At 40.6% G+C, this 144179-nt stretch overlaps 4 protein-coding genes across 4 annotated transcripts; 2 read left to right on the top strand and 2 right to left on the bottom strand.

Annotated features, from left to right (window-relative positions):
* Window positions 1-37424: 37424 nt before the first annotated feature.
* Ent3 (equilibrative nucleoside transporter 3) lies at window positions 37425-64862 on the bottom strand. Its single transcript, XM_080266608.1, has 10 exons — window positions 64840-64862; window positions 62552-62686; window positions 54939-55093; window positions 52692-52823; window positions 48683-48757; window positions 46763-46920; window positions 43969-44052; window positions 40864-41095; window positions 39717-39904; window positions 37425-37916 (listed from the first exon to the last, which is right to left on the bottom strand). Exons 1-10 carry the CDS (start codon window positions 64860-64862, stop codon window positions 37425-37427), a joined length of 1674 nt encoding a protein of 557 aa, XP_080122734.1.
* Window positions 64863-68873: 4011 nt separating this feature from the next.
* On the top strand, window positions 68874-77882 carry Prosbeta6 (proteasome beta6 subunit). The gene is made up of 5 exons (XM_080266663.1): window positions 68874-69032; window positions 71258-71447; window positions 72060-72189; window positions 72948-73102; window positions 76571-77882. The coding sequence occupies exons 1-5, from the start codon at window positions 68950-68952 to the stop codon at window positions 76706-76708; spliced, it is 696 nt and encodes a 231-aa protein (XP_080122789.1). The 5' UTR covers window positions 68874-68949; the 3' UTR covers window positions 76709-77882.
* A 16887-nt stretch (window positions 77883-94769) lies between these two features.
* LOC145392211 (protein scarlet-like) lies at window positions 94770-105431 on the top strand. Its single transcript, XM_080266662.1, has 15 exons — window positions 94770-94997; window positions 95656-95824; window positions 96844-96892; window positions 97304-97490; window positions 98591-98761; window positions 98911-99149; window positions 99654-99855; window positions 100458-100505; window positions 100840-100871; window positions 101028-101133; window positions 101952-102176; window positions 102504-102639; window positions 102864-102969; window positions 103307-103407; window positions 104828-105431. Exons 1-15 carry the CDS (start codon window positions 94770-94772, stop codon window positions 104998-105000), a joined length of 2172 nt encoding a protein of 723 aa, XP_080122788.1. The 3' UTR covers window positions 105001-105431.
* A 14583-nt stretch (window positions 105432-120014) lies between these two features.
* rngo (DNA damage inducible 1 homolog rngo) lies at window positions 120015-140922 on the bottom strand. The gene is made up of 9 exons (XM_080266607.1): window positions 140827-140922; window positions 139538-139733; window positions 136769-136945; window positions 131680-131802; window positions 131248-131381; window positions 129575-129695; window positions 125847-126079; window positions 121307-121538; window positions 120015-120232 (listed from the first exon to the last, which is right to left on the bottom strand). Exons 1-9 carry the CDS (start codon window positions 140920-140922, stop codon window positions 120015-120017), a joined length of 1530 nt encoding a protein of 509 aa, XP_080122733.1.
* Between the last annotated feature and the right edge of the window lie 3257 nt (window positions 140923-144179).

Below are 144179 nucleotides of genomic sequence, written 5' to 3'. Positions count from 1 at the left end.
AATTTTGTTAACTTAGTTAATCAGTATGATATGTATTATGTTGAAATGTGTCATTCTTAATGTGTTTCTTCCAGCCAAACTAACTGCAGTACTATATATCATAGAAGGTAAGACTGAATGAAGTTATATTGATGGTTAGGTAGCTGACTATATAACCCTGAAATAATAATCATTGTAGCTGGCACTCTAGTTATATATATAGATATTATAACAGTACCATACATGGGACAGTAGAATATATTAATCCCTTCAGTTCAGGTGACATACTTTTTGGTGTATTCTTGCTCTTGTAGTGATTTTGTTCAGATCAGGGGGTACTTTCCATCGTGGAAGTATTAATGCGGACCGTAACTGACCCCGGTCATTTAAAAATTCACCTGAGCTGAATATAATAGTCAGATGTAGCAGGAATAACGCTGTATACAGAATATGTCATCAGAGCAAATGGGTTAATGGAAATCGAATGGCGAGATCAGGTAATGAACTGTGGAGGCATGGTTGGAGTACAGCTTTTCTCTGTTAGGATCTGATTTAAAAGTTAATATATTCAGGCCTTACTTAATGACAATGAAGTACACATTGTGCTGTTCACAGTCTTTAAATGTTGTTAATGTATTAATGTTGAGGGACTTTGATACAGTCAGAGCAGAATATGTCTTTACACTGTTAGTATATGTTCATTGTGTTTCAATTTTGTGACGTTTGAAAGTAAGATGGATAATACTGAAACTGCATAGTATCATTAATTCAGATTCCTGTGAAGTACAGTAACTTGCACAATTGTTGTTAATGTTTTAGCATTATCATCACACTGAATGTGCAGTGGATAGTACAGTATTAAAGCGTCACATAATAATATTGTTGGGGTGTTTAAGTAACATTACATTTTGTGTGAAAAACCAATGGACAGTTAGATACACAAATGCAGAAAACATTTTGGTGTTTGGTCATGTGGACAGTTTATATAGGTGGGTTTTGACCATCACATCAGTCTGTGTATATCTGTAACCATTTTGAAAAATACCACTTATCTCACAACACAACATTCTGTCCCATTTGTGTGCTCAATGCAAGTTACTTTCAAGATGTTCGTACGATTAGTGACGGGTATTTTGTAAGCACTGTAGGAATTTTCAAGTTGATATTTAGAGAGGTGTTGTCAGCTGTTTTATACATTGTTAAAATGCTGTACCCTCAACACATTACATGGTCATCAAGATAAAAGAGCTTTGCTGCATAGAAGTGATAAGGATGATGCATGATATTGTTCTGTGGTCAGAACTGTGCTGTATTTTTTTTATCTGTGATAAAACCGTAAATTATCACATAAGATACCAGAGACAATGAAGAACAATTATATAAGGTATGTACAGTTAGGTATCATATCACCTTATTCTTGTTATCAATACAGTTTGCTTATTCAGCAGTAGATACTACACCAGATCTAGTGAAATGCTAATATGGTATTTTAGTAAAAGGTTTTACATAGGAAACTGAGCATTCTTAAGGTAACATAAGTACTGTGCTTACAGTTGTAGAGTACTAGGAATGGCAGTGGACATATGTGTAATACTCTCATATAAGAGATTATGTTATTGCATAAGTACATCCTAGATTGTAGCCTCATCATCTTGCAGGCATAGATATCTTTTACTGATATTGTTAAGTGAGAGTCATATTTTTAGCAGCTAGGTACACAGGTGCTTCAAGAATAAGTTTACACCTCAGCTGGTATATGAAGCAACATGCCAGAATGTTATACATAATGATTATTGCACAGTACAGTACAGTATATCATTCCTGTTCTTTTGTATATTGCCTGTGAGACTGCATCATGCCTGAGTGCAGCTCCTTTTGTGCAGCCTATCTGTGTGCCATGATATGCCAGTCATTTTCGTCATGTTAGGCTGCCTATGAGCAATAAAGTACTGTACTGAGAGTTACGTGATAGAAGCTTAGACTCTAGTGTGATAGTATTGCTCATCTAGCTTTAGTGTGGGAGGGGAATTATAAACCAAGAACATCAGTATCTGCAGCATATTATTGAACCATTTTACTCTGTGACTGCTTTATTCTGCTCTTCTAGACAGATGTTTTCAACCTAAGAGCGACCTCTTGGACTCAGAAGGATAATACAGTGGAGTTGCAAAGCAGGATAGAGTTGTAGATGGCAGTAAGTAGAGTGCAAAGTCCAGTACCCTTCCATTATATACTGGCAGTACAGTAAGTTCTCTTTTTATGCAAGCTAATTAAATGCTGTTTTGATGTTATGCTGAGTCCTTTTTGTACCAAAAGCTCATATTCCATAAAGTAACTTATATCAACATGTCTTTGTTAATTTAAAATTATCAGCTATGTGTCCATATTGCAACTGGCACATGTGATGTGATTTGGTCTTATGGCCGATATCAGTGACCATGTGCACCTGTATATTGTGTTGTGGCTTTAGAACATTAATGTACATGTCAGGCTTTGTTTTGTCAGTTTTTGTATTTGTAAAAATTAAAGCAATGCCTTTCCTCTCTTCCTTCCTTCCTCTTCTGTCTTTCATTCTTTATACTCCCTCTTCTTTTTTTTCTTTCCTTCACCCTTTCCTCTACCTTCTGCCTATGGGTGACTGTATACTGAGTGACAATCCAAATGGTTTCCTGTATACCAAGAAACCATTTACAATGCTGGGTGGTAACCATATAACCAAATTATGGTGCCTGGTGGTTTAGTGGGTAATTAATTTATCCAAGGAGTGGTTAGGGTTTATTGCTCATGTAATGCCACTCAGGGATGTGTGAGGCTGGTCACTGTCATCTTAAATGTCAGGACCAGCTTGCCTAGCCCTGGGCTTCTACGCTTCTCATCGGGCGGCATAGGATTGGATGATGGATGGATGATGGTTAAAATTGTTTATCACAGTGCCAGATTCTTGGTCTCAGTATGCATGTATATGTTGGAAACAAAGTTTGTAGTTCATGATGCATCCCCAGTTTATAAAATGTAAAGTAGTGTTTGCTTCATGCCATTTTTTTAGGGCATATTTCCTGGAACTTATCCCCCACATAAAGATAGGACTTGCTGTAAACCCATGATGTGTGATTAATTGTGAAGTTTGTGACGCCTTTTGCAACGTACTGCCACAACCCATAGTGCACACAGTATAATCAAGTACAATTGATGTCTAGTTTTTAGAGCAGCAGCATTTGAATTTTGTTAGACCTTTTTTTTTTTTCCCCCTCCTTATAGTGACTGAATATGGTGTTTTCAGTAACTATGAGATTGATGTAGGTTTTTTGAGTTGTTGGATCTACTTCAACTTCAAGAATTTAAAAGCATTATAAACAAGTTTCTATCTATCTATCTATTGCCAGACGCCTCAATCCCGTTTGGGGTGGCCACAAACAAATCACCTCCACGTCGCCCTGTCCCCCGCCATTTCACTGCTGTGCTCCCAACTCACACCCCCTCTCTCAAATACCTCTCCACCCCATCCCTTTATTTCCATTAAGGTTAAGTTATTCAAGTTTCATACAGTTTACAAGGCCAATAAATAAGATCACTTCTGGCATACATGTCATTTGGAAAGCTCTTGATTAGATCCTTGATATAATGAACTAATTACGTTGCAAAGGGAGTGATGTTAATAAAAAATAGCGAGATTCCATACTACTGATTTTAAATCATGTGCATTCATTATATCTTGTTCAGGTATGTGTAATATGTGCTTAGCGTTTTTGTGGTTAGACTACTTTGGGCAAAGTGATGGCCTTGCATAGGATGTGTTACCAAGAAGTGACTGGAAGTTTTTTGATCAGTTATTGCCACCAAGAGGAATAGACTGGTCATCTACCTAAAACTCATAAAATGAGGCATATGTCATGGGCTGCTATCAGGAGGACTTAACTAAATCATGTGAGTCATGCTAAAAATAGAATTGAAAATTGTGCTGGTGCATGTACTAGCTAAACTAGAGCAGATATTGATCTGGAAATTAACATACCCAGTACAAACATTTCATTATAACCTCTTTTGCCTCATACCCCCAGGTTCTTTGATGAAGTGAAGTATATTTTTTCCCTGAAAAACTTTATAACTTAACAACACTGTAGAAGCTAAACTCTGGCACATGACCTAAATATTGATAAACATATGATTTATCTCATTATCTATGAGCCAGTATTTTAAAAAAATGAGAAACACATAGAAAAAGAATGCACCAAGGCCACAGCAGATTTTCCCTCTGCTGTAGTTTGAGTTAGATATATTGAACCATGGTAACATAACCTTGGGCCTCTACACTTTAGAGGATGCAAAATGGAATTGGCTGTTACTGTACTGTTTTACTGTGTTTTGTTGGTGGTAGATGGTGATGATCACCATCAGTGCACTTGATGTAGTGCTACTTACTTCTTCCTTCACCTGTAGTATTTTATCTCTTTGTCTGCCCTTCTCTCTTCCTATTTCTCCCTTCCCTTCTGCCATTCTTTATTACTTTTCTTTCAGCATCAAGTGGCTCTACGCTGAGTGACAAGCCTAATGGTTTCCTGTAACCTAGGAATCCAATTACAATACAACACTGAGTGGTAACTATATACTCTAATGAGATAATCAGGTGGCATGGAGCCTGCTATGGTGTCCCTGCTAACTTGGTGGAGGGCTGCAAATGCAGGACTCATCCAAGAACCGAACTACCACAATTTTTCCCACTTAGCAAGGCACTGTCAGCCATAAAGGAACATCAGTTCCAATGCATAGGACTGTCCTGCAGGGGTTTTTGTTTGCCTGTGGTTGATGGGTCTGCTTGGTCAGACAGACTGGAATTGACAGCCACTGTGTTTAATGTAAGTTTTAGTTTATGTTCGAAAATTGGGATCAGCCATTCTCATTCCATTGTCTACCTAACACTATTGTACATTATGTAATTATTAACCCCTTCAGCCAGAGGACAACATATTTTATTTTTTCTACCACTGGAATTTTTCTTCTTTGTTAGTGATGGATTTCGTTAAGGCTGTAAAGCACCTTTCCAACTCAAATAGATGCTCCGTTTGAATAAATTGCCTGATAGTAGTAAGAATAGAATAAAAATACATCTTTGGAGTGTGTGAACTAGAACCTTACTGTTCCAAAAAGTATTGTTGTATTGGGGAGTTTATGAAATCAAGGTTGTATTCTCATGAGTATAGGAGGCTTCATAGCAGCTATTATGTAATTAATTATTTCATGCTTTACACCTTAAGATATGTTACATATTTTATTATCAGCACAGTTTGTAAAACTTATCATATGAGAGAAGACAATATAACCCTTTCAATCTGAGGATGTACATACTGTATTTTGTTTTATTTTTACTGCCATGAGATACATAATTCAGCTTGGGAGAGACTTTTTAAACAGGAGGAATCAGATACTGCCTTCAGTAATCCCTTCACTACCAGGTGGCTCTCTAGTGCTGAATAAAATCATTTGGCAGCAGCAAGAATAAACTATGACAGTATTCTCACCAAAAAGTATCCCAACACTGTAAGCACATGCATTTTGAAATATATGACCAAAGAATCAGAAGACATCTCTCCAGGTATATAACTCTGTCAGTAAATGGTTACTGCACTAAACACACAGGTGTAATGGCTTTGAAGTGTGTCATTCTACAGTAATGCACACCAGCCTCTCCAAGATGACAAGCTACGTTCTGCTCATTTTTACATGCATTGCTCCCAGGTGTTCAGGTTGTTTTTGCTGAGGGTGTACATCACCAGAATCACTCAGTTAATGCTCCAAATGCAGGTATAAACTGGTAGGGAAGGATACTGTACTAGAAAGAGCTTTCTGAGCTGATGAGAAGATAGGGCTGAGAGGCATATTATTAAAAAAAAAAAAATGTGCAGAAGTGTGAACAAGCATTGTAATTTTTACTGTAATTTATGAAACATGTAATGATGTTAGAATAAGTCTGACCTTCCTCCATCATTGCTGACTGTACTCTGTAATGTGGGATGCAGGCTGATCAGATCTGACAGTTATAAGTGTTCTATAAATGACCATAAGAAATTAGAAGCTTGCTCAAAATTGCTTAAAGTTTGAATACTATGGTTGAATGTGTTTGTTATACTGAAGATCTACTGCAGGGCTACCATAAACTGAAGTTACTTCTCTTAGAGTGAGAATTACGTACTGTAGTTAAGTTCAACTACCATTTACCCTATGAAATAATAGTTTTGGGCATTAATTAATAGTCTATCTATCTATCTATCTATAGCCTGACGCTCTAATCCCGCAAAGGGTTGCCGCAGACAAAACACCTCCAAGTCGCTCTGTCACCCACCATTTGACTACCATCCCCCCAACTCAACCCCCCCTCCCTCATATACCTCTCAACTCCATCCCTACTCCTCATCCTCGGTCTACCTCTCCCTCTCCTTCCCTCCACCTTACCTACATACACCCTCTTAGTCAGTCTTTCATTCTCCATTCTCTTCACATGTCCAAACCACCTCAGTGTATTTCTCCTAATCTTCTCAGCCACATCCACATCCACCCCACAGCGTTCCTTCACTCCTTCATTCGTCAACCTGTCCCTCCATGTCACTCCACATGCTCCTCTCAAGTAACTCATTTCCACTGCTCTCACTCTTGACTTGTTCCCCTCTTGCAAGGTCCACGCCTCGCTTCTATACGTCAGGGTAGGGATCACAATACTATCATGCAGTGACTTTTGAACTTCCATACTCTCCTCCCTATTTCTCATCACTGCTTTCAGTGAACCAACAACCTTCCTTCCCTGCTGTACCCTTTCAAGCACTTCATCCCTCAATGTTCCATCCTTATGCATCACATACCCAAGTACTTGAATGCACTCACATTCTCCATATCCACACCATCCAACCTCACTGTGCATTCTGTGACTTCATTCCTCTCAAACACCATAACTTTACTCTTGTTTACATTACCTTTCAGATTCCCCTTCCTACACACTGTCCCAAATTCATTCATCAAACCTTGCAGCTCCCATTCATCTTCACTCATCAATACTGTATCATCAGCAAACAATAACACTGGAATCTTTCAAATCTCACCCTCATTCATTAGAGCCACTACCACATCCACTCCCCTACCTTGCACCTCCTTTACAACCCATCCATGTATATATGAAACAGCCATGGAGACATCACACAACCCTGTTTCAGTCCCACATTGAGATCAAAGAACTCACTCAGCTCACCATCCACTCACACCGTAGCCCTAGCACTCAACAATAGTACTACAATAAATTTGATTAGGTCAGTCATAATAAAACTATAAATAGCCAGTCATATGAGCTGGCAAATGTTCCTGTAGTTTAGTTGGGGGGTTACAGAGTTCTGTATATCTTCATAATATTATACATATGGTAAGTAATTGTTATAGAAGTCCATTAACATTAGTTAGTTTACCTCTTTGACCAGTAATGTGGAGTACAGTACTGTACATGTAATATCCCTCTGTTTCATCAATTGAAATTATTGCATTGGAAGAATATTGGAACAGTTTCTTGATCATCATCATCCCATCCCAGTATACCACATAAACCCCCTCACTCCAGGGACATACTGTATTTTTATTCTTGCTAACACTAGAGAATTTTATTCAGTGTACAGGAGACGTCTTTCAGGTAAGGTGTTAATGAAGACTATGTATAACTCCTCCAGTTCAAGAAGTCTATTGTGTGGTGAATAAAATCATCTGGGGATAGCAAGAACAAAATATTTACTTCATCAGATTGAAGGTTAACATGAGAATTAGAAAACCAGAGCATTACTCTTTGATCACGCTGGTGGTATGAGTCTGAGCCCGAGTTCACTAACAAGCTTACAATCAGTTCTTTCTTGTGACTCAATTCTGCAGGAAGATCAGGGGACCTTGGAAAACGTGGTATCATGCTGTTGTTGTACTTTCTTTTAAGAGGAAAAAGCAACTCAAAAAATGTTAATATTTACTTAGGTTTATTTTTGCAGAGATCAGGAGATGTGGGAGTATTCCACATCCTCCTTGACCTTCCTTCAAATACAAATCTAAGATGCTAGATGGAGTTGATCAGAAGTTTAGTCATGAATCTCAGGGTTGTATTCTAGGTGGCTCTGGAGATTTCACAACACCTCTTCCGTTGTGATTTGTTTTCCGCACTGCACCATAATATTCTCTTGTATGTTATCAGTGCAACTACATCAGTAATAAAATTATGTAAATCCACACTCTCAATGCAGTGCTGCTTTGGGTGTCTTCCCTTTCCTCTTGTCCATCTTTCCTCATCTGTTTTTCATTCCTTCATTCTTTCCTCCTTCTTCTGTGTATGGGTGACTTTACACTCCCTCTTCTGGCATTCTTTCCTTCGTTCTTTCCTCTTCCATCTGCCTATGGGTACCTCTACAGTGATTGACAAGCCAAATGGTTTCCTGTACACCAGGAATTCATTTACTACGCTAGGTGGTACCTATATAACCAAATTAAGGCGCCTGGTGGTTAGTGGGTAAATAAGGTCCTCCAATCGGATTGAACTTGTGTAGGTTTATATCCAAGGGGTGATTGGGGTTTATTGCTCACGTAATGCCACTCAGGGATGAGTGAGGCTGGTCACTCGTCTTAAATGTCAGGACCAACTTGCCTAGCCACGAGTTCCTATGCCCCTCGTGGGGCGACACAGGATTGGATGATGGATGGATGGAAGTTGCATACAACAAAATGTTAAGGTGTAGTATATGCAAAATAAAGGAAGAAGTGTTACAAAATCCCCTGTGCTACCCAGAATAGGGCCTTCAGCCCAGAGGAGAAAGGGAACCCAAGGAGGAATCTGTCTTCCACGTATCCTTTATTAAGCATGAGTGATGGTGTTGGGGGTCAGCACAACTCTAGAGTTGCCAAATTCAAAGGTGCTGGAATGTCATTAGATCCACAAAACTCAAGAAATTGCTTGGAAACTGTGTAGTCTCCAGAACACAGATAAACTGTTGATAAAGTCTCTAATATTTTATCATTATTTTTTATTTTTTTAAGCTGCCAACTATAAAAATTTCTTTACAGATAGATGTAGATATATTTAAAAATTGATGACAAAATTGCCAAAGGACAAGCTGCATATCCTTATGCCAATATTGTTCTAATTCAAATAGCTGACAAATGGCATTGTGCCAGCCTGGTGAGTTAAGGTACTCCAAACAGATGTTGCCCACAAATGTTTAAATCCAAGGTATTTTGGGAGTTCATTGCTCAGATAATGCCACTCAGGGGAATGCTGTTATTCATTCTTAATGTCCTGACAGAGTAGCCTAGCTCTGGGTGCTTATGCTCCCTATGGGGCAAGAGGATGGAACAGTAGGTTAGAATAAAATTATTTGAGGAGGAGAGCAGTTCAACTCCCTACTCCCACCCCAGCGAGTAACCTTTTGTGACACATGGGGAATGAATTGGTAGTGTCTCCCTTCTGCTTACATAAGGGTAAGAGATAGTGTTACCCTCCAAGGCACATGGTGGTCCAGGGGTTAGAACACCCTAGCTAGATTGACAACCTTAACGTGCTTGTAGGTTTAAGTCCAGAGAGATGACTGGAGGCTTTTCGTTCATGTAATGTCATTAGGAGAAGTACAACATGCTGACCATATATACTGGACTATGGTAACGTAGCCTATACACATTTAAAAGTTGATACAATATGGAATTGGCTGTTTCCCTTTTACTGTTTCCTTTTTCAATGTGCTCTACTGTACAATGAGTGCTACACATATCAATTTTGAGATATGTGTGTATATTGCATTTGATATTATGGAAGTCACACACAACCAAGTGAAAGAAAAACTGAAATCTGTGCAGAGTAATCCTGTTATTTACATGGAAGGCTGCACACCAATTTTGTATTAGATAATTAAACAGTAAAGGGATGAAGTTGCTGCATGCTCACTCTTAACCCAGTGAACGAAGGGACTTACTTTTTTTTCCATTTTAATTGACTCTGAGTAGACTTTTCAAATACCATGAATTAGACTTAGCGTCAGTAAACCCATTCAGTATGGGAGGCCTTCAGGTTGAGTAAAATCATTTGATTGCGGCAAGAGCAAATTTAAAATTACATCATCTGGATTCAGTGGGTTAAAAAGGGAGGTGTGCAGGCAGATAAGTTAGACCTGTGTCCATTGTAAGAGTGATAGGAAGGAAATAGTGATGCAGCATTATAGCAAAGCATGAGACACTGGAGTGAGTTAGGAAGGGAGCTGTTGAGATGAAAAGGTATCCATCATATCATAAGAATAGCTGTCAGTTTTCAGTATTTACCAACTATATACCACAAAAATCAGTTATCTGTCTTAGACAACCAGTGTAACTGCTTTAATGTTACAAAACATTGCCCACTATAGGCTTGTATGATATCTGTCAAGACATAGTGAACATAAGCTGTAAGACAAGATATTGGAAGTGTCCAATACATTTATTATGAAATAACTCTATGAAAAATTGGAAGGCATGAATGAAGGGTACCTTTTTACTGTAAATTTATTAAGAAATGTATTACTTCCAGGTCATGTATCCACTGTCAGTTAGTGTTTTTTGACAAGGTTTGTTTAAATGTGTTCTATATTATATTCCCTTTTCAGGAGAGTAAAGTTTGGGTAGTCAAATACTCCAAATACTATCTGAAAAAACGGCATTGACACGGAGCCTACATGTGGTGGCGCTGTACACCCTGGGTGGAGCAGCTGTAGCATCCACCCAGGAGGCAAACTTCTTCATATTTCTCTGCACTGCATTGTGGAAAGGACCCAGGTCTAACCCTGGTGAGGTGCTTTCCACCACATGGGGGCACTGGATCGCTACCTGGTGTATATACCTGTAGGATGGCCCCACAGAAGCAGTTGCTTGCCTGTTGTCACTAGTCTGCTCAGCCAGACAAACTTTGCAGCAACAGAACTTGGACAGCAACAAAAATAACTGTCTTAAAAGTGGTATAAAGAAATTACAAATAAAAGTTATCATTGGGACAGAGGGTAGGCTAATCAGGAAACAGTTGTATATGAAAACTACTCTGGTTGAAGGGTTAATGTATTCAAAACTTGCTTTAAATTAGACTTTTTAGTCTCATTTAGTTTTTATTGAAGTAACATCTGTTGAAACAATAACAATGTGTAATACCAAATATTGACACTGGTCCTGTATGTGAAGAATATTTTTGAAATATGTATAAAGTGAAAGATATAATGTAAATCTATTTTATTTAGTGGTGAGTAGGTAATGAAATTAATTTTATATGAAAATATTTTGAAGACTCAGATATCTGCAGTTAGAACCTTAAGGACTGATTGTAATGTCATATTGCCTTAAGAGTTCATGTTTCCAAGAAGAGTATATTTTAATGCTTATACTTGGTGGTAATCACATAACACTGCAGTCTGTTGCTAATTGCTTTTTGCTTCACATTTGGTACATCTTGCACTGTTTCTTTATGTATGTTTTATCCTACCTCCATACTTCACATCTTGTAATACTAGTCCCAGCCAGCTGTTCTTCCCTATACCGTGTAAAAGCATATATTGTATAGCTTATTGTCCAGAACAATATAATATTAGTCCATACAGCAACTGTCTATACTGTATAGTACCCTGATTACTGAATAACTTTATCTGATGGGTGTATATTAATTGCATCTGTTTAAAAAAATGTGCAGATAGTCTTGTTATGTGCAGTGAGGTTTTTGCGTGCTTGATCTATGTGGCCCAGTTCTGCTGTTAATGGTTTCTCTTTTATTTCCCCTTTCCATGTTTCATGATCCTTCCTCGTCTGACATTTTTAGATGGGGAAAATGGTCAGGATGATAATGATGTGATGACGTGAGCCTCTTGGTTGTCTTGATTGTTTGTGTGGTGGTAAACAACTTTACTCACAAATGAATAGCACCACCACCACACCACACATCACCATCACCACTACCCAGACACTACCTCCACCCAGACACCATCATTACCACCACCCAGACACTACTATCACCAGTACCACCATGACACTACCATTACCAGTACCATCCAAACACTATCACCACCATCACCACCCTGACACTACCATCACCATTACCACCCAAACACTACCACCACCACCACCACCACAAAGATACTACTGTCACCACTGCCACCTAAACCTACCATCACCACTGCCACCCAGACACTACCACCACCACCACTGCCTAGACACCACCACCACCACCATTACCTAAACACTAAAATCAACACTCATTCAAACACTACCATCACCACCACCACCACCCAAACACTACCATCACCACCACCACCACCCAAACACTACCATCACCACCACCACTACCCAAACACTACCATCACCACCACCACCCAAACACCATCACCACCACCACCACCACCACCTAAACACTACCATCACCACCACCACCACCTAAACACCACCATCACCACCACCACCACCTAAACACCACCATCACCACCACCACCACCTAAACACCACCATCACCACCACCACCACCTAAACACCACCATCACCACCACCACCACCTAAACACCACCATCACCACCACCCAAACACTACCATCACCACCACCCAAACACTACCATCACCACCAACCAAACACCATCACCACCACCACCACCACCCAAACACTACCATCACCACCACCCAAACACCATCACCACCACCACCCAAACGCTACCATCACCACCACCACCACCCAAACACTACCATCACCACCACCCAAACACTACCATCACCACCATCACCACCACCCAAACACCATCACCACCACCACCACCACCACCCAAACACCATCACCACCACCACCCAAACACTACCATCACCACCACCACCCAAACACTACCATCACCACCACCACCCAAACACTACTATCACCACCACCACCCAAACCATCACCACCACCACCACCACCCAAACACCATCACCACCACCACCCAAACACCATCACTACCACCACCCAAACACCATCACCACCACCACCCAAACACCATCACCACCACCACCCAAACACCATTACCACCACCACCCAAACACCATTACCACCACCACCCAAACACCATCACCACCACCACCCAAACACCATCACCACCACCACCCAAACACCATCACCACCACCACCCAAACACCATCACCACCACCACCCAAACACCATTACCACCACCACCCAAACACCATTACCACCACCACCCAAACACCATCACCACCACCACCCAAACACCATTACCACCACCACCCAAACACCATTACCACCACCACCCAAACACCATCACCACCACCACCCAAACACCATTACCACCACCACCCAAACACCATCACCACCACCACCCAAACACCATCACCACCACCACCCAAACACCATCACCACCACCACCCAAACACCATCACCACCACCACCCAAACACCATTACCACCACCACCCAAACACCATTACCACCACCACCCAAACACCATCACCACCACCACCCAAACACCATTACCACCACCACCCAAACACCATCACCACCACCACCCAAACACCATTACCACCACCACCCAAACACCATCACCACCACCACCCAAACACCATCACCACCACCACCCAAACACCATTACCACCACCACCACCCAAACACTGCCATCACCACCACCACCCAAACACTACCATCACCACCACCACCCAAACACCATCACCACCACCACCACCACCCAAATACCATCACCACCACCACCACCCAAACACTACCATCACCACCACCACCACCCAAACACTACCACCACCACCACCACCCAAACACCATCACCACCACCACTCAAACACTACCATCACCACCATCACCCAAACACTACCATCACCACCACCACCACCACCCAAACACTACCATCACCACCACCACCTAGACACCATCACCACCACCCAAACACTACCATCACCACCACCACCTAGACACCATCACCACCACCACCCAAACACTACCATCACCACCACCACCTAGACACCATCACCACCACCACCACCACCCAAACACCATCACCACCACCACCACCACCCAAACACTACCATCACCACCACCACCCAAACACCATCACCACCACCACCACCACCACCCAAACACTACCATCACCACCACCACCCAAACACTACCATCACCACCACCACCCAAACACTACCATCACCACCACCACCCAAACACTACCATCACCACCACCACCCAAACACTACCATCACCACCACCACCTAGACACCATCACCACCACCACCCAAACACTACCATCACCACCACCACCTAGACACCATCACCACCACCACCACCCAAACACCATCACCACCACCACCACCACCCAAACACCATCACCACCACCACCACCACCACCCAAACACTACCATCACCACCACCACCCAAACACTACCATCACCACCACCACCACCCAAACACCACCATCACCACCACCACCTAGACACCATCACCACCACTACCTAGACACTATCACCACCACCACCCAAACACTACCATCACCACGACCACCTATATACACCATCACCACCACCACCCTGACACCACCAACACCCAGGCATCATCATTACCACCACCCAGACACTACCACTACCCAGGAGAGCGAACCACCTTTGGGCGTGAGGGATTGTTTAAGCCCCCCGAGGAGGGAAATAAATAGCAGTCCATCCCCTGGGGGGGGGGGAGGCAAGAGGGTGATCTCTTGGGATTTTAGAGGGTTAATTGCCCTGGGGGTGATAAGAGGTGTTAGTGGGGATAATCCCCTGCAGAAGGTAAGGGGGATTTACCCCCTTGGATGATGTAAGAGATCACCCCCCATATTGGGAGTAATGGGGTAACTCCTAGTGGTGATAAAGAAGGTAATCCCCTTCTGTTAGCCAGTGGGGCTAACACACCTTTGAGAGTTAATGGGAATGAGAGGGTGATAACTCCCTTTGGAGAGTAGGTGGTTATCACCTTATGGAGAGGAGAAGGGGATAATTCTTATTTAGAGGTTAAAGGGGGTAATCTCCTGCATGGGATAAAGAAGGGTAACCCCCTTGGATGGGTAAAGGGAGGACACCGATCATGGGAGGTTAGCGATGGGTAACCATTTTTAGGAGTCGAGGGGTTAACCCTGATTCTGTGTGTGTGTGTGTGTGTGTGTGTGTGTGTGTGTGTGTGTGTGAGAGAGAGAGAGTATTAATAATCATAGATGATTACTGCCACTACTGGTATACTGTGTCGTTTGTGATAATATTTACCAACATACTCTCGTGTTAATCTGTGGTCACAGTTCAGTAGTTAAGGAGAGATGGATATTTTGTGCCAAGTGAAAGTGAATGGAGTAATACGTACGATTTTATTTAGCTTTGAATAGCCTTTTTAAGAGATTCGAATTTAAAAAATGCTGGAGAGGTATGCCTTCATGTGATGGCACTGATATGTCTTGATAGTGAAGCTGCCTGGATACACACACATCCTTCCACTTCCTTATTCTGTCTTCCTGCCTTGTTATCCTTGAGCTTATAAACTAGGTACCAATATCACAGTCACAGCCGTCTGCATAACAGCCTTAAAAGGTCCATTAGGTCTGTTGCTGTTTGCTTTCCTTAGTGCTCCTTTGTACTCAGTTCCCTCCCTGTCCCTCAAAAGGACGATGGTGGACAGCAGAATGGGTACTTAGGCCTGCTATGCCCTCTTCACATTTCAGATGAGCCTCCTCCTCCTCCTGCACCTCCTCCTCCTTCCCCTTCTCCTCTTCCTCCTTCCCCTTCCCCTCCTCCTCCTCCCCCTCTCCCTTCCCCTTCCCCTCCTCCTCCTCCCCCTCTCCCTTCCCCTCCCCTTCTCCCTTCGTTTCTTCCTCCTCTCCCTCCTCCTCCGTCTCTTCCATCTTTTCCCCCTTCCTGCACTTCCTTCTCCTCTTCCACCTCCTCTTCCCTCCCTCATGCATTTCCTCCTCCTTTTCCTGTACCTTCTCTTCCTCCTCCCCAGGTCACTCCTGCTCCTCCTCCGCTTTAACCTCATCCTTTTCCTCCTGCACATTCTCCTCCTCGTCCTCCTCCCCCCTCCTGCACATTCTCCTCGTCCTCCTACCCCCTCCTGTATTTTTTTTTCTTTTCAGAGTGGAAATTACAACCGCAGAACACCATTAATAAACATTTTGCTGTCTTGATGTTACTTTCCTTTTCCTGTAAAGGGTGTAAAAAAAAATCCTTCCCCTTAAACACTAGGCGGAGGGGAGGAGAGGGCGGTAACAGCGAGGGTTGGGGAAAGGCGGGTGAGAGCGGGAGTAGCTTGAGAGAGGGTGGGTGAGTGCGAGGGTAGCTCAAGAGAAGGGGGGTCAGTGCTGGGGTAGCGGCGGAGAGGGTGGGTGAGTGCGGGGGTAGCTCGAGAGGGGGAGTGAGTGAGGGGGTAGCGGTGGAAAGGGTGGGTGAGTGCGGGGGTAGCTCAAGAGAGGGGGGGTCAGTGCGGGGGTAGCTCGAGAGAGGGGGGGTCAGTGCGGGGGTAGTTCAGGAGAGGGGGGGTCAGTGCGGGGGTAGCGGGGGGTGAGTGCGGGGGTTGCGGCAGAGTGGAGAGGTGAGCTCGGAGGTAGCTGAAGAAACGGGGGGGTGAGTGCGGGGGTAATTTGGGAGAGGGGGGGTGAGTGCGGGGGTAGCTCAAGAGAGGGGGGGTGAGTGCGGGGGTAGCTCAAGAGAGGGGGGGTGACTGCGGGGGCAGCTCGAGAGAGGGAGGGTGAATGCGGGGGTTGCTCGAGAGAGGGAGGGTCAGTGCGGGGGTAGCCAGGGAGAGGGAGGGTGAGTGCGGGAGTAGCGGCGGGGAGGGAGGGTCAGTGCGGGGGTAGCCCGGGAGAGGGCGGGTCAGTGCAGGGGTAACTCGGGAAAGGTTTTGAAAGGTCTGAAAACTTTGAAAGGTTTATTTTACTCAAGCAACCCCAAGTGGGGTTTTGGAGTACATAGGGTTTTGCAAAGAACAGAATACAATACTGTACATAAATAAGAGTAAACAAATAGAAATTAAATCATTCATTTACTGGAGGAAGAATTATTAGGATATAATACATTATTTAGATTTTTTCATTAGTTGAAGCATTCCATTCTCTCCTACAAATTTAGCCAATTTAAGAATAACACATTGTTGTTTGCTGCTGAATATCTGTGACATCTTTATCGCATTCGGGTTGTCATAAAAATATATCTTCACATATAGTTTCCTTTACGAAATGAAATATGGACATTTAAATAATTGACATTTGTCACCAGTATCACTATTATTACAAAGAGTACACACTCGTTCATTTAAATTAATGTTGTCATGTCTCCCATTGCCCACTTTGTCACATTCAAGCTTTTATGAATCTAGTGACGAAGGAGAGGCGAACGAATTTTTTGTATCTAACTGTACGATATTCATTTGTCAGATATACTGCTATAAAAATGAAAGCAGAGTCATAAACTGTTTCTCCCACATCTTCCATTAAATACAGTAGCATACCCCTGTCGATTAGGTGGCATTTTAATTCTATAGTTCATTCACCATAACTTGGTTATCGGAGGCGTCCTCAAATAGAGATCATCGAGTTCACCCAGCCAGGCTTGGAAAAGGGCATCACCCAGCCCTCCACAGATACCAGTGTAGGCGAGTAGAACCACAGATGACACGAGCCCAGCTTGTTGAGTAGGCCCACACAATACAACACACATAGCCTAATAATGCACAGCACGGCATATGCCACACTAAGACGCTGACAGAACATCAACGGTGTAGGGAACCTATTGGACAACTCCACGGGGACAGTTGCTAACAAGCAGTCGAGGGGTTTGCTCGATCAGACGGATTGAGCAGCAGCAGCAACCATAACTTGGCGCACCCGCAGATAATGTGGCAAAGAAAAATATCACAGCTCCACTGTACACTTCGCCACTACAGCCGTACTGAAGTATGAATCTCTTGTACTGTACTTCGGCATTCAGGAATAACGTCGAGGACTTGCATGCATGGTCGCGGAGGGTGCACTCTCCTCTAGCTTTCTAGGGCTACCTCACGGGCATTAGTTTTTTTTTTTTTTTTTTCCCTCCACCCTTCTGGTGCGTGTTAAACATGTCAGTTTCTCATTTTCCTTCCCTGCCTGACAGCTAGGAACAGTAGGTGTCTGTTCCTATTTACCGAGATTGCCTTTGCCCACTCGCCCACGGAGAGTATCCCCCACTGGTCGCTCTGGGGCATGAATAGACACGATCGGGCCTCCCTGATGTGGTTTGGGAGGGCATTCTCAGAATTAGGTGTTTTGCCCCTGGCTGTTTGTCCCTTGCTCGTATTTTCTCCTCCTTCCAACTTCCCCCATTAGGAGGAAGTCACCTCACTCAGTCTGCTTGCATGGGTGTGGGTTACAGGAAACAATTAGGCATGTCACTCAGTGTAGGGTCATCTGAAGTGGAAAGAGAATTAAGCGACAAAAAAGGATGGAAGAAATATGAGGAGAGATGGGCAGGCACAGAAAATGATAAAGGTGAAGGATGTACTACATCAAGAGAGTGGATGATGGCCACCACCATCACTGATATAGTACTGTGCACTATAGTGATAGTGGGCTGGAGGTTAACATAGCAGCACTGCATTATATCAAAACTTTCTCTGGTTACAATTTCATTTCCATGCATGGCTAACTACAAACTCTTTCAAATGATGTAGAGGCAACAGTCTATAATGCAGGATATTTTATTTAATTAATAATTTACATTTCTTAATAAATGTTGTTTTAAGCAAAAATCACTTTAACATACCAACTATCTTCTCAGTTTTAATAAAATCTTATCTAAAATTATAATATATATATATATATATATATATACTGGAAGGTAGGCATAATTACTCCCCCATACAAAGGAAAAGGGGAAAAAGAAGTGTGTGGTAATCATAGGGGCATTTGTTTTCTTAAAAAGTATATGGTAGGATACTTACTGACGGAGTTAGGAAAATAACAGAGGAATTAGTTGGAAAAGTACAGGGAGGTTTTGGGAGTGGAAGAGGTTGTGTAGATCAGATATTCATTCTTAGATCTTTTAGTGGAAAAGTTTCTAGAGAAGGGAAAGAAGTAGTATGCGGCCTTCTAACTTTGGAGAAAGCATATGACAAGGATTGTGGAAAGTATTAAGAATACTGTATGTGGGGTAGATGGGAAGTTGTTGAAGGCCGTGAAGAGTATTTGTAAGGGTGCTAAGGCTGTAGTGCATGTGGATAGTGAACTGAATGAATTTTTCTATTTGAGGGTTGGAGTGAAACAAGGATGTGTCTTGTCTCCATGGTTGTTCAGTCTGAATATGGATGGGGTTATAAAAGAGATACAAGGTAGGGCAGTGGATGTTGGAGCAGCCCTAGTGAGAGAGGGCAGTGTTTGGAAACTCCTTGTACTGTTTGCAGATGATACTGTGTTGTTAAGATGAAGGGGAACTGCAAGGCTTGGTGAATGAGTTTGGGAGAGTGTGTAAAAAACAGAATCTAAAGGTGAATGTAGGGAAGGGTAAAGTTATGGTCTTTGAGAGAAGTCACTGAATGTACAGTGAGGTTGGATGAGGAGGAAATGGAAAAGGTGAGTGCATTTAAGTACTTGGGTAGTGTGATGAGTAAGGATGGAAGTTTATAGGGTGAAGTGCTTGAAAGTGTACAACAGGGAAGAAAGGATGCTGGTTCTTGAATGCAGTGATAAGAAACAGGGAAATGAGCATGGAAGTGAAAAAGCTACTACATGACAGTATTGTGATACCAAGTCTAATGTATGGATGTGAAGCTTGGACCTTGTTGGAGGGACAGAAGGCAAGAGTGAAAGCAGTGGTAATCAGTTATTTGAGAGGAGCATGTGGAGCCACATGGAGAGACAGACTGACAATTAAGGAAGTGAAGGAGTGTTGTGGTGTGGATGTGATAGGAAGTGTCAGGAGAAACACAATGAGGTGGTTTGGCCATGTGGATAGGATGGAGAGTGAGAGACAGACAAGGAGAGTGTATATGCATGAGGTGGAGGGGGGGGAGAGGGAGGGAGAGGCCAAGGATGAGACAGAGGGATGGAGTGGAGAGGTATACGAGAGAGGAGGGTGTGAGCTCAGAGCAGGGCAATAAAATGACAGGGGACAGGGTAACATGGAAGCGATTTGTTGTGGCCACCCCTTTCGGGATTAAGGCATCTGGCAATAGATAGATAGACAGTCATACAGATATGGTGCCCCACATGACGCATGAGAAACTTCAGGAGGTTATTTTTTGGCTACTTATGAGTAAAAAATGCTATATCAACGTGAGTCCAATTCTCAGTCATTACGGAGCTGTAATTGCTGATGACCTTACAGGCAAAAACAGTCTCCCTCATAATTCACCCATAAGGTCATAAGTAACTGAAGCTCTGTAATGGCTGAAATTTGGACCCATTTGATACAGAACTACATAACATTTTTTACTCAAAACTAGAAAATGAATAATTTCCTCAAGTTTTCACATACTGTACCTGTATCTCATAGGACCCCCTGTATGTATGCGAAAATAAATCTCATATTATGGGGCATATACTGTACAGTGAATCTGTATGGGTATGTTTGGAAGCAATACTACCCACCTGCCTCCTTGCAGTGTAAAACCAATGACTGAAAACTTTGCTTTAAAATAAAACAGTATCGTATCAAAAGAATTTATGTTTAAGGTGGGATGATGGAGGAAATGGTGGAAGGTGAAAAATATAACTGGCTTTTGACTTTGGTTCCTAGGGAAGATGTGGAAGATGGTAGAGTTTATTACTTCTGAGTGTACCTGCTAGGTAAACATAAATGCTAACTTATCAAATTTGCTGACCATGATGAATTTCATTGTGCTCTAAGTATGCCATGAGCTGTCAATGCACACCCTGACAACTCAATAAATAAATAAATAAATAAATAATTTTTTACTAACTCATCAATACACTGTATCATGAAATATGAGGAAGTGCTCTACATGTCCAGTATACAGTAGTGCTGTGATTTGAACCAGCATAACATACTTTCCATCAGGCAAAGCTTTACCTTAAATTATCAATGACTTCTCACTGACTTTTTATAGGTGTGAAAATATGACAGACCTTGCATACAAAAATTATATTAACCCCTTCAGTCCAAGCACATCATTTATATATTATATTGGCATATAAAAACAATTTTATTCACCTTAGACTAGGTCACCCCAGGGCTAAACAGTTTATTCTACAGTAGTTAATGCCATATGGTTCTTCACCCTTCAATATTATGGGATATCTTCTACTTTATTCTTCCTACATCCTAATTATTCTTAGCTCTGTAGTGAGGAGGTAAATGAAAGCTATATCTAACATCTCCAGTTCAAGAAATCTCTCAGAACTGAATAAAATATTCTGGTAATAGTAAAAATAAACTACAGTATGTCACTGGGCTGAAGGGGTTAATCAGCTTTATCCCTTCAGTCCAATGACATTTTATTTAGTTTTTCTTGCTATGTCCATATCATTTAACTGAGTTTTGAAAAGACTGTCTATAGTGAATCTATCTGTCTATCTACAGCCCGGCACCATAATCCCATAAGGGGTGGCTGTTTAACTTTGAGTTAGTTGTTTTACGGGGAGGGAAGAGGTTACAAAAAGTTTCCGATAACCCCTTCAAAACCTGATGTTTTCCCATAAGCTGAATAAATTGTCAGAAGGTAGAAGGAATGAAATTAGGTAATCATATTTAGGTGGTTAAGTAACAAATTCCCAAGTCGTAAGCATTAACAGTGTATAAAGACAAACTTTTAAACACTGTTCTGAACTGCATATGGGAAATTTACATCAAAAGTGCTCAGTCAGTGAACAAATATTTAGTAACTGGTTCACCTTATGTTACAAAAACACTATTCCATCCTAAACTGTCTACATTTGACAGATTATATAACATGCTGTATGAAATCTTTGTGTTTCAGTTCCAAGCAGTGACCAATATTCTTAATGAAAATCATATTTACCACTTAAATCTTATGATGCCTTTTTCTTTTTAACTTAGTCAAACTACCTCCTGAAAACATTATTCAGTTTAGACAAGCTTTCTTATAATGAATGGGTAAGTGAAGGCTATATTTATCCTCTCCTGTATGAAAAATCTCTCCTAAGCTGAGTAATATTGTCTGATAGTAGCAAGAATAAAAAATACATCATCAGAGTGATGGGGTTAAAGTCAGTAGATGCACTATGGTTGAATGTAAAATTTAACTGCACTATCTTCCTGAGTATTAGAGACAGGTACATACACCTGATTCCATTGTCTGTCAGTATCACAAAGTTGACATATTTCAACACACATCAAATGCATTACTGGTATGCCATCTATATTTGACCACTAGTTGTAATCCATTCTCAAGGAACTGCTCTTGAATCATGAAAGCATGTGTTCATTAACCCTTTTGCTGCCATGGAAGACCCTGGGTATTTTATTCAGGTTAAAACCTGGGGGAATTTGTAGTAGTTGAAAGGCTGGCTGAGATAATTTTCATCCTTGACAATTCCCCTCGACTGACCAACATTGGATGTCTTGTGGTAACCTAAGTAAAATGAGTTTGTGTGTCCACAGGAGACATAAGGGTTAACAGCTGTCATTCTCTCATCTGGTGATAAATTAATGGTTCATACAATTAGTCCTTGTGTAAAGGTAGTTCACTTAAAGTTCTTTCATTACTGTATTAAGTTGTTGATTCATTCATTCATCATCCAATCCTATGTCGCCTCATGAGATGTGTAGGAGCCTAGGGCTAGGCAAGTTGGTCCCGACATTTAAGATGAGAGTGGCCAACCTCACTCATCCCAGAGTGGCATTACATGAGCAATAAACCCCAACCACCCCTTGGATATAAACTTATGTAGGCTTAATCCGAATGGAGCACCTTAATTACCCACTAACCGACCAGGTGCCATAATTTGGTTATATGGTTACTACCCTGCATAATAAATGGTTTCCTGGTGTACAGGAAACCACTTGGCATGTCACTCAGTGTACAGACCTCTAGGCAGAAGGAAGAGGAAAGAAAGAAGGAAAAAAAGACACACGAGGGAGTGTAAAGTCACCCGTGGGCAGAAAAAAGAGGAAAGAATGAGGGAAAGAGACAGAAGAGGAAGGAATGAAGAGAGGAAAGGGCAGACACCCAAAGCAGCACTACACTGAGTGAGTGGATGGTGAGTGCCCCCACCTACTACAAAGTCATTTACATAATACCTTTTTCTTCACTTAATGTTGTTTGTGATTCATTATAAAGTTGCTTGGAAGTCAGAAATATGCACTTTCTGTGCTTTTATACCCAATATCATAAACCAGAGGCATGTCTCAATAAACACTGCATCACTAAAAGTAGCAGTTTGCCTGCACACATCCTAGACTTTACGTGAGAATTGACTGTACAGGCAATCACTGACCCTGCCTCTCACTTCCCTTCTCACTAATGGTCCTTTCAAACAATAAGTGGGCATCTGTGATGCTCAAGGTTGCTACTTGTCAGTTTCGACGCGTGGTGACGAAACACACTGTAAACCGTGGGACAGAGGTAGGGATGGTGCTTCAGTTCATCACATCTACACAGTCATTTTCCAAGCATTTTTCACATACACCGATAACGCAAGTGGCCAATAACTGTGTGGAAGGGCCCTTAGATGATAACAGAGGAGGCCTGCAAACCAACTCCCAGTTTCTCACTCTTCAGTGGATTTTTTAATTCTCTTATTTAATCAGGCTACCACAAGATGATCTGATTCAGTTTAAAGGAAACCTCTTTTAGTAGTGATGCCAATGAACTGGAGGAGTTGGATATGGCCCTCTTTAACCCTCTTCATTGCAAAAGGTCTCCCTCAAGCAGAAACATATCATATGGTGGTAGAAAGGATAGGAAAGACATCCTCAATCTGAAAGAAAGATGACCTTCACTGGCCATTGCCTCAACACTGCTCCCTTTAGTGCCTCAAGTGCCACAGTAAAATGTACAGTAGTCTACAAATAAATAGTGTGACAATGAATTCTCTTAAGAGAAGTACTTTCCTCTTTCTTCATTTTTTTTTTTTAAACATAGCACAAACCTAATGTTTTATAATAATGGTAACAATCTTTTAACCTTCTGACTCTGGGTGACATCCTTTTTAGTTTATTCTTGCTATCACATAATGATTTTATTTAACTTAGACTTTCACTGTCAGTAAGAAGACATTTCCAGAGCTGAAGAAAATAACCAGTAGTAGCAAAACTAATCTTTAAAAAATGTCACAAGGTTTCAAGGGGTTAATCACATTATAAATATCTTACAAAAGAAAACCACTCAACAAGTAGTCTGTATACCTTGACATACAACAACAGCTCACAACAAACGTCAACTAAACTACTGTATGGTTTATTTATAAAGTGGAAGTTTTCACACGCAACAGATAAACCTCTCTCAACCTGTGGAAACAAGCAATCTACATCCTCTAAAATGCTGGCATGAAGTAGCCATATTCAGGCACAGCACAGTGTAGGCTGCAAAACTAAAAGAACCTGGATAGGTGTCAGTTCAATATTACTTCTTCACTATGGGATATACTGTATATAACAAAAAGTGGTGCATGTACATGACTTCTATTGATACAAACATACAATTTCAGCAAATGAGTATTATGAATGGAATGGAGTGAATATAGAAAAGAATCTGGTAGTCTTTCATGGCCTATCTTCAGTAATGTTTTCTTTTTGCAATTGTCTCTGAAATAAGCACATCAAACCTTCCTGTTGCACAAGGCTTACCAATACTTTTTATGTACAATATCTGTAGTCGATGATAACAACAGAATTGTATCACTACAATGACAGGCATCAGTGAAATTAATGGGACACTGTTGTTGATGAACAGTTTCATGATGCACTCTGACTATGCAGATTAGTGGAACACAGACAGCTTTGAATCATAGTTCCAACATAATTGAGATGTTATGTTGTTTTCTCAAATAACAGATAATGTCCTTTCCTTGTTATATACAGTAAAGTGGAGTGCAGATTTAAATCTGGTGCATCCGTAACCTATACGGCTACCTAGTCAGTTTATATGACAGTAGGGAAGGATGGTGTCCACAACACTTTTTGATGGACAAAATATGTCATCTGTATATACCACTCTTTGCTAATGAATGGCTTACAGTGTGGCTGTTTGATGCTCACCTGGAAACACCTATGGTTCAATAAATTATGGTTCCTTATAGGACTGATATAATGGCACTCTTGTCTTGACAAATATTCAAGGCTCTTACATCTATGTACACTTAATGTATGACAATTATTTTCTGCTACAAAACAAGATGAATATGGTTTGGATATGTAGCAACACTACATGGCATATCACAAACATATTTTGAAATATTTATTTTTATCATCTAATTAAACATGTAGTAAGTGGAGGTTCCATGAAACTGTGTGCCATCGCTTGCACAAGAAAATAATTGAGGTACATGCAGTGAAATTATGAATGAACTGAATTCTGGTTTTGAGATAATCAGGGTTACACACTATGGACTATATTTTCTTCTCACTCAGTCATCTTCATTATTATATCCTGCTCATTGTTTATATATATATGGATCACTGAAAATGGGTAGCTGGTTATGAAGTTACTACATGAATAGTTCACAGCCTATGTCTGCCTTGGATTCAGTATACTTATCCTTTCAATCCCAAGCATCAAATATCAATTACCCAATTACTGTATCTACTGTACCATATATTACTGTACTTGTTTATGGAATGCATATTAAGGTTTTCCCCCATACACTATGTAAGAGAATGGAAACAGTTAAAATACTGACTCACTAAAGACTTATAAAATTTGGTAAGATATTGGTGTGCTGTATTTCCCTTGCTATAACACCTCAAGCTGGTGGGTACGGGGAATTGTAGGACAGGTAATTTCCCTGTCATCTTCATTAAACTGGCTTCAAAATTAATGGCTTTATGCTTAAAAGGTTTTTGTGACATGCTACACTGGTGCAACTGGTGTGCTCCACCAGTGGATTCCACAATTTTTATAAATGTTTTGTCACATATGTGGCATGGGATGAGACTAGTAAGCCTAACAGTACCAGAAGACTGGCACTGTAGCATACCATTCATATTACAGTAAACTCTCAAAATTATCTAGCATAATTCAGCCAAGTCCTACAACGGTTAAAGCAAAACGTTGGATATTGCATAGTACCCCCCTTTGGCACAATATTTGGCACTGAGCCAGATATTGCATTACTATCCATCTCGAAACTCTATCCTAAAAATTTTCCCATGAACAAGTGATAAAAATTATGCATAAAATACAACAAAATAATGATACAGTACTGTAATACAGTAATATGGCGCCAGTTAGCTACTGATACACTTCAATGCCAGATACTGCACAGGACTGTTGGTTACATCCCGTTTCAGCGTTGGATATTATGTAATTTCACCAGCTATTGCTTTAATAGAGCCGAGCGAGCAGCGCCAGACACTGTGTTGGGCCGGATACTACGGTAACGGATAATTGAGAGGTTACTGTACTGTACTGTACTTGTACTTTAGAGTATGTAAAAACCCGGCATGCACATTCTTTCCCAGCAATTTTGGCATCCAATGATCACACAAATGTGGCATCCCACAAAAGTGGATTCCACAACTTACCTATGCATACTGATTAGTGCTGAGGACAACTCAAGATTATCACGCTGTGTTTAAGCATTCAAATGCATGGCTGACCCATTCAGTCTGACAATACATTTTATCTTTTATTCTTATTACCAACAATGTTACTTAGCTTGGGGACAATTTTTTTGAACAGGTGCAGATTAAAGCCTCCATTAACTTTCTGATTACGAGACATCATAGTAGCAAGAAAATAATTAAATATATGTCATCATACTGAATGAGTGAAAGAAAAATAAATAAATAAAAAAAATACACTAGAATAAACTCCAACTAACAAATGTTCAATTTTGGTAACTTAAGAATAGATAAATATGAACAAGAGAACTTGGAATAAGAAGGAAATTACAGTGGAATCTCCTAAATTGCGGCTATATGGAACTGAACACACACCACGATTTGAGAATTCCGCGAGTTAAGAAGAACTAATCTTATGGGGAAAACTGCTTATGGGTTTATCATCTAGGAAAAGTTGCCCCTTTTACCCTGAAACCTACATCCAACTGGTCACTAATGAACACTAACAACCTGGAAAAGAAATTAGTATAGCATATTTAATGGGAATGAACAATACTGATTCTTATCTGACTCTGACTTACGACACTGCTTGAATAGATAGGGGAGTTGGGAGGGATTCCAAGGCTTGAGGCAGACTACGGTCTCTCAGCACAAGGCGAGTGTGCTGGTGCCTCTGTGCCACTTCCTCCTCATCAGCTTCCCTCAGGAACCCCTCAAAATCCAGTGTGGAGATGACACAAGTGATGTCATCATCACCCTTAGCTGCCTCCGTGTCATCGTAAGAGTAATCGATTCACTGAGGTTAATTATTTACCAAACAGGCACAGCCTTTCCATATTTTCTATTGAAATGAGTCTTTCACAGGTTTTGTTATTATTCCTGGATCCCACAGCTACTGAGCATTTTTATAAACTTACCACTAAAAGCTATAACTGAGGATTTATAAAGCGTGATACACTGACATGTCCAGTCGGAGCAATGTGTTAGTAATCAACAAAGCTGGTTGGAGAGATCATTGGTAAACACTGCCACGGGCAAATTGACTGCCTCCTTAAATACCCCAAAACAGGCACTATATATTTTGCTTTTCACCATTCACTTCTTGCAGTCATAGTTCAACAGTTAACTATCTGTGTTGCATATCCATCCATCATCCAATCCGATGTTGCCCCATGAGGAGCGGAGGAGCCTGAGGTTAGGTAAGTTGGTCCTGACTGTTAAGATGAGAGTGGCCAGCCTCACTCATCCCTGAGTGGCATTATGTGAGCAATAAACCCCAACTACTCCTTGGATATAAACCTACACAGGCTCAATCCGAATGGAGCCCCTTAATTACCCACTAAACCACCAGGCGCCAATATTTGGTTATATGGTTACCACCCAGAGTAGTAAATGGTTTCCTGGTGTACAGGAAACCATTTGCTTGTCACTCAGTGTAGAGTCATTCATACACAGAAGGAAGGGGAAAGAATGAAGGAAAGAAAGACAGAAGAGGGAGTTTAAAGTCACCTGTAGGCAGAAGGAAGTCGAAAGAATGAAGAAAAGACAGAAGAAGAAGAAAGGATGAAAGGAAAGGGAAGACACCCAAAGCAGCACTATGTTGAGTGAGTGGATGGTGAGCACCCCCACCTAACACAGATTAACTATCAGTGTTGCATATGTACCAAAATTATTTAACTTAAAATCGTGAGTTTGTTATAATATTGGTGGAACTCCCACACCCATCTGGTAAAGAATTACATCATTGAATCTGTAATGGTGGGCAACTTTGGCTTTCTTTGCACTGCCATCAATCCTCCTTATTACAGTACATCTAAGTTTTGGGTGTAAGTTAAGGATGGCTTCTTCTTCGTCCCTTTCCTCAAAGAAGTTGTAGCCTTAAGTAGGGTTACGATCGGCCGTGGTAACACTGGGCAGGCACATGAAGCATGGAGGAAAAAAAAAAAAATTCTTGTAAACCACACCATAATCACATTAACAATAGAGAGGAGGGAATGCACTGAGCTAGGTGCCGGGGCATCAAGCGCGTGTGTCCTTCATGCTTGGCGTGAGAGGGAAGCACTGCGACTGGCTTTCAGTAAGCACTATGTTTGAATATGGTGGGTTTGGTAATTGCCATGCTTGACTACGATTGGTTAATGCTCAGGTAGGTGCGCAGGCTTGAGGTAACATTGGTTCGTAATACATGAGGCATCAGAAACGCATCACTTTTGAGGTTACATTCACAAATTTTGTGTAATTTCCTTGAGTTACTGATATTGCAAACTGTTGCATGATGTTGTCACATATTATGAATCCCCTATTTACGATCATGCAATTTGGGAGATTTCACTCTATTACTAATATAAAAATATACCACAACAAACTCAAGTGCATAACACTAATAAAGATAATTTTATATCACAAGAAGGACAAGATTCAGCTTCTACTACGCAAAATGCGGATAGTGGCTCTATCTAGGTAATGGTACTCAAAAATGTGGGTAACATGAATGGTTACCCAAGTCAGATAAGCACATACTGCAAGATAATGGTCAGTATACAATTGTACAGCTGTACCCTGATTCAGAATTAGCAAATAAGTACAGTAATACAAATGACAGAAAGTTAACATAAACCTGTATGATTTACAGTATAAAGTTTTACAATACATATATATAATTTCAATATTTAATATTAGCAGGGTAAGACAGTAAAGTAAAATGGATGATACTCTTAATATTCATCTATCAAGTTTAAGGTATTACTCTGTGAATACACTGATTTTTTTTATAACAAAACTTAATGCTAGCTATTAAATGTGATTGAATGTTGATCTACAGTTTAAATGTGTTTCTGAAGCTATTAAAATTCTCACTAGCTTTCATATACTGTAACATATACTGTGTACAATGAATACCTGGTATGTATATGAATCTTTTGTTTAAAAGAATACAGTGCAACATGAATATTCAATGCCAAGTCTAAAATAACCAGAAATTCTTAATACAGTACTTAATATTTAACTCTGAAAACCTTCACTTAAGATGATATAAACTACTGGTATCTACAGGCACTAGTGTCAACAAAACTACTGTCATGATTTAGATATACAGTTATATGATGAGTAATTTAAGCAAATTTAAGTGGTGCAATATGACCTCTCCTGAGAGACACTGTTCTGAGTGTGATTCCATAAAAATTCATCTTGAAAACTTTATACAGTTACTTGCATTAGAAAGAAAGTTGAAGAGCAACCAAAAGGAATTATGGTTAGCTTTAAGCCATCACATCACATGAAAATAGAAGTGATATGCAGGAGGGAAATCTTGATTAGTGGCCATGCTGAGGAGATAAGCACTTTCACTTATTTTATTCTCAATTACCGAGGTATGTCCATCTATTACCACAACATACTTTTTTACCTCAAACACCTCACTCACTAACAACAATTCTTCTACACATCTTTAACAAAAGATCTTCGGCAGTGCTCATGTGAAGTGGCCAAATTTCTGTAGTAAGTTATGTTTACATCCACATAAGCTAGAAACTGGAACAGCAAACTTGTATGTTTAAAATCTAGTTTGCAGCAAACTAAAACCCAAATAGTGAGGCTCACATCCTTTTGGAAAGGAGACTTGCAAGACACAGCTGCGATGATGGTTTTTTTCCATGCACTCCCTTCCTGAGGGGCAAAGGTAATGCCTGTTTTGAGAACTTTTGTTCAAAATATAGCACATAACCAAATGCCTTTCCTGGCATTTTTTTTTTTTTTCTTTTTTTTTAATGAAGAAGAAACCAAGGGCCAAGAGTGTGCAAACTGTTCCCTCCAAGAAAAAACAAAAACAAGATAAAAGAGGGCCAAATTCAAGATCCGTTCATTTCGAGATGCCTGGACACACTGTGTTTGAATGACAGGAGATCACAGGCAGCAAGAAATACAGACAGAGGGAGACAGTTCTAGAGTTGACATGTTGCATACATGAAGGCCTGGGAGTAACGGTTAACTCTTGCATTAGAAAGATGGACAGAAAAGGGATGAGAGTTTGTTGCTAGATGAGTGCTTACGCGCCCACTGTAGTGGTGGAGGAATCCAAGCAGACAGTTCAGAGGAGCAGTGACCATTTAAGTAAATACAGAAAAGAGACAGAGATGCAATGAAGCGGTGGAGAGACAGAGGTTTAAGGGAGCAGATAAGAGAAGGAGAGAGAAAAAGCCTTAACTTGGTCCAGATTCTCATCCCTTTGCAGCCAATTTCTTGTACCTCGGTGGAAAAAATAAGACAATATTATGGTTCCATATTCTTTCCTTAGCACTTCTTCATGCCTACAAGTATTTGCTGGTGTTAATCTATTGCAATGACTCAGCATTCATGGCAAAAAAGGACAGAAGGTATAATAACACCTCATGCGATGGGCCACCGCTACCACAAAAACACACTGTAGTACCAGTAGTACAACATACTGTATCCTCAAGAAAAAATGATATATTAAGGAATATAAATTCACTGTATGTAACAGTTTAAAGAGATACTACAGATAATAAAACACAACAGTTTATAAGAGATCTGAATGAAATGATGGGAAAAAAAGTCAAATCTCCAAAAAGTGACCAACAGTGGTTAAAAGAAGAAGAAAAAGACACGAGGTGGCCCAAAGAGAAATAAGGAGATTCAAAATGTTGAGGGGGATGAGTAACTTGAGACAAGAAAGGAAAACAATTGCATTTATGGGTTGCATAATAAGAGCAGTCACGGGGGATATGATGAACAGTGAGACAGATATCACAATGAGTACAAAAAGGAGGCTTGTCACCTGACATCAAATATGAATAGGTGAATCTGGTGTGGCCAGTCCTAAGACATGCCAAAGCAGTCTCCCACTTCCTATTACAGAGATGGAGCCACCCAAGGACAGGCAAAAGGTTTGAGGTTGTGCAGTTTATTACTGACGGTATTGTAGAGGTCCAGCAGGAGTGCTATCTGTGACTGAGAAAGAGAGTAGAGACTGGAATGGGATGGGATGTAAAAGCATCTCTGACAACAGCTGGGCAGGCTAATTGATCAACATGCTCACTGGCTGAGATACCTATGTGACAGATACCCAACAAAACTGTACTGATCTGTGGAAAAAGAGATACAAAGTAGCCACTCTACTGAAGGTAGGGAGATGGAAAACTTTAGCCAAGGTAGAGTAAATGAGCATAATGACCCTTAGGTGGGAATGAATGTGCTCTAACACACTTGATCACAGCAGCAAAGTTGTACACTATAAGGAAACACAAATTGAAGTCAAGAGCACTGATTTGCAGGGTACACCTCAAAGTACTGTGCCAGCTTGGTCAAACACAAAATCAGCAACTTCTGCATCATCTACACAACAACTGCAGTGAAAAGTGTGTTTATGAGTAAGCTTTCTCTTTCACTGGTTGAATATTAGCAAGGTAGATGTACAATCCATCATCCATCCATCATCTAATCCTTTACTGCCCCATCATAAGCACAGGGGCTCTGAACTAGGCTACTTAGTCCAGCCATGGATGGTAAGTGACTAGTCACTTGCCTCAGTGACACTATGAGTAAGCTTTTATGGTTGATGCCATATAGTCCTCTTGGGCTTGGTGCTAGTCCTTATTACTTACTTACTTTATGGTTGATGCATCTTAATCCACTAGATCAGAAGATGTATTCCCCTTGCTTCCTCAATCCACAAGTTATGATGGTTTATGGCTAAGCCACTTAAAATACAAAATATATAGATTCTGAAAGCCTATGTTACTCCATAAATATCCACAAGTACACTAACATATAACTTCTATTACATCTGGAAGTACAGAGTACTTATGAACTGTAACCAGCAGCAAATATGAACAAAAGTACAGCTGCCATCTGTTTTTTTTATTCCAAAGGTAGAGCACAGGTACTGCATGTTTTTTTTTTTTTTTTTTTTTTTTTTTAAGAGTATTCATTAATTATAATTATATGATAACTTCACAATCATTCTATCCATGCATAAGGCAGGCTGAGATTTCACCCTACCATTTGGCTCTTTATATAAGAATGCCTGTGCAGTGACAAACATTTAACCACTGAGCTAAATGGATCACAAATTCACAATTAGCTTGGTATCACAGGAACATTTTCCACAACACACCTTATTTACCATCAGAGCAGCCTTGAGACCCGATTGCATAACAGGTTCACATGCTGGTTTATTGTGCTCTATCTGCCTTGATGTCTGTGTTCTACATGGTCAATCTGGTTGTGCTGCTATCCTTAATCCCTCCAGCACAATGGTTCTATTATTTCTAATACTGACAGATAACCTAATTCACTACAAGAGATACCTCTTGCAATGAAGATGTTAACCCATTTAGTACAAGGGGTCTCTATTTCTTTCTTGAAACTACCAGATGAATAAATTAAGTTTATGGGAAACCTTTTCTAATAAAGTATAATAAATTCAAATGTTAGAAATGACCATTCTCATATACAACAGGGTTTCCAGTGCTGCTCATCCAGATTATATAAACATCAAGCACATCTGTAGAGAATGCAAAACAATACATTGAATTTCCTAGCATGACTAAATTTGTATTCTATCTTAGTCTACTTGCAGAATATAAATTAACTGGTAATATCAACACACACATGTACATCAATACCCAAACACCTACAAAGACACTCAAACAAGGTCACATTCAGGCACATATTTTTGGAAAATTCAAAGTGGCTGTCTTTGAAATTTCCACGCAGTTCTAACCACCAGACTCTTTTAGCTGCACAAATTTAGGTCTCAAGTATCAAAATACTTTCCTTATATAAAATCTGACACTCTCTGAATAATTAATTACAAGAAAATATCTGAGTAGGAAGCTATTCACTCCCTAGACTTTTGTGAAAAAGCAATATCTTGTACAAATAACACCTCAGTAAAACACCTGTTATATTATGAAAGCTACTGATAAGGGAGTACTGATACAAATTTATCACACATTCTAAAGGCCATCTTCATGACTCAGTCCCACACTGCTAATACAGTAAATCTTCATCATATGCCAGTGATATGGTAAAAAAAAAAATAAATAAAAAAAAAAATCATACAACTAGTACAGTATAGATGGAGAACGGGCAAATCATTTTAACAGGTACGTTTAAGTATTTGGGTAGTGTGATGAGTAAGGATGGAGGTTTGGAGGGTGAAGTGCTTGAAAGGGTACAGCAGGGAAGAAAGGTTGCTGGTTCCTTGAAAGCAGTGATAAGAAACAGGGAAGTGAGCATGGAAGTAAAAAAGTTACTACATGACAGTATTGTGATACCAACTCTAACGTACGGAAGTGAAGCTTGGACGTTGTTGGAAGGACACAAGTCAAGAGTGAGAGCAGTGGAAATGAGTTATTTAAGAGGAGCTTGTGGAGTCACGTGGAGAGACAGGCTGACGAATGAGGATATAAAGGAGCGTTGTGGTGTTGATGTGGATGTGATAGGAAGCGTTGTGAGGAACACACTGAGGTGGTTTGGCCATGTGGAGAGGATGGAGGGTGAAAGACTGACGAAGAGAGTGTATGTGAGCGAGGTGGAGGGTGGAAGAGGGAGGGGGAGACCGAGGATGAGATGGAGGGATGGGGTGGAGAGGTATATGAGAGAGGGGGGTGTGAGTTGGGAGCAGGGTAGTGAAATGGCGGGGGACAGGGCGACTTGGAGGCGATTTGTTTGTGGCCACCCCAAACGGGATTGAGGCGTCTGGCGATAGATAGATAGATAGAACAGAACTTTAAGATTTCTTTTTTTTTCTTTTTTTTTAATTACTGGTGACAACAGGAAAAAGGAATTATATACATTAACTAATTAAATAATGTAACATGGACTTTCTGTATACATGACACTGACAATATTAAGGGTTAGCATACTGTGTTTTGTGACAGGGGTTGCCCCCCTGTTGTGGCAGTCTGTAACTTATTTCATAATAGCAAGAGTCCACCTGGCAAACTTTATGAGCTGTATTCCTGTCAGCTTAGAAGGCTTACTATAGTAAGTTTGTTCTAACCTACAAAAAACCCTAACCCCTTTCAGTTCAAATGATGGCCAAGTGTACTGTACTCAGACTGGAGAGTCAATTTGACTAATGATTATGCATAACCATGGAAACTCTTTCTTACCTCATAACTACAACTTATTGAAATTCATGAAACTATGACTTAGTATTTAAGTTGGGAGTGGCCCAGTTGTCAGGCAAAAACAAACCAACTACAGTACAGTATAATACCTCCTCACCTCCTTACCAACTTAACTAGCATACAGTATGTTAATACCCTCATCTATGCTACAGAAATTATGCCGACAATAAAAATATACAAAAGCATACAAGTGAAATAAGCAAATGTAAATCAGAGAGAGAGATGCACTAAAAACACTTCCTTTTCTGATGAAAATGTGGCCCTCAGATAATTCATCATATACTAATACAATCTAACTAAGAATGGGTTGGCTGTGTTGTGTTGTGCCAGGCTAAGTTAGATTTTATTTGGCTGCATCAGTTTAAGTCCTTTTAAGCTGTATAAAATGGGATGAACTGAGTGATTAAAAAAAAAAAAAAAAAAAATCCCACCTGTTAAACATTTAATCACTATGGCTATTAACCAATACAACTGAATATCATACTCATTTACATGAACAGCTCATTATTGGTAACAAGATATTACTACAGCTAAAAAGTACCTAATACTGTACCAACTGCTGATGGCAGCCTTGGAAGAGCTTGTGATACAATGCTCACATTGGAGTGCTGTTGTATGCTACCAGTAGTTATGTCCAAAATACAGCCTTGTGTATGTCACTGGATATCAAATGATAAGTATGTTTATGCTAAATATTAAACAAGCATCAATGAACACTGCATGATTTTCCAAACATGACAACAATCTCCACTTTCATTTTAGAATTGCGAATAGGAAATTTGGACACTCAATGCTTTGGTATTTTCTAATAAGTATTCGACTATCACCTTCACCTTCCAAATTCTAAGCTTCCTTATGAGTGGGCTACAGTGTGTGTCTAAAAGTCTCCTTCACTTGGCTGAATTTGTAAAAACTAAAACTAATACAGGTATAAACTCAAATAAATATGTCTTCTTCAAACAAATATACTTAGGTGATCATCATCATCATCAGCTTAACTTTCAGTGACTATATACAGGTGTGTATTTACAAACTCATTAGCTATAATAATAGCTATCATTTTCATTGACTAATGATAGTGACATTTTCTTTAGAAACTAGTGTAGCTCTGGATTCATATTACGACAACACTGCAAAGATATACGGTATTCAGGACTCTTGGTAAAATATCTCACAATGAAAGACTGTCTTCAGTGTGAAAGGGAAAAGGAGTAATACATGCAGTGACTGTTTAGGTGTGTGATATGGCACTGCAATAAGAGCAAAATCAGTGGCATTTTGTGTTGGAATCCGATGGATGGGTGGTGTTATCATCTAACGCCAAGTACTTCTTCCTGGGCATACATTCAAGAGTATGACTGTGATAAATGCTGCCTGGATGGAGTGTTTGGATGGTTAAGGTGGTGGTGTTAAGCAGAGTGGTGGGACAAGGATGTTAATGAGATTATTCAGTTAAATTTTTGAGGTTGGGGCCAAAGGTTTGGCATGTCACAACCTACCATGGACTGACAATAAGTTGAGGCAATGACTGTATATCTTATTTTCATGCTGAAGTGGTATTACTGTATTCTACTGTATGCTACTCTAGGTGCATGTGGACTGTCTAGTTTTTACATAACTGAATTTATTAGCTTCTGGTTTTCAGAACTTCTGAAATACTTTGCACTGCATTTTAACACATTCTGTGCATCTCATATATAAACTTGCACTCCTTACTGTCATACAAATAACTTTATTAAACAGTTTAGGTCCTTTATGTTTTAATAAATCTGTTTGTGTTACCATGAGCTCTCTGAGCATTAGCTTTCAGGGCAATTTGGGACTGACTGTTACTATTACCATTTTTAAGTGTTGTACATAAAATACAATGTAATTTCAATAATCTCTGACAAATTACACCCCTCAATCTCACTTGTACACTACCTTATCTTATCTAGCAAATCTGTAGACCACAATATATGCCAGCATCATAAAAATGAGCGAACCCATGGGGATATAACAATAAAGAACAGGTCTGAGAACTAGAAAAAAATTATATCATCTCTTTAGAGAAATATTAGGAACATTCCTCTATAGAAAAATATGAACGGCATATATATATAAAGATGGTTTTTAGGTGTACCTGTTGCTGGAGGTAGCTACCATCACTGCAAGACCAGCACAACCAGCTGCGAGTGATTTACGTTAGAGGGCAGAAATTTCTTAAACTAATGTCACATTCCACCCCATCTTTAGCAGTAACTAGTATATGAAAGAAACAGTTTTATAAAATTCCTAGCAAAAGCCTATTACTTTAGACTAATCATTACAAATTTCTGTAAAGCAAAAAGAAAAAAAAAGTGAAAGGAAAGGAAACGAGGAAAAGATGGAAAGTAAGGAACCCAGAATGTAAGGAGAAAAAGAATGATAAGATGGCAATGACAGAGGGATGGAGATGTGAGAAAGTGGATGAAACAAGATGACTGAAGCTCAAGCAGATAAGTATCAAGTAACTGGGAGAGAATATGAATGATAATAACCTTAAAAATAATTCCCTACAGCATACACACTCTCTCTGTAGCTATAAACACTCAACTCCTAGTCGTGATGTTTGCAAAGAAAGGGTGAAGCAGTGTAGGAGGAAGGGCAGTGGTGGTAAAGAGAGCAATAGGATGGTGTGGGAAGGAGGGGGCAGAGGTGGATATGAGCTTAAAGTTATCATTGTTAGGGAAGAGGTCAGGGCAAGGATGTGGCAATGGTGGTCCTAGCATATTATCCAGTCCATATGCCACGGAGGACCCTAGTGTGAGACCAATGTAATATGACAGTGTCATGATATTCCCAGTAAGTTCTCGATGTTCATCTTCTACTTTTGTCGGTGCCAGGATCATTGGTACTGATCCAAGGATCCCATTTGAGATCCCCACTAACCCTGACAGCAGCAGTGGTGTCACTTCCCCTGAAAACACTGGGGCTTGGCGTGGGCCAGCACACAGCATCATCAGTGGCACAAGCAGCACTCGTGCTACAGACAACCCCACCAATTGCCGTCGCGTCCAATCATAGGGGACAGAGGCCATGATCTGCAGAAATTCAAGGAAATGGCTGTTACTTTACTGTTACAATATGTGGAATCCTTCCCATAGGGACATAAGTGCACCTAGTCAGATTATTGTGTGGCCATCAACTTAACCTGCTTTGCTACCAACACAAAACAGAACCCATTTAACAATTCAATATGCCTTTGCTGTAAAGCAGCCACCCATACTACAACACAATTACTCATCTCATGTGCCTCACTTTCACAACACTGATAACTCTTGAACATGACCTCACCAAAAGATTTTTGGGAGCACTCAGCTGAACTGGCTGGTGTCCAGCAGTCCAACACCAGACAGGTTCATGTCCAAATGAGCCTGGGGCCACAAAAATAATTCTGCAGGCATTATTAATGCTATATCATGTAATCAATTCAGTGGCCTATATTCCACTGGCTAAGGAGATTCTCTACCACCTCTTCCTTACCACTTCATTGCTGAATATGTCACATAATATGCTCCCTGACATCATTAATACAGTCAAGGAAAAAAATGTATGGGCACACCAAAGTGTTGCGTAAAATAAATCACTATGGAAAAGGTGCTGGGAAACAATCTATGCCAGCAATTATATGGTTCACAGTGACCACCAATCTATCTATCAATCACTTTTTGCACTTCAGGAGATTAAGGGCTCAGGGCTAGTCTACCATACTGAGTGCTGACATTTAAGGAGAGAATGAACAGTAATTCACCACTGAGTGTTACTATGTGAGCAATAAATCTCAACCACACCTCAGCCATTTAGATGTATGGTAAACCCTTATGGGCCAAATCAGGTTGGTGTGCCTTAACTCACAGGATCATCTGACATCCATTTGGTAATGATGTTACCATCCAATACAGAAAATGATTTCCTAGGCAATAAGTAACCATTTGGCTTGTCAGTCAATGTAGAGTCACCAAATGTGGCATGATCGAGTGAGTGCATGGTGGGAGTCCCCGAATGGATAAAAGTGGGTGAGATGAAAAGAATTCTTCCATGCTTTGCCTCTCACTTGTTTTAATATTTCTTAATCTGCCAACTCAGGAAGCTCCCTAGCGGTAATGACATACTCTTACAAAGCTGCAAACACCAGCTGGCAGGTCATATAAACTACTGTGATGTTCTCTATATTCTCACTGGATTTGGAGGCTTGCTTATACCTTTTCCATAATTTATGGTGCATGTTTCATCACAACATTCTCTTAAAACTGTGTTATTTACCAGTATGTATTTATTTACATTGATGTAGATCGCATGACTAATGTGAATGCGAATATTAATGTGTTATATGCAGATATCCTCCTCCCTGTAAAACAATTAACTCTAAGCCCTTGGCCACCCCGTTTGGGATACAAGGCGTCTGGCAATGAATGAATGAATGAATGAATATGCAGATATGACAAAGGGAATTCATATAAGAAAACCTCCTAAGCTGATAAGAATATGAGCCTGTGACTCCAGGCTTCACAAATCCTAAAGCAAATACCTGTAACATGAGTGACAGTTACACAGCAAATGTCAGCTGATGCTATGCCTAGATTACTTGCCATTTCACTATCTTATAACAAAGATCAAAATATAGAATATCCCCCTTGGAAGGACATAAATGTACTTTAATACTACAGATAAGGTCACCACATTATACTGTGGATTCTCTGAATGAAGGGGCTCTATGCATGATACTGGCAATGCTAACTTAATATACTGTATATATATATATATATATAATCATCTCTGACATGTAAAAACAAAATGTCAATAAAATAAACATATGCCAACATAAGTGAGAGAAATATTACCTTGCCAATAAAATCGCACAGATTGAAGGTGGCCATCATGATGACAGGCATCCACGAGTGAAGGTTACAGGAGATCACTTCAGTCTCAATGCCTGGGTAGAGGCAGAGGGTGACAAAGTAGGCAAGTGCAATAGACAGCATGTATTGCCATACTGTGCGTCCCACCAACCACCGTGCCACCACACCCTCTGACACAGAAAGAGAAATATCACTGGTACCTTCATTCACTGCACTATGCCCTTTCTAAGATAAGTGAAATTGTTTGGTGGTAGAAAGAATAATATACAATAGGTATCATTGCACTATTTTTTTTAAATTTCTACAATGAGAAACCCTTCTTAAACTGGTGGTATTATAAAATATGAAATGGACATCACAGGGCTAAAGGGTAGAGGTAGAGGTAATGGGAAACAAAGCAGGTGACTGCAATGGACGTCAAGTACTGCCACACTACGCATCCCACCTGCCACCATACCATCACACCCTTTGACACACAAATAGAAGATGTTCCTGTACTTTCATTCACTGCAATATATCCTTCCTCAGCATCACAATAATGAGTTCCCTCCACAGGTGACAAAGTTAGCAAGTGAGGTGGGGAACATGTACTTCACACTAGGCATCTGGAGGGAGGGGGGTGGAATCCTGGGCACCTTGTCCATATATTAGGTAATATATGATTGGCTGTTTCTCCTTTTCAAATCCAGCTACTTTGTTATTCCACCAGTCTAATGGGTCCATTAGGGTCAAAATAAAGAGGGCTCCACTGCATACCTGTTCTTTAGAATGGCACCAGTAATCTATAATCTGAACATAGCTGTGCTGTAACTCAGTGATACTATTCATCCAATCCAACATCCAATCCTTTAATGCTGCATCAGGATGTAATGGTTTAAGGTTTGGCTTCTCAGTCCTGAGATTTATGGCAAGAGTAACATATCATTTGCTCCTGCATGGTATTATCTGTGCAATGCAATAAATCCCAACTAGCCCTTGGATGCAAATCCATATGGGCCACATTACTGGTGTGCCTTAACCCACTAGACTACCAAGTATCCAACTGGCTATATGGTTACCATCCATAGTAAATGGCTACAAGATTCTGACTTGCTTGGATATGAGACACTCAGACTGTATTTAAACTCACTCTTAAGGGCAGCCCAGAGTCTGATGGAAGTGGTATAGGTTGAGGTGTAGCCACCCCTGACCCGGCCCATTATAATGTGCTCCACTCGGTAGCTGGGCGCCTGCGAGTCCAGCGGGTCCACTGAGGCTGAGACTGGGAGGGTGGCAGCCGAGTGGAAGGTGGCCGTGGAGTCTGAGGGTGGTGTTACTGTCCCACCATATGAACTGCCACCACTCCCTCCACCTATATCCACCTGTGTGTCATGAATCATACTTCAACAAAGAGACATAACTGTTGTCAAAAGAGGCTATACTGTATATACAACGATAGACAGATGTCAGCTGACACATAGCTCTTTAATTATTTCCTTACAATCCTACACCACATACCTTCATATCCAGTAAAGTAATACTGAATAATTTTGATTCCATGGTGTACATTATTTTGGTACAATCTTACCATCCCTAACAACCAAATTTCTCCTATAACCTATTTCAATCTCCAACACTCTTTCCACCTCCCATATATATACAAAAGAAGCAACTGGTATCCCTATCAGCATATAAATGCCAAGGACAGTGACATCTACCACCTAGAATAACTTCTCCATCATCTCAATGTGAAGTTACTCACTCTTGTCCTCTTTTGAAGTTGCTTCACCTTAAGGTGAATGCTGTTCACTGACCCCATAGGAAGGATACCAATTTGCGCTTTTGGGAATATACAAGTTCTTTCTCTTGCCACGAAGCTATCACCACTCCACTGTACCTATATTCTACCTCTCTAGTCTTTGCCATTACCATCATCATCAACCTGAGCTCTTATTTACCACCTAAAGATGGGGTGACATTGGGCCCAATAAGTAAACAAAGAGAAAGCAAGACAGAAGTTAAAAGGTTTAAGGTAGTGAGCCACAAGGCATTACACAGGAAGAAAGAAGAGGAAAGATGCTGGCTCAAATACATAATCGGGAATGAGCGCCCAATGCAATAGCAACATCCTTCTAGCTATGGCACCACAGAAAGAGCCTATGACAGAAGGTATACAAGGTCTATTAGAAACGAAACAGAACTTTTCTAATAATGCACCAACTAGCCAGCTTAGCTTGATCGTGACAGGAGACCTGCAGAACAGTGCCTTTGAGCTTAAGTCTAACATTAGTCACATCATGCTATATCACTTAGCCACTGATGTACGCAGGTGTGTGTTTATTGCACTTGGCAATTAGTTGCAAGCTGAACAATGAATGATCTTGAAGTGCAATGTGTTTGCAAAAAATTCTGTTTCAAATTGGGAAAAACTTTTACAGAGACTTTTCAAATGTAGAAACAGGCTTATGAGGAAGATTGCTTGGGCCGCACACAATGTCACAAGAGGCTCCAGTGGTTCAAATTGGAAAGAACATCCCCTGGAGATGACCCCGAATCTGGACAGTCTTCCAAGAGACGACACTCATGGTGAGAAAGTGCGTGCTGTGATCCGTGAAAATCATCGCCTGACTGTCTATGAAGATTCCGAAGAAGTAGGCATCTGTAAAATTCAAGCTAAAAAAAAAAAAAAAAAAAATGAAGATCATTGTGCTGCTCCAAAATCTATGCATCATCTGTTGACATATGAGCAAAAAGGGAGGCATGCCACAGTCAGTCAGGAGCTGTTGGACTGGTCAAATGTTTATGAACACATACTGAAAAATACCACAAAAGGTGAAATGTAAGTGTACAGCTATGATGTCAAAACAAAAAGGCAGTCATTGCAGTGGGTTAGAACATCATCACCGCAACCAAAAAAAAAAATGCATGTCAGACTAGCGCAAATGTGAAGGTGATGTTGAACATCTTTTCTGATTGGAAGGGTGTGTCATTAATCATGAGTTTGTTCCACATGATCAGACAATCAATAATGAGTTTTACTTGGACATCCTGAAGTGTTTGAGGGAGGCAGTGTGAAGGAAGAGGCCTGAGATGTGGCCAAACAAAACCTGGATGCAGCACCATGTCAATGCACCTGCTCACGTGTCGCTCCTTATCTGTGACTTTTTGGCAAAGCACGAGACCACTATCATCCCCCAGCCACCCTACTCTCTGGATTTGGTCCCTGTGAACATTTTTTTTGTTCTCAAAGTTGAAATCCACCTTGAAAGGTCGTCTATTTCATTCAACAAAAGAGAAAGAAGAAAATTAGCCAACTGCACTAAACATACAGTATGTTCACTCATGTGTGTGTACCTTGATGGCTAAGTGATGTGGCTAATGTTAGACTAAAGCTCAATGTTGCCACTACACAGCACTCCTGTCATGATCACAACAGGCCAGCTAGTTGGTACACTATTTAAAAAGTCTGGTTTCTTTTTGGATAGACCTTGTATTGTGAGGGGCACCCTCCATTGACCAGACGACAGGTACCAGTCAAGGTATACCAGGTAAGCCTTTGGCTCTAACTGATGTTGAGAAACATCTCCAATTGCATGAGGATTCAAACCCAGGACCTCTGAATTAGTGGACAGTGACCTTAGCCACTGCATCACTGCCACCATCAAAAGCATGCACAGTGAAATAGATCAGACACTCTGTCACTTAATGCTCAAGCTCCCAGAATCCTGGCTCTAACTCACAGGTTGAACCCTCTGCACATTCTTTTTTCTTTACAAATGTCCTTCACATTACCTGCTAGTTAGTCTACTGTCTTCGAAGTGTTGATCTTTGACATACCGTACCCTGTATATCACACTGATGACATATTTTTAATCTTATTCTTGTTATCTCCTGACAATTTTATTCAACTTAGGAGAGAGATTTTGAGCTAGAAGAGTTAGATACAGTCATTAATCTCCTTAAAAGAAGAATTCAAGCTGAATAAAGTTGTCCAGAGACAGCAAGAATAAATCAGTATAATGCTTCACCAGCATGATGAGGTTATAGGGTTAAGAGTAATATCTGTTACCTGAAGTACTTCACTTTACAGGTCAGAGTAAGTTTAATTATTAAAAAATAACACTGACTGTCTAGTCAATAACATTATGAACATAATGAAGCTCCAGTATTGACTAGTTTCAACATTTTACTAACTTACAAGGGTAATTACATACAAAATATTAAAGGCTCACTGTACTTTTAGTGGTTGACATACCAGACTATCATCTTCAGAAGGTTGAAGTGTTATTCTCTTGAGATCCTCTCTATCTTCGCTAGTACGACACAAGTTTAGGTAGAACTGGGGGTGATACAATACACTGGTTACTTTATCAAAAATAGACAGATTAAGCTTTCAGTATTTGAAAAAAAAAAAAAAAAAAAAAAAATCCATACACAAATGCTTGACTGACTCATGTACCTTTTCTTGCAAATGTCAAAAAATACTGGGTTGATAAAGGTGGACTTCTTGAAATGGCAATGACTGTGAAATACTGTATTATTTTTAACTGCAATAAGGGCCCAATATATCAACATTTATAATTCAATATGCTCTATGGATTAATGTTGCTTGGCTTACATACAGCCACTAAAACATTATGTGTGAAATTACAACAATGCATACATTCAGTACTGCACTCACGGACTAGGATGTGTGCCAGCAAAATACTACTTCAAGTGAAACAACTAAATTTGAGACATGCTTCTGGCTCATGAGTAATGGATTAAAGAAAAAAGGGGGGAAGGGGCTCAAATCTGAATTCATACTTGACAATGACTAAAAAACAAATTTTGGTGAAAAACATGTTAATTCATCAGCAATGTGATAATGAAATAACTTTACACATGGACTACCTCCTGAAAAAAAGAAAAAGAAAAAAAGAAAAAGAAAAAAAAAAGACAGCTTACAGCATTACCAAAGAGCAACAGAGGAAAACTATCCTCAGCAGAATATTTCAAAATATGCAACTGTATTGTGTGGTAGGTGGGGGCGCTCACCATCCACTCACTCGATGTAGTGCTGCTGTCAGGTGTCTGCCCTTTCCTCTCCTCCATCCTTCTTTCCTTCCATCCTGTCTTCCTTTCCTTCATTCTTTCCATGTCCTTCTGCCTACAGGTAACTTTACACTCCCTCTTCTGTCTTTCTTTCCTTCATTCTTTCCTCTTCCTTCTGCCTGTGGGTGACTCTACACTTCGTGACAAGCCAAATGGTTTCCTATACACCAGGAAACCATTTACTATGCTGGGTGGTAACCATATAACCAAATTTTGGCCCCTGGTGGTTTATTGGGTAATTATTGCACTACAATCGGATTGAGCCGGTGAAGGTTTATATCCAAGGGGTGGTTGGAGTTGATTGCTCATGTAATGCCACTCAGGGATGAATAAGGCTGGTCACTCTCATCTTAAATGTCGGGACCAACTGCCTAGCCCCGGGCTCCTACGCTCCTCATGGGGCAATGTAGGATTGGATGATGGATGGATGGATGGATGGATGCAATTGCATTTTTTTTTTTTTTCTAGATGTGTTAGTAGACGACACTTAGAATGCTGTACAGTAATACCTCACTATATGATACCCTTAGATGCGATACCCCAGCATAACGATGGGGGTAGAAATTGCACCACACCCTGCCTAACGATGGCCAAACCCCGGTTTAACGATGGGTTTTTATTTTTCTTACTGATTCTGATGATAATTTAAACTAAAATTGTGTGTTTAGGTTGATTCATAAACTGTTTTTAGACTTTGATTAATGTGTTTTAGCCATAGGTGGGGTGAACATTGTCAATCTGGGGTACAGTTTACTAAGCTTGATTTTTTCCAGACTTATATCTGACAATATTCAGACTTGATTTTTTGGTTTTAGTGAGTTATTTACAGGTGTTAGGCTTAGGTTAGCTTCTCTGACAGCTGTTGGGCCATTTACATTGCCTTTAAACCTGTTTTGGGGCTCATCTGAGTGGGTTTTGGACTTGGTTTGGGGGGAAACCCAAGGCTGGTAAAGTCCACATTGAAATACATGTTAAAAGTTCCCCGATATATGATACCCCACCTAACGATGGTGCTATACCTAACCAATCAGATTGTTGAACAGGGGCATGCCTGTATTATGGTGTTTCTGCATGAATGCACAACAGCACAGCTGAAGGAGAAATGTTAAAACTACATAGGGGTACAGTCAGGGACAAGGTCACCTAATTTTCCATCACTTCATAATCTTGGTACTGTATGCTGTGACATTCTTTACATGGGAGAGACTTAATATATTGTATGTCTCCACCCATAACACGACTTTTATTTTTTTATTTTTTTTATTTATTTTTTTTAATGGTGCATCTGGGAGGAAAGTAATGGATGTGCCTTAAATGAGAAGCAGATACAATGGAATATAGTCCATGAGTGTACATGACATGCTACAACATCTAAAACCTGGAAGAACAAAATAAAGTGCAACTTCAGAAAAAGATACTTCAGTATTGTGTACAGCACTTCATATGAGAAGTAATGCATGCCACAGATGAAAGAGAATTCCATGTCCAAAATAGTCTTGACTAAGGAATCAAAATAACGCTAAATCAAGAACAAATGGTGTACAACTACCATGACTTTCGCCATCTATGACAGCCACTGCAAAGCAAACAAAGCTCTACTAATGAGAAATATACCAATAGCCACAGGCCAAGAAAAAAATAGCAAACTGCACAATTAACCCCTTCAACATAAGATCCCCTTTATATTTTATTCTTCAAATCTCCAGGTGATCTTATTCAGATTAGGTAAAATGTTCTGAACTGGGCTATTAGAAGTCCTCCCTAACCTGAATAAAATCTCTTTGTAGTAGCCAAATAAAACAACCATGTAGTAACGAAAGTAAAACCACTTTTGTAGTAGCATTAGTAAAATTGCACCATAACAGCCTGAATGAAATAAAATATTTGTCACTGGAAATGAAGGGGCTAAAAGAGATCGAAACATCCAAACATTCACCAGCATCAACGCAATCAACCTGTATAAAAGTTGTGCGCTGAACGGCCACATGTGTGACCAGACACAGGAACACGAAGGCTATGGAGAGCACAAAGAAGATCATGGTGTTGGTGCGCTGGTCGTCCAATAGCAGCTTAGTTACGATGCGATTCCCAGAGATGATGAGTCCCGCAGTACCTTTAAGATGAGCAGTATGCATTGTTTATGTTTATGTTTTTAAGGTTTTAGCCATGCATGCATGAGTAAGCCTTTTTTTTCAATTGCTGATGGCAACTAACTAGGTGCCATGTAGCTCCAGCACCACTGGTGTGCCAAAAACAAGTTGCTTGGCCATTTCTTTTAATGACTGCATGCCCTTACCATTACCACTCTTACCTATGGCTTTCGGTTTGAATTCTGAATTTTCCATATCCTAAGTCTGCTGCCATCCATGGATAATGAGTCCAGCCTACCCAAAGAATAGATTTTAGTTGTGTAAAAGAGATATGTATTTGTAGTAATCTAACCCTGGACTTTGACTGTGTATATGTGGTCGAGTCCCAAACCTGGGAGTGTTACATGAAGTCAACTACAGTACTTGGTTTCTAGCCCCACACCCTTCCCATGGTAGTATCTCCCTGGGAAAATGGTAACAAATAATTTCCTTCCTAGCTATACATGTGTACAACTGCATGCTTATTCTAACCTGATGAAGATCTCAGAATCATATCAGCTCAGCTGATGACTAAGCAACATCAGACTGAAGGGTCACACCAACTAGCAACCATGGAGATTCATTCATGCCTCAAAACCAAGGCCCAGCAAATTTCATGCAACCAAGATTTTTAATTTATGTTGTGGGAGTGGCACAGTTCTGTCTAATAAAAACAGATTGACTAGGCTACACCAATTCAGTCAAGAACCTTCTCCCTTACTCACATTCTTGTTCAGTTTCAGTTTATCATCTTCATCTTTCTAACTCTATCTCCTGAGGGAGGAGGAGGAGGAAGGCTGCAGGTATATTGAGGGAGGTGACAAACAATATGGAGGTGGGCATGAAAGTACAGAAGCTGCAGCATGACAATCCTGTGATCCCCACTCCAATAATATTAAGGTGGAGCTTGGATAATGCCAGAAGGATACAAGAGTGAGCAGAATGGAAATGAGTCATCTGTGTGGAGCATGTGGAGTTACATGGAGAGACAGAAAGACATGAGGAAGTCTGGTGATGATACGGACATACTGGAAAGAATTAGAAGTACCCTGAGATGGTTTGGTCATATGGAAATAACACAGAATGAAAGAATAACTAGGAGAAAGTACTACATATCACTGAGGTGGAGGGGGAGAGGGAGAATGAGGGCAAGATGGGGAGGTATATGAGTAAAGGCGATGTGAACTGCATGGAGGGCAGCCTAACTGAGCAGGACAAGACAACAAGGAGGCAATTTATCTGTGGCTGCCCCTTGTGGGTGAAGGGCATCTGGACTGAGAGTGAAGGATGGCATAAAAGTAGGCAGACAATCAACAGAATCCTCAATGAAATGAGCCACACATCCATACACACATCATTCAAATCTTCAAACTTTTCAGCTCCACCTTGTAGATGAAAGCTCTAAACAATTTTTCTTTTCATATGTGCTTCATAAATGCCTGTGGAAATGAATCATTCCATCAACCACAAAGTTACATAAGGGGTGTAACTTGTGTCATATATATTTTCATGCAAACTTCATCCATGTATAGACTTACCTCCAATTCATACACTTTATACTGAACATCTACGATACATAAAGTATCAACAAAGCTAAATATCAAAGGTATCAATAATACTGCACACTGTAAATAATCTTAATGTTGGAAGTCCTGGATTAGGATAAAGACTGCTGGCAAATTATTATCAGTACAGTGCTCAGTTCAAGTTATCATACGCTGGGAATACAGAGATCCAAATACTCACTCTCGCCAGTCATTACAGCCTGAGTGTAACGCTTGGGCAGCATACTGGTATAACCGTAAAAACTTGACTGCTGAACTGTGAGAGAAAATATCATATTACAATAAGGAGAACTATATAAATATACTACTGCTACTGTATCAATACACTGTATACAGAATATAACTACTGTCTGAAGTGAGGCAGATGGCATAGTGTAAATATATACTATGGCACTTATGAATCTGATGAGAAGAAAGGTTAGAATTATGATAATAATGGCAGTGAAACAAACACTATGTAGCAAGGTAAACAGGGAACAACTGCAAATGGTATTCTAAACTGAACTGCAATGTGCCTGTAGTGTATGAAAAAATTATTGAATTATATGATTTTTTAGGTAGCTGAAAAGCATGTATAAGGGTAGAGAAAGTGAGTGTGTGATTTGATACATCAAACGCGTGTAGAGAGATGGATATGCAACATTCTCGTGACTATAGTTTTTATCGTCGTTTAACCCCTATCCATCTGATCGAGCAGACCTGCTGACTGCAGATAAGCAACAGCACCTACAGGATTATCCCACAGGTTTCATACACTGTTGATGTTATGTTTGCATCACGGCGTATCATGTGCTGTGCAGTGCTCAATTATGTCTGTTGTGTCACGTGAGCCTAATATACAAGCAGGGCAAATGCAGCCGGTAGCACAGTGTTCTGATCAAGGTGTTGTACAGTACTGCCCTGCATGTAAAGTGGGTGTGTAGGTTAAGTTAGGTTAGATTTAATGTTAAAAAGAAGTTTGTATAAAAGGTCAGGACAAGAATGATGAAGAGGTAATTTAGAGTAATTGCTCGTCCACTGATATAACTCCATCCATCCATCCATCCAGACTCTTCAACTATGCAAATTAAGCAATGGTGTTTTCCAGAAGTGAAACAGAACTATGGGGGCTTGTCCTGACTTTTGCAGTTGTTTGACTGTGTAGAGAAGGTGACACAATACATGTTATATGCAGGTGAACAGAGTAGCACTTAAGGTGGTGAAGGATTTCAAGTACTTTAATGCAAAGACACATATGGTGAAGGCTTTCAAGTACTGTCATGCAAAAACAGATATGGTGAAGGATTTCAAGTACTTTAAAGTACAGATATGAAAGTCAAATGTGTTAGGGAAAAATGAGTGCCTCAAAAAATGTGGATGGTGCTATCCTATGAAAGCCTTGGTTTGGAGTTGCAAAGGATTACCTGCACATGAGGACTGTTAATACCCATTTTATTGAATGGATATGAGGGTGTAGCATGATTATGAATAAGAATGCATGCAAGGGTATAGTATGATTATGAATAAGAATGCAAGCAAGCGCATGTATCTGAAGAATCAAATACAAGTACAGTATAGAAAAGTTCCTACACATCAGAACATTTTGAAACTCTTGCTTTACTGACATTAGTATTTCGACTTAATCCCTTGACTCACATGATGTATATTTTATTCTTGTGATCTCCAGGTGATTTATTAAGCATGGTGGAAAAAAACTTGCATTAAATGGGTTAATGAAGGCAATCTCTAACCCCTCCAGTTCAACAAGTTTCTCTTATGAAGAATAAAATCATATGCAGGTGGCAAAAATAAATTCAAAATAATACCCTTGGGATGAAGCGATTAACCATAAAAGCTCCTTGAAGTTCCTGAGGTTTTCTAAACTCCACAATAAATAAGAGTCCTTCTACATGCACAAACTTTTCCTTCATATACATGAACTCATGAAGATAAATCTGGGATGCATCATATAATATCACAAATTTTTCCTTGTAACTGGTGCAGTCAGTTCAGGGAAAACATCTAACAGTTGGCTTTGTTACTTCAGCCAAAGACATTGAAGGAGGTTATGTGAGGCCCCTAATAACATAGTGTACCGAGTGCCACTGCAAGCGAAACTGAGTTAAGTATACCACTATGTAGCCTATTACCCTCTTTGATCTGGAAAGCAACCACGAGGTACAGAAAGCAACTGGCATTAGGGTCCAAATTTCCCTTCTGTAACATGGTCCCACTGCCCGCTTCACCTCACTGTGTCGATAAGCCTTCATGCTGGTCACAGAATGTACCAAGTGCCTCCCAGCAACGTGTTGTCTGGTGTTACCAGATACTAGCATTTCTTTATGCTCACAGTCATGCATTTTTTTTTTATAGCATTATTAATTATTGTACCATTATTCTAACATAATGGAATATTTTAGCATAAACTTGCATGATTTTCAGGGTAAGTTAGCCATAATGTACAGAAAATGGGAAAGGCAGAGAGCTCAGTAAGACATTGGCAACTGTGATCTGGGAATCTGTCGCGACGTGACGTAGTTTTTTGTTTACCAGCCGGCCTAGAACACTGCCTGGATTAACTGGCTATTTTCAGAGCTGTTTTACTGTTTGTTTTCATTGTCTCGAGAACATGAGTGACTCCAGTAGTGAGCAAAAAGCTACTGGTCCTTCTCATAACAGAAAAAGAGCTTACCATTATTCTCAAATGGCTAAAATTAAAGATTTCTTTTTATAATGGTTTTTAGTTTCTGAAAATAGTATTACATACATCTGTTTTGTTTTTGTAAACATTTCCCATTGATATCTTTGGTTGGTTTGATTGTTAAAAATGCCAACTGAGAGTACGTTTTGTCTCTCAATAACCTATCTATCTATCTATAGTCCGACGCCCTAATCCCGCAAAGGGTGGCTGCAGACAAAACGCCTCCAAGTTGCTCTGTCACCCACCATTTGACTACCCTCCCCCCAACTCACCCCCCCCTCCCTCATATACCTCTCAACTCCATCCCTCCACCTCATCCTCGGTCTATCTCTCCCTCTCCCTCCATCCACCTCACCTACATACACCCTCTTAGTCAGTCTTTCATTCTCCATTCTCTTCACATGTCCAAACCACCTCAGTGTATTTCTCCTAATCTTCTCAACCACATCCACATCCACCCCACAGCGTTCCTTCACTTCTTCATTCGTCAACCTGTCCCTCCACGTCACTCCACATGCTCCTCTCCAGTAACTCATTTCCACTGCTCTCACTCTTGACTTGTTCCCCTCTTGCAAAGTCCATGCCTCGCTTCCATACGTCAGGGTAGGGATCACAATACTATCATGCAGTGACTTCTTAACTTCCATACACTGGAGAAAAATGCAGCTATTGTTGTACCTTTCAGAATGCTACTAATTTCTCTTCTACCAAGATTAGCATGACATGAAAGTATGAACTTCAAGCTTAAAAAAAAAAAAAAAAAAAAAAAAAAAAAAAAAAAATCACTATTTCCAGAGTTATGGCATTTTGAAAGTTACACAACTTTAACTGCGTTTTTCTCCGTTTTCAACATGTGGCGTTCGGTACACTATGTTATTAGGGGCCTCATGTATTCGTCTTTGTTTGTATGTCCACACGATATCTCCATAAGTTCTCAATGAATTTCAATGAAATTTCGTGGAAGGGTGGACCATGGGCCAAGAATGAATTGATTAAATTTTGGGGCAGATCCAGATCACATGTATCCTGCACAATATAAGTTCCCAATGAATTTCAATGAAATCTTGTGGAAGGGTGAGCCATGGGCCAAGAAAGAACTGATTAAATTTGGAGGCAGATTCGAATCCAGATCCAGCATTGGTGGAGGTATGAGCTCTCTGGGTGCTTTCTAGTTATTATTGTGGTCTGAAGCTTATCTACACATTCCCTTTTTGGAAGTAGGGAAGGAGTTGAGTAACATTATACAATACTACCTTAACTCCCATCCTATACCCTGAAAGAAAGATGGACAACTGTAGAAGGGCAACTTCAGTGTGCAGTTCACTGGGTTCATGCCTAGATGAGCCTCCAATTGGGAAAAAAAAAAAAAAAAAAAATGAAAAATAAGCTCTCCTCAAGGCAGATTTATCTGCCATACCATGAACTGTGCAGCAGCCTGACTTCACAGTGATGTGAGCTGTTTAAATACAAGAATTACACACACACATGCAATAACTCAAGCCTTCCTCACCTGTGCACCCAAAGGCGACCACAGAAACAGAGAAGAGGGTGATTTTGTACGAAAGGCTGGGAGGAAAGGTGTCCGGCCACCAGATCTCGAAGAAACTCACAAAGATCAGCATCAACAGCGACACCACGTACCCTACAAATATCACAATATATTATCACTACACAACTAACATCATCACCTGAAAAATGAATTTTATACAGTGCAGGATATCAGTCAAACCCTCAGTATGTGACAAATACAGTACAGTACTAAGTTTGGGCTATTATTTTTACATACAAAATTATTCTTTACCATCATCAAACTGTATATTTATTTGCACATCATTCAAGTCTTGAAAATGTTGTCTCCACCTCACAGGCAATGTCTCTATCTACCTATCTATAGCACAAAAACATGCTATACAGGACTGAGCAGTCCTCACAATGATTGTGAGATAGAGATCAGTCAGATAAATGCCAAGATTAAAAAGGATCGCGGCTTCTCTCATGTCTATCTCCATACATATATGCCTCATCTAGCAAACTGATTCCTATATAAATTCCCACGATCATCCAATCCTATGTCGCTCCACAAGGAGTGCAGGAACCTGGGGCTAGGCAAGTTGGTCCTAACATTTAAGATAAGAGTGACCAGCCTCACTCATCCCTGAGTAGCATTACATGAGCAATAAACCCCAACCACCCCTTGGATATAAACTTACACAGGCTCTATCTGACTGGAGCACCTTAATTACCCACTAAACCACCAGGTGCCATAATATGGTTATATGGTTACCACCCTGCATAGTAAATGGTTTCCTGGTATACTGGAAACCATTTGGCTTGTCACTCAGTGTAGAGCCACCTACAGGCAGGAAGAGGAAGAATGAAGGAAAGAAAGACGGAAGATGGAGTGTAAAGTCACCCGTAGGCAGAAAAAAGAGGAAAAAATGAAGGAAAAAAGGACAGAAATGGAAGGATGGAAGAGAGGAAAGGGCAGACACGCAAAGCAGCACTACACTGAGTGAGTGGATGGTGAGCACCCCCACTACCAAATATTTGCTGATGTTATGGAGTACTAGCTCAATCAACACGTTATTCAGAAAAAATAAATTTGTTCTCAACATTCTCTCACTGTCTCTTCTAACTTCTCATTATTGAATATCATCCTGACACTGAGTGAGATGACCCATAGGGCAACACAGATGTAAAGAAACAGTTCTCTGAGTGCAAGGGGTAGAATGGAATGGAATAATCAAGAACTAGCACCAAGCATAAATGGCTATATGGCAATAAGGCTGGTGTTGAAATGGTCTTGGCGATGAAGTGGCTTGGTGATGAAACAGTTTGGCATTAAAGACCAGGGACGAAGGGAGGAAGGGTCAGTGTCAATGGAAGGTCCATAAGATATCCATGTCATAAAACCAAATATCTAACCTGATAGGAGTTGAGGGAAAATAAAGGTCCGAAGAAACAAGGACATACCAAGAAGAGAGGTGGGACAGAAGAGAAGAAGAGAACACCAAGGAGAGAAACTGGAGACAAATGGGCCCATTTTAGTAGCCTCTTACAAAAAGCAGGGATACTAAGGAAATATTTTCCCCCCCTCCCCAAGGGGAATCCAAGGGGTAAAGTATCATTTAGTTTGAATCATAAGTCAAGGGTCATTTTACTAACAGGTTCCCTCACAGTCTCTCTGATCCCCCCATTATCAAACATTATTCTGATGCTGGGAATGACCTCAACAGCTACACAAAGAAAACTTTTCTTAATCCCTGGTGTAAAGAATCATTCAGTTCACATGATTAATTAAATGTCACTAGAGGAATTTCTCATTATATAAAGCCTTTTTTCACATCTTTTTTTTTGCTATCAAATCACCCAGAGAAAACTTGCTTATTAAAGTTCCATTTCTACCTAGAAGCTGATTTGCCAACTTTTCCTAACTTACAGTAGGAAGTGTATGTAAAATATTGTGATATTGGAACTACAGGTAAGAACCTATTGTGAGAAATGCGTATACATTTCCACCCATATTCTCATCAGCTTAACAGGCTTTCAAGTATCTCATCTCAACCACATATATTGTACAATAACCATTAATATTCTATTCCTTGTTTATTTATACCTTTTTAACATCAACATGATGTTATAAATAGCATACAAAACAATATCAAGCCGACTTGAAGAAATAAACTGCAAAGGAAGAAGTGAGACTATGGGTCTTGGTCTCCACATTCCCTCACAATTTCCCCATCCCCCACATTACCAAATATTATCCTGACATTGAGAGGGACCAGCTCCACCACCAGATTGTTGAGAAGGACAGCCCCAAAGGCAACGAAGATGTAAACAAAGGAGATGTCAAATACAATGGTGGTGCCTGGATAACGTTCTTGGAAATAGTCCACAGCGATGGTGAAGCTGAGGAAGAAAGAAAAATTTTGCATCATTCATTCTAATTCAGTAATCAAACAATAGTGATAAATGCTCCTTTATCTCAAATTTGCAAAACAAATATAATTCATTTACCACTACTTCCTTAAAGTATTTCCATTAATATGCTGCAGATTAATTAACACCTCTTAAATCTGCTGCTTGCAATTCATTAGGAAGTTGTTTCACAGTCAGAAATGAGTGCGTCTGTACTTTTAACTCTAACTCATGAACTGGATGCATTTCTTACTTAAATTCTTTCATCTGAAGTAGCATACTGTCTGTGCACATCCTAGACTTTTAATGAGGACTAATTGTAGTACAATCAAAAATGAATTATTTAATCCCATAAAATGCAGACAAACCTCAATTATGTCCACTTTCACTCAATCTAAGGAAGGTGGTGTTTGGTGAAGGGTGGTGGTGACCATCATCTACTTACTTAATACTGTATAGTGCTGCCTACATCTTCCTTCACTTTTGTCAATCGTCTGCCCTCCACTATTCCTATTTCTCCCATCTTTCCTCTCAATTTTTATTACTCTTCTTTCCTCTTCAGGTGGCTTTCCACTGAGCGAAATGTCTAATGGTTCTCTGTAAGCCAGGAAACCATTTACAACACTGGGTGGTAACCATATATTCAACCCATACATGCTCCCTACGTGTCAACAAGTGGGCTGGCGGAGGGTTAGTGCCCCTTCCCAGAAAACAACCAACTCAAAGAAAAATGGCCACTCCTTACAGAAATTTTGTGTGTGTGTGTGTGTGTGTCTGTGTATATATATATATATATATATATATATATATATATATATATAGATATATATATATATATATATATTCATTCATTCATTGCCAGACGCCATGTATCCCAAACGGGGTGGCCAAGGGCTTAGAGTTAATTGTTTTACAGGGAGGGGCACTAATCCTCCACCAACCCCACTTGACACGTAGGGAGAACGTTATGCCAACAGCATCTGGTGTTCCCAGGCGGTCACGCATCCAAGTACTAACCAGACTCAACGTTGCTTATATATATATATATATATATATATATATCTATTTATAAATCACTCTCATCTTAAATGTCGGGAACAACTGCCTAGCCCCGGGCTCCTACGCTCCTCATGGGGCAATGTAGGATTGGATGATGGATGGATGGATATGTATATACAGTATATATATATATATATATATCACAGATTAACAAAAGTGCTAAAAGAATCAGCGGAGGTAATAGGAAAACCTAATACAATTAAAGCCAAGAAGTATTCAGAAAAGACACTTGAGCTTATGAAAAAAAGAAATGAAATGAAAGTGAAAACAAAGAAAGATGAAATAGAACGAGCGGAATTAAATAAGCTTATCAACAAAAGACAAAGAGAAGAGAAAAGAAAGAGAAACATGGATAAAATCAAAGAAACCATCAAAAAAGGAAAAAGTCTGAAACAGGTCCGAAGTAAAATGGCACTTGGAAAGCAACAAATTACATCACTAAAAGACAAAAACGGTGAAGTCATTAAATGCAGAGATAAGATGTTGAAGAGAGTTGAAGAATTTTACAAAGAACTGTATGCATCAAAGACAGTAGTACCAATAGCTAACTTTTCAGTTGACACAAGTGAAATACCTGAGGTAACACCAGACGAAGTAAATAATTCTCTCAAAAATATGAAAAGAGGGAAGGCTCCTGGAGAAGATGGAATAGTAGCAGATTTACTGTTGGATGCAGGAGCAGAAATACAGAATAGGCTTGCTCACTTATTTACTCAATGTATAAAAAAGAAGAAAATTCCCAAAACATGGTGTAATGCAATAATTATTTTACTTTACAAAAAAGGTGACTCAAAAGACCTTAATAACTATCGACCCATTAGCTTGCTATCAGTCATTTACAAACTCTTCACTAAAGTCCTTACAAACAGAATAACTAAAAATTTGGAGGAAAACCAACCTCGTGAACAGGCAGGATTCCGAAGTAGGTACTCGACTACTGATCATCTACACCCAATGAATCAGCTAACTGGGAAAACTACAGAATATAATAAACCACTGTGCTTAGGTTTTGTTCATTACAAAAAGGCTTTCGACTCAGTGGAGCATATAGCAATTATAAATTCACTGCGAGAACAAGGAGTGGATGAGAACATCGTAGAACTGCTCGAAAACATAATTATATAAATAGGGAACTTCCATCCATCCATCCATCATCCAATCCTACAATGCCCCATGACTGCTACAGTTAAATTACAGAAGGACTCTGAGAAAATTAAGATTGAGATGGGCGTGCGTCAGGGAGATACAATTTCACCAACGTTATTTACAGCATGCCTAGAAAGTATTTTCAGAAGGGTAGACTGGGAAAACAAAGGAGTGAACATAGATGGAGAAAAGGTAAATCACTTAAGATTTGCACATGACATTGTCCTAATCTCAGAAACAGCAAAGACATTGCAAGAAATGTTCAATGACCTGAACAGAGAAAGTCTCAAAGCAGGATTAAAGATGAACCGGAGTAAAACTAAAGTAACGTTTAATCCTCAAACACCAAAGCCCGTCATCAGAATAAGTGGAGAAATTCTTGAAGAAGTCGAGGAGTACAATTACCTTGGACAAATACTAAAATTATCGAAAGATAATGACAGCGAAATAAAAAGATGCATTACAATTGGATGGAAAGCTTTTGGTAAACATAGGGACATTATGAAAAGTACCTTGCCAGTTTGTATGAAACGAAAAGTATATAATGAATGTATAATTCCAGCTATGACGTATGGTCGTGAGACTTGGAAACTGACAAAATCAATGGAAAATAAATTAATTCGTTCTCAGAAAACGATGGAAAGGTCAACGTTGGGAATCTCTTTAAGAGACAGGAAAAGATCAACTTAGGTGAGAGAGCAGACTAAAGTCAAAGATACACAAGTTATAAAAGAACAGAATGGAGGTGGGCAGGTCATGTAGCACGAATAAGGGATAATCGATGGAGCAAAAGGTTGACTGATTGGACACCAAGAGATTGTAAACATAGCAGAAAAAGACCAGACAGGAGGTGGAGAGATGAGATAGACAAATCTGCCAGGAAAAAGTGGCAAAGACTGGCTCAGTCAAGGAATTTGTGGAGAAGGCTGGGGGAGGCCTTTGTTCAGCAGTGGACTTGTAATGGCTGATAATGATGATGATGATGATGATGATGATGATGATGATGATGATGATGTATATGTATATATATTGTAGATGGGGGTACTCATCATCCACTCACTCAATGTAGGGATGCCTTAGGGTCTCTACACTGAATGACAAGCCAAATGGTTTCCTGTACCCAGGAAACCATTTACTATGCTGGGTGGTAACCATATAACCAGGGTTTGTGGTCAGGTTAATTGTCCCCCACATTCCCCTATCTAAAATCATTTCATGTTTCAGAGAGCCTCGGAGGGCCCAATACCTGCCCAGGGCCCCAACCAAATGGGCAGATTCGCAGGGCCGTGTGGAATGTGAGAGGGGTGAATGAGGAGAGTAAGAGGGTGGAAGTGGTGAATGTGTTCACAAGTGCGAGATATGCCGTGATGGCACTGTGTGAAACTAAGATGAAAGGGTGTGAAGTGGAGGAGTGGGAGGGTGTAAAATGTGTGAAGTCAGGCATGAATGGGCAAGGAAGATGCAAGGAAGGAATAGCTTTGTTGGTGAATGAAGTGTGGCAGAGTGGAATGAGAGAACACAAATGTGTCAGCTCATGATGTATGTATGTCAAGTTCAAGCCTGAGGTGAAAGTGGCAGTGATTGTAGCGTATGCACCGTGTGATGACAGGAGGGAGAGAGAGAATGACAGGTTTTGGGATGAGCTTGATGAAGCACTGGGAGAAATGCCCAGGAGCCATAAGGTGATCGTAATGGGTAATATGAATGAAAGAGTAGGCACTGGTCCTGAGGATGACATAATGAGTTGTAACTGAGTGCCAGGAGAAAATGATAATGGGAAGCAACTGAAGGATATGCGTCAGGAAAGGAGGCTGTGCATTTGTACCTCATATTTCAAACACAAACAAGCACATAAATATACATGGTAAAGAGAGAACAGGGACTGTGTTGAAAGGAGTCTGACTGATTATGTGCTCGTAGAGAGGTTGATGCTGGGAATGGTTGCTGATACGAGGGCTGTGAGAGGATGATGTGGAGGTCTGTCAAATCATATGATTGTGGTATGCAAGATCAAGCTGAGAGGAGTGAGGCAGACCAGGAGAGAGAGAGGAGCAGTCAGAGAGGAAGACTGAGTGAGGTGGACCAGGAGAGAGAGGAGTAGCCAGAGAGGAAGACTGAAAGTCAAGAAGCTGAGGATCAAAAAAATGGCAGACGAATACAGGACCAAAGTAGAGGCAGAGTCAGAATCAGTGAATAAGAATGAAATGGATCTGGACAGCCTGTGGAATGCATATAGGGACTGCTTAGTTAGGAATTCTAAAGTGGTGTGTGGTGTGGCAAGAATAACACCAAAGAAGAAAGGTACGGCATGGTGGGATGAAGAGGTTACAAGAGCAGTGGAGGAAAAGAGGAAGAAGTGGCTACAGTGGTTACAGGACAGGGGTTCAATTGAAATAAGAAATGAATATACTGAGAGTGAGAAGCACATAGAGAGACTAGTGAAAAGGAAAAAGGAGGAGGTAAATGATGATCTAGAAGAAAAATGACTGCAAATTATGCTGATAATAGGAAGTTATTCTGGAATGAGGCGCAGAAATGTTGAAATGACAGCAGAAAGAAATGTGAAAGTGTGAAGGATGTGAGTGGTAGATTACAGTATTAACCCATGGGGATGAAGTAAGGACCAGATGGAAAGAATACTTTGAAAGCCTGGTGACTGGGAATAGAAAGAGCAGAGCTGCTGTAAACATGATTGGTTTTGGAGGTGTGCAGAGAAGGAATGCAGTGATATGAAATGTGACAATCGCACAGGTGCAGAATGCTTATATTTGATGATTTTCAGATTTTATTTTTGGGTTTAGATGAGTTATAAACTGCTTTTAGGCTTAGTTTATCTTGTTTTAGAGCTATTTGGGGGTTTAAGTTAGCTAGAAACTTGTTTTTGGACTCATTTAGGTGGGTTTAAGACTTTGCTGGGGGGGGGGGACCCAAGGCTCAAAAATGCATCCCTATACTTTACAAGTTAAATCTCCCCCGAAATACTGTACCCTGCCTTGAGATGAGCTCTTACTCAACCAACTGCATTGTTAAACCAGGGTATACCCACAGTAACCCCTTATGATATACAGGGAATAGGCAATGAGCATAGCACTGCTATTCCCCTATTCCCAGAGATAAAAGAAATACCGAGATAAATAAAAGGATGTAGTAATGAGACACACAGTGAGGACTGAAAAAGAATATTTCTCAATGGCTACTGGGAGGGTTACGTTCTATAAGGAGTTAAGAAGATTACTTGAGAACAAAAGAAGTCATGACAAAGGCTGAGAGAAAAATTGGGAAAAAAATTGCTATAAACAGTTAGTGAACAATGCAAAGTAATATGCTGTTATCAAAACATAAAACAATTAAAGGCTGCTGTTGTTTCTGTTGTTAAGGAACCCCGATCTATCTGGCCGAGCAGACTCATCAACTGCAGGCAGGCAAGCATCCCTGCTGGGCTGTTCTGTGCAGTGAACTGATGTTTCCTTGTGGTTGACAGCACCTTGCCACATCAAGGTACAGGGAAGACCAAGCAGGTCTGGTTCCAAGATCAATGCCGCATTTGTTTCACTCTACCCAGCTAAGAGGGGCACCACGGTAGGGTCCACATCAACCTGTAATCTGGTTGAAAGTTTACCATCCAACATTCTAAATGGCTTCCTGGATTACTGGAAACCATTAGGTTTTTCACTTAGTGTAGAGTTATACCTGAAGTGGAAACAATACGGTAATAATAAAAGGTGACAGGAAAGATGGAATAAAATTGGAGGAGAGGAGGGCAGACACAGAAGAGAAAGGTAAAGGTGCAGAAAGAAGTACGGAGCCCTACATCGAGTGAGTAGATGATGGGCACCCTCACCTACCACCACCAAAGGTAAGAGCCTGGGTGATGAGTGAAGAAGTAATTGGCATATTTTACAGGGTGTGCTGTTGATTAATTCTCCCTCTATCACGTGTTTCTTTTTTCTTGCTTTCTGGACTGTACATTAAAGGCTGGAAGATGGTGCTGATGCTGATGATATTAATGATGCAGAGGCATGAAGGTACAGTATATGGGATGGCAGCAGTCTGGGACAAACTGTATACCCCAGACAGGTGATATTAACAGTACATGGGATGGCAGCAGTCTGGGACAAACTGTATACCCCAGACAGGTGATATTAACAGTACATGGGATGGCAGCAGTCTGGGACAAACTGTTTACCCCAGACAGGTGATATTAACAGTATATGGGATGGCAGCAGTCTGGGACAAACTGTATACCCCAGACAGGTGATAATAACAGTATATGGGATGGCAGCAGTCTGGGACAAACTGTATACCCCAGACAGGTGATAATAACAGTATATGGGATGGCAGAACTGGGACAAACTGTATACCCCAGACAGGTGATAATAACAGTATATGGGATGGCAGCAGTCTGGGACAAACTGTATACCCCAGACAGGTGATAATAACAGTATATGGGATGGCAGCAGTCTGGGACAAACTGTATACCCCAGACAGGTGATATTAGTGTCTGTTCAAAAGTTCTGAGATTACTCAAAAGGATGATTTATACAGTACCAACATAACTGCACATACCATATATTCCTGCTGTAGCAGGAATAACTGAAATGAAACTGAATGAATTAATCTCTGGTCTGACCGAGCTTCGATCTCACACCCTCGTGCTCCACACGTGCATGTTACCACTGAGCCAAAGAGAGGATCCTCACTTTGCCTGCAGGCAACGCAGGCTTTTAAAGACCCCATTACATCAATCTTTTCTCCCCTTGGTGATTAATTTGGTGAGTTTCGAACACACATGGTAGCGTAGCATTGGAGGCCACCACTGGGGATACTGCGGACCACACCGAACAGCTCATCCCCAGGATGTAAGGACTAGGACGCTGTCAACTAACCAACAACATCAATGCCCTCCAAGCCTCGCCTCATATCCCACCGCTGCCACCAATGTAATAACCAAAATGAAACTGAACAAATTAATCACTGGTCTGACCAAGATTCAATCGCAGGCCTTTGTGCTCCACATGAGCGTACGTTACTACTGAGACAAAGAGTGGATCCCTGCTTTGCCTCTGGGCAATGCGGGCCTTTATAGACCCCATTATAGTAAAAAAAACAAAAAGAAAAAAAAGAAAATGGAAAAGCTATTAAGAGTGCTGACATGGGCATAAGAGCTTCCACAAGGAATTAAAATCCTTAAATATATAAAAGTTTCAATGAAACAAAAATACTGTGACATAGGACTGGGCATACCTGTTATAGGGCAAGAGGAAGCCAACCCCTGCCATGACAAGCGCAAGGTAGATGAGGTTGGCGGGGTCCTGGGGTGGGGATGAGTGGCGCCCAGGCCCATCATGATCATCCTCATCATCATCATCGCCAAACCTACTAAGGACAGTCAGTAAGAGATGTCACAACATCAATCCAGTTTCCTATTACCCTGCGAGATGTAGAGGCCTGAGGCTAAGCTGCTGTTTTACAGAATATTTTAGCATTCTCACCCTCCTATAACTCATCTTCAACAGAAAAATACTCAAGCTGATAATATATCCATGAGAATCAGTGAATTATAAATGGGGGCAATTAACATCCTCAGGTTCCTTGCAACCCTTCCACTGTTAAATCTGACTGGTGTTGGCTGAAATAAAACATTACAGCTGACGCGACCAAGAGAGGGCTACGAGTACTGCTATGTTTCCCACCTATATCCCTGGTGGTATTATTGATTCAAAAACCTTGAACTAGCTACATCTTGGAGGTTGGAATTAATGTGGGCATGGCACATGACCTGTATTCCAGCTGGTGTCTTAAAGCACTGCACCACCAGCCATCCTAATTCCCTCAATCCGATGATGTATTTTAAATTTTATTTTTGCTATCTCCAGGCAATTTTACCAAGCACAGGAAATACTTTTCAAACTGAAAGAGTTAAATACAGCCTTCACTAGCCTCTCACTATAAGATATTTCCACAATGCTGAATAAATCATCGGGAGGTAGCAAGATTAAATCAGTAAAACATCATCAGACTGAAGGGATTATAACAAGATTTCATTTGCTGTATTTAGAGAAAGTGTTCATATCATATGGCTTTCATCAATTTAGGAGAGACTTTCTAATCTGAATGAGTTGAATATACAGTAGCCAACACTGCATCTCATTCTCAGGGGGATCTCCCAACCTGAACATAATCATATAGTTCCACACGTTAAAGAAGAAATGCAACTCTGTACTTATATACTTCCTACAACAGGGAGGTTTTAGCAAGGGAAAAGACTGTGTAGATCACATAATCATCCTTATGTCTTTAGAGGAAAAGTTTCTGGAGATGGGAATGAAGTTGCATGCAGGTTTCATGGATTTGGAGAAATCATATGACAGAGTGGATAGACAAGGAATGTGGAAAATATTAATAATATATGGAGTAAATGGGAAGCTGTTGAATGCCATGAAGAGTATGTATGAGGGTGCTACGGCTGCAGTGCGTGTAGATAGTGAACCGAATGAATTTTTCCATCTGAATGTTGGATTGAAACGGATGTGTCATGTCTCCATGGTTGTTCAGTCTCTATATGGATAGGGTTGTAAATGAGACACAAGGTAGGGCACCGGATGTTGGCACAGCCCTAAAAAGAGAGGGCAGTGTTTGGAAACTTCATACACTGTTGTTTGCAGATGATACTGTGTTGTTAAGTGAAGACGAAGGGGAACTGCAAGGACTGCTGAATGAGTTTGGGAGAGTGTGTAACAAATGTAGCCTAATCTAAAGGTGAAAGCAGGGAAGAGTAAAGTTATAGTCTTTGAGAGAAATGAAGTCACTGAATATACAGTGAAGTTGGGTGATGAAGAAATGGAACTGTGAGTGCGTTCAAGTACTTGGGTAGTGTGATGTGTAAGAATAGAAGTTTGGAGGATGAAGGGCTTGAATGGGTACAACAAGGAAGAAAGGTTGCTGGTTTTTTGAAAGAGTTATAAGAAATAGGGAAGTGAACATGGAGAAAAAACAAAAAAAAAAGTCGCTGCATGATAGTATTGTGATACCAACTCTAATGTAAAGAAGTGAAGCTTGGACCTTGTTGGAAGGACACAAATCAAGAGTAACAGCACGGGAAATGAGTTATCTGAGAGGAGCATGTGGAGATACATGGAGAGACAGACTGGGAAATGAAGAAGTGAAGGAGCACTGTGGTGTGGATGTGGATATGACTGAAAGCATTAGGAGAAATACACTGAGGTGGTTTGGCCATGTGGAAAGGATGGTGAATGAGAGACTAATGAGAAGAATGTATGTGAGTGAGGTGGAGGGGTGGGAGGGAGGGGGAGGCCGAGGATAAGATGGAGGGATGGAGTGGATAGGTACGGTAATGAGAGAAGGGGGTGTGAGCTGGGGGGGGGGAGCAGTGCAATGGTGGGGGACTGGGCAGCATGAAGGTGATTTGTTTGTGGCCATCCCTTATGGGATTAATGCATCTGGCAATAGATAGATAGGCAGATATATGATTCTTAAGCACTGTGTCTTATCTATCAAGTGCTCTCTCTTACCTTCCATATGATTCTCCACTCATCATGATGAAGCGAGCTCACAGGCCAATGAACAGGCCTGAGATTTTGTCCTGGGAAGAGGACAGTAAATGAATCACCATATAACTGCACAGACAAAAACTGCTGCATACATATCATCATCATCCTGAACTTTTTACCCATCTGAGAATCAGGTGATATAGGATCCAGAAACAAGAAAAAGTACAGAAGCACGAGACCTATCATCAGCATGCCCTGTGATGAGGGGCAGACAATTCTTCACACATCAACTAAGCCTCTAGAAACCACCTCAAAAGCCACACCATCTGCACATGTTTTGAAGAGTACGTTTCACTACAGATGTGCTATACACACAACTCCTAGACAAGTCAAACCATCAATTATCATGTTAAAAATGAGGAGCCAAACACAATTCAAATGAGTAATAATGCAGGTCATTTATATGCTTCAAGTAGGCTAATGTAAGCATGGAATATAGTAATGCAAAGGTGAATCCAGTTTATTACAAAGATACCGGTCTCCAAAACTATCAGCATCCTTAAAGACAGACAAGCTAAAACTGATAGCCTATTCAGCCCTAGAGGATACAGGTACATAAGTACCATAGTATACATTGCAAAATACTGCATATATGGCTTGTGTACCTTATGAAGTGCATGACAAGGAAATGAGGAACTCCTCTACCAGCAATAAATAACAGTGACATTGTTTTGATTTCTGTTATACTGAGAAAATTGAGAATTGTAAAAGTGTTCATATTTGGACATTTTCGTTCATACCCAAAGCTTTATCTCACAATGGGTCACTTTTTCGAGTTATAAATATAAACCATTGGTAAGAAGAATATATTAATAATTAATTTGTAAAAGTGTTCATATTTGGACATTTTCGTTCATACCCTAAGCTTTATCTCACAATGGGTCACTTTTTCGAGTTATAAATATAAACCATTGGTAAGAAGAATATATTAATAATTAATTTTTAAATACCTATGGCAAACTCTCAATTATCTGCTGTCGCAATATCTGGCCTGACGCAATATCTGGCACTGCTGGCTTGGCTATTTAATGCAATATCCAGCAAAATTATGCAATATCCAGTGCCAAAACGGGACATAACCAGTAACTGTATGCAATATCCAGCAATGGGGTGTATTAACCGGCTTGTAAATTGTAGCCAACCGGCGCAGTATTACTGTATTTTGTGATTATTGTATTTTATGCTTAATATTCATCTTTTACTCAAGGGAAAGTTTTCAGAACAGAAAGTTGAGAAGGATAAGAACACAATATCTGGCTGCCGAATATTAAGCCGATAAGGAGTACTATGCAATGTCCAGAATTTTGCAATATCCAGCGTAGGGCTTGGCTGAATTATGCCGGATAATTGAGAGTTACTGCATAGCTCAAACTATGAACAAATTCTTAAAAGATTTCTACCTTCTTACTCATGATGTTTTAGGACATACAATTCTTCCAATCACTAAAATTTTCATGAGGGTTAGGCACAGTAGACAGGTTTGTTTCAAGAACTACAGAATATAAAAAAAATAGCATTTTTGTATTATTTGTCAAACTCAACTAGACAATTCCACTGATATAATACATCATAATGGTTATGATATGAATCAAAACCATGCAGAAATGTTTCATCTACTAACTTTAATTTGCTCAAAACTGGGATTTGGTGGTTACACCCCTCTAGTACCGGGCACCTTATATCGTACAAGCAATACGTAGCCAATATGAACAAAGACTATTATTGAGGGTACCTTGATCAAAGTCAGGTATTACTATGTAAATTAATACATAACCAAATGGGAGCAGGCCTTCCAAATTTTATATTCAGACGGGTCTTTCATAGGTTGACTAGGATAGGTTAGGGTAAAAGTTTTAGTGTGATAGGAAATAGCAGCTTCCACCTTTAGGTGTGGTGGCAATCCTAGATGGTTAAAATCATAGGAAGTCTGGGAGGCAAAAGCCCTCCAGTTAAGTCAGGTTAAGGAATTGTCAATACACAAGATGCTGCAGGCATCCAAGAAGCTTCCTGAAATACCCTAAAATAGGTGAAATTTGTTTGTTCTATATACATTTTGTAGAATGAAATCAAGAAACAGTTATCTGTGTTACATACTGTACTAAAGTTACTTTCCTTAACCCGTCACGTCCCGAGGTTTTCCGCACCTCCGACATCCCCCAGTCCCGAGGTATTTTCGATTTTTTTTTTTTTTTGGCTAAAACCTTCGCTTTTGGTGAGAAACATCGAAAATTCATAGAGAAATCGCTCACCTGAGGTTTAAAGTGCCCAATCCAGGTAGGAGTTCCTCCTTACCTGAGTGGGTTTTCTAACATGCTGGCACCAAAGAAAACGAGTTCTATGGGAGGGTAACTATTTTATCCACTCATAAACGGTATTTATTTATTTACTTGGTACGAATGTATATGTAGTATGACAGTATATTGGTTTTCAAGCAGTAATAAAGGCATTATAAGCATTGTTTCACTCACTAACTAATCACCATACCTGACCTATTTTTGCCACACTACCTGATCATTATTTCTGGCTGTTTCTTCTTCTAATGCTATGTAAACATTGTCCTCCACATTGTCATCGATTGGGGAATCACTCTGGCCCTGAATAACTTTACTAGCCAGGTCACTGGTAACAGGTCCTTTGCCAAGACAATGGCATGAGGGGGGGAGGGGGGAGGTTATGCAGTGTAAGGCATTGTCCCTGCTTGGTATCTTGTACAGGAATAGAGGAAGGTGTCCCGTGTATACATACGAAAAATCACGTGCGAAAATTGAAAATTGTGCAAATTAGGTACCTTGCAATTGCACGACGTACTGGTACGTCGCCGGGACTGGCAAATGCAAATCGTGGTGACGTACCCATACGTCGTCGGGACGGGGCGGGTTAAGAAAGTACGTGAAAATGTAGGAAGAGAGGTGGAACTGCCATGCATGTGTTGTGAAGTTTTACCCTACATAAGTCAACTGCATCTAATCAAAGAACAGAAAAATGGAATGGCTTTTCTCCTAATACATGCATCTTACAGAGCACGTGAGAAGACAATAGAAGCAATAAATTAATGCACAGGATCTGGGTCAAAGTGCTATTCTGAAGGTTTACACTTCCCAAATCTCAACTGAAGTTAGCCAAAGCCAAATTATTCAGCTGGCACCTTATAAGCACAATCAAAATCCATCTATACAGCAATAAAAGTTAATAAATCAGGAAGTTAATGCCGCCTTGGATAACCAAGCAATGGTCTACGTATGTAGCACTACGGTACTACTGAAACAAAGAGCAAATGACCCTTCTGATAAATGATACCATTACAGTAGTGCCTTCGCGAATATAAAACGCTTACATTATTTTTTACAGCACGTCCTACCTAGAATTTTAACTCATGTTGGTGAAAATGTTATGCATCAAACAGCTGATCAATGACAAGGTGGCACGACTGTCTTGGTGTTTGACTGGTTTCTCTTTCTAGGTTTTTTGTCTATTTTTACAGTTTCGTTTCATTATTTGTATATTAGGATTATCGAAGTAATATTTTCTTGGGTATTGAAGGCGAAAATGGGTGAAATGCAGAAATTCACGGTATGCTACTATGACTAAGATTGGCTAAGAGGAAGAAAATATTAAGGAAATATTTATGGGTTTGTTTCTACCTTAATAGCTTACAGAGACTAAAAAAGCGCTCTGAGATGATTGCCTGACCATAGAAAATAAAACTGGAGTTTCAAATGTCAAGTATATGACAAAAATAGCAGTGTTTACATGTTACTTGGCCATCCTGAAACATCGACTTCTAAGTGTTTCAACCCTTGACAATTGTCGATATTCAATAAAAGCATTACCTATAATCTTGAAAACTTGAATGAATCTTGAAATCATTAAGCTCTTTATTATGAAGATTAGAATGCATTTTTTCAGAATAAGTAAAAATGACAAATACATCACATAGTTTGGAGAGTCCGATTAAAGGTTTCATCAGACTGTCAGAAGGTTACGGACAACAACTACCGGGCAGGTCGAGGAGTAGACGGGTCACTACGGTGGCGAGTTTGTATCACTGACGGTAATAACTCCGAAATAATCATGTCCTTAGCCGTGATGGGTGGGGCTGACTACATGCGGGATCCAAGGAAGCATTACTTTTCCCCCTACGCAGACAATGGAGGGTGAGGAGCTATACTTGTTATATTGGGAACATTGTTATGCCTGAGTAGCTTCGTTATGAGTTCCTTTTAGAAACTGTACTCATTTTGTACTTCCTAGGGATCCTTTGTGAAAATAAGAGTCATCTGTCTATGTTGTCAGACGCTTCAATCCCGTTAGGGTTGGCCACAAACAAATCGCCTCCATGTCACCCTGTGGGCCTGTGTAATACCACTTCACTGCCTTGCTCCCAGCTCACACCCACTTCACTCATATACCTCTCCACTCCATCCCTCCATCTCATCCTTGGTCTCCCCTTCCCTCTCTGCCCTTCCACTTTACTTGCATACATCCCCCTTGCCAGTCTCTTGCTCTTCATCCTCTCCACATGGCCAAACCACCTCAATGTATTTCTCCCATCACTGTCTGTCACATCCACACCACAGCACTCTTTCACTTCCTCATTTGTCAATCTGTCTCCATGCAACCCCATCTGTGGCTCTCAGATAACTCATTTCCACTGCTCACACTCTTGACTTGCATCCTTCTAACAAGGTCCAAGCTTCACTTCCATACTTTACCGTAGAGTTGGTATCACAATACAGTAAGACCTCATTATAACGGACTAATTGGGGCCCAAGCCATTCCGAAAAAAGCGAAATTCCAATAAAAGCGACATCCAGACTTCCCCCTGCTAATCCGGACTTTTTCCGATAGACATTAGTCCGGACTGCACCAACAGTTTTTAAACTGTTTTCATTACCATTGCAGTACTGTACTGTGTTGTACCTTCACTACATTTAATCAAATTGTGTAATATATATAATTGTACTATACACTGATAAACATGTCTTTTATTTACCATATTGTGGTGAACATAGCTAAAGTGGTCGGGTAGTCTGGACTGCTTCTGGCTTTATTGGACATTTTCCGATATATAGGAATTTAGTCCAGTAGCTCCTCAAGTCCAGTAAAAGCAAAATCCGGCCTATTGAAGTCTGTTATATCGAGGTTTTACTGTACTGTCATGCAGCGACTTTTTTACTTCCATTCATGACAGATTTGTCCATTTCATAACAGATTAATATCGTACATGGATATCTTTTGATTCACAGCTCTCATTGCCATAATTTGGTGAAAGCAGTGAAGCTTTGCCTGTGCCGGTTCATTTGCTTTAAATTGAAAAGTTTTGTGCACTTCAGTAATAGAACTGTGTATATGTATTTTTTAGTTTCATCAATTGCCATTGTTGCAAGAAAACCAATTCCCATGAGCATAACTTTAACATAAGTACTATATTTTTTTCTCCATAACCATTTATCTATTTAAAGGCTATGATTTATCCATTCTGTCACCCTTGGAGGAACAAGAGGTAATAAATTTGAGATCTTTGTCCTAACTGTGGAGAGGCATAAACAATTCTTCTGTTGTGTCATTCACCGCTGGAATTCCCTTCCTGCTGTTGCAGTTGATGCTCCCTCCCTAACTATTTAAAATTAAACTTACTGAGATCCTACATAATGTTTTAAGTCCGTAACACACTTCCCCAACCCAGTCTTTGTCATTCTACAGCTTTTGTTGTAACTCGTAATATCTCCCTGTCAAACTTCATGGCATCACAACCAGTCATTCATTGCAAATATAAGGTACGGTATTCAATAAACCCACCTTGACTGGCATGTCATTTGAGCAAAATGGGTCACTTGAACCCCTAGCACATTATGTGCATCCTGGTGGTGACCCAGCCAGGTGAGTGGATCATCAGAAGGGAAGAAGTGAAAATCCCTCTCATTTATTATGATGTTAGATTTTCTTAAGCTTAAATGCTTACCGTATTATCAAATGTACCGGTCCTTTTTTTTTTTTTTTTTTCAGGCTTCAGAGAAATTGCTGTACTTTCCATTTTCTAATGAGAAAGTTTTGGTGAATTTTAAGCAGCTAAATTGATAGATTGCCTTTGTTTAGAAAACACCTGCATTTTGGCATTTGTTTGGTTAGGTGGTAACATACAGGTGGTCGTTTCTCATGTAAAAGCATTGTAAATGGAGTGGGGAACAGTACAGTTCAGTTCTATAAATAAATTAAAATAAGAAATTCTTTTTTAATCCTTTGCAGTTTATGGTAGAACAAAGAAATAGCTACCGGTATGCTTTTTCATACTTTACTGTGCAATATTATTTGATGTAGTGTAGCAGAATAATCATGCAGGTGCATGCATATAAACAAACATAATTAACCTTTTTCTCAGGACCTCAGTGGCCATTGCAGGAGAAGACTTTGTGATGATCGCCAGTGACACCCGACTGACTCGTGGGTTCAACATTTTCTCACGGGACCAGGGCAAAGTTCTTCCCCTCACCCCCAAGACCATGATGGCATCTTCAGGGTGTTGGGCAGATGTTCTGACCTTAAACAAAGTTCTCAATGCACGACTTACAGTAAGCTCATTGATTTTAACCTTTTCACTTCAGTGGGTCTCTACTAAACTGAACTGAATTGTCTGGAATTACAGTAGTGAGAATAAAATTCAGGGTAGCTCTTTGTGCTGAAGGGATAAATGGAAATTGAAGACGTAAAATCTGTACGTGTCTGATGACATGTTTAAAACTATAATTGCTGATACAGATACTTCTGTGATAGTAAATGCTCATTTAGGTGTACTGAACCACTGGATGTAAGAAAAATATAAATTGGCATTACCCAACCCAGAAATGCCAGATGTTTCAGGTTTTTGTATGCTTTTTCAGATAGACTCAAGTGGTTGGGTAGTTTCCTAGGAATCCTCTTTGCCTGTAATTCTGTTGCTGTTCATTGAAATGAAGCCATGCATCTTTTGTAAGGAATATCCTTACTGGGGTTGACCATGCCACAACCAAAAGTTTTTTGTGAATTTTAGCTGTTTGCAAAACCCAGCATATTACTTGCCAGTTGTTGGAAACTTATTGTAGTTTGTTAAGATTTAGAAGTACCGGTAATTGCTAGGAATATTTATCATTTACATGACAGAGTAAATGGTGTTTCATGTTACTAACAATCAGTACATTTGACAGATGTATTCCCATGAGCATCATGATATGATGTCCACAACAGCTGTGGCCCAGCTGCTCTCCACCATGCTGTACTGGCGCAGATTCTTCCCTTATTATGTCTCCAATATTCTGGCTGGCATTGATGAAGAAGGCAAGAAATCATATTAATTCATTACCAAACGGGCACAGCTATTCCATGTTTTTTATTGAAATGAGCCCTTCACAGATCACTTATTATTCCTGGATTACCACAGCTACACTGCATTTTTATAAACTTATCTCTGAAAGCTATAAATGAGGATTTAGAAAGTGTAAATTTTCTGTTGATGTCTACCAGTAGCTGGCTATATTTAATATTCCAAACGCACATTTTTTCATTTGAAAGCTGGTTGTCAAATGCAAGCAAGGTTAGGTTAGTTGGAGCGATGGATGGTAAATAATGCAGCCAGTTAAAGAGATTGTCGGTAAACACTGCCGCGAACGACATAGCCGCTTCCTCAAGTACCCCAAAATAGATATATTTTGTTTATCTCCAATCGCTTCTTGCTTTCGCAGTTCAACAGTTAACTATGGTATCTGTGTTGCATACGTACCAAAATTACTTACCTTGAGATCGTGAGTTTGTTATAATGTACGGTAGGTGGAATCACCGCGCGTGTTTGGTAAAGAATTACCAAAATCTTTTAATGATTAGTAAGAGTATATAAAGCCAGTTTGTTATCTTAAATTTAAAAAGCAAAATAAGGTGATTGAAGAATATCCCAATACTGAACCATTAATTTTGTGCCAGTAGCAGTTTTTATTAGATCTGAATTGCTGATAAATGTAAATTGTGAAATCATCTCCTGTTATCATGTACTTTAATGTCATATACATTCTTTTGTGGTGACATACAGCCGTTTTGCACAGGCAAGGGTGTAGTGTACCACTACGATCCTGTGGGCCACATGGAAAAACTGACCTTTAGTGCCACAGGAGCCTCAGTTGCTCAGATCCAACCTCTTCTTGACAATCAAATTGATGCGCTTAACATGAAGGACACAGAGCCACCAACAATGACCAGGGTAGGTGACTACACAGCACAGTCCCATATATTGATTCCTTGTACAGAAATCATCCTTGTTATCATCATAACACTATTTACCAGTAATAAATGGAGTGAGTATGATCCAGACACTGGATGAACAAGATGCTGAAGCCAGAGAACTACCATCATGTGCCCAGTGAAATGAGCCATACATCTGTTGATTAATCATTAATTTTTCTGCAGCAAATATGGTACTTGACTTTAACTCATAGGCCTGATCCCTTCGTATTGTTTTCATCTCATGAAGTTGCTTTTCCAGTAGTTATAATGTAGAGCCATATTGACTGCCAAGTTAAAACGTGATGCATTCTTTGTCATAAGCAACTTTGCTAACACTTCATCAGTCAGTTTGTATCCAACATTAATTCTGTTGCATCCTCAACTTCTTTTCCTTGCTTTCTTACACATTACTTAACATGTAAGACTTTATTTTGATGTGTCCTCCCACCCTCAAACTCACCAGCATATACTTCCTTCACCACCTTGGTGCTGGAGAGGGACATCTTTGTGCAGTGACACATATATAATCGGGCTGCGCTGCTACAAATATCCACAAGTTTCCTCTTCATCTCCTGAAAGGGAGATGGTGAACAGCAAGAGAAGGGCAGTTTCAGCCTGCAGTGAACCAGGTTCACATTCAACTAAGCCTCCATTTTCTATCAACATCTCAGCACACACTTGTCTCCCTTTTGTTCAGAATCATAAATTTTCATTCCCAGACTTAATAAACCCAGATACAGCATTTTCCTTATGAGTCCTGTTTCCACCTCTGCTCTTTCTCACCTTTTCAAAATCATGCCATACTAATGTCTCATTTGCATATTTGTCCACGAATGTTGACACACTGTCATGAAGTCTTCTTGTAGCCTCTGTAGCTACCCAGTTTTTTCTTATCAAGCTCATCATAGCATTTTTTTTTTTTTTTTTTTTTTTTTTTTTTTTTAATGGACCAAAGACCAGGAGCTTGCAAACTGTTCCTTCCAAGAAAAAAACAAAAAGAATATGAAAGAGAGCCAAATTCAAGATCTGCTAATGTTTTTCCTTTAGTCATATACTTTACATATCCTTTTCTTGCTTCTCCCCTTCTGTGTCACACTGCAAGTGTACTTAGGATCTTCCACCAACTCAAGTCTTACTCTCTTCTCAAAAATATTGTGAATCACCCTTTCTCAACAAAGTTCCTGTACTTTTATATTCGTAACTTTCAGACATGTATGTCATGTTTTTGCAGAACTGGACCAAAGTTCTCATTCACTACTAACAAGTAGTTCTGTGTTGTATGCATTCATGAGATTTGAAATATTCTATCACTCACCATTTGCTGTTAGATTCATTTCTCTTACTGTACCATAACTGTTGACCTCTCTTATAATCCCACTAATTTTTATATACAGTAGAAGAACCGTAGAAGGGGGAGGCGGTGGCTCAGTCGGTAGAGAGGTGGTCTGCAGTCCTTCCGGACCCAGGTTCAAATCCCCACTGGGGCAGGGAACAGTTTAAGGATCTGAATTTCATCAAATCAGACTTTACTAATCTACCAGAAGACCCACCAACATGTCGTAAAAATACCCCCACTAATACCACTACACCAGTCCTGTATGAGACAGCCCTAGCATGTATTCAATATGGATGATGGGTGTTAGCGCCGAAATGGTGACATGTAGAGGTGCATGGTATGTAGGAGGACTACTGGGCCTTGGGAGCAGGTTGTGAAGCCTATGCCCAGAGTCGGACACATTAAGAAAAAAAAAAAAAAATCACACTCTTGCCTCACTGCAGCATTGATAGTAAACTGCTTATACAATCATCAACCACTTCACCTGTGATGTGTGCTACCATCATAGCTTTTCACAACATTCAGCAGTGTTTTGTCGACACGTTACATGTTGTATGTAAAACTGTTCATAATTCCTCATTTTGCATCTGGTTTTGTATGTTATTCAGATTCATAAATGCCTTAAGAATCTCACAGACATTCTCACATGCGTTCTCCCTTATCAGCCTTGCTACAAGAAATTGATGTACACAGCCCTAACCATTCCTTGAACCACTTTATGCATCATGTATCAGGTATATTGACTTCCATCTTTCATTTTGTCATTTTTCCATACTCCTTGCCAAAAACACTGCAAAAATATTTCAAGGTAATAATTCTTTCATTCCCAGCATTTTTCCACTTCGCAGTCATACCTTCATTTTTGCACCTCTTTCTAAAATTTCCTCTCCTCCGATTGCGTTATGTAAATTGTCTGCTTTATACTGATCTCTTTAAATATCTGAGTTTCCTATTACTGTACCAGGTATACCCTGTTTGTCATGTGAACTCTTTCTATACACACATTCAGTCCATTTCTTTCCATTTTCATCCACTGCTTTTCAGCATCCATATACAGTATAACTTAACTGTTTCTGTTAGTTGTATTAGCCAGTACTCTTTGCAGCACTGCACACTTTACCGTTTCACACCAGACATTTTGTAGCTATGACAATAACAAAATCATTATACTCTCAGTTGACTGACTGACTTCACTTTTTGCTCGTATTCTGCCATCACATTTGTACAGTACTTGTACATTGTTCCTCTGTTTTCTCATTTGTTAGACCTATTTCCTACTAACCAGCCCTCTGTGTTAGGACTATAATGCTGTATGGTAGTGAGACCTGTGCAGTAAACAAGAGGATATTTATAGGAATGTACAGAAATGATAGTGATTAGATGGATACATAGTGTGTCCGTGAATGCTAGGCCTGGTGGAGGGGGGGGGGGGCTAGGATTGCGAATGAGGAGTTGAGAGGAAGGATGGGACTGTAATGTACTGGTGTTGTGGTGAGGAAGGGTTGGATTGAGATGGTTTAGGCATGTTGAGAGGATGAAAGATGACAGTTTGGTGCAGAAGGTGAGAAATGTGAATGTTGAGGGTAGGGTTTTGAGAGGCAGACGAAAAACAGCTCGGAACAGGGTCATAGTGTGTGACCTCAGGGATAAGGAACTAAATAGGGAGGCTGCCAGAGATTGAGCAGCGTGGAGAGTTGCCATTAAGTGACCAATGTCAACACATGCAAGCATGTTGTAGTCTTTATAAACAGTATGAAATGGTGTATCATATCACCTTACATATCACTGTTCTATGATTACACATTCGTTCACTTCATCCTTCCCAAAACTAATATCACTTCTGCAGTCTAGCATCATCCTCTGGACAAATACACAATCAGGCCTGTGTAATTACTCATTGCAGTATAGTTATAATGCAAGTTACTTACAACTCCCTTTCCCTGCATTTATATTTCCCATTATCATGGATGAATCAGCAACTTTCAGCAGGAAACATCATTGTCCCACTGATATTAGATATATTTCGCATACAGTATCTGGACATACACAGTGCATGTACAGCTTTCACACACAGTCAGAACCTGTAATCAATAATATTACTTCCTGCAGGAGCTAGCGCGTCAACTGATCCATGATGCGTTTGTGTCAGCAGCAGAGAGAGACATCAACACTGGTGATGGCGTCATTATCCACACAATTACCAAGGATGGCACCACTCAAGAAACAGTCAAACTTCGTCGGGACTGAAGAACTTTTCTCTATCTTCTGGGGCCTCAGAATTTTTTTATGTATTACCTATGTTTGGGTTGACAGAACATTTTTTTATATATATGAAAGTTAAGAAATAGAAGTGGTTAAATATTGAAACCCCTAAATTTTCATAGGTTTCACAACTGTCATTGTTATGAATTTGGATGGAAATAATAACATTGCATGTTTTAATTCAGTACAAACTTGTTACAGATTCAGTAAGAAATGAAATTGAGAGAGGAGAGGGAGTGATTTTAATGTGCATTTTCCCTTCAGATAATTACTAGAACATGTTTAGGATTTTGTCATTGTGCACCCAGGTCTCATAGAATATGATTCTACAGTTTTCAAAGCTTGACTAGTTAAAGGATAGGAAAGCAGTATACTTGGATCTTTTTCTTCAATAATAATGATATTTAATATCTGTATTTTATTCCCATCTACTTGTACAGTAATGTGGAAAGTACATTATGGTATGACCCCTTTTTTTCTAACTTCCCAGGACTCATCACTCAATCTTCGGTTACCTCCAGATCTTATGTTGTGAAATTCTGTACAGTACGTATACTGTGTCAGCAGTGACATGCATAAAACTGGTGTAAGTTTAAATATGTTTTTATTTATAATAAATTCTCAGAATGAGGTAAAATAATACAGGCAAAATTATCACCGAAAGTACTTGATCAGTAAAATATTGGGAATCCTGTGTAATTACATGGTTCCAACATTTTAATTGTTATATCAGTTATGTCAGTTGCTTGCCAGCTGATATTAGGACAAATACTATAGTTTATTAGACTGTCATGGTAAACATGAGACCAAAGATTAATAATGCTGGGATAGGTTTTAGGGATATGTGTAGCTTGTAAGAAAACCGAAGAAAAAGAGCTGATCACGAAGTTTTGGAAGAAGCGTAATGATCTGCATGTAGATACAGTGGAGTCTCCTCATCCACAGCTTTATGAAACTGGGCACATGATGCAATTTGAGAACTCCACGAGTGAGAAATAGCTGATCTTATGGGGAAATTACTTGTGCTGTAAATCGTCAAGCAAAAGCCAATTGATATTGGTATCGGTATTGGAAGGGAAAAATTATTCAATAATTGGAATCGTATCAGAATCAGCCGAGTAATGATGGAAAATAAATAAATGTTTGTTTTACCCAGTGACTCTATACTAGTACTTATTTCTAAACCATTTTATGTGTGAACTAATGCTGTAATGATGATTATTTTTCAAGAGATATGGTCATATCCCACATTCTACTGACTGCCTTAAATGGTAAAATGCTTCAGCAAAAACACTTAAGACATTTAGAATGAAGCCCAACACAGATATCTAGACAGCAGTCTTCTGTCAAGTTGCTGTTGTGGACTGGTATGAACTTCCGAGTCTGATGGTACATACATACACACTGGCGGTGTTCCAGCAATGGTATGACTTAAGCTTAATGTTTACTCTCGATAGTGCAAAAGCTTTGAGCTGAAATTCAGTTTCTTTTAATATTTTCTATTAAGCTTCAGTAAAATATGTATAATTAAATAATATACACAACTTAATTATCGCCGCCTTTCTTAGAGTTTAAGGAATTTGGTGCTAAATTTGGTTGTTGTTTGCAAATCTTAATTTTCTTTAGTGAATGTGAAAAAATGCTGGCACAAAAAACAATATACAGTAGTCTGTTTAGTACACTTGCAGAAGTCTAAGGAATAGGGTTCTTATAGCTGTAAATAATGTTCTGATGATTATGGCAGAATAAGAGGACAGGGAAGGATGAAAGGGGTAAGGGAAGGAAGGAAAGTAGTAAACAGAAGGAAAAGCAAGGTAAGAAAGATCAGCACATGAAGCACAGAAGCTTCTGAGTGGCCTCATGTCAGCCACAAAAAAGGTGAAAAGGAACTCTTAGACTGGAGGACAGTCATTATTTCCTCTTTTTTTTTTTATACATTCCATTATAGCCAGAAGACATCACTGATCTGTGAAAAAGACAAAATAAGCTCTTTACCAGTCTTTGAAAAGAATGAATTTGCCAAAACTAAGCGGCTTGAACTTTACTTTCTCTCTTCCCATGATATTTACATTACTAGAGTAATAGCTGGCTATGGTACCGTATTTGTGCAAGACAAGGTAGGATGAAGGTTGACAAATCTTACCAAAACATTAAGGACTGGCAAAGTGAGGATCAGGAGATAGTTTGAAGGCACGGAGTGGTGTGGTAATGGAAATTTGCCAACAGTACATTCACATTTCCATTAAACTATGAAGACAGTGTAATGCAGAATCATTTAATTTGAGGACCGCATTTGTCTTATAAACAAAATCACCACTAAAGCCTGTTTACAAAATTCACCTATCAAGAGCCTGCCATATATTTCTACCATATCAAATAAAAACGCTTTATTGTTAAACTGGATGACTAAAATCTCTCGGAAGAAATACCTCATAAAAAATTATTCATTTACAAGTAAATTGGAGAAATGTTAATGAAGATTTAGATTTTAAAAAATGTGACTTGTAAAATGAAAATATGCAGGCTAGAGACTGGACTTATTTGTGTAACGTATGGCCAACTTGCCTAGGCTAATCCAGCCTTTGTAACTCAGACCAGTACATCCTGTATAACTCCAGGCTAACCTAATTTAACTCTCTGGTAGTGGTTAAGGTTTCTAGATGGTCTTGTTACCTTTTACTGCTGTGTGGGTGCAAGAGAGGCTGGAGGTGTTGATGTAGTGGTCGAGAGTGCAGGTGTAACAGATGAAGGTGTGAGTGTGAATGTAGGTGTAGTTGTGGAAGTAAGAGCCGAAGTGGATATGAGAGTGGGGGTGGATGTAAACATGGATGTGAAAGCTGATGTGGATCTGTGTGGGAGAGTGTAGGCAGGTGTGTAAGTAGGACTAAATGTAGATGTGGGTATGAGGGCAGGTGTGGGTGTGGATGTGAGAGCTGGTGTAGGTGTGGATGTAATTGTGATCAGTGGTGTGGGATTAAGAAGGGGTGTTGACATTAATTTGATATCTTGAGTACTTGTGACCATTACTTCATGTGCACCAGAAGCATCATGTGTGTGTTTAGAGAAAAGCACCTGTGTAGGTTTTGCCATTGCTTCTTGTGTACCAGAGGCATCATGTGTATGTACGGTATGCAGTACTGTTGACGTTTGTGTAGGTGTAGCAATTACCTTGTGTGTATATGTGGAAGGCAATAGTGTGATTGTTTGTTCAGGTTCAGCTGTTGGTTCATGTGCATTAGAGACATCAAGTGTATATGTGGAAAGCAGTGGTGTTGATATTTGTACAGGTGTGGCAGTTACCTTGTGTGCACCGATGACCTCCTGTGTATGTATGGAAGGATTTATTTTTGTGTGTGTAGGTATCTCAGTGTGGATGAAGGAACCAGGGTGCATTTTCCTTGGCCCAATGAGTGGATGTTTTACGCTCCGCGAATCACCACAATCTGTAGGAAAAGGTACAGTATCACTCAACAGTATGTGAACCAAAAATGAACTACAGTGATTTTAGCTTTTGGTGCTGTACATGTGACTCATGACTTGAAAAAAGCAAGAAGGCTTACAAGCACTTCTGTGTATTATTAACATATCCCTACTACAGTTTACACCAACAAAAGTACATCATCATTAACTCCAAGGTCTGTCCAGATAGAAACAGAACTTTTTAAATGGTGCAGCAATTAGCCAGCACAGTGTGATTATGATGGGAGTGCTGTGTAGCAGGGAGTTTGAGCTTTAGTCTAACACTAGCCGCATCACACTACATCACTTAGTCATTGAGGTACATGCATTTGAGTAAGCATGTGTTTAGTGCACTTGCTGATTTGATGCAAGTTGAACAATGAAGGATCTTGAAGAGCAACATGTTTGCATGAAATTCTGTTTCAGATTGGGAAAATCTTTTACAAAGGCTTTTCAAATGTTGCAACAACCTTATGGGGAGGATTGTTTGATCCATATGCAGTGTCACAAGTGGTTCCAGTGGTTCATATCAGGAAGAATGTCCACCAAAGACGATACCAAATCTGGACGGCCTTCCACGTCGAGAGACAACGATTAAGTAGAGAAAGCGCATACTGTGTTCTGTGAAAATCATCACCTGACTGTCCAAGAAATTTCTGAAAAAGTAGGCATTTGTAAAAGTTTGTGCCACATAATTTTAACCAAAAAACTGAAGATGCATTAGTTAACCCAAAGTTTGTGCCGTGTCTGCCGACAGATAAGCAAAAAGAGAACTGTGTCACAGTCAGTCAGGAGCTGTTTCACTGGTCGAACTTCATTTCGCTTCGTTTCATTTTTGAAGGCTCCAACATGCTTGCATGCGTCAGCCTTGGTCACCTAATGGCGACTCTCCATGCTGCATGATCCATGGAAGCCTCCCTGTTCAGTCCCTTAACCCTGAGGTCACATTTAATTACCTCGTCCCACGTCTTTCTCAGTCTACCCCTCGCATCCCCATCCCCAGTATTAACACATCACTTTCTGCACACAGTTATCATCCCCCATCCTCTCCACATGCCCAAACCATCTCCCACAGGAGTCCATTTCTGAAGTCACATGAGAGGGCTTCAAGTACCATGATAAACAACATGGGACTCAAAACTGACCCCTGATGCACACGAACATTCATGGAAAACTCATCACTCAAATCTCCATTCACTTTTACCTGGGTGCGAGCACCCACATTCATGGCCATAACCATCCTAACTAGCCACTCCTCCAACCCAAGCTTTCTCATTGACCACTTCACCACCTCTCTAGGGACTCTGTCATAGGCCTCTTCCAAATCAACAAAAACAAAATACAAATCCCTTTTCTTCCCAATATATTTTTCCTGAAGCTGTCGAACAATGAATATGGCATCAGTTGTCCCCCTGCCTAGCATAAACCCAAACTGCATCTCATCAATATTCACTCTTTCTCTAATCATACCTTATAGAACTCTCTTCATTACCTTCATTATCTGATCTAAAAGCTTTATACCTCTACAATTTCCTCTTCCCAGGGCATCACCCTTCCCTCTGTACACATTTACAGTTACACTCTTCAACCAATCATCTGGGACAACACACTCATATATAATCATATTTATCAGGTCAGTGACTAACCTCACCCATATATCTCCTGAGGCCATCAACATTTCGGCAGTCAACCCAGACAAACCTGCTGCCTTCCCCACCTGCATCCTGCCTATTGCCTCACTCACAGTAGCAGCGTCAATCAAAGGCCAAAGGCCAAACACTGGATCTGCTGGCTCCAAACCTTCCTGTCCCAGTCAAATTCCTCATTCAACAACCGGCTGTGATGTTCTCTCCATGCATCTTTAATATCTCCACTGTTCACCACTACCCTTCCATCATCATTCTCCACACACTGCTCACCTATAATATCCCGATTATCCCTCTTCATCTGATTTGCCACGTTAAATATCATATTTTTCCTTTCCCCATGATTTAGGTTATCAATATGTCTCTGTGACTCAGACTTCGCCCTGTATACCTCTCTTCTAGCCCTACGCTTGGCAGCCAAGTATTCCTTCTTGTTACCACCCTTCTTCCTTTCCTGGAAAAGCCTTCTTTTCACCTTAACTGCAGCTTCTAAGCCCTCATCCCACCACCAAGTTACTTTATGTCTTGGTGGGCCTCTTGTCCTACCGCATATTACATCAGTAACTCTCAAGAAGTTGTTCTTGAGGGCTCTGTACTGTTCATTAACGCCTCTGTCTACGACTCCCTGTTGAGCTACAACTACAAGGCTCACCACTCTCCTCATCTCGCTATAGAAGGCATCCTTTAACTGCTTGGTTTACCAGCCTCCATATTTTCCTCCTAGGTACATAAGTCCTCTTTTTCATCACCCGTTCTTTAAGCACCGTATCACAAATCAATAGTTTGTGCTGCTGCACACACTTCTCGCTTCCTATAACTTTAACATCCCTCACTAACCTCCTATCAGCCCACCTGACCAGAAAATAATCTGACTGCTGTTTCCCCCAGACTCGTACGTAATTAACCTACTCTCTCTTTTCTTAAAATGTGTGTTGCACACAATCATGTTCGTTGCCTCCTCATACTCTAGTATCCTTTGCCCTTCCGCATTTCTTATTACATACGCACATCCCCCATGTACTCCTTCATAACCTTGAGCTGCTTCACCTACATGACCATTTAAGTCCCCTCCCAAAACCGTTATCTCATCATCCCCCATACCACCTACTACACGTATTAAGTCACCCCAAATGTTGATGAAAGCTTTCTGAAAAATGTTGTAACATGGGTGTACGGCTACAATGCTGAAACAAAAATGCAGTCTTTGCAGTGGGTTGGAACATTGTCACTACGAAAAAAAAAAAAAAAAAAAAAAAAAAAAAAAAAAAGGGATGTCAGAGTCGCTCAAATGCAAAGCTGATGTTGATCGTCTTTTTTTTTTTTTTTTTTTTTTTGAAGGCATATATCATGCCTTTGTTCCATGTGGTAAGACAGTCAATAAAGAGTTTTGCTTGGACATCCCAAAGCATTTTAGGAAGGCAGTGCGAAGGAAGAGGCCTGAGGCATGGACAATCAAAACCTGGATGCTGCACCATGACAATGAACCTGCTCATGCAGGTGCCCATGACTTTTTGACAACGTACAAGGCGATTAACACCCTGGAACTCTCTGGATTTGGCCCCTGCGAACATTTTTTGTTCCCAAAGTTGAAATCCATCCTCAAAGCTTGCTGATTTCAGATGATAGATGAGAATTCACCAAGTGCACTAAACACATGTTCACTCACTTTTGTGTGCCTTGATGACAAGTGGTGTGGCTAGTGTTGGACTAAAGCCCAAAGTCGCTGCTACTTAGCACTTCCACTGCGATTACACTATGACGGGTAGTTGGTGTGCTATTTAATAAGTTAAGTTTCCTTTTGTATGGACCTCGTACTGTACATCTCAACCTTTACTCCCACCTAAAGATGGGGTGATAGTTGGGGTATGCATCATATATAGTACTTACCAGAGTACGGTATATGGTATATGAGATACTGTAGTCTAGAATTTAATGAACTTAGTTGGAAGGCTGTTTCTAGTGATAATCCCTAGAGCAAAAGTTTGCCAAACTAAACGGTTGAGAACTGAAGCCTTCAGAGATCACAGTACCTTGAGAGCCGAGGACAATGACAGTGATCAATAGCGAGAGGGCCACGATGGACAGGATGACCAATGACACCAGTAGTTTTTTCTCGAAGTCTGTCCGCGAGCGCCAGAAGATCCGCAGTCCACCCCTGCATACAACAGTAAGCAGTCACTGCAACTTGCACTGCACACTGAGCTGTGATATTCTGGCTGAATTTAGAGACTTCATAGCATTTCTTCCTTAACATTTTATTTTGCGTGCTAACAGTTAAACCTCAATATTCTCGTATATTGTTTTACTTCATGGTTAGTTTGCAAAATAAGTTGCAGAGGAAGATGTGCTACAAAATTTCCTGTGCCACTGAGCATATAGCACAATGATTAACTATTACAACCCATTCACACTTTATACTGACTATTGCATGTAATACAACCATCTCACATACCACAGTAAATTATTAATCAACTCACACATCACACAGACTTATTAATACAACCAACTCACACATCACACTACCTCATTTTTACAATCAATTCACAAGGCACACAGACTCAATATTATAAACAACCCTCACAGCACACGGACTCATTATTATATAAGCAAGTCTCTACAACATAATGACACAACCAACTCACACAGGCTAACATTATCTGAGTACTTCTTCAGCAATAATAATTATCATCATCCTGACTTTTTTTTTTCTTCCCCGAACTACGTATAGGGTGAGGTTGTATCCATAAACAGGGAAAGAGAAAGTAGAAAAGTGTGAAAACTATCATCAGTATGTCCAGTGAAATGGGCTGCAGTCCTTCATATATCAATCAAGCTCCCAGAATCTTGGCTGCACCTGAGAAGTCCGGTCATTTGTATAGCTATTGGTATTTCTAGACATGTACTAGAAAACCTACTCTCTCTCTCTCTCTTTGTTGTGTGTGCGTGTGTGTGTGTGTGTGTGTAATTCACCGGGTCGGTCAGGATCACGTGATGGTTGTGATCATCAGTCTCTTGCCCTCCCGGAAGAAAGCTGAGAGCTCATACAGTCCGATCTAAGGGGAAAGCCATGACTTTCACACACGCACACACCCGTCCCCTTGCTGGAGGGGGACAGTAACCACCCACTTCGTCAGTGAAACTTTTCGCAACCTGAGCGAGGCGCGAACTCCCGTCCACCAGTTGGCAAGCGAGAGCGTTACCACTGCACCACCGAGCGGTGTGTGTGTGTGTGTGTGTGTGTGTGTAGATCTGCTGAGTCATCCTGCTGGTGGAGCTTGGTAGATGGGGTGCACTGGTAGGTGTTTCGGTGGAGTGGGTGGGTATGTGTGTGTGTGTGTGTGTGTGTGTGTGTGTGTGTGTGTGTGTGTGTGTGTGTGTGTGTGTGTGTGTGTGTGTGTGTGTGTAGATCTGCTGAGTCATCCTGCTGGTGGAGCTTGGTAGATGGGGTGCACTGGTAGGTGTTTCGGTGGAGTGGGTGGGTACAGTTGAGTGGGTGGCAAGGTGGAGTGGGTGCGGATACAGGTGTGTGGGTGGCAAGGTGGGCAAGATGGTTGGGTAGGTGGATGGGTAGATGGGTTGGTGGGTGGGTGTGTTGGTGGGTGTGTTGGGTAGGTGGATATGTGGGTGGTTGCCAGAGTGGGCAATGTTGGAGGGTGGGTGAGTACGGAAGTGCCTGGATGTGTGACAGGGTGGGTGTGGTTGAGTGGGTAAGATGGGTGGGGAGGCATATATATATATATATATATATATATATATATATATATATATATATATATATATATATATATATTTCGTTTTCGTTTTTAAAGGCTCCAACATGCTTGTATGTGTCGGCCTTGGTCACCTACCGTAATGGCGGCTCTCCACGTTGCACGATCCATTGCAGCCTCCCTTTTCAGTCCCTTAACCCTGAGGTCACACTTAATGACCTCGTCCCATGTCTTTCTCGGTCTACCCCTCATAACCCCACCCCCAATATTAACACTTCTCACCTTCCTCACCCAATTATCATCCCCCATCCTCTCCACATGTCCAAACCATCTCAATCTACCTCTCCTCATCACAACACTAATACACTCCAGTCCCATCCTACCTCTCAACTCTTCCATCGTAAACCCAGCCCCTCCAGGCCTTGGACGCAGGGACGCACTGCACATCCACCTAATCATTGTCATTTCTGTACGTCTGAGCCGGCGTTATAATCACATGTCCTAGTGTTACCAAGCCGTCAGTTTGATAAATAACCTCAAAAACTAAACTTAAACAGTTAAAGAATATTGCTCAGAGATTACTAAAAAGCTGACAAAGTTCGCTAATAAAATGATGTTAAGTGGAAGTAGATATTTTCTCAGATCTAACTATAAGGGGTCGTATCTTCGTCGGCTTAGGTTTATTTTGGTACTAAGAATGATAAGTATCATAAAAGCGAATACCAAAGTGTAATACGCAAAATATGTCGGTATGAAACAGGTGTTACAAAGTTTCTTAAGCTCATGGGAACGAGGAGCCTACATATTGTGGCGCCGTGGACCCTAGATGGCAAGAAGCAGCTGCGGCGTACACTCAGGAATCAAACCTCTTCATATTTCCCTCCACTTTGCCGTGGAGAAGGACCCCGATTCGAGCCTGGTGAGGCACAGTGTACCGCAAGTGGGCGCCGGTTCCCCGCAGTGTGTATGTGCCATACTGAACCTGTATGACGGCCCTTTACAAGCAATTGCTTACCTATGGCCAATGGGTTTGCTAGGTCAGACAGACCGACAGTAAGGAACAATGACAATAACAACAACATCGACAGTACGGAACTACTGGTCGTATCAATAACACTGAAAGTAGAAAAGTGAGGACAAGCCCTTAATTTTTAACAATAATTTTCGGAGGATGTAATGAATCACAGGTGTTTCATACCTGGCCGTCAAAAACTAGGGGGTGGGTGAGTGCCTGTTTACACCTTCGCGCACGTATTTAACAACACGGCCCAGAGTCGCTATATTGGCAACCCTACTTACCCTCCGTGTATCAAGTCTGAGCTATCTCCTACGTTCATCGACATGCTGGATTTCTTGATCTTCCACTTTCTTTCGCCTCTTTATCTCTTCTTTCCTTCATTCACACTTTACACCTTTGAGTCCATTCTTTCAACGCCACAAATTTCCCATGTGCAATGCGGATCACTTATCACAGTACACTGGGCCGTATTTTCCTTGCCTTGGAAGTATTAAATTTCTACTGCCGATTCCTTTGCCTCTTACACCTTAATGTTCTCATGTATGTTGCTGACAGATTTTTAATGCGATCACAGTCAGCTTAAGTAATACAGTACAACAGAGAATAACGTGTCACATATACAGAAGCCAACAGCTAGGAAGAGCTACTAGAGCACCTCTTAAGTTGATGAGAACGAGGTCCACCGTCTGGAAACCATGTCAGTATATACCGAGATATTGCTAAACTAATCAGTGCTAATAGTCAGGTGGGTTGGAATATTGCTTTTTCTCCAGTTTGAAACCTCAGACGTATAACGGGAGCATTAACTGCCCGACTGTGGCTCAGTTTCCACAGGACCTGTTTTTAAACTACGAGAATATCCACAACCAACTGACACCTCAACCTTATCATCATATACCCCTTACCTTACACTTCCTCCGATGCCTCAGCCTACATTAATACATCAACTAAACTTTGAACTTCGTGCATAACAACCATCAACAACTAAAGAAAAGCCGATTAAGCTTACCTACCTACATGACAAACCTTCACGAATCGAACATGGAAAATTAGATGTCTTCAAAAGCAATTGCCAATTGCCCAAAGTTAACGTCAAGAGCATCCATCCGAACACACAACACTGATATGAGCCTTAACTGTAAAACCACGGGACAGTGGGCGATGTGAGATTACGGTGTAACCTTATCACTCAATCAGAGGCGGTGCAGAGGGGAGTGGACTGCAGACGACAACGTGGTACTGATTGCTGCTCATGTATTTGTTCATCTTCGTCAGTTTTGAAGACAGGGATTAAAAGAATAACCCATACAGTAGGCTATGGTGATTTTGGTAGCGTCTGTCTGACTAGGAGAGTGTAGGCTATGTGTAAGGTGGAGGGGGAGAGGAAGAAGGGAAGACAGAGGAAGAGACGGAAGGATGGGATGGAGATGCATGTAAATGGCGGAGGTGTGAGTTGGAGGGAAGGCAGCCTGAGTGCGGAGGACAGGGAGACATTGAGCTGATTTTGTTTGTTGTCACCCCCCCCCTCGCCATCGGGGAGTAAGGCGTCTGGCTACAGCTATACGCACACAATGTCTGTCTCTCTCTCTGCCTTGGCTCTAACTTTTAAGTTGTGAAAGTTTTGGTCAAGGTTACTGAGGTCTTCATCTCGGAGGCATTAATATTTATTTTATTCTTGCTCTTGCCATACGATTTTATTCAGCTTAGGGGGAACTTTTCGCAGCAAAGTGGCTAGGAGAGCTAGTGGCGGTAGTCCTGGGTATGGAAGTATTTCTGGGAAGAAGACTGAGGCTTAGGATTACTGCCTAGCAACTGCCGAAGTAATTAAGGCAGACAAATTTTGCAGCCTCAATCTTCCCATAGAATACGACTTACAAGAGTCGGTGTTACATCCAGGTCCCCAATTATACTGGTGGGTGAACAGAGACAAGGGGAAAACTTACTCTCCAAGGGTGTCTGGCCCGATCCACTGTGTTATGATGCATGGGTGAAGAAATAGTGGAATGGAGTAGACATTACAAGAGTGAACAAATATTGGAATGAGAAAGAGATAATTACAACAATGAAGAAAAACTGGAATGGGATGGAGACGCTACATGAGTGAAAATATAGTGGATTGGGATAAAGAGACGTTATAAGAGTGAAGAAATAGTGGAATGGGATAAAGAGACGTCAAGTTAGAGGTGAAAAGGGCCTCACCATCATTTTCTTTTTCATTAATATAGAATGCAGGAGTCTGAGAGTGTTCATAACGGTACCATCAACCCAAACGACTGACAAAGTTAACATTCACAAGTTCGAGTCAGCACTTTCCTACTGCTACTGCTACCTATTTTATTCAGCTGAGAGTATGCCACAGGAGTCTGGGAGTATTGATTCAGGGACAATTAACACTCTCATGTTCGAGTTAACTCTCTCTCTCTCTCTCTAACAAAATTATTTTATTGATCTGAAAGTGAGTCATACGAACTTGAGTGTCATTACAGATAAATTTGCAGTTCGTTATCAGGTACGGGTATTTCCTAGCTGATTAAAATCGTTTGGCCCTAGGAGAGAGAGAGAGAGAGAGAGAGAGAGAGAGAGAGAGAGAGAGAGAGAGAGAGAGAGAGAGAGAGAGGTACTAAGCATCATAGTTAGAACCAGGTCACGTTTGCATATTGTATTCACTCACACAATCTCTCTCTCCCTCTCTCTCTCTCTCTCTCTCTCTCTCTCTCTCTCTCTCTCTCTTTCTCAGCCTACCTTTCTCTCCCTCCTTGGAGATGAAGGAGCTAAAAGATAATTACAAAGGAAAGAAAAAAAACCTTTTTGAATGGAGTTTTTTTTAACTGATTTATTTTATACTATTTTTTTCTTTATTCAGCTTTAGAGAGTGCACAGGTTAGAAAAAATCTCTGCTGTACTCCTTTCACATAAATTTGACTAGAAAGATAACACTGTGACTCCTCATAATATACCCTCTTTCACTGGCCTTCGTGACTAGCATCATATTCTAGTACTAAACCATTCTCACAGTTCAGCTTTCAGGATAAAGAAACTGCAATTTTAGGCCAAGATAAAGTGAAAGTAGCACAGTCCCTTCAGAACGATGAAGCCTATCTGATTTCTATTACCACCATACGATTTTATTCAATTAAAGAAAGGCCTATAGTGGTGAAGGAGTTGGCATCAGTCTTCATCAGCCATTTTTGTACGATGGTGACTTTACTACTACTACAACAACTAATACTACTACTAAAACTACTCATTACTATTATTATTATTATTATTATTATTATTATTATTATTATCATCATCATCATCATCATCACTATAATTGCTACTGCCAGACGACCTGATTCTGCTAAAGGGAGACCTGTTGGAGTGAAAGAATTACAGTCCCCATCTAAATACATAATGTTACAGTGGCGCCCGTACCCTGCCAGTCACTGTAAGCACCATCAGATAATACAGCGATACGAAACAGACCGTCGCACCTCCTGTTTCTTACACATTCTGAACATGGTGGGCATCCACTGTGTATTCTGCAGCCTGGGTAGAATTTTAGTAATTAAATTTGGTCAAACTTTGTACAGTTCGTAGAAAGATTATCGTGCTGTTTGGTTAGGAAATTAGCAACGAATCCTGAGCAGTTTTTATACAGCAGCCAAAAGGACTGTAAGATTTATTGCGCCGCCTTAAAAACAAAAACAAAAAAAACAAATTTCATGTAGTGCTAAAGATCTTGATTTTTACAGGGCAAAAGCTAACGAAGGCGAAAATTTACTATTTACTTTTCAATCGGGGTTCACAAATTTCACCACTGGCAAGTGTCTAATGTGCTAATGCTATATAATTAACCTCTTCAGTACAATATTGTAGTTCTTATTTTGTTCAGCTTGTCAGAGCACGATTTTACTCTGCTCTGGGGAGACCTCTCGTTCTGAAGTGAATGATGAACAGTTTTTAATCCCTTTACTATGAGGTGTCTTTCTCAAGCCCAATAAAATCGTCTGGGTGTGGCAAGATTAAAATAAAAGACGCCACTGCACTGAAAAGATTAACCCCCTCCAGCCTATGTAGTTTTTGTTTTTATTCTTGCTATTTCTTGACTATTCTATTTAATTTAGAGCACCACAGGATTTAAATGGGTTTATGAAGGCTATATCTAACCCCTCAAGTTCGAACAGTCTCAAATGAAGAAAATCGTCTAGGGGTGTAAGAAATAATATATAAAAAAGGACGTCCTCGGAATGAAACGTCGAAGGTCACTAAAATCATCCAACAGTAGCAAGACTGAAAAAAAAAGTGGTAGCCATACAGAAAAGGTTAATTGTTAGGTAAGAGAATAAAAGTACAATAGACAGATGAGGGTAGTCGTGTGTGAGATGAGGGCGTATTCAGGACTTAGGCGTTACCCTCCCCCCTCGTCCACCCCACTAATAACACACTGCCTAGCACGTGAAGGAGGGGCAGGGGGGAGTCATGTGAGGCTGGGAGAGGGATGAGGGAGGGGAAGGGAGGAAAAGAGAGAAGTAAAAACGAGAGGAGAGGGAAGGGAGAAAGCGTAAGGGTGAGCTTGTGGAGAAAAGAAAAGAGAGGAGTGAAGAGAAGATGAGAGGAAAAGAGAGGGATGGAAGGATAGAGAGGGGGTGAGGGAAGGGGAAGAGAAGAAAAGAGGAGAATGAAAAGAAGAGAGGAGAAGGATGGAAGGAAGAAGAGAGAAAGAAGAGGGGAGTGAAGGAAAGGAAGGGGATACAGTAGAAGAATACGAAAACAGAATGAAGAGAAGAGGAAAGCAGGGGGGAGGGAGGAGTGAAAAAAGAGGAGGAATAGGAAAAGAGAGAGGGAGTTGGAAAAGAGAGGGGGTGAAGGAAACGAAGGGTGAGGGAATATGAGAACGAGCAGATGACAAAGGAAACAAGGGGGAAAGGGGGAGAAAGACGTGAAGAAGAAAAAATAAGCAAGGGGGATGAGATCGGGGGAGGAAGAGGGGAAGGGAAGAAGAAAGTAAAAGAATGAGGGAAAGCCAAGGGAAATGGGGGGGTTAAGAAGAGGGAAGAATATAGGCAAAGAGGATAAGACATATAGGGAAGCCAGGAAGAGGAAGAAAAAGGAAGATATCAAAAGAATGAAAACAAGACAAAGAGGAAGAGGAGGAGGAGAAGAAGAAATAAATGAGTGAAGAGAAGGCATGGAAAAGGAGAGGGAGGAGAGACGGGAAAGAAGAGGGAGGGAGAGGGAAATGAGAGAAGGAACGAGAGAAAAGAAAAAGGAAGAATGAAAGGAAGGGAAAAATATTGCCCTTTCCTTTTGTCTGTGGCTTCATGAAATCTCCTTCTTTCTTGCTTATTCTTTATTGTGCTTTAATCCTGCTCCTCTCTTTAAATTTTTATATATTTTTTGTATGCCTCCCCCTCCCCGCTTCTCTCTCTCTCTCTCTCTCTCTCTCTCTCAACTGCTACCTCGCGGTCTCGCCCCTCCTCCCTCTTCTCTCTCCGCTTCTCTCGCTCCCCCCTCCCTTCCCCCTCTCCTCCCTCTCTCCATCCTTCTTCAATCCCTCCAGCTCTAGCTCTCCCTCCTCTCTCTCTCTCTATCGAGCCAGCGAGGAGTAAGGAAGCTGAGAAAGAGAGAGAGTGAGTAAATTATCTCAAGTGAGTTTTAAGAGGCTGTGTTGATATCTGCACCTCTGTCTTCCACACCTGCTTCACCCCACACCTGTCATTCCACAACTCCTTTTTCATTCCACAACACCTTTCATACGCCACACTACCATACCTCACACCTGTCGCATTCAACACCTACCATGCCCCGCACATACCATACCAGGCATTTACCACACTCCACACACATACCATATCTCGCATCTGTCGCATCCCACAACACATTTCATTTTCACTGGGCATAAGTTCTTTTTCTTCAGCATTCTTTTTTTCTTACGCCTTTTCTTTCGGAGACCCAGACATGTTCGGTCATCTTTTACTGTTTATCAGTTGCTTTTATTTCTTTCTCTTTCCAGGCTGTTATCATTTTTTTTTTTTTTTTGGGGGGGGGATATCTCTAATCGCTAGTCAAGTGGCGGTAACAGTGAAAGTGTAGAGGGGGGATTAACAAAGGTAAATTACGCTCGACAGGGAAGAAACTCAAAACATGAAAGGCATCAGAAATGTATGAAAAACTGAAGACAGGAAAGGCACCAGGGGTAAATGAACAACCTCAAGACAGGAAAGGCGCCCGAGATGTACGGAAAATCTCAGGACAGGAAAGACACGAGGAATGTATGGAAAAACTCAAGACAGGAAAGGTGCCAGGGAGGTAAGGAAAAATTCAAAACGGGAAAGGCGCCAGGGATGAATGGACAAACTCAAGACAAGGAAGGCGCCAGGGATGAATGGAAAAAACACAAGGACAGGATATATATTGCACACATATAAAAAAAAAAAAAATCTACGCGTTAGAGCTTCAGTGATGTACTAAACGATCAGTGTAGCTCGTGATGCTCCGAAAAGACTCATATAATCATAATTTGTGTGTGCATACTGTATGATATCACTACTAACTAAGAATGTCACGAGCATGTGATATAAGGCATCTTCAAGAAATAAAGTCTATCAGGATGGGGTAGAACTATGGGACAGTTGACATTAGCCGTCATCAGTGGTGTCATTAACTGTCGCGCCAAGTGTGAGCCAATACTTTTTTGATGGAATTTACCACGGATGTAAATAGACTGCTGTGATGGGGGGAGTTAGACATACTCGTCCTGGAAGCTGGGTGGATTAGCCTAGATGTAAAGATGGTGTAACAGAATCCTTGTGTAACGGACACGGTATGGGAAGAGACTGAAACACAGAAATTTACTTTTGTTTAGCGCACTGGGAAAGTTTTAGAGCAGCGACTAGGAGGGCGAGGAAAGAGGTTATGGAGGGGTTCAGGGAGGGCAAGGGATATGTTGATTGTATATTTCCACATGGGAGCAGCAGCAGATAATATTCGGGAAGTTGATGATACATGTTTGTTTTATTTGTGAATCTGAGGAAGGCGGACGGTAAGTAGACTGGCAGACACTGTGAAAGACACCAATAGTATATGGGATGGAAGGCAAAGACAGCCATCAAGGCTCTTCAAGACTCAAAAGTATGTACAGTGGAGCAAAATCAACTAAAAAGATTCTTCACATTCTCCTTCAACATGTTACAAGGTCTCCATATCTCGCCATCAACTGCTAAACCAACTGTATCATTCTTACGGCTCACGGATCCTCACATGTTCTCCCCATGACACCATACTCTCCCAGTATCTCTTCCAGCTCCACATATTATCAACTCCCTGGCTTTCCACATCTTCATATCGACTCTCAACGTTCCATACTCCTTAAACTCCTCTCCTCTAGATTCACATCCCTTTCTGTCCACTGCTCTCAGACACACAAACCCTACAAAATTCAATAAAACGTCCCCAGCTAGACTTATCCTTATTTCTTTTTACCCATCCCGAAGTTTTTTCTCCATTTCTCTTCATGGACTCAAAAATTTTCCTCATTCCTCCCTAAACAACATCTTCCCCATTAACTTACAACTCCTGCCATCTTTTCTCCAGCTTCCACAGATCCCCTCCCCTTGTCATATCTCCCCACAGCCATCACCGAGCTGGAGAGTGAAAGTATTACGGATATAGCACATCCTGCCGTTCCCTGTCTGCCCAGGAGTAAGCTCTCCCTCTACCAACTCCACAGCTCCTCAGTCCGACTAGCAAAATCTCTCACAATAATCGTCACAAATTTCTGATAAATCTTCCCCAGCTGACTTCCCCCCCACCCAGTGTTTGGGTCCAACAGTCTCAAAGTTTCATCCTATTTTTTTTTTCCACCGAAACCTCCAAAAAATACATCTACAGCCTCATAAAGTCCCCATAAAGCGTCCCCTGCTAAAATCTTCCTCCCCACAGCCACGAGTGACCTGGAAATGAAAAGGGGTATGGGTACGATGCTCCACCGATCTCCACCAACGTTCCAAATCTCCCCATCCACACTCCATCGATTCAGAGGTCCCCTAAACCTTCCCACTGACTCGCAAATACCCACAAACTCCCAGGAAACTGTGTGTAACTCACAATATTTTCCCAGTTTCACATATCTCATTCGAGTAAACGTCCATACACTTCCACATCGATTCTCAGAAGCTCCACTTATTATCAAATTCCCCTTTAGTCCTTTCCACCTCTTCCCCACAGCCATGAGTGACCTGGGGAGTGACCTGGGGAGTGAGGGGAGTTATGGGTACGGTGTCCCCCGCCACTCCCTGCCCACCGAGGAGTTCATACTGACGGGGGGCAACCCTAACCTGATGGGCCTGCCGTACCTGCGACAACTGAGTGATCTGAGGGCAGAGGAGGATGACAGGGCGTCTTTTTTGGAATCCGGACATTACCTATCCGTCGGAGGAGATTCTGACGATGGTGGGGTGAGTTTTCCGTTATTTATATATTTATTTATTTATTTATTATTGTAATGTTGGGTTGCATGGATCTGTGAATGCTCTCTAACTGTCCTTCGTGAAACTGAGGGCGAAATTTAATTAAGTCTAAGTTTTTGTGTGCCTCTGACGAAGCTGGCGTGAGTTTTTGCGTGACTGGCAATGATGGCGTGAATTTTGTTAGCATTCTACGCTACAGGGACCACTAAATGCCCTACGATTACTCCACGTATCTGATGGCGGATTCTGACGAGTGTGGAGTGAGTTTTTCATAGTGATTTCAAGTTGGATGGACCTGTGGCTACTTTGCTATGAGTGAAGATCGAGCAGGAGAAAATACGGTTATGTTGATGATGACGATGACGATGATGATGATGACTTCTTAGATTGTGTGGTTCTGTAAATGTCCTGATTAGTTATTCTTGTTATGATTACTGTTGATGAGGTTGCAGATTGTACTATACTCAACTCAGTGGTTTCATGACTGATTCGACTGACCGCCTCCCCCAATGACTGCGATTAAACTGACTCTACCTAAAACTCCATAACCATATCCAACCCCACCTAACCCTACCTAACTCCATCTAACTCTACCTGATCCTACCTGACCTCTCTAACCCTGCCTAATCCAGCCTCCCCTTCCCAGTCCGGCATAGAGCTGACCCGGAACCCCGTGGCGAGGTACGGTACGTGGAAGGCGGTGGAGGAGGGTATCACGCTTACCTGGCGGGACCTAAGCGTGTACGTGCCGCAGAAGAAGACGTGGTACAAGCCACAGCACAAGCACAAGCCATTCAAACGTGTACTTAATTCGGGTGAGTAATGCCGGAGGGGCAATGAGGGAGGAAGAGAGAGAGATGGATGGATGGATGGATGCATGCATGCATGCATGGATGGATAGATGGATGGATGGATGGATGGATGGATGGATGGATGGAGGGAGGGAGGGAGGGAGGGAGAAAGATTTTGGGAAGGAGGGAAGAGATAAAAGAAGAATTGGTGCATGGCACAACACAAGCTCAAGTCATTCAAAGGTGTACTTAATTCGGGTGAGTAGTGCTGGAGTAGCAGTGAGGGAGAAAGGGAGACGGAAAGATGAAGGGAAGAAAGAAGAGATATGTAGAGAGAGTGAGCAGAAGAAGAAAAGGTACGAGGCACAACACAAATCATTCAAGCGAGGGTTGGTGCTAAAGGGACAGAAAATGAGGATGCTGAGAGAAGGGAGAGAGTGGGAAAGGTAGATGAATGAAGGTGGGTAGAGAAATATTAAAATTTCGGAACTCTATCCAGAGTCTAAGTTATATACACATTATACCTCCAACATCTGAAAGAAAAAAAGAAAGAAAAGATAAAGATGTATATGCATTTTCCACCCTACTCTTATTGTACAATGATTGTTCAATATCCTAAGTACATTGTCCTACATAGTTATCTTTATGTACATACATATAATCTTAGCACTTTTACACTTCGCATTTCTTCCTTTGAACATTCAGATGACTTGTTCAGTAACATTATCTGTACTGATAGTAGTATTCTTACACTGAGTTAAGTTTACACAGTGGAGTGCATAGTGATACAATGTGTAAGATCCTGGCTCCTTACATAGTCCGTAGCAGATCTCATCATCTGCCCTCTCAGCTCCTTGGTTAATAAAATAAATATACAGTAATCTGAAGACAACGGGAATATATGTGAAATATGCCCACGGGCTGAAGGGTTTAAGATCCAAGTAAACCAAAGGTACATCATTAAACAAAGGAATTCACTCCCTGAAATGCACATATCTTTCTTTCTTTATATTTATATACATTTTGTTCTGTTTTCTCGGCAGTGTCTGGAGCAGTGAGGCCCGGCAGTCTGGTAGCTCTCATGGGGGCCAGGTGAGTACGCTACCCACTGTTACTCAGCCTCAGTTCAATATTTTTCATACAGATTTCATTTACGTTTCATTTTTTATTTCTCTTCCGTTCATGCCAGTTTTCACAAATTTCCCGTGCACTGCTCTCTCGTTTCCTCCTTCCCGCTTACTACACGTTCCTTCCATTCTCCCTCCTTTCCTCCCTCTCATCCTACTTTCCTCTTTTTGTTTCACGTTCTCCAATCAATCTAACCTCCAGTTCTTCCTTAACCAAACATTCCCTTGTTTCCTTAACCTAACTAAACTAACCTATCCTAACCTAACCAGACCAAACGTTCCACCGTTCTCCCAACCTCTAAACTCACAAAATTAATACAACCTAACCTCACGTTACCTAACACTATCCTCACGTTCCGCCGTTCTTTCAACACAGCGGGGCGGGAAAGTCGACCCTGATGAACGCCCTGGCCCACAGAACGCCCGGGGAGGTGGTGGTGGACGGGGACATCCTGGTGAACGGACACAAGGCCAACAGAAGCATGAATTCGCTCTCGGGTTACGTTCACCAAGATGATCTGTTCGTTGGATCCCTCACCGTTCTCGAGCACCTCACGTTCATGGTAAGATTTGGTAGTAAACGATTTTTTTTTTCCCATGAATTAGGGATGATGATGATGATGATGATGATGATGATGAGATGATGATGATGATGATGATGATGATGATGATGATGAAGGTGGTGGTGGCGATAGTGATGGTGATAAAAGATGGTTAACAGTGATGGCGATGATTTTTTTTTCCTTTACCTCTCCTAGTTTCAGATTTCATCCAAGGGGCAACGACACAGCATTTTTAAGCACTCACGTCCGTTCCTCCGTTCACTCATCCATTCATCCCTCACTCGAGCTTTGGAAATTCTCAAGTTTGATTCCTCATATTTGGATATTTACATTTTATTATTTTTACCGCCATACGAGTTTTATCCAAGCTAGGAAAGCATCTTTGTAGTGATAGTTAAGGGGTTAATGAAATATCTAATCACTCAAGTCCGAAAAGTCTCTCCGGAACTTAGCAAAATCGTCTGGAGTGAGTAAAAAATAAAACAGAACGTCGTTGTAGTGAAAAGGATGAGCTTCCCCCACCCTCTTCCAGTAATAATAATAATAATAATAATAATAATAATAAAAATAATAATAATAATAATAATAATAATAAAGACGCCTGGTGGTCTAGTGGTTGGAACGCTCCTGTCCTAGTGACGGCCTTGCATTGGATGGATCGCCAGGAAGTGACTGGAGGTTTGTCGATTGTGTAATGTCATCAGTGGAAGTAGGCTGGTCCTTTACCTTTAAATATACTGGACTACGGTATCCTAGCCTCGGGTCCCTACACATCGAAGGGGGTAGTATGGGATTGGCTGTTACTGTTTTACCATACTTCCACCCACTCCAATAAAAAAAAAAAAGAGCATCGTTATGAAGGGGTTATTTATTTCCATCTCTTGCCATTAACAAAAATGCATCATAATGAGAGGGCAAATTCTTTTCACCCTCATTATAAAAAAAAAAAAACACTGAAATGAACGAGTTAATTAAAAAAAGGGGGTGGCACTGAAATGAACGAATTAATTCCCGACCCCTCTTCCAAAAAAAAAAAAAAAAAAAAAAAAAAAAAAAGTGGTTTGATTCTTTTCACCCCGGTTCTTCCCCCCTCCCCCAAGGCGCGACTGCGGATGGACGTGCGTACGACAGCATCAGAGAGGAAGAACCGTATACAGGAGCTGCTGAAGGAGCTGGGGCTGAGTAAGGTGCAGCACTCCAGGATTGGCGTGCCGGGGCTGCATAAGTCACTGTCAGGGGGCGAGAGGAAGAGGCTGGCCTTTGCTTCAGAGGTAAGGCAGGAGGAGAGAGACTGTGTAGGGCAGGGGTCAGCAACCTTTGATGAACTGGGGGCCGGAACTGTTCTGCTACACAGCTGGCGGGCACCCTTCCCATTCCCATCGTAATCTAACATTGTTTTCATACATTCTCCCATTTTCAGATTTTAACCGACCCGCCCCTCCTCTTCTGCGATGAACCTACCACAGGACTGGACTCCTTCAATGCACGCAAGCTGGTGAGGATGATGCGTGAGATGGCCGCCAGAGGGAAGACCATCGTTTGCACCATCCACCAGCCCTCTACTGAAGTGTTCCTCATGTTTGATAAGTTGCTGCTCCTGGCCGAGGGAAGACTGGCCTACATGGGAACCTCCTCGGGTGCCCTGGAGTATCTGGATGGGTGAGTGGGGTGGTTTTGGGTAAGGTGGATAGGTGATGTTGGGTTGCTATCAGGTGCCCCATCCATCAACCCCCCACCGCAGCGTTTCTTATATTTCAAAGTCGCTGCTCTTTGCGAACGGAAGACTGACTAATATGAGAAAACTCTAACCTCCCTCTCCTCTCCCTCTCTCTCTCTCTCTCGCCTCTTAACGGGTCCTCAAATACTCCTTCACCTACAGTTAGGCTATCATCGGCACCCACACTCGTCTTACAGTCCGGTTACTCTCCTTCACCATTCTTCTGTTTATTTTCTCGTACTCCCTGCACTCTCCTTCCCTTTTCCCGTATCACTCCCTGCACTCTCCTTCCCTTTTCCCGTATCTCTCTATCAATTTTCATTCATTCATCCAGCCATCCCTCTCCTCTGTCTTAGTTCCTTCCACCATCCAATCACCTGTCTGTCGGCCTGTCTGTCCATCCATCCATCCATCCAGGCATCCATCCGTCTCCTCTCTCCCACCAGACTGGGCCACAAATGTCCCTCCACCTTCAATCCGGCTGACTTCTACATCCACACCCTCGCCGTGCAGCCCGGCCACGAATTGCGCTCCAGGGAAAGGATCAAACGCATCTGTGATAACTTCGCCGTCTCCTCCTACGCCAAGGACATCGAGACCATCATTCAGTACCAAGACTCAAAATCCCTGCAGTACTCAGACACACGGGTAGGGGGAGATGGGTGAATGAGTAAGGATGGATAATGGTAAATAAGGTTGCTTCCTCGAGGGGAGGGGAGTTGGTAAGGGGCTGGGTATTTAATGTTGTTTTGGAGATTGAAATGGTGTGTGTGTGTGTGTGTGTGTGTGTGTGTGTGTGTGTGTGTGTGTGTGTGTGTGTGTGTGTGTGTGTGTGTGTGTGTGTGTGTGTGTGTGATGGGCGAAATGACTGTTTTTAGTAGAAATAGGTAATTGTTGTTTTGGGTTGTAAACAGTAAATTTTTCCGTCGACTGAACTGGATGGATAATACTGTTTCATGGGGTGCGTAAGGTGAGTAAGGTCATCGAGATCATCATTTAATATTGCCACTAGTTTCCTCTAGTACTGTACTCAGACACCAGGGGAAGGGAGAGTGGTCAAGGAGTTTTCTTTATTCATCTGTCACTGTGAAAGCTGTATGTCACGGTTTGTTTATATATCAGGAGAGTTTTTGCCCTTGTGCTGAGGCGGGTTTCTCTGGGCTAAAAATAATCGTCTGACGTCAGCAGAAAAATAAAAAGTTCGCGTTTCATATGCAGCTTACCTACGAATGCTGTTTACATTTCAGAAGGACGCCCCTGCCATTATCTCCTCCAGCTCCAGTTCCACCACCGAAACTGCTAGCATAGTAAGTTTACATCTTGATATAAAGGCGTATTCATTTTTATTCCAAGCAATTTTGAAAGCATATTTATTGTGACAGAGTCGGTTTCTGTGTATACATCAAGATACGCATGCAAACAGATTATCCCATAAATGTCCAATCCGACCTAAATCATATTTGGTGCATGTGTAGGGATGGGAAGAAGTCACTCGATTTTTGGTACAGGGGTATCGAAGGTCAAGGTCACAGGTCAAATTGATAGTTCAGACTCAGTGTTGCTGTGCTAACTGACCACCCTCTCTGGTTACTACTCTTTTCACTATTTTTCTTCTTTTTTTAACTTTTACAGGAATCCATCGTGAACATTGTGAAGGACGTGCCGTGAGTACTGGTTAAATATGACTCTTTTTAACTCAGCACACAGTAACTGTATGAAGCAGATAACATGATACTGCTAATACTGGTGGAAAAAAAAAAAAATGCTGTCTTACCTCAGTACTGCTAAGGATGCTAACTCTTGCACCCCCCTCCCCCCAGTCGCCTGCCTGGGTGGTGGGTTCAGCTGTACTGGCTCGCCTGGCGGGCCTTCACTGACTCCTATAGGAACCCCTCCATACACGCCATCCGTATCCTGCAGAAGATTGTAAGACCATTATTACATTCACTAGGGGGGATCTGTTGAAGATAAAAAGCTAATCTCTTATTTCAGTCTAATACGTCTCTCTCTCTCTCTCTCTCTCTCTCTCTGTACTATATATATATATATATATATATATATATATATATATATATATATATATATATATATATATATATATAAACACAGTATATGGTTATCATATTACAGGCAACTGCTTCAGTATTTCATTCTTATTGCCACATGATTTAACTCTGATCAGTGTAAACCCCTGTCTCTCTAAGGAGAGATCAGACTTACGCTCTTTATCTTCAGACGGTTTTATTGAAATTAGGGTAGGAGTTTTTTAACTACGAAAGTTAGATGTAGCTGTCAGTAAGTTAAGTCTTTTCATAAGACAGAAAGGATGAAAAAAAAAGGTCATGTGCCAACATTTACTCTCAGCTCAAATTAGGATTGACTTTTCGATTTTTATTTTTATTGCAAAGAAGGAACCAAGGGCTATAACCCTCAAGGTGTATAAAAAAGAAAAAAAGGAAAAGAAGAGCCGAACTCAAGATCACTTCATTTTGAGATACCTGGACATATTGTGCATTGGAGGTTATAGTCAAAGGGAATAGCAGACCGAGGAAGACAGTTCCAGAGCTGACTTACTGCATGCATGAAATGGCGGAGTTGTGCGTAGCCTTCAGTATGATGTGTCTTTCCTAAACTGAATAAGATCCTCGAGAGAAAGCAAGAGTAAAAAAGAAATTGGTAATGTACCCACGTTTACCCCTCAGCTAAAATAAAAAATAGGTCATGTACCCACCTTTACCCCCCAGCTGATGGCCCTGTTCATTGGGGTCTGTTACACCAGCGTCAAACTCAATCAGGCGGGGATTCAGAACATCGAGGGTGTTCTGTTCATCTTCATCACGGAGAACACCTTCCCGTCAGTGTATGCTGTGCTCAACGTCTTCCCCCAGGAGCTGCCTCTCTTCCTGCGGGAGTACAAGAATGGGATTTATAGGAGTGACACGTACTACCTCGCTAAGATGATGTCACTGGTGGGTATCAACTTCCCCCACCTCCACCTACACACACACACACACACACACACACACACACACACACACACACACATACACACACACACACACTTACACATTTGAGGCGTTCCTGAATATTCCCTTCGAAGTTGCCTATCATTAATCACCTTCATCATCACCATTACCATCACCATCACCAGCATGCATGAGAATTACAGTGCCATCTACAGGAGTGATTGGTGATGCCTCAGTAAAGTAAAATAATATCGTTGTGTCATTGGTGAGAGAGAGAGAGAGAGAGAGAGAGAGAGAGAGAGAGACTCCTTTTCTCCCTCTTCCCTACAGATTCCCGGCTTCATCTTCGACCCCGTGATCTTCGTCAGCATCTGTTACTGGATGGTCGGTCTTCAGCACCACGCCTACCACTTCCTCCTGACGCTAATCGTTCTCATTTTCACCGCTAACACTGCTTCGGCTTGCGGTACGTGTGTGTGTGTGTGTGTGTGTGTGTGCTGGAAGCTGTGGCTATGATAATAACGAAGCAAAATCATACGAGGATTAGGAGAAGAATACAACAAACACAAGGCACAAAGGGTGAAACAGAAAACAGTGGTGGTAGATGATGATATGAAGACAGTGGTTGTGTTTTGTCTCCGTTTCCTCCAAGTTTCACTCCTTACCTCACCTCTCCCTCTCCACCTCTAGGCGCCATGTTTTCGGCCCTGTTTGAGAGCATCCCCTTCTCCATGACCCTGCTCAACCCCTTCATTATGACGCTACTGGTATCGGGAGGACTCTTCATCAATTTGGCGTGAGTATTATGTCTCTCTCTCTCTCTCTCTCTCTTTTTCTCCTGTTTCTTTAGTGGTGGCTTCCCCCTTCTCTGTTGTTGCCACTCCCCTTCCTTTGTTCATCCTCCTAGCTCTTTAATTTTATCCATCTAATATCTGTCTTTCCTCCAAATTATCCATGTATGTATGTATTTGTCCATCCATTCATCCAACCACTCACATATCCAACCATCCTTCTATCTATCTTATCATTCGGTGTCCAGCCAGGTCGATGTCGTGGTGAAGTATATATAGGATGGATGAAGTACTGTACATGTCTCTTCATCAGTGTAGGTAATCCTTCTATTCCTCTTTCAGATCGATGCCGTGGTATATTGGATGGGTGAAGCACATATCGTGGCTCATGTACAGCAATGAAGCGACCACCTTGATACAATGGAGGGGCGTCAAGAACATCAGTAAGTGCATGGGAGTTGTTGCTGTTGTGGCAAAAGCTTATATGTACAGTGTACCCTGAGGACTGCAGGCTGATGGTGCCAGTCTTTCGCAGCCCACCATCCTCCTTTTGGGCGATCGGGTGGGGGGCTTAAAGGACGTTTGTATAACCAGGTAGTGGTGCCGCTTGATTATATCAGTGCCACCACATGAAAGCGTCTCTCTCCAGCACCGTACGTAGGAGTAACAGTAGTAGTTGTAGCCCCAAGCTCATCTGAACGTGAACCTTGTGGACTGCAGGCTAAAGGTGTCCTTTTCCTGCAATCCACTATCCTCCTTCTGGGGATAGGGAGGGAACTAATGGACGTTTGTACAACCAGACAGTGGAGTTACCTAGTTACATCGGTGTCACCACGTGAAGGGGTCCCTCTTAAGCCCTTTTGTATGGGAAGTATAAAGGAGGACTACAGGTCTGTAACGAAGCATTCTGCTGTGGTAAAACTAAGCACTGTACACTAAAGAATTTACCACTGCGTATATGAAAAGAACAGAAAAGAGAAAGTGTGGGTGAGAATGGAAGAAGGAGAAAAAAAAGTGAGGAAGGGGGAAGGAGTGAGGGAAAGTGAGAAAAGAAGGGGAGAAAGAGGAAAAAGGGTTGGAGGGGGAGGAGAACAGTGGAAATGGAAAAGAAGGGGCAAGGAGAAGAAAGGGGAAGACAGATGGAAATGGAAAGGAAAGGGGATTGGAAGGTTTCGAGGTAGGAAGAGGAAAGGGAGAAAGAAGATGGAAATGGGGCAGAAAGGAAGGGAGGGGAAAGGAAGGGGAACTGGGGGAGGAATGGAGAGCTGGGAAAGTAAGGGGAAGAGTGTCTGAGCAAAAAGTTTACGGTAAACTGGGAGGGCAGGGGAAAGAATGAGGGGATGGGAGGTGGAGAAGGAAAGGGAAAGGGGAAAACGTTGTAAGAAGACACTTCTTGCAAACTAAACCTCTTAACTGGAGTTTCTGTGACTGAATTGGAGAATGCTGTATCAGTCTCTGGGTGACCAGCATCATGAGAAGCACCATAAATAGAGCATTTATTGAAAAAATGAGCCATTTAGACCTAGCGGTATGTTACCGTGTATGGCTGTACAGTTGAACGGCACTCTATATTTATTAATCTTTGTTCGGCAAATGCCACGACGCCTGGGAAATTACCGAACAGCACGGTATTCGCCTTTAATAAACTATCGACTTTAATGTCAAAGGTCTGATAGCAATTCGTTCATTATATCGAGGGTGTATTGTATAGTTACGAAAGTGTTACGGAAATGATGTACGGCCGTAATATTGTTTTATCCTGCTAATGAACTCAGGGAAATAAGCTGCAAAGGGATAAAAATCTTCAAGTTAGGGTGGATGAACTATAACCCCTCTAATTTCCTCCCCTTCTCTCTTCCCCAGCATGCGACACCCCCGTGGGAGTGCCCTGCCTCACCACCGGAGAACAGGTCATCAAGAAATACACTTTCAGGAGTTGGCACCTGTCCTATGACTTGGGCCTCATGGCGCTCCTCTATTTCATGTTCCATATCATCGGGTTTCTTGGATTGTTCTCTAGGGCAAGGAGGAAGTAGGGAGAAGGTAGGGTAGGAGCGAGAGAGAAAGGAAGTGGGAAGGAAGGGGAAGGAAGAGGAGAGTAAGAAGCGAGAGGGCATGAGTAAAGAAAGGAAAGGATATGAAACAGGAGGAAAGAACTGTAATGGCAGGAGAGCATGCAATAGCTCCATTTAGGAGCTGACACCTCTTGTTCGACTTAGGGCTCAAGGCTCTACTTAACCCCATCTTCTATGTCATCGCTTTCCATTTCTTGTACTCTACGGCAAAGAGGAAGTAGGGAGAAGGAAATGAAGGAGAGAAAATGGGAATAGGCATCACAGGCAGGAAAGAGGGAAGTGGATGGAAGAAGAGAAAGGGAGTTGCAGGAAATGAAAGACGGAATGAAGTGAAATGACAGATTGGGGTGTGAAACAGAAGAGAACTTGGTTGAAGGAAGAAAGAAAAAAGAGGTAGACTGAAGGAAAGGACAATAGGAGAACAGGTTATCAATGATACTCGTACACCGTTAGGAGTAGGCACCTCTCTTATGACCAGGGGCTCGTGGTACTATGTTTCTTCACTTTCCATGTCACTGTAATCCTTGGCCTGTACTTAAGGGCAAGGTCAGAGGAGGTAGGAAGAAGATGGAAGGGGACAGAAGGAGGAAAGAAGGGGAGAAAGAGGGTAGCAGGGGGTAGAGAGAAATAAAAGGGCAAGGATGACAGAAGTTGGAGAGAAAGAACAAAATAGAAAGGGAGGAAGGAAATGGAGAAAAGAGGAGGAAATGTGGGACATTAGGAAGAAAGGAGAGTGGCAGAGGGAGGGAAAAGAGTGTTAGCAAAGGAAGCAGAAAGGGAGAGTGAGATTCTTTGCACATTTCCCCATTCTTTTTTTTTTTTTTTAACAAACTTCTTTAATGGCTTGACTTTGGTTCTGGCATAATTACACTGTATAATAATACTGTAATATGTGACACAATACATCACAGCCTTTTCAATGCTATAATGTGTGAAAACTGTTGAAGAGATTAAGGAAAACTAAAACTGGATTGTAACATAACAAATAATCTCTTCAGTTTGCTCCCTAAAAACATAACTTGAATTAGCTAGTGTAATAAGGAAAAGTGCTTAAACAAACTTTTTTTTTTTTTTTTACATCAACACAGAAACGGTTTTAACTCCTTTGAACATTCTTACATTTATTTCCAAGTGTTGCGATGTTGTTATAAAGTTGCTAAATACAAATGAGTATTTAGAAAACACCATTTTGAAAATGCTTTATCTTATTTAAACTGAATGTTAATATACCTGGTTTAGTTGCTTCTGAATGTACATTTTGTGGGATGGAGCTTCATGTTAAACTAGTTTGAGTTTCTTTAGACTTATTTTGTTAATTTGTTCGTGTTTAATGAAAAGAGGGAATAAATTTTTGCAGCTTTCTATTGGTGATACATTGATTCAGTCCAATCTTTCACTGGCATCATGTTGTTGCACTACGGTATTTTATTCCGGCTAACACTAAAAAATCTCATTCAGCAATGGAAAGCCTCTGCCAGTGAACACATTAATGTTTTCCCCATTAAGAAATAAGCATTGCAATATAAACAAGATATTGTGCGATATATCCAGGAAAGTAAGTAGCAAATATATGGACTAAAGAAAATTCTAAAGAATGGGAGTTGACTTGCAATAAAAGATTTGCTGTTACTCGTACTGTTGTGACCCCTAACTCATCTGTGAACCCAATGAACTGCACTCTGAAAGCTGTCCTCTTGCAGTCCATCTTTCTCCTTTTGGTGTGTAGGGATGGAGTTACGATATTCGTATCACCATGCAACTGAACCACCTTGCTTTATCAATGCCATCACATGAAAGTATCTATCTCTAGCAACACATAATTTGTATCTTTCCATCCATCACCTAACCCAGTGTTCAGCCATCAGGAGAGATAGAAGCTCAGGGCTAGGCTACTCAGTCCAGACAATGAAGACAAGAATGTCCAACTGCTCACCCTGGCGGCAATACATGAACTTATAAACCCCAACTGCACATCAGAATTAAATCTTTATGAGCCACATCTGGTTGGATCACCTCAGCTCACCACTGTATGAGGGTAACAAGGCAAGTGCACTAATCGGCACACAAAACATTCACCTTTGATTTTTGTGTGTGCATCAGAGAAGTTATTACTGTAGATCAATACAGAACTTACAATATCTAGCCACCTTCTTGACCCTGGCCATGCCTTCTCTCATGCCCAGTATCATAAATATACCTTTTTCACGATCCTATTCATACCTATTCTCCATGTTACCAAACCTAAGTACTGTACATATTCTATTTCCCTTTTATTAACAGACTTCCTTACTCCTCATCTTTCAAGGACCTCGACATTTCTCATCCTGCCCAATCTACATACTCTTAATGAATTTCTCAACAGCCCAATTTCCCCTGCTGCTCACTCTAAACTTTTCAAACTTATGCCATAGTGAACTCTCACACTGAAGAGCCATATTGTAAGTTCCAACACTATGCAGTCCTCCTACAGCTACTTATTTGTTTCTGATTTTTATGGTATTAGCCACTCCTTCAACCACCCTACTCTCCACTTCCTTTCGATTCAGCTTTTCTAACTCCACAACATGCTACTTTAATCTTCTATTAATGTAAGCATCTCCAGCCACCAACATTTCACGCCCTGAATCGCTCAACAACTAAATCACTTCTTTTATCTATATTTACTTTTAATCCTAACTGCTCGTGGACAATAACAGATATTTTGAACCAGTAAGTAAAGATCCCATTCACTGTTGAAGTCAGTGAAGTATCATCTCTTTTGAAATATTCCATCTCAAGCTTTTCATTACTAGCTGCATTAATATTTCCACAATATTGTTACCTCTTATATAAATGTTCAACCACAATGGTATATCATCTCGCTCTTCCTCCCTCTCTCTTCAGCACTAATATTGAGCACACATTCCTACATGGCATGCAGATCCTCAAAATAGACTACTATATCTGAATACAAGGACCTCCAGTTCAGAAGGGTGGGGATCAGCTTAGAAAATTACGTTTTCTAGCATCAGCTGCATTGGCTGGGGGAGGATTAGTAGAAAGCTCGTGGCAGGGCTCACTGAAACTTACAAACTCACCTGATATGTTCAGACAGGTTGTAATTCACTAGATGATCTCATGCAGTAACAGCTAGAAGTCATTACCACATTGTGAAATGCAAGGGAATACTTAAACTCTCACTCCTCCCAGATTTGATTAGCACAGAGTAGGGCTGCCTGCCATTCGTCCGGATTTTCCCGGACAGGTCCTGCATTTAGGTGTCAAAATCATCTTCCGGGAGGAATTTTAAAAATTCTCCAAAATTTCAGTTTCAATTAATTTTCCTCGAAAAATTTAATATACCATTAAACACTGCAATGACGAGAGAGAGATTAATTGTTTTCGTCAACTGGTAAGTGTTGCCAACTTGCCTTGTTTAGCGCTAGGAGCTAGGTAAAATGACTTGCCTTTTCCTCTCGTTCAGCCACGAACTTTTTTCTCCTCCGTACTTAGTGCTGTTCTAGCCATAAAGTAAATGGCTTAGTTTTCATAGTTACACTGTGTCATTTGCTATTCTTATGATCTTACCCTGAATCTAAGGTGCTTTAGCATTTTTCATAATCTAGCCAATTATGTACTTTGCCTGTTGTCCATTATATTGTAAGATTAAAGATTGTGGTACAGTACAGCAGTACTGGTGTGTGTGTATATATATATATATATATATATATATATATATATATATATATATATATATATCCATCATCCAATCCTACATTGCCCCATGAGGAGCGTAGGAGCCCGGGGCTAGGAAAGTTGGTCCTGACATTTAAGATGAGTGACCAGCCTCATTCATCCCTGAGTGGCATTACGTGAGCAATAAACCCCAACAATCCCTTGGATGTAAACCTGCACCGATCCACCAGGCGCCATAATTTGGTTAGGCCTATACGGTTACCACCCAGCGTAGTAAATGATTTCCTGGTGTACAGGAAACCATTTGGCTTGTCACTCAGTGTAGAGTCACCCATAGTCAGATGGAAGAGGAAAGAATGAACGAAATAAAGACAGAAGAGGGAGTGTAAAGTTACCCATAGACAGAAGAAAGAGGAAAAAAGGAAAGAAAGGCAGATGAGGAAGGAAGGAAGAGAGGAAAGTGCAGACACCCAAAGCAGCACTACATCGAGTGAGTGGATGGTAAGCGCCCCCACCTACCACATTATATATATATATATATATATATATATATATATATATATATATGTTTCATAACGCCAAAGGCCCAAAGTGTGTGCTGGGGGGGGGGGAGCATGGGTTTCGGCGAAAGCGTCCTATATTCTGACTGTTCAGATATGGGAACCCTAGCACAGAGGCCATGAAGAATAAATTAAGGAAGTGTTGAAGTTAGGTAGAAGAAGGAAGGAAGGTTGGGCAATGTAACCCTGGTCACACTTAGACTATAGTGTTGTTTCCGCATTTAGATCCCAAGCCCAAACCTGAGGACTTGGTTAGAAGAATGCTGTATATTAAAAAAATGGGGGGGGGGGTAGGAGGACACAATGAATGGTATTAGTTACGAAGTGCTGTAGAGAGATACTGAGCCACCATACAGTATCTGTCTTATACTGGTATGAGAAATCTATATATATAGCTAGACGCCATAATCCTGTAAGGGATGGCCGTTTGTCTTGGAGTTAGATGTTTTACAGGGTGGGACACTAACCCTCCGACCCACTTGTTGACGTGTAGGGAACACACCCTGTGTTATGAAAGGTTTCCTGGCTTACAGGAAACCATTAAGCGTGTCTATCTATCCATCTATTGCCAGACGCCTTAATCCCGTAAGAAATAGCCTCATGTCGCCCTGTCCGCTGCCGTTTTTAGGAAGAAATTAGGCCTTCCCTGCCCACTTCCCCACTAAAACAATCGCACGCCATCACTGTGCTTGACTGACGTCTTGAGGCCTCCTTACCCGCCAAATATAAGGACAAAAACATGTAAAGGCGCTCTTATCAGGGAACATAACTTTCCTACAGTCTCCTAAGATCCAGTCTTTGTATTTACTTGCAAAGCCAAGGCATTTCTAGTGCATTTGGGTCAGAACTGGTTTCTTGGCTTGCAAGCGTGATGGTAGGTTCAGGTCCTTCTGTAACTGGTGTTGGATGGTGTGGACAGATAAACCTTGTAGGAGCTTGGGATAATTAACTTCTGAGTTGTGCAGCCATAATATAAAGTTTTAAGCACCTCATGTCTTAGGAGACTGTCTATAGCTTTCGACATCTTGTGTTGACGTCCTGGATGAAGTTTTCTTGGTGGGATAACATCTGGTGGGAGGCCAAGAGCATTCTCCTCAATGACCGTTCTGACCATGTTTCATTGTGCTATTTTATTGGTAGGGATGTTTTCTTATTTCCAGGTTAGAAATGGTTACACTGGTAGTACCCATATCGAATCAATACAGTGAACACAATAACATCAAATACAGCATGAAGCTATATCCATGGGTTCCAGCTAGAAGTGAAATTTGCAAATACTGTACTACCTTATAGCTGAGTTAATGGGTGACTGAGTTAGGGTTTAACAGAGTGTTTACTTGATGCAAGCCTAGAGGGAAGCCATATGTTACCAGACAGAAATTAAGCTGACAGTATGGCATGCACTGCACATTAAACAGGTCACTCCTGACAATTGTATTTTGAGCCAGAGTGGCCAGTTTATTTTTTGTGTAGTCTGTACACTGATAAGGGAGATTAAAAAGTTCAAGCAATTTTGTCTGCATATTAACAAATTTATTTACAATGATATTGCAGCTAACTGGGAAAAAAAAAAAAAAAAAAAAAAAAAAAAAAAAAAAAGCTGGTCAGTAAGTTACTGCATTACCCATTTCACTAAAATGAAGTTACTTATTTTCATTTTACCCTTGGACCTTCAGTCAATTTTATTAACCAGAAAGGTGATTTTTCAAACCACAGGAGTTACATGTTGTCTTCATTATCCCCTTCAGTGTAAGAGGTCTTCCTTTAGCTGAACAAAATCATCTGGGGGTAGCAAGAATAAGCTCAAGACAATAATTTTGGTGGCATACGAGTCTTCATAGTATCTCTTCCACATGGATTTATTTTGAGTCACACTTTACCATTCTCTTGTATGCTATTTATTGTTTAAAAGTAACACAGTCTGCATCAATAACATACAAGATGATACAGAGACAGAGGCATAATGTGTAGAATTAATCCCTGAGGAAGAGTTACAAGCTCTTCACGGCTAGTCAGAATATGACCCTTAAATTCTATCACTGTACTGAGGGGGTTAACTTCCTAAAGAACTACAAATACACTAAGCCGCTGTTACATATCAGAATGAATGAATGAATGAATAGTGAGGAAAACTAGCACCAAGCCTAGGGAGGCTATGCGGCATTAAGGCAGCAAAAGAAGAATGGAAAATTAAATTAGATGCAAAATATGCAGGGCAGAGAGAAAAGCAATAATGTTAGAAAAGGTAGGGGAGTTACCAAGGAAATCAGTAAGCAATGGGGGGGAGGGTAATAATAGGAGGAAGGGAAAAGCACAGTGACTGACGTGGAGCAGGAACATGCAGTCAAGAAAAAGACATCAGATAGTCAGGGGGCAGTTACAGAGTGAACGAAGTGGTGGAGGGTCACCACTCATTAAGTGACCGTAAGTGAGGCGGGTGTGACTATTTATCAGAAATGCCATAATCACATAAAGGGAGGACAAACTGCCTCCATATCACTGTCCTCTGCCATTAAACCACCCTCCCCCCCATTTCACACCCTGACCTCTCCACACCATCCCTCTATCTCATCCTCAGTCTCCCCTTCCCCTTCCCACCCTCTGCATTATACACACTCTTCTAGTAAGCCTCTCATTCTTCATTCAGCACTGTAAATTGAGGATATTGGCCAACCTACCTTTTGGGTAAGAACTGAAACTTAACAGGGTATTTTTGTCAATTACTGCAAACTTACAAGCCAATAGGAACACAAAAAAGGCAACATATGGCAAGAACTGCAGTACAGTAAACCCTCAATACACAGAACTCTCTTTTGGCAAATTCTGGTGTTAATGACCACCTCGACCTGTCTGAACATTATGTTCATTTAAAGAATTTTCATTTGGTAAATGAAAGGATGCACGTGAGGCACCAAACACTGTGGCATCCCTACACACAGCAGCGCTCCTTTACATCCCACAGAGTGCCGCAGCAGTCTCCGGGTGACCAGCATTGTGAGAGGAGCCATTAATAGTGCATACCTTGAGAAAAAGAGCCATTAAGTATGGCTATACAGCCAAGCAACGTTCTATATTTAATGATCTTTGTTCAGTAAAAGCCACGACTCCTGGGAAAGTACCAAACAGCATGGTGTTCAGCTTTAACAGCAAGGGTCTGGCACCAACTAGTTCGTTATATCGAGGGTGTACTGTATACCAATATCCAAAAACAATTTTCACATTGGTCCCTCCATAATGATGAAGTCTTACCATATTTACTTCAATCTTGCTACCAACACATTATTTCAATCAGCTTTGTGAAGGTGTTCTCAGGTTAGAAACAATACCAGGTATACCGGTAAATTTAAAACCTTCACAACTGTGAAAGAAATATTCCCAGTTTTAACCCTTGGGCTCTGGTGGCATATTTCTTATTTTTATTTTTTTTCATTAATTCTTTTTTTTTTTTTTTAAGAACAGACTTCTCCTACTGAAAGGGTTAATGAAGTCTCTAACACCAACAGTTCAAAGTCTCTCCTATGCAGTGGAAAATCATCTGGTGATGGGAAAAGTAAAATATTCACCATCAGACTGAAGGGGTTCATCAAATCATTTGGAGATGGAACGTACAAAACTGAAAAGATATCACTAAATTAACAGAGTATAGGTTACATTTAATATAAGAAGGCTTTAAAAAAACAGAATGATCCATATAAATTTCCATGTTCAACTGGCCATTAAGACTTTACCCCTTCACTCCCATGATGTACTACCAGAATTCATTTTCACAACACAACCAGGTGACTTTATTCATATTAGGAAGAGTCTCTATTAATGAATGAGTTAATAAGACTGTATCTCAATCCTCCTAAAATCTGGAAGGTGAATATTAACTGTCTGGTGACGGTATGAATTAAATATGTCATCAGACTGAGGGTAGTTTATAAATATTCCCTACTTCATTGTGGAAGCTTTCTGTAAACATCATGTTAAATATTAACTGTATGCAAACTGAATAAATCTCCTTTCGGAAGAGTTTAACTGACATCTGAGTTATAAAATATCCTAGTATCAAAGTATCTGTAGATGCAGAAAAGAAAAGGGGGGGAGGGGGGAGATTATCCTTCACAAAAACCATGATATGAAGTATCAGTAGAGAAAAAAAAATTCAAGATAATAAGTATACATTTGATCAAATATAAATACCTACAGTACTAGCTTTTACTCCAGACAACGAACATGCCTTAACCAACTCAACGTGATGACCTATTTTGTATTTTATTCTTGCTGTCTTTATATCTTATATTGGGAAAAGCTTTTAAAACTAGAAGGGATTAGACATATCCTCCATTAGCCCATTCACAAATACGTGGCTATGCTAAACTGAATAAAACTGTCTAACAATGGCTAGAATGAGATAAAAATGTCACCATACTGAAGGAGTTGACTTCATCTGACTACAGTACTGTAAATCCTCATAATATGTTGTTGAAGTGTTCCCAAGAACAAAGCCTTTCCCATACAACTGGTACTTTAATTTGGGGAAGAGTGGCAGATCAGCTTTATAAGTAGCCATGGATCATCAGGAATATCCATGTTAATTACTCATGCTATAACAGCAAAAATGAGTATTAACATGGGCAAAGCTATCATGAGGGATTCCTGTACTCAGCACAGGGAAACCCCTTGAAAGTAGTTACATAACATAACCAGATAATGGATATATTTTACAATTTCATTCTGGATACAGCCTGATACCTTTAATAAGCTGGGAGAAACTCCAAGCATTCTTAGCCCTTTAATTCAGTAATGTTTATGTTTAGAGACCTCTAACCATGCTAGGGTGTGAATGTCTTTTCACTTGATCTTGAACGATTTCCCTACTCAATCCCCTACCAGGAGGTCTCCATGTAGAAAACCATCCTATATCAGTTTTATTATATTCTTATTGGTACCAGTTAATTTTACTCAGCTTAGAGTCTCTAAGTGATGAAAGGGCTACTGAAGGCCATATCTACTTAATTCAGTTTATATAAGTTCCTCTTAAAAAATGAAAATTATTTGAAGTTTGCAAGCATATACCTAAGTCATCAACTTACTGAAGTGGTGAAGGGTTAATCCTCCTGTAAAACTGCTTCCATAGCCTACATCTTGAACTTCAAGCTCACTTCTGTACTACCTAATGCTACAATTCAAGAACTCAGGGTGAGGAGACATAACAAATGCTGAATCTGACAAACCAATTCTATAACTGCTATTACTGTTGTAGCCCCAGGGTGATCTGAATGCAAACCTGGTGGACTGCAGGTGGAAGCTGTCTTCATAAAGCCCTTCCTTTCAAGGGATGGGTAAGTTGAGGAAAGTTTGCATAACCACACTGCAAAATTGTCCTATTATATTGGTGCCACCACAAGAATGAAGCCCCTCTCCAGCTCTCTTATGGAAGAATTATGCATGCATTTGGAAAAGCTGCTACTGGGGAGGTACAATCAAATACGATGGTCCTATTGCCTTGGCTGCCCTTATTTTCATCAGTGGATTCATAGATGCTTGAACATGATGCAGTGGACTGAGGTGCATATGATCATCCATCTGTGGGCAATAATATGAACCTCTGTCCAGTATGACTCATTCTGGCATCTACAATGCGAGCAATAAGAAAGACGCAGGGGAGGCAAATGGACTTCAGTATTTGTCTATACAACAGTTATGGCCTGACTTGGGCTCTCTCCTGGCCAGGCTCAGCTGCTGTACCTCCCTAAAAAACTATTCAAAATGTGGGCATAATTTTTCCAGATGAAAAATTCACGGCATCATGATATCATGACATCCAACTCAACTACCTGTACTTTAGACCAATATGTAGAATCAGAGTAACCTAACTACTAAAGCATCATTGGTAATATAATAAAACTAAACCATTTGACAGTCTAGTGAGCAACCAACTTCTAAATAATAAATTGTGAACACACTGGCTAGGTGGGTGGCTCTGAACCCAAAACCATATACAGGCAGTCCTCATTAAAAAGGATGTGTTCTTTATAACAACAATTTATGCATAACTGTTACAGTAAATTGGAGGAAAATGTCAAAGTAGCTACACAGATCATAATGGAACTTCAACAGGCAATTTTCTGCAATTTACTGTACACATTATTTTTAAAAAATAAAAATAAAGCTGATGTAACAAGGACCTCCTGTACTGCACATTAAAGCCCTAAGTTTAGCAACATAGTCATTTGCGGTTTCATGGTTAGCGGTGGCCTGCAAATATTCCAAAACACCAGGTTTCGTGCAAAAGCCCCTCCATTCGCAATGAGAAAAACAAAAACATGCTTAAGGATCAGGAGTTCTGTGGGTTTGTGCAGGAGCAGCAGACTGAAGAGATGCAGCTCAGGATGGATGTGTTACATGGAAAGGCAGAGGCAGCAGAGGCAAAGGAGGGTGGAGGGGCCAGAGGTGGTAGGGCGCAATAGCCTCACCACCTGCCTTAAAAATTACACCCCATCCCTTCCATTAAGCACCTCACTCTAGCCTTCCAAGTGAGTTTTCGTGCTTATAATGTACTTTGTATTAATACCAGTTACTTTTCATGTGTAATCAGTATATTTTAAATTGCATTAATGGGTTTTAAGGCGAGTCAGCATAGGACCCAGAACCAATTAGCCTATTTCCCATAGGATCAATGCCCCAACTTTAGCGGTTTCGTGGTTTGTGGTACTTTTCACAGAACCAATTAGGCGCAAAACTCAGGGCTTTACTGTACTAGAAAAAGTTAACATTTGAACACTGCTTGAGTATCACCTTAATATTACCATTAAAGAGATGGCTTTCTATTAAATACAGGTGGTTTTCAATACAATTACGAGTGTCATAAACGATTTTGTATACCATGTGAAATCAGGCTTCCTTCTATGTCAAGAGTACATATTTCTTTTCATTACAAACATCCATAAAGAAAAATTAATATTTTATAATACAAGACATTAGCTGATTTCGATGGAGTCAAATGAGTGTAAGAACATAACCAAAACCCCAAATAAGGAGGAAAAAGGAGCAACCCCAAAGGATATTAGCTGAAAATAGATATAATCTATTTCATAAAAAACTTGTACATATCTGGATAGCCTACCTATGGTAAGGTATGCTTGATGGCCATATCACACAACCTTCAGGCTGTAATCTAGTTTGTGGTTTACTAAGTGAGCTTTACAGTTGTATTCTAAGTGGCCTTGGAGGTTTTACATCACGTCTTCCTTTGTGATTTATACAAACTTTACATCTTGACATCCTCTTGTATTATTAAATTATTTAAACATTAACTGAATAACATACAAGGGAAACTTAAAACATAATAAGCAATAAATCACTAAGGAAGAGGCACTACGAAGCCTTGCATGTCAACTTAGAATACTGCTCTCAATCTAGCTAAAAGATATCATTACAAACCCTAAGTGTAGGTAGGTGTCAGTGGCATCAATAGTGGCTTTTAAAAGGAAGCAACTGTATCACCTTATTTCAGTTATTTTACAAATCTTACTATTAACTTACATGAAGGACATCCCTCCACAAAAATCATGCTCTTTTTGTTATAAAACTTAGATCTATCATGATGAAGTGAGTATGTAAACACCACCTGCCATGAGACTAACTACAGTACTGTAGATCCTGATTTACCGAACAAATTAAGGCACCATGGTGTTGCTAGATCGGAGAGTCCATTATAAAAGGGGTCAGATTTTTCTAATTGTGCAATGCAGAAATAATTACAACAATAATAATAATAGTAATAATAATAATAATAATAAAAATAATAATAACCTATTATTTTCCTTTTTATACATTTTTAACTCAGTTTCCCAGTTTCACATGGGATGGAGGAGATCCACAGCAATGTTTGCTGATGTATGGTTACACTGATCTGAAGTAAAAGTAAATCCTAGTTACCATCTCTCCCTTCAATTAACTGTATGAGATGCAAGGTAGTTTGCAATAATAATGTTGGACAATGGGGGGTGCCCCATACCTGCACCAATACAAAGGATGATGTTTCTAGCTCCTTGCACATTTCTTTCAGTCGGCTTTAATGGTACATGAGCATATGAATAGTATTCTTTAACCCCTGTCCCCTAGGACAAAGGTCACTGGTTACAAACAAACTACAGTATCTAGCAAGATAAAAATTGCATTTGCTTAACATGAATAATAGTTACTCACATGGAAAACTTCTAGTAATCTTACAATGAAATGATGCAACACTTTACCAATTCACTTTAATTTCAGCTGTCAAATTTGTGACTTCTGTATGCACTAATTATGGGAACTTGTTTGATAATATGAAAAGCTTACTGCATCAAAACAGGTGTTTACTGTATCAAAATAAGTGCGCTAAAGGAATGAATGAATTAGGGCAGAGAGACCTACTATACACATTCAAACAGTGTTAAAAGATCCATGAAACAATGAGTCACTTTTCCTGAAAGGAGAAGCGACCTACCCCAACAACCACATATAAATGTGGAAGGCATTTAGAGAGAAGGGTGAAAAGTGGAGCTCTCTTCTGTTAGAGTTGCAGTGTTTGAAAGCCATAGTACATGTCATTTATGTGACAGACAAATGAGAATCTGGAAGGGCATACTATAGCACCCTCTTAAATATCCTTCTCCAAGTGGTATCAATATATATACTTGAATATACAGTAAGTAAATCTACAGTATATCATGCGCACACACACACACACACACACACACACACACACACACACACACACACAAATAAACAGGGAATACGCAAGAGGTGGAGGAAGAAGTCAACATTACTCTGCATCTTAAACCATTTACCTATTTTGTCCTGATTTTATACAATGCTAACTAAATGCATTATGCTTTTTCAAGTATTGTATATACCAACTACATTGTCATCGTATATTACTGATTACACTATACCGTACATACACTGCGAGGCTGGTGGAAGAGAAGAATACACAAATAAATTACTTAAATATATAAATAAATAAATGCACAGTAACAAAATAAAAAAAATGTGAATTAATTGTCTGGCATGGCCTTGTAAGTGGCATGTACTGAGTACTGTTAAACTCAAAATACTGTGCTTTTCAAATGATATAAACTGATGATTACTATAGATAAGAAGACTTAAGATTTGTAAATTTATTTTTTAAATGCATTAATGGACTAATCCGATACCGTGCCTAGCTTAATCACTGAAGAGCCTTGTCATGGTACTAAGGAATTTTTAAAAGCTGGGAGTCCGGTAAATTGGGGATTTACTGTCCTGTAACTTTTCTTGAGATCATGATGAGATGTGATGTAAAATTTTCATCTTAAATGTCAGGACCAACTTGCCTAGCCCAGGGTTCCTATGCTCCTCTGTGGGGTGACATGATTGGATGATGGATGGATGGATGGATAAATGATATGTTACCTGTGGACAATATGATGAACGTAACTGTGAAATATTCCAATTACATGATTGATCCGCTGAATGTGGATATAATCACTTACACTGTGGAGTTTTTCAGTTACATGGATGATTTAAAAGCTTCAGCTGGGAAATAATGTACAGCATTTCAGATATGATGTGTTACTTGTGAAGGAGATGATGGCTATAACTGTGGAACACTTTAGTTACAGCGATTTATATGTTATCTGTGGATTACAGGATATCCGTAGCTGTGGAATTTTTCAGTTACATGACAGACATGTTAACTGAAGAGCAAGTGATGGCTGTAAGTGTGGAATATTTCAGTTGTGGCTACTGACTTGTTCGCAGTGGGATATGTAATGGCTGAAACCATGAAATTTTAAAAAGTTAAGCTACTAATGTGTTTTCATGCTGAGTGTGACAGCTGTAACTGCAGTCATAATGGAATGGTATGGTAGTTTATCATTTTACATCATGCACAGTGCTGATAATTTCAGATGATTTGTAACCACTTTCTGAATGTCTGAAATAGGTACAACGGTATTAGTTGCAGAGTATAGCACGTGAAGTGTTTGGTGCACTGATGAATATCACTGTGACTAGTAGTTCAAGATTACATATTAAAGTAGGAATGGATTACTTGCTACAGTGTAGGTTGTAATGAATACTAAGATGGTCCTACTTGAACTGGTTAGTTAAGTTTTGATTGGGTGCTTGCCTGGATGTGAGGTTATGATATTAGTTACTGCTGCAAGTACTGTATAACGAGAAAATATTAACCCTCTCATGACTATATCTACTATCGAATATATTCAAGTCAATGCCAGATTATCTAAATTAGCTGAGTAAGTATGGGAGCTTGAGAGTGTTAATGCTGGTGCTATTAGCCCTCTCAAGGTCAGGATAACTCTAATCAGAATTCTGTTCCAGTTAACCCGATATGATTTTGTTCAGTTGAAAAAGTGGTCATAGCAGCCTAAGAGTATAATTGTAGCAACTTTAATTATCATACTTCTCTGACTGGTTTCATGGATAAAATAGTAGAATATGTTGTGATGATCAGGTATGACTACAGTTGAAGCTTTAATGATACTGTATTTCAAAATGGGATGTGATGATTCAATGAACGTATGATGACTATTTTGAAAAAAATATGATACCTACTTTAAAAGTCTTTGTTTTATTACTTTTTTGTGGCAGTTTGGTGAAATAATAGTTAGTACTTGTTGTGGCAGAGGTGTCAATGTGATGATAATTCTTGTGATTACTTGGGCTGAATGTGGTGATTGTACAGCTGCAACAGTGACTGTGGTGGTGCTACATCTTAAGTGACTTTGCGAAAAGTGCAGCAATGGCTTGTGTCTTGTTGCCATTCTGCCGCCGGAGCTCATCTATCGCCTGAGCCCTGCTAAAGCCTATCTGCATTATCTCCTGGATGTCTGAGTCTGAGAAGTTGTCCATGGGTGCAGGATTGGAAGAGCTGTCTCCAACTGACTCTTCTGACTGTGGGTTTGCAGTGCTATTCTTCTGCACATCTACAGATTATTAACAGTAAAAAATAAGGGAGGAATTTGAAAAACATGCATACAAATAAATACTCCACTACGAAAATTTCATCATCAACATTCCTGATTATTTCAAAGTTAACAAGTTAAACATCATCAACATCACCTAAGAGATAAGATCCATACAAAAAGAAAAAGAATTACAGAAGAAATAATATTAGGTGGTAGGTGGGGGGCACGCCATCCACTCACTCGATGTAGTGCTGCTTTGGGTGTCTGCCCTTTCCTCTCTTCCTTCCTTCCTCTTCTGTCTTTCTTTCCTTCAGTCTTTCCTCATCCTTATGCCTATGGGTGACTTTACACTCCCTCTTCTTTCTATCCTTCACTCTTTCCTCTTCCTTCTGCCTGTGGTAACTCTACACTGAGTGACAAGCCAAATGGTTTCCTGTACACCATGAAACCATTTACTATGCTGGGTGGTAACCATATAACCATATTATGATGCCTGGTGGATTAGTGGGTAATTAAGGTGCTCCAATCAGATTGTGCCTGTCTAGCATCAAAGTGATATGCATATTGCACTTTCAGATCCTCAGATTCACATAGTAATCATATTGAACTTCTGTTTAATATCAATGGACTGTGGTCTAATATATTTAGACACTCAGCAAGAGTAAAACTTAGCATCTACCAGACTAGGTCTTCTCCAATTAGCCTGAAAGAGTAAGGTTTTACATTAGTTTCATCTTGTTCCTTTCATAATTCGTACAGGGTACAGATACTTCTTTAACGCATTCTTCCAATCAAGAGGCTCTTCTAAGACAGCAGTTCAGTATGCAGTGTCACCCTGGAATGTTCTGAACTATGGTCATCTAGGTCTGGGTCCCTGCACCATGACAGAGGTGAGACTGGTTGTTACTATTTACTATTACTGATGACATTTTCTTTCTTTCTTTTTTTTTTTTTTAGTTAAGTATGAAAACTAAAATATTTATATAAATCTTGTACCCCTGAATAATTAAATTCCTGAGGCTTTCAAGATTGCTAATAACTGACAGTATAGGTTACAATTCAGTTTCTAATGGAACAAATCCTTACCTTTACTGGTGCTAGCACCATCCTCACTGGTTTTCCCTTCTTTTGCACTGGCAGACAGAGCTTGAGCTAGTGCTCTGTCTTCACTTTCTTTAGCTGCTGCCTCAGACTGCCGACGCAACTCTTCTTCACTCATGGCTGTGAGACGGGCACATTCAGGCAGCTCACTCTCACCCAGAAAGGAAGTGGATGTGCCAGTGGTACCAATGTGAAGTTTATTATTCTTTAAGTCTATGCACATCTGTAAAAAACAGTACCCATTACAGGGTTTTGTTAAGGAGACCCTTTATATGAATCATTTTTAGATAGCATAGTGTTACTTGTAGAATTTAATCAACAGGAAAATGAATGTGGCAGATAATAGTAATATTACAGTCGGGCTCTGTTATGTACAAAAAGTGCTCTCTAGGACACATTTTTCAACAGCAGATGTTCTATCTATCTATCTATTGCCAGACGTCTCAATCCCGTTTGGGGTGGCCACAAACAAATCGCCTCCAAGTCGCCCTGTCCCCCGCCATTTCACCGCTTAAAATAAGCGCATTCTTGGGACCTTTTAAGAATACCACGGAAAAAGAAAAGTACCAGTACATTTCAACTTCAACAACCAAAATGAGAGCAAATATCCACCTCATACTTTATATCCATTCACAATGACTGATACGTTTTCTTGATATTGGGTCAAGCATACCTGAGACACACATGACTCATGGCATAGCAACAAATACTTGGATCTGTCCTTACCTTCTTAATAATTTTCATACTGTCTACCTCATGGCAAGTTATCATCACAATGTCAACCTCAAAAGAACAACGAGGCAAATTCCATGGGGGGGAGGAAGCATACCCCACATTGATCTTGTTGGTTTGTCACTCGTGTGTGTGGAAGAGTTTTGCTATTTAGGAGACATGTTATTTGCTGAAGGCTGGGCTAGTGCAAGGAATGGTTGGAAGAAGTTCAGTGAGCTGTTGCCTCTCCTGACATAGTGAGGGCTCTCCCTCTGTGTAAAGCAATCTTTGTATGCAGCATGTGTTAGGAGTGCAATGCTGTATGGTAGTGAGACTTGTAAAGTAAAGGAAGAGGATATTCACATCCTCAAATGTACAGAAATGACAATGATCAAGTGGATGTGCAGTGCATCCTTGAATGCGAGGCCTGGAGGGGCTTGGATTACGATGGAAGAGTTTTAAGAGGTAGGATGGGACTGGAGTGCATTGCTGTTGTGATGAGGAGAGGTAGACTGAGATGGTTTGGGCATGTGGAGAGGATGGGGGATGACAACTGGGTGCAGAAAGTGAGAAGTGTTAACATTAGGGGTAGCGTTATGAGAGGCAGAGCGAAAAAAACCTGGGACGAGGTCACTGAGTGTGACCACAGGGATAAGGGACTGAACAGGGAGGGTGCCAGAGATCGAGCACCATGGATTACTGTCATTAGGTAATCAAGGCCAAAGCATGCAAGCATGTTGGAGCTGTTATAAATGAAATGAAATGAACATGGTATTTTCATGTACACTCATTCTGAAGGCTGCAGTGTGATTAAAAGAAAAAATCTGAAACAAAAACATGATGTGTTATTCTTTCTTAGGGGGCATGCCTACTAGGAATTCGTGTCTACATCCTAATGCTACTGTGACATCATTAAGAATGCTCAGTCAAATGTGACAAATTACATATCACGACTTCTAATACCACAAACAGAGCTGATGAATGATGCAATCTTTTTAACCTTCTGTTTTTGTGACACATTTTTTTCAGCACTCCCATACAAAACCCTCATCCCAATATGAGAGCACTGAACATGTCTATATAACAGGCTATAGTCATCTAATAGTGATGGGGGTTGCAAGGAGAGAGCATGCACAAACCATTAAAATCAACACCAGGCACCATTGGGATTCAAACCTGCCCTTGATGGCAGCATACCTCTGCTATCTGTGCCTCTCTATCAGTCTACAGCAAAATGTTTTAATGTAGCAGAGGGGTTGGATATAAAAAAAATTGCCTCTATATCATCCAATCCCCTGACATAAGGCTGCCTTCCATCCAACTCACACCATCCTCATTCATATACCTCTCCAAATAGCAATTATCATCATCATCACCATCTGGACCTCCTTTCCCACCCTAGGGCAGAGTCAGGAGTAGCAACATTCAGACAGCTGAAGTCTGCCCAATTCAATGGGCCACACTTCCATTCATTCATCTTTCAAGCCCGCGGAATCCTGGTTCCATCATGTAGGGCAAAGAAATTTGCCCACGTCCTGTAGCTTCACATATACCTATCTAATAAGAGTCAATCCGAATACTGTCACGTTAAAAAGGGGTGCCAAATCTCTGGTTATGCACCTCTCCGCACAAAATTCATCCAGCCAGCTTGGTTTCTTGTCAGTTCCTTAGCCTCGCCAACTTCCATAACTCTCGTCCTCACACACTCCTCCACTATATTCCTCCACGTTCTTCTTGGCCTACCGTGCCTCCTTCCTCCTTCAGGTTCACTCAGATATACCTTTTTCACTACTCTCTTGTTATTCACTCTCTCCACATGACCATACCATCTCAGTACACTCTCTCTGATTCTGGTGTCCACAGATTTCCTCACTGCACACCTTTCACGTATCACATTATTCCATATTCTACCCACTCTCTGTATGCCACATACATTCCTCAGCAGTCCCATCTCCACTGCTCTTACTCTTGATTTTTCATGTTCATGTCACTTCTTACATATTTCCAACAAGCACTTCATTCTGCTCTCTCCACTACACTTAATCATCTCTGCATACACCTTATCAACCCCGGCTGCTTTACCATTTTTCAACCGCTTCACAGCATTCTTCACCTGTGTGAGTGTCGCATTTCCTGGCACTGCATTCCTTCTTTGTATATCCCCAAAATCAAGAATGTCAACTGTAACTTTGCTTTCTCCATTCCCATTCATCAGACTTCCAAAATATTCTTTCCATCTGGTCCTTACTTCAGCCCCATGGGTTAATAATCTACCACTTACATCACTCACACTTTCACATTTCCTTCCACTGTCACTTCTACATCTGCACCCCTCTTTCCAGAAAAACTTCCTATTTTCAGAGTAATTTGCATTCATTTTTCTTCCTAGATCATCATTTACCGCCTTCTTTTTCCTCTTGACTAGTCTTTTTACATGCTTCTTGATCTCAACATATTCACTTCTTATTTCAACTGAACCCCTGTCCTATATCCACTCTAGCCACTTCTTCCTCTTTTCCTCCACTGCTCTCTTAACCTCTTCAACCCACCATGCCGTACCTTTCTTCTTTGTTGTTACTCTTGCCACACCACACACCGCTTTAGCACTGTTAACTAAGCAATCCCTATATACATTCCACAAGCTGTCCAGAACCATTTCATTCTCATTCACTGATTCTAAATCCTCCCCTACTTTGGCACTGTATTCATCTGCTATTTTTTTGATCCTCAGCTTCTCAACTTTCAGTCTCTCTTCCTGACAACTCCTCTCTCTCTTTCGTCAGCCTCACTCCTCTCAGCTTGATCTTGCATACCACAATCACATGACCTGACAAACCTCCACATCGTCCTCTCACTGCCCTCGTATCAGTAACACTACCCAGCATCGATTTCTCTACGAGCACGTAATCAGTCAGGCTCCTTTCAACATGATCTCCATTCCCTCTATACCATGTACATTTATGTGCATCTTTGTTTAAAATATGAATTACAAATGCACAAATTCCTCTCCAGACACATGTCCTTCAGTCGTTTTCCATTATCATTCTATCATGGTACTCCATTATTACCCATCATATCATTCACAGGACTAGTGCCTACTCTGCAATCATATAGCCCATTACAATCACTTTATAACTCCTGGGCATTTCTCCTACTACTTCATCCAGCTCATCCCAAAACCTGTCTTTTTCTGTCTCACTCCTGTCCTCACATGGTGCATACACTGCAATCACTGCCACTTTCACCTTCTGAAACTTGAACTTAAAACACATACATCTCGAGCTGACACATTTATAATCTCTTATTCCACTCTGCCACACTTCATTCATCAACAAAGCAAGCCCTTCCTTGCATCTTCCATGCCCGATCTTACACACTTTACACCCTCCCACTCCTCCACTTCACACCCTTTCATCTTAGTTTCACACAATGCCATCACGGCATATCTCGCACTCTTGAACACATTCACCACTTCCATCCTCTTGCTCTCCTCATTCACACCTCTCACATTCCACATGGCCATGCGAATCTCACCATTTGGTTGGGGCCCTGGGTAGGTATCGGGCCCTCCAAGGCTCTCCAAAATGTGTGCCATATATTTAGTGATTTTAGATAGGGGTATCTGGGGAACACTTAACCCTGCCACAAACCCTGGTTACATGGTTACCACCAGGCATAGTAAATGGTTTTCTGGGTACAGGAAACCATCTGGCTTGAAACTCAGTGTAGAGGCCATAAGGCAACACTACACTGAGTGAGTGGATGATGGGTGCCCCCACATACCAAATAGCAAACACACAACACATAAAAATGAACTAACCTGGTGCCTCTTCAACATATCAAGTCCCAGTAACATATCCATTGGCTGTTCCTCTAAAATACTAAATGATGAAGCCAGGAAATCTTGCTCAATCTGTATCTGACCCATGTGGACGCGGCCAATGATACGCTGGGTTCCAACACCTTTTGCCACACCTGCCCACCTCGTATCCACCAATCTCATGATGTTGCACCGCTCTGCACATGCCTCTGACATGATGGTCGTTTGGGCACCTGTAGAAGATTAAGAAAAAATGAATTATAATAATAATCACTTCATCATCACCATTCTAAAACAGTTTCTCTAAAGAGAATTGAAAAAAAAGACATCACCAACACTATCCTAACCCTATTTCTTACAAGTTCATTTTGTTACGCATGCTTCTGATAGTTCTCCTGCATTAGTAGCTACTTTCCTTTTTCCTGCTTCTGGACCTACTCACCCATTCTTAGGTGGGAAAAATAGTCTTGATGATGATGAAAATATGCAAACAATGTAGGACCCAGGAAAAGAAATGTTAAAGGCATCATACATTCACTTATCATATCACGCTATCACCTTTACCTTCCATGCCTCCTCTTTCTGTCAGCATCACTTACATGCCAGCCTAATGTCCTCGCCACTCCTTATACTATTTATTCCTTCCAGCATCTACCCATGTCCTGATACTGTACCTCCACACAGTACATCTTATCCTCTTTAGTTTGTGCTGTATAGGATTTCATGAGAATATTCAGACGAATACTAAAAAAAAAAAAAAAAAAACTTTTTTCAATTAGTCACAATGAGACTGATGCCATCAGAATAAGCAAAATACAAATATAATCATCATCAAACAATCCCTTCAAAGGAGCAGAGAAGGAAGCTGGATGTGGGGGAGCATCAGGGGGAGAGTAGAAAGAAGACTGAGATAGTTTGGACATGCTGAGAGGACTGACCCAGTGAGTTGGATGAGGAGGTGCAGAAGACTTTTGGCTCTGGGTAACTGATGAAAAGGAGGTAGACCATGAGAGACATAGGATGAGGTGGTGTGTGCTGACTTTATATCTAGAGGCATTACAGTAAAACAACTGGAAACATGCTTACTGGCTAACCACTCGCGAATATGCCTGCTCACAACAGAAGAGTCTGGATGCAGTTCACCTCACCCACATGTCTGCACTTAAATATAACACTTTGAAATCACAAGCCTGTAACATAATATGGTATACTGTACTGAATATAAATATCCACGGATATATATGATGATCACAAGTTATAAGACATATGCAAATGCAGTCATGGAAGCACATGTGTGGTGTGGCTAAAAGTAAGATCTTGTAAGATAAATCTGGACAGTGTCTGGTAAAGTACGGTACATAATTTTTTCTTTTGCCCAAGATTTTACTGTTGCGTACACCAAACACTACAAAAAGTTTTAATTCTGACTGAATTTACAATACAGACAGTGGAAAAATGATCAAAACAACAGTTATATATATACCACAGATCTTAACCCCTCAGGCCAGCCCCAGGGACAAGTTTTCAATTTTCAAAAAAAAAAATATTTTTCTTGATGTGAAGAGAATCATTTGGTGCACCTGGCAATGTGTTTCTTAGCTTCCTAAATCTATCCTGTGATTCGCTGTGATGTGTGGAAGAATTCATAAAATTACTGTGCATGTGCCATTAACATCTAATCATATAGGAAAAAACATCTGAGATAAACTGACCACCTGAGTGCTTAGGATGGTAGGGTCATGTAAACATACCAGCAACCTTTGTTCCCTTCCCATAACTGTTTCCAGTTTTTTATAGCTCACATTAAGGCATCAGGCAATAGATAGATAAACAGATAGTTAAATCTAAATCACTGACACTGGCACTTGATGGCGTTGTTCAACACCGGTGGCCGCTGAGGGATTAATATGATGAAGTAAGCCAATTGCTGGGACTACAAGCAAACATCCTTCATCTTAAAATCTGAAGTGTGTACATAATTTTTCCTCAGATAATATTCTCACAATTTGTGTAGTAAATTCAGTAAGCCCTGTGCATTACAGTAAAACTATAGGAAACAGAAAAAACAATATATTGCTCAGTACTGGACACTGTATAAGCCATTACAGTAAAATCATAGGAAGGAGAAAAACAATATACTGTACTGTATAGTATTGGGCACTATCCAAGCCTATGTTTATGAGACCTCTTCAGCCATCTGGTTATTGATGTGTGTATCCATTCCTCTAGAACCCAGTTTATCTAGACAATCTTTTAGTATGGACCACCTTCAGCACAAATTAGTTCAATTTTGCTGGGTTTTACCATACTAGTGTGGAAGTGTAGGACAAAACAAGATTGAGGCGTGCTATCTGATGATCCTGCCTGGCTGTTACATGGAAAACAGATGTACTGGTAAAACTTAAAATGAATGTACGTGATGACTCCAAGATGACATTAGTAGTTTATTCTTGCTGCTGCCAGATAATTTTATTCATCTTAGAAGACTCTACCACATACTACAGGAGTTTATATCTAACCACTGCACTCCAGTCTGAAAAATCCCTGCTAAGCTAAATAAAAGTCTCTGAAAGTAGCAGACATAAACTAAGAAACACACCATTGGACTGAATGGGTCAGTAAGAAAAACATCAACAGACTGAATGGGTCAGCACACTGTAAAGTGCATCCTAACTAACTATGGTCCAGCTAAGCTGATCTGTCATCTACAGAACACTGTAGATGTGAATTAGGTAAACTATCTAACTCTATGGTGGAAATGTCAGTTTCCTCTGGCATTAGCACTTCAAGAAATGGTAGTATGAACTTAACACAGGTTGCATCCCTCCCCCTCCCCTTTTTTTTTTTTGAGAGTCATGAAATGGATCTAACCCACAGATTACTGTATGGTGCATCATGATTACATTAGCTTAAAAAAAAAACACACACACTCAATGTAATGAAGCCTCATGGTACAGTCAGATGGTTTCTTGTAATCCAAGAAACCATTTACTACACTGGGTGGTAGCCATATAACAAAATGATGCCCAGTAGTCTGGTGAGTTTAGATGCTCCAACCAGATGGGGCCAGTAAATGTTTGCATCTTAAGGATGTCTGAAGCTATTGCTCACACAATGCTGCTCAAGGACAGGTGTGGCTGGTCACCCCCATCTTAAACATTGGGAATGAATAACCTAGCTCTAGATATCTATGCTCCTGATGGGGCTAAAAAGGACTGGATGATGAGATGGACAGATGGATAATGACAACGATGAGAAAAGTCATTATGAGTGGTGGAACCAAAAAGAGTGTGCTACAAGATAGATTTGGCATTAGAAATCCCAACACAATTTTGCAAATTGGAAAAAGATGGTTTGGTTTGAACAACCTGAGAGGAAAGAGGAAGATGACTGTTTGAGGAGGGACACAGGTGGGTGTGAATGTACAGGGAAGAGTGCTTGTAGACAGACAGAAAAGATATGGGGTGAGTCGAGCATGGAGACTTCCAGGCTATGGGAAAATGGCTAAAATTTGAGACACTACAAAAGGTACAACAGTGTGAAAGGACCTACATGTTAGTACAGTAACTGGTCTTTAAACACATGGTTACATTACAAACAACACAAAAAATTATTATTCAAAAACACATCAGTCAAAAACCAAGTAAGATGGAAAGCTGTGATGTATTTCAGAAGCATTACTATAATAAATATACAGTGTAAGTAAAATTCAGAACTCATCAACAAACCTGAGTCAATAAAGGCTTTGACATCATGACCATTGACTCTGCAGTTGATGTACAACATGTGAACTGTGCCAAAACTCTCAGGGTTGTACTCCATTGCAGCTTCCATGTTTGCATTGATGTTCTGTCAAGAAAAGGTTTTTATTAGCAAATATGAACAGTCCTTCTCTTTCTCTTCAGTGGAAATATGGGTTGGGATGATGAGAATGGGGATGATGGGAAAACATCATCATCATCCAAACCTGCTTTTCCACCCTAGGGCAAGGTGAGGAGTACCAACATCCAGACAGCTGAAGTTTGCCCAACACAATGGCCCATGCTTCCATTCACTCATCCGTCAAGCCCACGGAATCCTGGCTCCATCAGACAGGCCAAAAAAAAAAAAAAAATCACCACGTTATGTAGCTTCACATACACCCATCTGACAGAGTCAGTCCGAATGCTGTCACGTTAAAAATGGGTGCCAAATCCCTGGTTTTGCGCTTCTCCGCACAAAATTCATCCAGCCAGCTCAGTCCCTTGTCAGTCCCTTAGCCTCACCAACTTCCATACCTTTCTTCTTCATACACTCATCCACCATATCCTTCCACCTTCCTCTTGGCCTACCTCACTTCCTCCCTCCTTCAGATTCATTCAGATATACCTTTTCCACCACTCTGTTGTCATCCATTCTCTCCACATGACCATACCATCTCAGTACACTCTCTTTGATTCTGGTGTCCACAGACTTCCTCACTCCGCATCTTTCACGAATCACATTAATCCGTATCCTATCCACTCTCTGCACCCCACATAGATTCCACAGCAGTCCCATCTCCATTGCTCTTACCCCTGACTTTTCATTTTCATACCACACCATAGTCTCACATCCATAGGTTAAAGCCGGCACTAACACTCCTTTCATGTAAGCCTCGTGCAGCTGCAACACTCAAGCCTCTGTTTTTTATCAAGGCCTTCATTGCACCAGCTACTTTCCCTCCTTGTGTCACTCTACTTTCCACTTCTTTTGCACATTTTCCTCTCCTTTCTATCACTGAACCCAAGTATTTGAACTCTCTCACCAGTTCCCGTCTCTCTCCATTCACTGTAACATCACACTGGGTGTCACCTTCTCTCTCGATAAAAAACAACTGATGTAAATGAAATATACAGACCTGTATATCCCTCTCAGTATAAGGAGGTTTACCTAAGTTCAATAATGTCATGTTAGCCAGATCCAAATAAAAAAACAATGTCTTCAGGCTAATAGGGTTATCTGAGGTTGCCTCTAACCCTATGTGTTCCAGGAAAACCAATGCCTGGCATTAAGAAGGAAAAACAAAAACAAAAATCTCAAACTCAATGGGGTGCAAGCCAATCAAAAGGTAACAATGTCAGTATAGAAAATTTTACCAAATGACCGTAGCAAAGGTCATGAACAATACTGTAAGTGAAAACAAAATCGTAAGTTGAGTGGATGTGTGAGTCTATATCAAAGGTTACTATGTTGACCATTCTTCTATTTTTATAATTTTCACCTTCCTGTTTCGAAACCCTACCCATTAAAATTTTTTGTGGCCTATCCTACCAGAGAGAGAGAGAGAGAGAGAGAAAGACATGATGATGAAATAGTGGTTGCAAGATATGGGGCTATAAGCATAACTAAATAAAAAGTAAAAAAAAAATTTCAAACTCACCTCCTGCTGTATCTCCCTGGCAATAAGCTGTTGTGCCTCCATGTCTAACGGATCAGCAGTCAACAGCCTGATTCGTTGTTGTTCCCTGTCTCGCCGCCGCTCCTGTTGTTCACGCAGGACACTGGCAAATGTCTCTGGGGAAGAAATGGCATTGCAAACAATGAATAAAGAGCCATCGTCCATCTTCGTCCCATATCTGTGTCCTATCATATGTGACAGCAAGAGTTTACATACTTTAACTTGAAATAGGCAGACATAAACAGCATATATCAATAGGCAGCCTGGTGAAATAACAAGTAATATAGGTACTAGAAAAGTTAGAAAGTAACAGTAACAACATTGTACTGGCAGACAAATGGAAAACACAAGATAAAAATGAAGAACTATAACACATGCCATTTTCTAGCAGTTCCCTCCTCAATTCAGACTCACCTAGGTCTCCACTAGTGAGGGCGTCGGCCAGCTTGGGGTTGTTGTGGCGGAGGAGGGCCAGCTGCTCAGGATTGGCCAGTAGCATGTCCCGAATCACAGCTGGGTCATCGCCACTGCTGCTACCTGCCATGTCAACATTGCCCATACTAAGTTACTTGTATCACAGCAGCTGTACTGAATGTATGGGTAGATCCTACTTAATTTCTTCAGGCTCCTATGACTCACTCTAGGCTGAATATAATTATTAGGGGTCATTGTACAGTAACGCCAACACATGCAAGCATGCTAGAGCCTGTAAAACAATACAGTACACTACACTGGAGTCATTCCATACATAAGAGGGTTAGCGCTTCACTCTGATGTATTTTTCATCTCAATTAATATATCATTGCACATCATCATCATCCACTCCTATGTTGCCACATGAGAAGCATAGGAGCCCAGGGCTAGGCAAGTTGGTCCTGGCATTTAAGATGAGTGACCAGCCTCACTCATCCCTGAGTGGCATTACATGAGCAATACACCCCAAACCACCCCTTGGATATAAACCTGCACAAGCTCAATGGAATTGGAATGTCTTAATTACTCATTAAACCACCAGGCACAATAATATGGTAATATGGTTATCACCCAGTGCAGTAAATAGTTTCCTGGTGTACAGGAAACTATTTGGTTTGTCACTCAGTGTAGAGTCACCCATAGGCAGAAGGAAAAGGCAAGAATGAAGGAAAGAAAGAAAGAAGAGGGAGCATAAAGTCACCGGTAGGCAGAAGGAAGACGAAAGAATGACAGACGGGGAAGGAAGGAAAGGAACGAAGGAAGAAAGAAAAGGGGACACATCTGAGAGCAGCATTACATTAAGTTGATGGTAAGCACCACCACCTACTGTACAACTATCATTATGTCAAGAAGTACCTCTAATACAGTACCGATTCAATTAAAGCCATGTCTACTTTCTACCTTCTCCAGCTCCTAGTGACAATTTTAACATTCAGGTTCCTACACTGACTCATCTGAATACAACTGGGTGATATCAGTTAGAAAACTAGGGTTATCCTGACCATAAAATGGTTAATCTCTTCAGTATGACATGTCTCTTGTCTGTTCGCTGCACTGTTGCATCTTTACTCTTTTCTATCGCTACTTTAATGGTCACTGCTCCTCTGAACTGTCTGCATGCATTCCTCCACCTCTACGACGGGCGCGTAGCACCTGTCTAGCAGCAAACTCTCATCCCTTTTCTGTCCAACTCTCTAATGCAAGAGTTAACCGTTACTCCCAGTCCTTCATTTATGCAACAGGTCAACTCTGGAACTGTCTCCCTCTGTCTGTATTTCCTGCTGCCTATGATCTCCAGTCCTTTCAAATGCAGTGTGTCCAGGCATCTCGAAATGAATGGATCTTGAATTTGGCTCTCTCTTGCACTTTGTTTTTCTCTTGGAGGGAACTCTTATTGCAGGCTCATGGCCTTTGGTTCCTTCTTCCTCGCATTAAAAAAAAAATAAAAAAAAATAAAAAAAAAATAAAAAAAGTTTTGTACTGATGAGGTAAAAACTGTCCATTTAAAACACTGTATTATTTCCTGATCAGCTGATGACCCTAATCTAATTCATCAATCATCATCATCATGCTCCCACTTGGGAATTTCCCAAAAGAGGACCACCATGATGACAGTATTGTCTCCACGCTACTTTGTCTGCATAGAACTCTCATACTCTTCCTTCCTTCTTGTCAATGTACTGGTCTGGTCTCTTCTTCCATATTACACTTAGTCATCTGCCTTCAGCTTACCCTCAGTGTTACTTTGAGACTTTTTTTATTTTATTATTATTATTATTTTTTTAACCACAATGGGCCCAGGCTAGACAGTAAGTCTATGAGGTCCAGCAGTCTTCTTATGCACCATCAGCAAATAGTCTCACACATCCTTCTATTAACAGTGACAGCATAAACACCCTCAGGCTACTACACTCACTCTCAACTAAAAATCACCTGGCAAAAGCAGAATATTAGAGTAGCAGTACCCATGACAGGACTAATTTTACCATTAATGACAATGTATGACAAGCTGAAATCGGCTTGTGTACGCAGATTTTTTTTCTGTGGTTATTAAATTTAAGAAGTACCTAAATAATGAGTACAAGCAAATCTTACTGGTCTCCAACTTGAGCATAAAGAGCATCTGCTATAACATACATTATACTACACTGAAAAGCAATTCAAAAAGTTTGCAATTGGTATAAAAACAGGTAGACCGACAATACAAGACAGAATATAACTGAAGATAATGCTAAGGCAATTATTTCCCTAAACTAAAAACCACGAATGACAATTATTCATTCAAAAAACCTGTGTATACAGCTTCAGCTAAAAAATAATCTGCACTTATTAATTTTTTTTGTGATAAAAAGGTAAATACGAGCAAACAAACCAAAATGAGAGAAGAACATAAAAAAAATAACAGAAAAAAATGTAACACTTGTACTGAAAATTACTGAACAAATACAGGTATACTATAACAAAATTAAGGTACAGTACCTCACATAAAACATATTTCAGGGAACTTATTAAAAAATAAAAATAAAAATAATAGTACAACACAAGGCAGGCAATCATGGGAGGTAAGGAAGGTTGGCAGGAAGGGCTGGGGCATGGCAACAGTATACCAATATAACAGAAAAAACACAGGGTAGAACATATATTGCACATCCCTTGTTTCTAATTAAAGAATTATTATGTTACTGGGATGGTTCAGTCAATGTTTCCAACATTATGCATCATTTTCTAATTCCCATAACCCTCTTCATACTAGACTGCATGACTGCCAATTTCATGACGTACGCAGAATGTCTGCACTCCCCCCAGCAGGAAACAGAACCTTCCTAGTAACACAAAAGATATGGGGACACAGTATATGGACCACTCTGTACTTCAACAAAATGGAACCAAAAAGGTAAATAGGTGCACCTATAATACTTACTATCCAATCAGTTTTTATGGACCTATCTGCTACTGGCACATTAGCCTTTGTTAGTGCTTTCTAAAGCCCTTTTCCAAAAATTCACACACAATATATCTAACACTAACTTCTCCCACTGTACTCCAGTAGAATTTGTCCTAACTATCTGCCTTAAAACAAATCCTCAGTCAATGCATGAATGTAGCTGTCAACCTTAGAACCTGAGAAAAAGTAACTTATGTTTCGTAAGATTTTCCTCAAATCAATCAGACTAACATCCATTCAATTTATAACCAATGTGTGATTACTTACGAGTACTAGGCATGAAAAAATTATACATAATACTATAGTCGCGGCGCACGACTCTGAGGCTGTCATGTTCGTACCCTGGCAACCTACCATTCAAAAAGTGCATCCGATTTCGTATCATATTATACAAGAATCATATTATTATGCACGAATATCATACACTAATATAATTGTACACGAACATATTACACACGAATCACATGCGTCTCATATTATACACGAAATCAGATGCACTTCTGAATGGTAGGTTGCCAGGGCACGATAATAACAACCTCAGAGTCGCGCCGTGACTATAATACATTCAATTAATCCTTGAAGGCTACTACTGTACCTACAGAGGTTCCCATCTTGTGTAACAGCAATAATTCAAACAAACTTATCAACCTCTATATATCAAAATTTTAATAAATTAACACGGAAATAAAATGCATGCCAGCAATTTTATCAGCATGAACTACTTGCTGAAACTAAACTCTACTAGTTCAAAATATGGTGAGTTCAGTAATGACAACAACTATACAGTACACACAACAACACTACCCTTAAAGCTTAATTAAGTATGGTTAGCATTCATAAAACACATCAAGAAGCACCAATAGCAAATTAAACCAAGTAATTCAGGCAGCAACAGGTCTTGTATATCAATTTTCACTTTGTTAGGATGAAGTATTCTAGTTAAAAAGATATGAATAAAATTACAAAGATATAGAGAATAAAATACAGTGAACTGCTTAATAATAGCCGTAAGCTGAATATATAATGATCCTCTAATATGTTTCTGGCATTGGTATATTAATTAATAATTATATCAAATACTGTTCACCCCTTTGATCATAATCATGTTGTTGTTGCTGCTTTACCCATCTGTCTGGCTGTGCACACCCATCAAACGCAAACAAGCAGCCACCTTCCTGTGGCGACAGCACTTTGCTAGACCAAAGAGGGTCTTTCTACATGACAAGGTGTGGGGGAATGGTGGAGGCATAGCCCCCATGAGGAAGAGCTAAATACAGCAGATATGTACCAGTGGTAGTATCAGTTCACACTTTGGCTACATGGTAGATGTGGTTGAGATCCCCACCTGGGAATACCGTGCAAGGCCAGCTACCATGTCACTGCCATGTTAATACCTCCTGGGACAAAGGTAACCAGACAATTACTGTACTACATTTTGGTTAGCTAATGAATGTTACAGCTTGCCCATGGGTAACCCGCGACTATGCAGGGCAGGGGCATCGATCTTCCATGAGATGAATACCTTTTCCAACTGCATACACTTATCACATGATATAGTTTACTGGTTTATTCTAGCTATCTCTTGGCAATTTTACTCAGATTAGGATACTTTTTTTTTTTCTTTTTATTCAGGGGGTTTGATATACCCTTCATAAACTTTTCCAAAGTAAAATGAAATTATCTGGAAGTACCATGAATTACCATCACTTGAAAGAAGTAATGTCACTACAACTTTACTAATGTTTGAGTTCCATGCACAGTACATAAAATATGAGTTGCTCTCTCAGTAATACATCACCAAATCCTTATCAGGAGTTGGCATTTTCAATGTAGATATGATATTTCCCATTTTATTCTTGGTATCCCCCAACAGTATTACAATGAAGATTTTTCAAACTCGAGGAGTCAGATATTACCTTCATTGGGCCCATCAACATAAGATGTCTTATTTGAACTAAATAAAACCAACTGGAGGTAACAAGAATGAAGCAAAATTAAATACGTCACAGAAGGGCACTGAAGGGCAAAGGACACTAAAAAAAAGCTACAAACACTGCAAAAACACTGACTCTCATGTCTCCCCACCTGCCAGCCCCAAGACCCCAAAGTCCCCCTCCTCGCCCCCCTCACCCCCCACGCTGCTGCCGTTGGTATTCTTGCCGCTGCTCCCATTACCATTGTCTCCATGGGTCGGGGGTGGAGGTGCACTCGGCTCTTGGCTGCCCGGAAGTTGGATAGAACCAAAATCTATCAGTCCGATATCTGTCAGGGAAGCAAATTATTGTAAGTTCTTGATTTAATACTGTTGCCTATTTTCTTTCCCCTTGTAAACAGTCCATTGTAAAGGGTAAAATGATTGTCTATCAATGTTACGTTGCTGCTTATTTAACCACATGCAAAACTAAAGGATGATCCTATCATCTAGAATTATGTAGGCCAAAGTTCCAACAAATGTCAGTAGTGCTATGAGTGTTTGCTAACAACAGTACTTCACTGAGAAGAGATGTTACTACTACATCACTTGCATATTTGGGATATGACAGCTACATATCAGCAGGAACATACCACAGTATACTGTATGTCAAAAGGGGAAACTGAATGGGTCCAAACAGTATGTATGATATAGTATTAATATAAACATTACTGAATTATGAGAATAACAAAATGAATGATAATGTACTGCAGTGCGATCCTTTTATTGTACAGACATCCCTCGGTTTCGGCAGTTTTCGTTATCACTGCGAGATGAAAATCTGCACATCTGCCATTATGGAACATTTTTCAGCTAAAAAACATAATTCTCATGCACCCCGAGCTGGTATAACAACAGTGCTCTGTCTGTGATTTCAGATGGCTTTGAGGGATTCAAAGATGAGGTCTTGCTCAAGTTAATCCTAGGTGGTGGAGATCACTAACTCTCCACTCCCAGCCTCAGAAACTCCTCAATTGGTAGAGAAGTGGCTTGCGGTCCTACCGGACCCAGGTTCAAATCCCTGCTAGGGCAGGGAACAGTTTAAGGATTTGAATTTCATTACGGCAGACTTTACCGATCTACCAGAAGACCTGCTGACATGTCGTAAACATACCCCCGCTAATACCAATACATCAGTCCTGTATGAGACAGACCTAGCATGTATTCAATAAGGACGGTGAGTGTTAACGCCAAAGTGGTGACATGTAGAGGTGTACGATATGTAGGAAGATTACTGGGCCTTGGGAGCAGGCTGAGAAGCCTATGCCCAGAGTCGAGCACATTTAAAAAAAAAAAAAAAAAAAAAAAAAAAAAAAAAAACTATTGAACACGTTCCTTCCTTATTTTGCCCTTTTCATCACTTTCTATTAACCTAACCATATCTACTGTATGTGCAGTTCTGATACTTACCATTTATGTACTTTGTGGGTCTGATTTGTCGTACAGTGGAAAACTTCAGCTTGAGTTGGGATTCGTTTCATTTCGTTTTTAAAGGCTCCAACATGCTTGCATGCATTGGTCTTTGTCACCTAATGGCAGCTCTCCATGCTGGTTGATCTCTGGCAGCTTCCCTATTTAGTCCTTTATCCCTGAGGTCACACTCAATGACCTTGTCCCAGGTCTTTTTCAGACTACCTCTTGCTACCCTACCTACAACATTAACACTTCTCACCTTCCTCACCCAATTATCATCCCCATCCTCTCCACATGCCCAAACCATCACAATCTACCTCTCCTTATCACAACACCAATACACTCCAGTCCCATCCTACCTCTCAACTCTTCCATCGTAAACCCAGCCCCCCTGGACCTAGCACGCAGGGACGCACTACACATCCACCTAATCATTGTCATTTCTGTACGTCTGAGCCGGCGAATATCCTCCTCCTTTACTGCCCAGGTTTCACTACCATACAGCATTACACTCCTAACACATGCTGCATACAAAGACCCCTTAGCACGTAGGGAGAGCCCTCTCAATGTCAGAAGAGGCAAGAGCTCCCCGAACTTCTTCCAACCACTTCTCACCCTAGCCACAGAGATAGCTCCAGCCCCATCTCCAGCACACAACATGTCTCCCAAATAACAAAACTCTTCCACACACTCAAGAGATTCACCAGCAAGTTCAATCCTTTTATGCCTGACAATCTCCACCTGCTCTCCCTGACACACCGTACACATAAAAGCAGCATTATCTCGCAGTCTACCTCTGATGCCACTACATCTCTTGAGCACCCATTTATCACAAACACCGCACAAGACAATTACTTCCCACGCCCTTGTGGCCCTCTATTATAAAAACTTTCCTACAGTATTATACATCAGTAAAAGATTAAAATATAGCTGAAAATACAATACAGTACAGTACAAATAATACCCGGTACAGTAATATAGCACCTGCAGCAGCCAGGGCACCACCACAAACTCAGCCATCACACAGGACTAGATACAGTAGTCAGAGCAATAGGGCGAGGAGCACTGAGGGGTCACAAGGGAAGTCACAGCACTACTGCAACTAGCAAGGCATGGAGGGGCCACAGGCTAAGACACAACATTGGGGGATAGCCACTGTGTTTGTCACAAATGCACAAGGTACAGATAGGTCTTAACTACATGGGTCCCGTGTTTCAGCTGAATGATACAATTACTGCTGTAAAATGCACAGTACCATTGACTGCTTCCCGTTTCTAAGCCGGATACTGCCTAATTTCACTGGATATTGTTTTAATAGAGCAGAGTTGAAAGCGCTGGACAATGCGATAGGTCAGAAATTGTCATGACAGATAACAGAGATTACTGTACCTTGGAAGGAAGTAATACAGACAAAGTTATATAGTGACTCCATAATACCAATGCATTACTCATACTGCTAAAGAACATACCTGGAAAAGTTTGGCCTTGCTGTGGTTGTTGTTGCTGTTGTCGTCGATGTTCTACCACACGCCTGAGGAGTGTCCCAGCTCTCATGATCATCACTAGTTCCCCATCCCGCACGCCATAGTCACGTAAGCTCTTTTTATTGTCAGTGAGTGGTCGTGCATTGAACACCACAACCATTTCACCAACTGGGATACCAACCTATGGAGGAAATGAAGAGCATGATGGAGAGACATACGAGAATGGAAGGGGTACAGTACTTGGAATTGGATAAGAATGCAGGGGAATACACACACAGATATGATATACAGTACACTGTAGCATAACTCAGACCAAATCATTTATCAAAATCATCACACTTGAATTTCTAAACATTTCAATGCATGGAAGGTGCAGGGTGAAGTGTCTTTTTGTTCTAACAGTTTACCATATCCATGTTTTAGTGACCCAAGATTACTAACCCTACCACATCAACACAGGCTCATGTCCTCATGTTAGTAAGATCCTGAAAGCTATTCGGTGGGACTGTGAAATCCAAGGGTACCTGGTACTTTTGACTCAGTCCCAAAAGGTTAGGGATGACTGTGAAAAAGGCTCTAAGTGGCAGTCCTGTGTTAAATATCATGGAGGGTCTGGAGGACAAAGCCCCCCAGTTAGGTTAAGCTCAGTTAGGATAGGTTAGATTAGTCTGGATTATTAGGTTTTCTACAGTTCTAAATGCCTGATGCACTGAAGAGATCACCTATAATCAATGCACCTTGTCAGTAAACACGTTACCACAGGTGAACTGACAGCTTCTTTAAATACCAAAAAAGTAATATTTAGTCTTACCTGTACACCTTTGGTAGTCTAAAATGAACATATAACTGTGCTAGATGCTATTATAGAAGTACTTGCAGCAAGACTGCAACAAGGGAGACGGAACTGTTGCACCCATGCTAAAATTTTACCAAAAACATGGTACAATATTGCATAAGTGGAATTTCTCTCATATCTTTCACCATAATCAGTACAGCAACAGTCTAAAGAAGCTACTGAATTCAAATATTTCAATACATGCTGACTAGGCTAATACAACAAAGACTTGCTAAAAATGGTAAAGAGTGAAAGATACAGCTCACATCCAACAGTTACTGAGAAATGCCGGCACAAACCTACCTCAGTTATCGATAAAGCATTACAGCCGGAAGTAAGAAAGTACAAAAGGAAACCTGCGGCTCAAGACGTATGTAATACTACGTCGTGGGGAAAATCCAAAAAGTCATACGAGCCCACTTTCCCATTCCCTTCTCACCTCCATTTCACATAGGGCCTTGAAATTTTCCAGTTCCAAGTCATCAGCCACTTCGAGAGGGATAGTATCCGTCTCTGTGTTGATCGAGATACGCATTTTGGCTTGTGCTGAGTGAGTGGCGACTCTGTGAACAATGACGCAGCCTCCCGTCAGTACTCTCACCTCTTGAATGTTTGTTTACATCAAGAAAGTCGACGCTTTGTGACTGTCTTGCTGTTCCAGAAAAATAAAAGAAATATTTTGATGGTATTTAGTAATTGCACCTATCTAAAAACAAAATTCTTTGAGAAACTACGATTTCTCATCAATAGTTATATATTAGGATAAAAACTGCATTATTTCGACTTCAATTTTTTTTAAAGCTTGCGACGTGTGCGGGAACGAGGTCATTCCACTTTTTTTTTTTTAATCAGCGGGGCATTCTAATGAAATATAAAGTGGTAGAAAAGAGCCCCAGAGTCGGCGTAAGTTATTTTCAAGATCCATTAAAAAGAAAAAGTAGAAAGAGAGCAAGACCGAAGGAAAAAAACAAGAAGGGGCACTGAGAGAATGCAGCACCCACACCTTTAACTACAGATGTCCAAAGCGGCCCACTTAGGGTCAGTAATATTGGCTCAATATAGTGACATCATAATTGATCAATAGTCACATGTATCAGTGCTATCAACCTTTGAAGTTCTACAGTAGCATACCGCTAACATGGATCATAGGTACTTTTGCAATGGAGGGACAGTCCCATGACAAAGGGAAAGTTGTACTTAAATGTTGCCATTAGTAGTTACACATGATTCATAACTATAAAATGTATACTTAGTACTGACATCTAAACTATGTACAGCTTTACATAGGTTGGGAGCTAAATAGTTACATACAACTGAACAATTATCAGTTTCTTCCTCCACGACCTTGTCAATGGTGTTCTTAGACACAGAAATTTTCTTGATCTTTGAGAAAAAGCATATCATCGCAGTACCATAGGTTAGGTTCGCACACTTCTTCAGTTGCCAAACCCAATTTCTGGAAGGCAGAAACTTCTCAGCTCCTTCTTGAAGTTTGTTCTCAGTTGATTTATTTTCTTTTTCACGTCATCTTTCTTTTGTGGCTTCTGGGTATTTCTCTTGATATCTAAGACGTATTATATTAAATGCTCTCATTCTCTTGCTTCTGTCACTATAGTCATCACACTTGATCTTTCAAAGGGCGGGGGGTCACGATATACTTTTGTGACGAATCGCCATTCTTCTTGTGTGTGTGTGTGTGTGTGTGTGTGTGTGTGTGTGTGTGTGTGTAACTCGACATCCTACCGGGATGATCTTGATACACTCTTGAAAAATATTGATCAATGTTATTGACGTTGCCACCAACTACTCATTATTATTGCCATCATGTCACTTAAATTCAAACCCATTTGGATATCATCAATATATTGAACAATCCATCAATATAACCCATACACGGTCAATATTATTGTCAATATCAAATATTGATGAATATTAGGCTACTGACAGTGAGTGGGCCGCTGAAAGGCCGGCCGAACATTCAGCTTTACCCTGTGGTCCTATGTTCGATCGGTTGTTGTTATAAACGAATTGTATCATTCATGTCTGGCCTCCACCCTTCTACCAGTAACTTTGGCTTTTGATCTACTAGTCTCAGAACTTTTCCATGTGACTATAACCTTCAACCTATTGTTCTCAAAATAATGGGTCAACTTCTGGAAGACCCCTCATTCCCTTCAGGTTTGATTATATGAGTTAATAGGTACACACACACACACACACACACAAAGTAAAACACTGACTTGCCGTCGCTTGGCTAACGCGAGCGTAAAAGCCTTTTTGTAAGATGTACAGATATCGCACACAGGGTTTACAATGCCTTAAAAGAAGATTGCTATACATAAGCAAAATAATATGAAGAAGTACTGTGTGCTGTATAAGCAAAATTTTATATATATATATATATATATATATATATATATATATATATATATATATATATATATATATATCAATCAATCAGTCAATCATTTCCTGTGGCACCCTCGGGGATGCATAGGGCCTCGTTGAACTCACACCACCACATCCTATCTTGTGCTAACTCCTCAAGATCTCCCCAACACTCATCTCCAGCTTCCCGTCTCATTGTCCTCACCCACGTCTCTTTTGGCCTTCCTCTACCTCTCCTACCAAGTGCCACCCACCCTGGTGTACCTCGTACTATTTCCTGTCTCCTATACACATGTCCTAGCCACTTCCATCGTGAGAACCTAACATATTCATTGACCGGCTGCACTCCCGTTATTTCTCTAATTCAACTATTTGGTATCCTTTCCCACCACTTAACTCCTAATATTCTTCTAAGTGCTTTATTTTCAAACACCAAGAATTTATTTTCCATAGTCACTGTGCTGTACCAAGACTCGTGTCCATAAATTAAGATACTCCTAACCATTACCTTATAAAGTTTGATTTTTGTATGCACAGAAAAATTTTTATTATTCCAAATATTTTTAAGCATTCCCATTGCCTGATTAGCCTTCTTTAACCTTTCCTCGAATTCAAAGTTCAAAGAACCATTCTTGGCTAAATAAGTACCTAAATATTTAAACCTATCAACTTGCTTTACAACCATACCTCCAATTACACATTCCTGCGCATTTTCCATATTCATATTGATTATTTCAGTTTTTCCACAATTAATAACCAAACCCACCTTGCGACCTTCACTCACCAAACAGTCCAACACTCTCTGCAGCTCTTCTGGCCCATCACAAATCAAAACTATATCATCTGCATAATCTAAATCCAAAAGTTTCCTGTTCTCTCCCCAAAGTATACCTGCACCGGTTTCTGTTCCAACGCGTTTCATAATGTAATCAGTGACCAATATAAATAGTAAAGGCGATAGAACACCACCTTGAATTACTCCGGACTTGACTTCAAACGAATCACTCAGACAACCATCAACCATCACTTTACTATATATACTATATATATACTATATACTATATACTATATATATATATATATATACTATATATATAAAATGTGCTTCAAGCTATGGTTGAAGATGAAGTACTGGAAATATTTTTCATGAATCTCTATGCTGTAAAGTGGCAAAAGTATCTAGTTTTGCTATAATACCACTTTTGTAATGATCATCGGAGCCTTGATATCTCTTACTAGCTAGCAGGTTGTCAGCCGCTGAGTGACGGCAGCGCTTTTTGTTTTATTTATTTAATCGGATGATTTTAATATGCTCTATAGTTAGGTACACTCACATGAAAATTGGCTTTCGATTGCATGTCACATTGTGGGGGATTCCAAAACCTGCATGTAACTCATTCTGTG

The sequence above is a fragment of the Coenobita brevimanus genome, chromosome 21 (assembly GCF_032717465.1).
Source record: "Coenobita brevimanus isolate Jiangsu-jjx chromosome 21, ASM3271746v2, whole genome shotgun sequence".
Taxonomy (NCBI): Eukaryota; Metazoa; Arthropoda; class Malacostraca; order Decapoda; family Coenobitidae; genus Coenobita; species Coenobita brevimanus.
The sequence above is the reverse complement of the archived record's forward strand: the minus strand, read 5'-3'. Positions and strand labels throughout refer to the sequence as shown.

What these genes read in the sequence shown, in the direction of transcription:
- Ent3 (XM_080266608.1), bottom strand. Translation starts at nt 64,862, where the DNA reads ATGAGTGGAGAATCATATGGAAG. An exon ending in AGTGGAGAATCATATGGAAG is followed by an intron (nt 62,687 to 64,839) that starts GTAAGAGAGAGC and finishes GACTGTCCTTAG; the next exon opens with TAGGTTTGGCGATGATGATG. An exon ending in CTTCTGAAGATGATAGTCTG is followed by an intron (nt 41,096 to 43,968) that starts GTATGTCAACCA and finishes CATGACACACAG; the next exon opens with GTGGATATAGGTGGAGGGAG.
- Prosbeta6 (XM_080266663.1), top strand. Translation starts at nt 68,950, where the DNA reads ATGTCCTTAGCCGTGATGGGTGGGGCTGACTACATGCGGGATCCAAGG. An exon ending in TTCTCAATGCACGACTTACA is followed by an intron (nt 71,448 to 72,059) that starts GTAAGCTCATTG and finishes TACATTTGACAG; the next exon opens with ATGTATTCCCATGAGCATCA. An exon ending in GGCTGGCATTGATGAAGAAG is followed by an intron (nt 72,190 to 72,947) that starts GCAAGAAATCAT and finishes CGTTTTGCACAG; the next exon opens with GCAAGGGTGTAGTGTACCAC.
- LOC145392211 (XM_080266662.1), top strand. Translation starts at nt 94,770, where the DNA reads ATGAGTGACCTGGGGAGTGACCTGGGGAGTGAGGGGAGTTATGGGTAC. An exon ending in GGCTGGCCTTTGCTTCAGAG is followed by an intron (nt 98,762 to 98,910) that starts GTAAGGCAGGAG and finishes TCCCATTTTCAG; the next exon opens with ATTTTAACCGACCCGCCCCT. An exon ending in TCGCTAAGATGATGTCACTG is followed by an intron (nt 102,177 to 102,503) that starts GTGGGTATCAAC and finishes TCTTCCCTACAG; the next exon opens with ATTCCCGGCTTCATCTTCGA.
- rngo (XM_080266607.1), bottom strand. Translation starts at nt 140,922, where the DNA reads ATGCGTATCTCGATCAACACAGAGACGGATACTATCCCTCTCGAAGTG. An exon ending in AGGCCCTATGTGAAATGGAG is followed by an intron (nt 139,734 to 140,826) that starts GTGAGAAGGGAA and finishes TTTCCTCCATAG; the next exon opens with GTTGGTATCCCAGTTGGTGA. An exon ending in CAAAGCCTTTATTGACTCAG is followed by an intron (nt 126,080 to 129,574) that starts GTTTGTTGATGA and finishes AATCTTCTACAG; the next exon opens with GTGCCCAAACGACCATCATG.